The 130,325-nt window shown below is 34.1% G+C and overlaps 3 protein-coding genes and 5 pseudogenes across 3 annotated transcripts; 6 read left to right on the top strand and 2 right to left on the bottom strand.

Annotated features, from left to right (window-relative positions):
- The first annotated feature begins 22,942 nt into the window (after nt 1-22,942).
- On the top strand, nt 22,943-23,893 carry LOC141507971 (olfactory receptor 52E8-like). Its single transcript, XM_074216184.1, has one exon. It carries the CDS (start codon nt 22,943-22,945, stop codon nt 23,891-23,893), a length of 951 nt encoding a protein of 316 aa, XP_074072285.1.
- A 25,221-nt stretch (nt 23,894-49,114) lies between these two features.
- On the top strand, nt 49,115-50,064 carry LOC141507963 (olfactory receptor 52E8-like; annotated as a pseudogene).
- Nucleotides 50,065-57,857: 7,793 nt separating this feature from the next.
- On the bottom strand, nt 57,858-58,770 carry LOC141490549 (olfactory receptor 52E8-like; annotated as a pseudogene).
- Nucleotides 58,771-79,551: 20,781 nt separating this feature from the next.
- On the top strand, nt 79,552-80,487 carry LOC141490542 (olfactory receptor 52E8-like). The gene has a single exon (XM_074190549.1). The coding sequence runs from the start codon at nt 79,552-79,554 to the stop codon at nt 80,485-80,487; it is 936 nt and encodes a 311-aa protein (XP_074046650.1).
- A 12,416-nt stretch (nt 80,488-92,903) lies between these two features.
- On the bottom strand, nt 92,904-93,821 carry LOC141507958 (olfactory receptor 52E8-like; annotated as a pseudogene).
- A 2,212-nt stretch (nt 93,822-96,033) lies between these two features.
- LOC141490535 (peroxiredoxin-6 pseudogene) lies at nt 96,034-96,777 on the top strand (annotated as a pseudogene).
- Nucleotides 96,778-99,203: 2,426 nt separating this feature from the next.
- On the top strand, nt 99,204-101,097 carry LOC141507950 (olfactory receptor 52E8-like; annotated as a pseudogene).
- Nucleotides 101,098-117,975: 16,878 nt separating this feature from the next.
- On the top strand, nt 117,976-118,926 carry LOC141507942 (olfactory receptor 52E8-like). Its single transcript, XM_074216139.1, has one exon. The coding sequence runs from the start codon at nt 117,976-117,978 to the stop codon at nt 118,924-118,926; it is 951 nt and encodes a 316-aa protein (XP_074072240.1).
- The last annotated feature ends 11,399 nt before the right edge of the window (nt 118,927-130,325 follow it).

Raw genomic sequence — 130,325 nt, 5'->3', positions numbered from 1 at the left:
GGCCTGTGTTAACATCAGGGTAAATGTGATTTTGAGGTTCTTTCTTATTTGTATGAGTTTCTGGACATGGTTCTAATTGTTTCCTATGTGGAGATTCTCCATGCTGTCTTTAGACTCCCCTTCTAAGGAGCTTTTGCTCCTAACACTTGTGGCACCCATGTAAGTTCACCTTAGCCTTCTTCTCTCCAGCATTTTTCTCTTTGATGGCTCATTGCTTTGAATGCAATGTCCCCCTTTCTATTCATATCCTACTCACCAATCTGAATGTGGTCAGATTAACCCTATCATCTTTGCTGTCAAGACTAAACAGATCTGCGAGAAGGTTATAGCAACATTTTTCAGATGGAATCATAGAAGCTATTCAATCTGTTTAACACAGAGGAAAAAGCTTTGAGAGCCCCACCACTTCCTCAAGTGAGAGAAATCCATGTATATCTTCTTTAGAGAAAGACATGTTTTTGAAAAGTTAATAAATGTTAAGCAATAATTGCATATAATTCCATAAACTTTAATATGAAACTAAGAATTTATTTCTCTATAAATTGTACCATTTGCTCCAAATAAATAAAAGTTACACAGGAGAATATGATAAATTTTCCCCCAAAAAACATGATTTTTAATATTATGACAGAATATTGATGATATTCAAATTCCCCAAATAAAAGTAATCTAATGAAATTTAAAATAACACATTTGAAATTCCTTTGGAGCTAAGATGGTTAATTAAAAGCTGTTGGGTTTGAAATTTCCATAAATTATCATACGATAATGATGATGATGTTAAAATCACCACTCTCATCAGTCCTATGGTCAGATTCAGTCAATTAAAGCCTGACAATGATTTCCATTTTAATACTATGGATCTGAGCATCGTATGCTCAGTCTTGGTCTGAGCAAATTGGTGGCAAACTGTAACCCAGGGGGAACAGCATAGAGGCCCTGGACTAAAGGGCAAACTAATAGATAATCCTGAACTCCAGTTCAAGTCACCAAAATATTCTTGACCCTTTATATAGCAAGCCAATAATAGGACCCTGAAAACTGATACAAGCAGTTTCAGAAGAAAATGATAATGATCAATTGGTTAGGAATAGGGTTTTTATACTATACTTGGATTTCTGTCTCCTGGATTAAAATAGACAACTAATGGACTTTTAATCAGTGATGGAGTACATTGAGTAAGGACTGGTAAAAATGAATTTAACTGAGATAATTTACCTAAGGATGTAGAACATAAAAATAAAGTCATATTTTTTCCCAACAGTAGAAATGCTATTTACATCAGTCCTTAACTTCTTTCTTATTTCAGAATATTCTTATGTAATGTCTAAACTTATTAATAATATATTATAACAATAATCGCTAACATTTCTATCATGTTTTAATGTTTACAAAGCTCTTTTCAGCCATCATTTCATTTTACCCTCATAACAACTCTGGGAGGTAGGTACTATTCCTATTTTACAGGTAAGAAAACTGACATGCGAAGTTAACTGACTTGCCCGGGGTAATACAACCAGTAAAAGCACGAGACTGAAGTTAAACTTAGGTCTTAATGTCTCCAGATCCAGCTTCTTATTCTTTTCCTCCTCCTGATTAATTATAACTATCATAAAAACTCACTTTTCTATGATCTTTTCAGATGCATAAAACACACATTCCTCAAAGTAGTCATACAAAAAAAATGTAGTTTTAAGAATTATAACTATAAACATTAGGCAACTGAAACCAAGAGAAGATACATGAAGAAAATCATATATTGATAAATGACAAAATTCTAAATCAAATCTAGGTTTCTCCCTGTTCAATCCTCTATATTATTATTTACTTTGGCTTTTTGCTAGGCAATTGGATTGAGTGACTTGCTCTAGGTCACAGAGTTAGGTAATTATTAATTGTTTCCAGTCTTCCTGACTCCAGGAGTGCTCTATCCATTGTGCCACCTAGCTGCCTCCTTTCTTCTGTAATATAATTCTAAGACAAGGACAGCCAGACAGCACAGTGGATAGAGCACTGGCCCTGGAGTCAGGAGGACCTGAGCTCAAATCTGACCTCAGACACCTAATGATTACCTAGCTGTGTGACCTTGGACAAGTCACTTAATCCCATTACCTTAAATAAAGAATTTAAAAATGTATATAATTCTAAGATATAGGTGATAGCTTTAATGAAAAATTATATATAATTTCTTAAACCATCAACAGTCCTTTATTAAATGCCTACTGTGCACATCAAGCACTGTGCTCAGCATCGCGAATACAAGGAAAGGAAAAATAAGAGCATTCCCTGACTTCAAGGAGACCATGATCTAATCTGTTGAAAAACCAAGCAAAATAGAGATAGGTTAAACTGGAGAAAATCTCTGAATGAAGGACTGGGTAAAGCTTCCATAAGAAGTCAGAAGAGAGAACTGAAGGAAATGAGGGAAACTAAATGACAGAGATTACAAGGGTGAGAATTCCATTAAAGGGGAATATTCAGTTACAATACCTGGCCTTGGAAGATCAAATATCTCGCTTAAATAAAAGGAAGGGAACCAGTGTCACTGGGTCATAGAGTATCTGATGGGAAGTATGACATACCTACAATTATTACTATTTTTTTTTAATTTTACTTTTTTTCTCTCCCCTTTACTTTATCGCTCAAGCAAGTCTATATCGATGGGGGAGGGGGTATTTCATTTACTCTTAAACAAGAATATTTTATTAATGCAAAAAAAGTTATTTGTACAAAATGAGAATAAATATTAAAGACTGAAAAGAAAATTAAAAAATAAAACTGGCAAGATAGGAAGTGGATAGGTTATGAAAAGCTTTAAAATCAAAAACAGCATGGAATTGGGAGACAATAGGTTGCCACTCAACCTTATTGAATTAGGGAGTGATTTGGTCAATTTTTCATTTTAAGAAGATAAATTTGATAGCTGAATGAAAGATAAACTGTTGTGTGGAGAGATCAACCAGGAAACTATTGCAATAGTCTAGGACTAAGGTGATGAAGACTCACAATGAAATGGTGGCAGTATGAGAGTGAAGAAGGGAGTGTATAATAGAAATGTTCTGAAGGTAAACATGATAGAACTTAGCAACTGCTTGCATTTAGGGGATGAGAGAGTAAGGTGTACAGGAAGAAATTTGAGGTTGTGAGTCTGTAGGATTGGGAGATAGCATACCCTAGATAGTACTAGAAAAGTTAGGAAGAGTAGAGGATACAGTTCAGTTTGGGACATATTGAAACAACGAGGTGGCTAAGTGGAAAGTGGAGAGCTGAACCTGAAGTCAAAATTGCCTGAGTTCAAATTCTGCCTCAAATATTTACTAATTTTGTTCCATATCCTCTGCCTCAGTTTCTTCAACTGTAAATGGGGATAATAATCTCTATACTATAAGTGGTTGTGAGTGGTTGTGAGCATAAAGTGAAATGATATTTATAAAATGTTGTACATACCTTAAAGCACTCTGTAAATGCTAACTATGAGATGTCTTCGAAAATGAAGGACAAACATCATCATTATTAGTTGTAGTAATATTATTACTAATAAATACTATGGCATAATAAAGTTATAATGTAACTTTTTTCCTTTATTTCTTCTCTTCCCCAGTTTCCCAGTTCTCATCCTAGAGATGGCTACCACAAATATAGATAGATAGATAGATAGATATAGATAGATAGATAGATAGATAGATGGATAGATAGATAGTAGATAGATAGATAGATAGATAGATAGATAGATAGATAGATGTAAAACCATTCCATGCATAATTCTGTCAGTTCTTTCTCTAAATGTAGATAGCATCTTCCTTTATAGGTCCTTGGAGTTCATTTGGATATTTATAATAGCAAAAATGACTTAGTTACTCAAAGTTTATCTTAAAACAATATTGCTATTACTAAATACAATATTAGCCTGGTTTTGCTCATTTCACTCTTCATTATTCCATGCACATTATCTTCTTATAGAACAGTAGTAATACATCATATAATTATATAACAAATGTTCAGTCATTCCCAAATTGACAGGAATTCAAATAATTTCTAATTCTTTGCTGTCACTAGAAGAGTTATCAAAAATATTTTAGAACATATAGGTTCTTTTCCTTTCTCCCTAATCATCTTGAGAAGTAGACCTAGTAGTGGTATTGCTAAGTCAAAGGGTATAATAACTCTTTGGGTATAAGTCTAGATTTCTCTCCAAAATAATAGGATCCATTTAGGGTTCCATCAATAGTGAATTAGTCTGTCCCAATATTGCCATATTCTCTCCAATATTTATTGCTTTCCTTTCAATCATTTTTGTCAATCATTTAGTCGATTAGTTTAAGTAAAATTGTCATTATTATGATATTGGCTTCACCTACCAATGAACAATAAATTTTTAATATTTAAATCTGATTTTATTTGTATAAAAAAATTTTAAAATAATTTTGTTCATATAGTTCCTGGGTTTATTTTGGAATGTATACTCCAAGGTATTTTATACTGCCTAGAATTATTTTAAATGGAGCATCTCCTGCTATCTCTACACAGAATGAGGGGGAAATGATGACTATCAATATCTCTTTTGTTCATGAGACCATCTTTGTAGAAATGCACGGATTATCTTGGTCATAAATGAGGAATCAAGCTAAGTAAGGCTAGAGGAAGTCCATCAAAGAAAGGAGGGCTTGGAGGAGTGTGAGGCATAATAAAATCTGTATAAACAAGGAGATAGTGAGTGATGGTATATGATGCTAAGAATGTGACATCTGTGGGGCACAGGCTCTCAGATGATAGGAGGATTTAGGGAATGAGGTAGAGTAAGAAATATAAGTAAAAATAAGAACACAAAGTTCTATAATAATCTTTTCCCCCCAACCTCATACTAATAGAGCAGCTCTCTCCTTTAAATTCTATCTTGCTTACCAGTTGCAACTTCAATAAGGAAGGGGCTAATTCCAGTCAACTAAAAATTTCCATAATGTTCTAAGGTATTGTACATGACCTATAAAGATGAGACTATCTAGAGGACATGCTACTTCTGCCAGTTCACAAAAAGGGCCAAGAATGAGGTTAAGAATGAATGTTAAATCAGTGGTAGGCTACAGGAAGGCTTATGGAGGAGAAAAGGAGTGCTCTACTTGGGTGAGGAAGAATTAAAAAGTTCCAGTTTTACACTTCTTATAAATTACCCCCCCCAAAAAATGGGCAATGTGATCCATTTTCCATTTGGTCCAGAAAAAAATTACAAATCTGTGAACTGGTGCTGAGACTAAGATAACTTTGTTTTCATCATTGTGAAATGAAGAAACTAATTTATATCTTTATTATGCTTAATCTGAAATGAACAAATGCAGTTATCCAGTTTCATTAAATAGAAGACATATTTTATATATTTTACAATGACAGACAGTCTAAATATGCCATTCCTTTTATATTCCTCTTCTCTATATTCAAACCTATCTTCCACTATAATGATTCATTCATTTACTGTAAGGAAGTTTGGCATAGTACATAGTTGTTTTTCATGATTTCTTTGTATGTAAAAATCCTTTATTTTATAAATCTTACATATAGTATTGTGCATGTTATTTAATGTGGATGCCAAATGATAGTTTTTTTTAGTTACAGTAAAAATCCTCATAATATAACACGCAAAGGATAATTATTTGCCAATGTCAATTTTCTTGTTATTAATCCTATTTTCCAAAGTCACAGCATTAACAAGTAGCATAGCTTGATTAGAATCCAGTTTATTTTACTCTTAATCCAGGGATTTTTTTTCATTCATGAGTTAGCCATATTTCTGGGCCAGTTTTTGATTAGTAAAATGCATGGTTGGATGAAATGTTCCATCATGTATCTCCTGGTCTGCATAAATTACACAATTGTGCATTAATACATTATCTTCTAACAAAGAACACTCTAATGATAAAAGAACATTATTAAACTCAGAAATGTAAAAAGAAGTTAGACATAAAACATATGCAAGACCATTATTTTCTGAAACTTTTTATATGTCGTTGAAATAATCTAACTCCATGCTTTAATTTAATTAGAAAAATTTATCCTTTTAAAGGTTAAAGTTAATTGATCTTCACTTTTTACATTTGAGAAGCAAGGGTTGCCTAGATTCAGTGCATATATTCAAACCAAATACTATAATACATTTCAAAGAATCAGAAAAGTAATAGAGAAAGACAAAATACTTTAGCATTTGTTCAAACCAAATATATCTTATTAGCTATTTCTACTATATCATATGTAACAAGTGGCTATTAAGTTTTCTTGGAGATATTAGGAAAGGAGGTATCTTTTTCAGAAATGAGATGGGCTAGATAACCTTTGTAACCCCATCTTACTCAAAAAATTTCTCTAGTTCTTTTAAGTATATTATATGATATTCTTGTATGTTGAATATATGATCTGAGGCATGGAAATCCTTATTCTTCCCCCTTTAATAAAAGCATCATGAAGTTTGTAGGTTTAAAGGAGATAAGCAAACTATTTAGTAGCTAAATTATTAAAATTAAGATGGACAGAAAGAACTAAATTCAATTTTACAAACATTTATTAAATGTCCACTACATGCACTGTTCTAGCTATTATGGCTGAAAAGGAAAAAAATAAGAATATTCCTCAAAAATTGAATATATGTGGGCATCTAGGTGGCGTAGTGGATAAAGCACTGGTCTTGGAGTCAGGAGTACCTGAGTTCAAATCCGGTCTCAGACACTTAATAATTTCCTAGCTGTGTGGCCTTGGGCAAGCCACTTAACCCTGTTTGCCTTGCAAAAACCTAAAAAAATTGAATATATGGTTTGAGGTATGTGAATCCTTATTTTTCCTCTTTAAAAAAGTATAATGTAAATTGTAGGTTTAAAGGAGATAAGCAAACTATTTAGTAGCTAAATTATTAAAAGTAAGATGGGTAGAAAGAACTAAACAATTTAATTTCACAAACATTTATTAAATGTTTAGATATACTGTCTAGATATATTGAGGGCCAAGGAAAAAACAAGGTTATTCTACCACATTTCAGTTTTTAAATTTTTGAATTGTAGTCTTCTTTTATATCAAACTACATTTTTATTATGTTTTAGAGAAGATGGGGTGGTAGAGTGAACTGCAAGCATACCAATGAGTCCTTCAGCTTTATTCAGAAGATCAATGGGGAAAAAAGAAGAAAGATTAGAGGTTAAGGTGAACAATGGACTTTCAATATGAGCTAGAGGAGTGTGGTGAGCATGACAGTAATGACCTAGAATTTGTTCAGCTATAATAGTCAACTGTCTGACATCTGCTTATGACCAGTTGGTTGGTTCTTGTTCTTTGTTATTGAAGAAGACCAAAATGACATCACAATGTTTGAGACAAATTGCAATGTTGTCCTACTGTGACTGATCAAACCAATATGAGCTCAGAATGCTCTACCACAGGTTGAACGCAAATAGTCCATGTGAACACCTGGGGTGGATACTCTAAACTTACAGATGTCACATTTTCTTTGAGCAGCTTCAGTTCTGTCTTTCTCATAGCGTGCAGCCCCCTCACTGATGAGGGCACTCCATGCGGGATGGTCCTGTGCCAGTGTCTCCCATACCATTCAATCAATTCTAAAGTTCCTCAATGAGACTTTTAGGGTGTCTTGGTATTGCTTCTTTTGACCCCCTTAGGAGGGTTTGCCCTGTGTGAATTCTCCATAAAATAGGTTTTTTTTGGCAAGCATATGCCTGGCATTCTAACAACGTATCGAGTCCATTGTAGTTGCACTCTCTATAGTAATGTTGGAATGCTGGGTAGTTTAGCTTGAGAAAGCACCTCGTGTCTAGTATCTTTTCCAGGTTCCAGGTGATTTCAGAATCTTCCTAAGACTATTTAAATGTAAATTGGTAGCTTGTCCAAGTTTCCAGGCACATAGCAATGAGGTTAGCATGACAGCTCTGTAGCCCTCACTTTGGTATTCAGTCTAATACCTTTCTCCCACACATTATTTTGGAGTCTCCCAAGTACTGAGATGGCTCTGGCAACACAATACATATGTCAACCTCATTATCAATATGTACCTCCATGGAAAGGACACTGACAAGGTAATAAACTTGTCCACATCCTCGAAACTTTTCCATTTGCCGTAAATGATGGCTCCACATAGAATTATGTGGTTCTGGCTGATGGAGCACTTGTGTTTTCTTGATGTTAATTGTTAGACCAAAATTAGCACAAGAAGCAGGGAATCGATCCATGCTTTGTTGCATCTCAGTTTCAGAGGCTGCACTGAGTGCACAATCATCTGCAAACATGAGTTCATGCACCAATACTCCTTCCAAAAATAGTATACAGGGGCAGCTAGGTGGTGCAATCGATAAAGCACTGGCCCTTGGAGTCAGGAGTACCTGGGTTCAAATCCAGTCTCAGACACTTAATAATTACCTAGCTGTGTGGCCTTGGGCGAGCCACTTAACCCCATTTGCCTTGCAAAAACCTAAAAAAAAACAAACCAAAAATAGTATACAAATAATATATGTTGTAGATGATGTTAACATGGTACTAGCACAAGACAATCAGGCAATTCCCAAATGTTAACAGTAGGTATAGAGAATGACATAATAGTTACAATATGGCAGTTAGAGGATTAAGAATACCATTGTTGTCACTAAAGAAAAATTCCTCAGAATACCTACTCCTGAAATAATGACAATGATTTAATTTAGTGAGGTTCATAGTATACCTGAGAGGGTGGCAGATGGCTATATAGCAATCAAAGGCAATAACCACAAGCACAATACCCTCCACATTAGTAAAAATATGAATAAAAAACATCTGAGTCAGGCATCCCTGAAAGTCATTCTCCCTCTATTTGAATCAAAAAATACCTATCACCTTAGGAATAGTGGCTGTGGAAAGATTCAAATCAACAGCAGTCAACATTGTTAGAAAATAGAACATGGGCTGGGAGAGATTTTGCTCAGTATTGGTCACAAACAGAAAGATGAGATTCTCCAAACATGCAATGAGATGCACAGTACATGAAGAGAAACCTATCCAAAATTGTTCCAGTCTAGGGAACTGTTGTTAAAACCAGAATCTTCCTCCTTTTAATGGAAACATTGCATTCATCCCATTCTTTTGTTATCTGGGGAACCATGAAGAAGACAGGTGATTTCAAACTGATATTTCATCACAAGTCCAATTAATTTTCCTGGTCTTTTTTCAAATTAACATAACAAAATTTAACCTTCAAATGACACATGAAATATGAATTATTTTGAGTACAAATTCTGTAAGCACTGTAAATGTTCTCAGTATTGTAAACTAAGGGTTCCAAAATTTGTCAGCAAATAGATATTTTGTGACTTATTAAGATAAAGTTCTAATGTAAACCTATAATTTATGATGAACAAATAATACTCAATTTGATAAATGGAAAATATTGTTATTAGTATCTCATGAAGTAGAGACATTCCTAAAATTGAAGTTAAAAAAAATTTTGAGGGCTGATATAACAGCTTCAATTAATGGGGACATTAATTTCAAGAGGAGATGTTATTGTTCTCTACTGAGTTCAGAGGATATTCGGTCCAACATTTATGTAACAGAGTCATCTCAATGATAATCTTACTCTCTGGTCATCAAAATGCAATTTGAAATTCTCAAGTCACAGGGAAATCTCTCCCTCAACAGGCAGTCACTTCATCTGTGAAAAGCCCTCTGGGGACACTAACTCATGCAATGGATAGGATACCAACCCTTGAGTCAGGAGGATCTGAGTTCAAATCTAGCCAAAGACTTAATAATTACCTAGCTATGTGACCTTGGGCAAGTCACTTAATCCCATTGCCTTGCAAACCCTCCCCCACCCCCAAATGCCCTAATTGTCAGGTATGTTTACTTGGTATTCTAAAATCTGCCTCTCTATACTTTCTACCTATTGGTATCAGTTCTGTTACCTGGAGTCAAGGGAAACCATGCATATGGCTATTTACTTTTTTGTATACATGTTCTCCCTCAAGAGAATGCAAACTCTTTTAGGGTAGGAACTGCTTCATTTTTTTTTTACCTTTTCTCCCCAAAGCATAGTACAGATTATATATAGTATATAATTGGTACTCAATATTATTATCTTTGTTAAATTGTATTAAATCTCCTCCCCATGTACTTCTTTTGTTCAATCTTTATAACTTTATTCATGCTGTGTCCTATTGTGAACTATTTTATATATACTTATCTGTAAAGATTTTAATCTTTTAAGCTCAACTCAGTTGTTACATGCTCCATAAACCTTTTTCTCTGTTGTTGATTACCTTTTCCTTCAGACTTCAGAAAGATTTATTTAATTCTAATGTGTTATAGTAAATCATGTAACATTATGTCCCACAATCAAATGTTTTCATCTGAGTTTCATACTCTACTGTATTGGAAGCAGGAACTATCTTTTATTCGTATTTTTTTCTCCTTCAACACACAGGACAATATTTTATTAATAATAAATTCTTCATCTATTTATTGAATTAAATAATGAAATGAAAAAAGAAACTTCTAACATGCCACATTCCATCTTTAAGATTCAGTGATTCTATGGAAAACTAGAGAGTTTTCATATAATGTAGACAAGAATTGAAGGAAATTAAAATGTCATAGGATTTGAGGACAAAATGAAGAAATTTGGAATGCTTCATTAAAAAAGTCTTCATGAAAACCAAAAAAAAGTCTTCAAATATTTGTAGAGGTATCACTTGAAAGAATGAATAAACTGATTGTTCTTGTTCTCACTAGATAATACCTAATCATGGATATTTTAGATAGAATTTAGTTTAAAGATTGGACTAGATAATATCTGAGGTCCTAACTGACTTTTAGATTCTCTAATCTTTAGGGAGCTAAACTCCCATTTAACTCATAGGTGGCATCTGGGATTTGAAAGAAAGCATGGAAGAAATGGCTAAGAAAAAATCAAGTATGCTGATTAAATCAGAGTTTTTTAATCCAAAAAAGTCACCCATGGAGTCATTGTATTAACTCATAGCAGTGATTGATAAAATTTATTGACTAGGCAGGATTACCTGTAATTCTTAATTGAAATTCATCACATACTTTAGGCATTTTTATCAGTCTTTTGACAGTGTTCCAGCTCTCAGACTTTGATTCTTCAGGACTCTAACTTATGTGTCTGGTTTTTGAACAGATGTATTTGTCCTTGGGATGTTTTGCTGCTCTTCTTCATTCCATTGATATATATTACAAAGTCAAGATCTTATAATTCTTTTTTTTAGGTTTTTTTTGCAAGGCAAATAGGGTTAAGTGGCTTACCCAAGATCAAACAGCTAGGTAATTATTAAGTGTCTGAGACCGGATTTGAACCCAGGTACTCCTGACTCCAAGGCCGGTGCTTTATCCACTACGCCACCTACCCGCCCCATGATCTTATAATTCTTTAGCTCCTTCAAGCATCTTGGGTGAATGCACTTAATTCTTTTTTTTTAGGCTTTTTTTTTTGCAAGGCAAATGGGGTGAAGTGGCTTGCCCAAGGCCACACAGCTAGGTAATTATTAAGTGTCTGAGACCGGATTTGAACCCAGGTACCCCTGACTCCAGGGCTGGTGCTTTATCCACTGTGCCACCTAGCCACCACAAATACACTTAATTCTTTGCTAAGTACTGAAGAATCATCTTGCTCCTGCCCATGAACTTTTGTCTAAGATGTGATCTTTCTGTAATACTGATTGATTAATCCAACCTCAATTGTTTCTTCAGATGACAGTTGTGACATGAACTCTGACCATGGGTTGAGATTTCCATGAGTGAATGAGTCATTTGTCAACTATAATAAGTGTTTTAGCATAAATCTGATTTGACTCCATCGAGCTAGTAATTATTCATTGACAAGATACTCATATACTATCTCTACAATTAGTATTTTCTGTCTCATTGTGGACCTGGGCAAAAGTCATATATAGAAATGAGCAGGATTTATGTCTTTCTGATCCTGGATTTGGGTCTCACATTCAATCACCAGTCTGATCTGGGGCCTGAAGGTGAGAAAGAAAGTAGAAATCACAAAATGAAACAACTGAAATCATGGTTTTCTGAAGCTATAGAGTCATAGTTGACATACTTGACAGGGATTAGAGTCATCAATATTCCACTAGAGACTCATCAAGATCAGAGTCTACAGACTTAAATGAGCATCAGGGATTTGCAAAGCTCAGATCAGGAGGTCAACAATCACCCTTTTCCATATGTCAGATTACCATGGATGGAACAAAAGTCAAAAGTTCTCCAGCTTGAGATTTTGAAGAACATATCACTTTAAAGTAGAAATCCAAAGAACAAAAAATAGGACAAAACAAGATCTAGACATTCCTTACACAAGTCGCTAATACAAATTCAGAATTTGGGAAATAAGTCTAGAAGAATGAGCAGATAAAAATATAAAAAGACAACTACTCTAAAGAGTGATTAGGATGACAGGGATTTATATAACAGAAACCCAGAAGATGGGAAGAACTTTAAAATATCTACAGGTAAAACTTTAAAAAAACCACAAAGTTAGCTTAAATTTTTAAATGAGGGACAGCTAGGTGGCACAATGGATAGAGCACCAGCCCTGGAGTCAGGAGTGCCTGTGTTCAAATCTGGCCTCAGATATTTAATAATTACCTAGCTGTGTGATCTTGGGTAAGCCACTTAACCCTATTTGCCTTGAAAAATCCTAAAAAAGATTCTTAAATGAATCAAGAGTTCAAAAAAAATAGCTAAAAATTGTTTTATAAATGAACTAACAGCAATACAGGAAAGGGAAAAAATGAAATCTATGGAGAAAATACTTGCAAGAGGAATTGACAAATCAGCACAAAGTTTACAGAAATTTACCAAAGAAATAGATTCTTTGAAAAGTAGAATTTATCAATTAAATGTTAATGATTTGTTGAGACAATAAGGAAATAATGTAAGGAGTCAAAAAGCTAGGGGGGAAAATACAAATGAAGGTATCCCATACTAAAACAAGATGACTTAGAAAATAGATAAACAGATATAAATTAGGCAAATACTTAAACTACTTGAAAATATGATGCAAGGAAGAAGGGGGGGAGAAGAAAAGAAGGAAGAAAACAAAATAAAGCCTGTATATCATTTTTCTAGAAGTCACGAGAAACAATTTATACCTCAAAACCAGAGGACTAAGTGAAAACAAAACCAAACCAAAAAAACCCCGCAAATCCTGATCACTTCTTAAAGAAACAACAAAATGTAAATCCCAAGTACATCATAGCCAAATTCCAGAGTTTCCTAATTTGAAATAAAATAATATACTCAGTCAGAAAAATAGAATTCAATTACAAAGAATAACAGTATGTATCACATGCTAATAATTACTAATGTTGCACTACTTGGAAAAGAAAATTGAAGATTAGTTTCTTTTTTTTGTTTCCTCACAACTTCTCAATCCTCTTTGAAATAAGAACTATGTACAAGAGATTATGAAGTTTCATCTTTCTCAATCATCAAGGATACCAACAAGCCCAAAGAATAAATGAATCATGGAACTATTAATAACAGAGATAGCTAATTCTTCTCTCTTAACCCTCATTTAGCATTCTGTCCCCCACTATCTACTTCTACAGCTGCAGGGCTTCGTAAACTGAGCTCCATAATTTGCCTTTCTTTCCCTCCTTCTAATATCCAATGTCCTTCTAATATCCAAAAAATAGATGTTTCCATAATGCTGTGATAGCAGAGTAACAACACTCAATATTGAAATGGATCTCAGCCAAAGAATTAACAAATGCAGAGGAATACACATATATGGTTGTGGCACTTCACTAAACCCTAAGGGGAAAATCATAGCATTTATTTGTGGTCAATATTACACCCCCAAAAGAGTTTATCTGTGTTTAGACATAATCTAATAAACCATGAATTGCTCAGCATGGAAGGAGACTGAGACAATCTCAAGGTCTAATCCCTAGAGCACCCACTATTAAAGGGGAAGGAATCAGAGAGTGAGCAATATGGGAAAACTGAGGCAAAAAGAGTAAAATTGTCAAAAACATCAGGAATAAGAAAACTCAAATTCTAAAGAATAAACAGATAAATAAGGAGAATATATTAGCATAAATAAATTTGTTCTTGAGATCAAGTAAAAAGTCCAGAATTCCAGGAATAGATATTGTAAGATAGAGGCAGATGAACCACAACTTGATAATGAAGAGAATCCTGTGGGTTATCATGAGGGCATAGAACCACATTAAGATTTTCCTGAATGGTTTATAAGACAAATAAAACAACGCTTCTAAAACTTTTCCATAAAACCTCCTATGACTCTCTCTCTTTCTCTCTCTCTCTCTCTCTCTCTCTCTCTCTCTCTCTCTCTCTCTCTCTCTCTCTCTCTCTTTCTCTCTCTCTCTGTCTCTCGTTCCACCACAGTTAAGGAACTTGCCTCAAATATTACAGAAAAAAATTGAGGTTATTTGCCAAGTTACCTTTTCTCACCCCCTCCTTAATTCACCAGACACCCTCTATGACAATCTTTTCATTCACCTTTGCCTCACATGATGCTATGATCTTGCAAGCCATTTTTATATATGCAAGTGATTTTGTTACTAGCAATGTGACTTTAGTAAATCCACTTAACCTCCTGTTTTCTTCATTTTCCCCAATTACAGAATATGGATAATAAAAGCATCTCCCTTGTGAACTTGTTGAGAGTAGCAAATGAAAAAAAAAATTAAGTGCTGAGTACAGGGCCTGATCCATAGTAGGCACTATATAAAAATCTTTCTCCTTTCATTCCATCTTGTCTCGACCAGCAGCTTGCTCCATCTATCTGTCGGTCTGTCTCAGTTTATTGACTGCTTTCCTGTTGACTAAAGTATGTCTAATTCTTGTCCAGACCCGAAAAACTCTCCCTTTATTCATCCATCCATCCATCCATCTATTCATCAAAACTGTTAGCATTTTATAATTCTATAGCTAAAATTTCTTCAAAAGGATGTCTATAAGCAATACCCTTGCTTCCATTCCTCTCACCTTTGTCTTAACTCTCCACAGACTTCTGACCTCATTTTTTTTGTCTTGTTTTCTACAAGGCAATGGGGTTATGTGATTTGCCCTAGGTCTCACAGCTAGGTAATTATTAAGTGTCTGAGGATGGATTTGAACTCAGGTCCTCCTGACTCCAAGGCCAATGCTCTATGTACTGTGCCACCTAAGTGCCCCCTATAACTTTATCTTTTAATTGAAACTAATCCCTCTAAAGTTAGCAATAATCTCTTCAATGCTAAATTTAATACTCTTCTCTCAATTCACATCATTCTTGAATTCCTTGAAACCTTAGATACTGTTGCCATTTTATTCTTGAGACTCTATTCTCTCTAGATTTTCAAAACTTCAATCTCTTCTGATTCTTCCCATATTGATTTGACAGCTCCTTTTCTGTCTCCTGCTGGATCTTCATCCAAATCATATCTGCTGACAATAGGTGTCCCATAGACCTCTGTCCTGGATCTTCTTCTCTTCTCTCTATTTTATTTCATTTGATAATCTCATCATTTTACACCTCTATGCTGATAATTCTCAAATCTACTTATCCTGCTTTAATGTGTCTTCTGATCTACTATCTTGAATCTCCAACTTCCTGTTAGATAACTAAAAATAGATGGCTTGTAGATGTCTTAAACTCAAAGTAAACAAAACTTATCTCATTATCTTCCCCCTCAAACCCTTTTGTCTTCCAAATTGCCTTTTCAGGGGCACTCTTAATCATCTGTGCTTGCAACCTAGGTGTCTTTGATTTCTCACACTACTTTACTCCTCCCCCTATGTCAGTGTGTGTGTGTGTGTGTTTGTGTGTGTGTGTGTGTGTGTGTGTTTGTGTGTGTGCATGTGTGTATATATATATATATATATATATATATATATATATATATATAATCTCAATAGCCTGCTAATTAGTTATGTCTACCACAAGTTTCTCCCCACTCCAGTTCAACTGCCAAATGATTTTCAACTGCTTCTATTCAACTGCCAAAATGATTTTCCTAAAGTATACTTACTACCAAGTCATTGCCCTACTCAATAAACACTAGTAACTATCTGTCACCTATGGCATCAATTATTAAGTCTTCTTGGCATTCAAAGCCTTTCAAAAACCTCAGTTATAGATAAAGAAACTGAGGCAAAAAAGAAGTTAAGTGATTTGCCCAAGGTCACATTGCCAGCAAATGTATTAGGCTGAATTTGAACTTGGACCTTTCTGATTCAAAGCCAGGTACTCTATTCTCTGTAACATCTAGCTGTACAATCCATTCTGTAAGTTGTCTTTATCATGTGTTAATGACTACATAAAACTAAGCATATATTTTATTTTTTGGAGAGAGACCTTCCACTCATTATAACAAATTCATTTCATATCAGGCATATTTCTGTATAATTTACTTCTCCTATAATAAGAAAGCTATATCTTTCAAGAGCAACAACGAAAAAGAAAAATGAAAAAGAAAAAATGTAGTTCAATATTGTTATTTCACTGTTCATGGCTCAATCCCAACAACTATTTAGAAAAAGTGCATTGACCCTCAGGGCCAAAGTTCCTTCTACTTATGTCTGCCACTTATTTATATTATTGAGATACCCACATGGTTTCATTATTGTCCTATATCAGTCTTAATTTTAGCAAAGATATAAATTTGCCTTCCTTTGGGAAGAGGGTTGCCCCTAGCCCCATCTAATCAATAACAGGGAAAATGACAAAACATGCTGAGTACAACACCTGTGAACCTCCCAACTGTACAGAGGAGTGGGTTAGGAGTTTCATGGTGCTTCCAAATTTAAAAGATCTTTATAATTCTGCTGCATTCATTTTTGATTGTATGTTTGTGTGTCTATGTGTAACTACATATTGCAATTGCTTTGTTTTAGGCATTACATAATTTATTTGTTTAATTCATCTCCATCAGTTCATGGAATTATTCCAGTGTTTCTCTGTATTCATATTTATCATGTTTTACAGTACAATAATCTTCCATTATATTCTTATACCACAATGTTTAGCCAGTGTTTACCCATTAACCAATTATGGGGTATTTGCTTTATTTCTAGTTATTTGGTATTTGGGGAAGTTTTGCAGGACAATGGGATTAAGTGACTTGCCCAAGGTCACACAGCTAGGTAATCAGCAAGTGTGTCAGTCTGGATTTGAACTCAGGTCCTTCTGACTCCAGGGTATGTGCTCTATCCACTGCACCAATTAGCTGCCTCTCCAGTTGTTTGGTATTACAAAAAGTGTTACTTTAAGCATATTAGTGAATATTGGGAATCAAAGATGACTTCTTTGAAGTTTAAGCTCAGTAATGAAGGAGAAAGGGGATCAATTTCTTAATATTTTTGTGCTCCTCTATATCTATTTAATAATAACTATAATAGCAAGCACTCATATTTCACATTCATCATTTCATTGGATCTTCACAAAAATCCTCTTAGAGAGTTGTCGTTTACTATTCCCATTTTACAGATGAGTAAACTGAGGATGAGAGCTTAAAGAAGTGGATGAAGGTCACACAGTGTGGATCTGAAGGAGGCTTTCAACTCAAGTCTTTCTGACTTAGAGTCCATTACTAAATAAACAGTACCAATATCTAATTGAATGCCTCCACAATGGCATTTCAAAAGGTTTTTCAATCTGTATCTATCTGTATCACACCATTATCTCAAGTGATTGGTTAATATTGGAGGGAAAAACATTGTTTTTAGAAAATACATTCACAAAGCTGAGTTTATGAAATGTAGAATGAACAAGGTATTATGAAGACCTATACTGATATACTTATTCTTAGTTCTGTAATGAACTGTTATGAAGAAGAAAGATTATAACTATTCTCCTTGATCCCAGAGTAGATTTAGGATCAAACATGAAAGAGTCAGAGAAGTATATTTTTTCTTGTATAAGGAAAAGCTCTGGAAAAAAGCAATGAAAAGTATTAAAGGCCATATGAATCCATAGTAGATTGTATTTCATGGAGGTACTAGGCATAAGTCCTGGCACATGGAGAGTACTTACTAACTTATTGGGGAGCTCTGGGAAGAAGATGCTTGTCAATTATTTTATAAATAATCCTTTCTCAATTATAACTTGAGTGAGATGATCTCTGAAATCTGTTACAATTCAGTAACTTATTAACTGTACAATCTTGATTCCTATATATCAATTTGCCTTTCCACATATTTGTCAGAAACTGGAAAAGGAAAAGGAAGGGATCTATGCCTGAGAAAGATTAGAATATTATAAACAAGTTAGGGAAAGATGTAAGATTTACATGTCAAATCTATGGATTAAGAAAGAGTCCATGGCCAAATAGATAACCTATGGATTTTTAATCAGTATCAGAGTACAACAAATGAGAATTGGTAAAAATGGATTTGGCTGAGACAATTTAACTAAGGAGATGGAACATAAAAATATAAAGTCGGTTTTCCCCTCAACAACAGAAATGCTACTTACCTTAATCCTTAACTTTTTTTTGTTTCAAAGTTGTCCATAGGTCCTCTTAAATACAATTTTTTAGCTATTAGATTTTAGGCTCTAAAAGGGCAGTCACTATCTTTCCTTTTTTTTTATTTGTACTTCTAGAGCTTAGCACAGGATTTGACTTACAGTAGATGCTTACTAAGTGTTTATTTAATTGAACTGGTGTGTAATTAATGTTGTGTGGAACCCTGAGAATATATATTAGATGTATGATTCTCTTTTCCGTCTTTGTGAAAAGAATGTTTTTTGTGCTTCTGGTCCCAGATTTAGCTTTTTGATTTCAAGTGAAAACTTTACCAATAATTAAGCTGTCTCTCATTCAATTGCCTCTGGATCTTTAGAAATCCTGTTTTTCACTATCTCTTTGTTGACCTGTTATGGGTATTAAATATCTCAAGTGTTTATCTAAGAGAGTTGAAGGATCACTTCAACTTATTTCACTTACTCTATTTATCCACAGTACTTCAGTTAATTTTATTATTATTATTCTTTAGTATCTGTGTAAGATTTCCTCTCCTTTGACATCTCTGATTTCAGATATACTTGTATCCTATCTTATTTGCTTCCTTAATCTTTTTTTGTGACCTTGTCTAGTATCATCCTAAAATGATATTTCCAGACTCTTCTATCTTACGGATTGTCCTCTTCACAATAGGACTTTAATGACTGTATATGCCTTATTATCTAAGCTCTTCCATAAAGTTTAAATTTTTTTTCTTGATAATTGAATTTATGTGAACTTCATTTCTGTGTAGTTTGCTCTCCCATACTCAGAAACTCATACCTTCCAACAAGGAATAAAAAAAGAATGAAAAATAAGTTCAGTAAAACCATTCAATACTTCAAATGTGTTTGACAATTCATGGTCATATCCCACAAACTCTACAAAAAAAGGTAAATTCTTTGTTTGAACTTTCTTGTGACAAAGTTTGCATGTATACAATTCCAATACTTATTTATAGTTGTTTAGGATCCATAGTACCAGCTCCACTTAAAAAATAGTACATAATTTCCTTCCTTATAGAAGAAAGAATTTCTTAATATTTTTATGAAATTACTATTATATCTACTTAGTAATATTGATAATAATAATAGAAGAATTTTATATGAAAATTAAAAAGTTTTAGATGTATCATCTTAATGGCTTCTTGTAGCAATTCCATGAGAGGGATGTTATTATCTACATTTTATAGAAGGGGAAAATAAGACTAGGAGTTGAAGCTGATCCGGATCAAGGAGCTAGTAAGTATCTAAGGAAGAATTAATATTTAAATATTCCTGACTCAAAGTTTAGCATTCTATCAACTATGCCAGTATATATATATATGTGTGTGTGTGTGTGTGTGTGTGTGTGTGTGTGTGTGTGTGTGTGTGTGTATATATATAAATAGTACAGATTCATGTCTCAGAATGGTAGATAAAGACATTAATGTGATCTATGTTGTATTAAGATGCTATCCATATTTAAAATGAGAGAAGTAAACTATTTTGATTATACTAAGTAATACTGTAAAATATTCTCAAAGTGAATTATTCAGTGAAGAATGGGGAAGGTATTAACAAAATTTAGGGGCTAGAGAAGTAAACCTACTCCTATTCTTCCTATATTTGAAGGTTGGTCATATGGTAAAAGACAATTTATCCTACTTGGCCCCAGGGCAGCTCTAGAATCAAAGAGTAAAATTTATAAGGAAAATATCCTAAAAGATTATCAAAAAGAATAGATTATATGGAAGGGGAGTGAATTCTTCCTTCCTAGAATGGGCTGACAAAATTTCTGACACATATTGGATTCCTAATTAATGCATGTTTATTCATTGATCATTAGAGTGCTTTGGGTAAAATTTGGAATGGTACAGGATAACACTTCCAATATGCTATTTTCTTCCAATTTGAGTATATAATTTGCTGGAGTAACCACTCTTAAAAAATATTATCTTCTCTTCTGCCATAATGTATCACTATTCACTGATAAGCAAGAGAGATTAATTTCACTATAATGAATTTATAAACTCCTATGTTGTGAAAGACAAAGCAGAAGAAAATGTCTCTAGTCATCAAACCCAATGCCTTATGGTAAATAATGCTCCATTGTTTCTGATTACTTCTCTGCCCAGGGAGTATAAAATATTGAATTCAAGAATACTGCAGACACAAGGGATCTTCATTATGTAAAACTTTTTTTCAAGGAAGAGAAAGAGTAAAGAAAGCTTTTCAGTTTCAATATAAACCTTTCCCAGTTGTACAGGAAAATTAGAGACAAGGCAGAGAGATGAGAGCTGAAGAATACTGTTCCTGAGAGAGTATTACTCATTATCAAGGCAGCTGGTAAGTCTTTCCTTAACAGTTTCACAGATTTAAAAAGACTCGGGTTAACTTTAAAGAGTTCAAAGTAACAAGTTTAAAGGGAGCAAAAAGAATAAAGACAAGAACTTAAATTGTAGGAAACAAGATGTCATCTCAGAAGAGGATAAATAAGGATCTACATAGAATGAAGGAAAAGGATGGCTATTAATAGCTTTCATTAATGAGTCCATCTTTATAAATATGCAAAGATATATCAAAATCATAAATGAGGAACCAGACAGAGAAAGATTAGAGGAAGACCATCAAGGGAGGGCTTGGAGGGAGAGTAAAGCACAGTAAATGTTGTATAATTAAGGACCTAGTACTTGTATATTTGTATATATAGAGGTCAGATTCTTGTTCTAAATATATATATATGTATATATTTAGAACAAGAATCTGACCTCTATGAGTCACAGACTCAGTTGATGGGAGGATTAAGAGAATTGGTTAGAATAAGAACTATAAATGAATTAAAATAAAAGAGAAATAAAAGTTCTATAATGATACATTTTTTCCACAACCCCACACTCAAAGAGCATCTATTTCCTTCAAATACTAACATATTTGCCAGTTACAGCTTCATTAGGGAAGGGACTAATTTTAGTGACCTAAAAATTTCCAAATATTTTAAGATATTGTACAAGTACTGTAATGATGAGATTATCTAGAGAACATCTTACTTCTGCCAGTCCAGGGTATGTCAAAAATGGAGTTAAGAAGGAATGTTAAATCAACATAGGCTATAGCAAGGCTTATGGAGTATGAAATGAATATTTTGCTTTTGTTTAGGAACAATTAAAAAATCTCCGGATTATATATCCTTTTATATATGACCACCCATTAAAAAAAAGGAAAAACAAGACAATGGGAACCATCTTTTCTAATTACCTGCCCCCCAAAATTACAATGTACTTTAATGTGGGTGTTCAGAGGAAGCAAAAATTTTATCAGAGACCTTATATGAACTGATCAATTCCCTCTGCAATGAGTGATGGCTGTCTTGTTGGAAATCTTTTTCTCAGGAGACAGTAGTAAGAGTTGAAAAGAAAGGAAGAAGGACTAACTGAGCTCTAGCTTCTAATCTTGAATGTTGATGAGCCCTCAGTTTTGTAAGCCATCTTCATAGCCTAGATTTAGAATGGCAGGGTCAAATGTGACTATAAAGTCTAAATAACTAACTATTAATATTTATATTTTCTCAAATCTTGTGGATAATGCAATTAAATTGAGATAAATTACCCAATTTTGAAAAGTAAAATCCAGATCAGATAAACCAACTTCAAATTTCCACAGTGAGCAGGGTTCTGCAAAGTGTTATTGGAAAGGAGAAACTGCACATAAAGTTGGGAGAGGACAGAAAGAGAACAGTATTCTCCTGGTTATCTTTAGAAAACCAAAGTGGCAGTTGGTAAGATATTTATAGGCATTTCGCTTGAGGATGTCTTCATTCAAGGCTTAAAAGGTTAGTATCCTTTACTAGTTTGGAGAGAAGAGAAACATACTGGGAAGGGGAAAATGGAAAACAACATAAGTAAAAAGATTAGCTAAGTTAATTTGTAAGCTGTCTAAGGGAACTTCTTCCAATCAAATGGGAATGCAAAACAATTTTATGGATCAAATGGAAAAAAGAAATACAGTGAACAAGGAAAACAGATTAAGAGAGTCTGAAAATGCATAAATTAAATCATACTTTTGTAGGAAATGTCTCATACAAATTCTTATATACGATAATCTGCTTTCCACTTTAAACTCATTTGGTGATGCAAAATTCATCATCGCCTGACATAATGTACTCCACTTTGAGAGATTCTTATTTTACATTCTTTATATTATGAGGGAATCAAAAATTGCTTCTTGGCAGTTGGAGTTTTAAGTCCTTCCTTAAATAGATTCATATGTAAAAGATAAACAGATTGTCCCTGATCATCTGATTATTTCATCTTTGAAAAATAGATTGTTTATTGGATGGAACATTGGCAGGAAGATAATGTATTATCTGTGTGAGTAAATCAGGTCGAAACTAATAGTCACGAAATATTTTTTATTTTACAGATTACAGAAAAAAGTGGTATTCTTAAGAACATTGTTGGCAAGATGCTCCCTTCCAATAACACTCAGTTTCACCCCACATTCTTCCTTTTACTGGGAATTCCAGGATTAGAAGAGATGCACATCTGGATTGGTTTTCCTTTCTGCTCTGTGTATCTGATTGCTCTTTTTGGCAATCTCATTATCCTTTTTGTGATTCGTGCTGAACGCAGTCTCCACCAACCAATGTTCTATTTTCTGGCCATGTTGTCAACAATTGACTTGGGCTTATCTACTTCTACCATTCCCAAAATGTTGGGAATCTTCTGGCTAAACCAAAAAGAGATTAGCTTTGGAAGCTGTGTTACCCAGATGTTCTTCATTCATATCTTCACTGCTATGGAGACTTTTGTGCTAGTGACCATGGCTTTTGATCGCTATGTTGCCATCTGCTACCCTCTTCAGTATACTATGATACTAACCAACAGAGTCATTGCTATCATTCTAGTAATTTTGATCCTAATTAATTTCTTTCTGATATTTCCAATGGTGTTTCTTGTCCTAAGGCTGCCCTTCTGTGGGCACCATATCATCCCCCACACTTACTGTGAGCATATGGGTATTGCCCGGTTGTCTTGTGCTAATATCAAAATTAACATTGTATTTGGGTTAGTTATTATAGCTATGATATTTGGGGATGTAATCTTGATTGCTATCTCTTATATGAAGATTCTTTATGCTGTCTTTCACCTCCCAACCAGGGATGCTCAGCTCAAAGCTCTCAATACCTGTGGCTCCCACATCTTTGTGATCTTATCCTTCTTTGGCCCTGCCCTCTTCTCTGTTCTCACTCACAGATTTGGACATAATATCCCCGGGCACATTCACATCCTTTTGGCCAATCTTTATGTAGTTGTACCACCTGCACTTAATCCTATCATTTATGGAATCAGAACAAAACAAATTCGTGAACTGGTGCTGAGACTATTTAAGAAAGCCATGTTTTCATCTATGTGACATGAAGACATTAATTTACATTTTCCTACCCATTATCTGAAGTGAACAAATGTAGTTATTCAGAATTTTATTAAATAGAAGGTGTAGTTAACATATATTAGAGTGATAGACAATCTAGATAAGTCATTCTAATACTATGGTTGGGCAGTGGTAAACATGGGAATAATGAATTGATTCAGCACTAAGGAAAATGACTATTATTCCAGTCATTAAATGTTTGTCTCCAGCTTAATAAGTTTATCATCTTATTCCATGCATCTGTCATTCCTCTAATCTATATTCAGGAATCCTTCATACCTATCTTCCAGAGCAGAAACGACTGGTATACACTATGATGATTCTTCCACTGACTCTAAGGCATAGTATAGTTGTTTTTTGTGATTTATTTGTACATAGAAATCTTCTATCTTATAATTCATATATATATATGTATATATATATATATATATATATATATATATATATAGTGTATGTTGTTTGAATGTGGATGTCAAATGATGGTTTTTTAATTACAGGGGATATTGCTAATAATATAATACTCAAAGGACATGGCTAGCATTATGGATAGTAATTGCCAGTGCCAAATCTCATGTTATCCAACCATTATCAGATAATTTAAATAGTCATAGAATTCAGAACTAGAATTAATCTTGGTAAGAATTTTGCCTTATGCCCTTATTTTACAAATAAGAAAATTTGAACCTGTTTTCCAAAGAAACAGCAATAGCGAGTAGCATAGCCTAACTAGAATCTAGTGGTTTTTCTCATTCATGATATAGCCACCTTTCTTGACAAGTTTTCTGATTAATAAAATGCATGGTTGGATGAAATGTTCCATTATATGCCCCCCGTTCTAAATAAATTATGCAAATATATATTAATTCATCATCTTCTAACATTTCACTCAAAAATATAAAAGGAAATTAGACACAAAGATAGGTAAGACATAACTATTTTCTGAAACTTTTTATGTCATTGAAATCCTCTAATTCCATCAGTTAATTCCTTCAGTAAAAACAAATATCCATCTAAAACTTCAAATTAAGTGTTCATATTTTAGATTGGAGTAGCAGGAGTTGCCAAGATTCAGCTCACATATTCAAATTAAAATACTACAATATATTTCAAAGAATCACATAAGTAATAGGGATTGACAAAACAGTTCAGCATTTGACCAGTCCAAACCTAACACATAAGCTATCTCTAATATACCATCCTTAACAAGTGTATATCAAGTTTTGTTGGGGATATTATGGAATGATATGGGCTAAAAGATTGTTGTGCTCCCTTCTAATTCAAAAAATTTCTCTAGTTCTTTTAAATATAATAGGTTATATTATGTGGTGCTCTCTATGTTGAATATGTGGTCTGAGGTATGAAAATCCTTATTCTTCATCTTAATAAAAGTATGTCGTTTGTAGGTTTAAAGGATATAAGCAAACTAGTAGCTGAATAATTAAAAGTAAGAGTGTTGGAAAGAGCTCCATAAATCAATTTCACAAACATTTATTAAAAATCTACCACATGCTCGTTCTAGATATAATGATTGAAAAGAAAAAAAACCAAAACATGCCTGAAATCATAGAGTATGACTTTTATTGATGAATACAGACTCCAAAGAAGTAAGTCCATAAGTAAAAATGAGTATGTCTAAAGAAGTACCATATGAATTTATCAGGGGGATTAGGATAGTATAAAACTGTCACCTACACTAAGAGATTAATGAAGTAATAGATTTGGATAAGTTGAATTGATGAAGAAATATTTTTACAGGTTTATGGATCAGATAGTATACACAGAAGAGATAGAATAGGATGCTCCTTGATACACTGAAAAGCAAAGTAGAAGTAATAGAAAAGAAGGAAAAGACACGAATTTCATAGAAAGGAGATCAGAAATGTATTATCTTTTCCTGCTCCAGTGGAAAACATAGGCACGGTGGATATTACATTTTATTTCTGTTGATTCCTTTAAAAATATTACTAGATAGAAGGTGTGCCTTAAGTAAATCACACAGATTGTGTTTTTGATCATACTTACTCTCAAACCTTTATTCATCATCTTTCCCTGATTGGAATGCAATTGCTCTAATACCAATTTCATTTATCCAGTTCCTCTTTATCTTTAAATTCTAGTTTGATAAATCTTCTTCCAATAATACATACTTGACGACATGAAACTCAAATTAATCTACATTCTCCTGAATTCAAAGCAATTTAAGGGTCTGGCAGATCATATGGAAAGGGATTTTAATTGAAAAGTAGGTGAGTAGAATAATAATGTCCACGTATAGTTGTTAAATAAGACAAATAGAAACCCTATGCAACAAACAGGAATGTTAGTAATGGTTATAGGAAGTAAATATGATCACTAGCAATTAATACATTGACAGATAGCAGTTGCTTAATAAATGTTAGTTAATTGATGATTGAATCATAAAGATTTGGTGTGTAAAAAATATCATAAGACTGTAACAATGAAAGATCATGCCTCATTCCATATTAATTGATTGACTAAAATGGATAGTGAGAATGTTATTGTGAATGAAGAAGATATTAATGCATATGTGTGTGATTTCATTAAATCAAAAAAGTTCAGAGGCAAGCATTTTGATGAGGAATAGAAGAGAAAGAAAGGCTACATAGAAATATGTGTATATATGTTTGTGTGTGTGTGTGTATTAGTAATAATAAGCTATCTTCTAGGTTAACTAAAGAAGCTGAATGAAAATTTTCTGAAATAAACTGGAAAATTTATACATATACATAGTATATTTATTATGGGGGGACTTAAATTATCCAGATATTGTGACCATGGAAATAAGAGCAGCTAACACATTTTTGTTTTCTGTTGATGATAATTTAATCTTTCTGAAGGTGGAGGAAGTAATGAAAGACTGTTATTCTGGACCTAATTCTTTTTTTTTTTTGCAAGGCAAATGGGGTTAAGTGGCTTGCCCAAGGCCACACAGCTAGGTAATCATTAAGTGTCTGAGGCGGGATTTGAACTCAGGTACTCCTGACTTCAGGGCCAGTGCTCTATCCACTGTGCCACCTAACTGCTCCTTTGACCTAATTGTTACCAACACAGAGGCATTGGTTGAAGAAATAGAAATGGAACAAAAACAACAGCAGAAACACACCTTTGTAAATTAATAATCTTATCCTCTACTTTCAATGGAAGGAAAAGCTAATTTTGTGGTTGTTGTTGAGTTGTTTCTGCCATGAGAGACTCTTCTTGTCAATATTTGCAGTTTTCTTGACAAAGATACCAAACTGGTTTGACACTTCCTTCTCAAGGTCAATTTACAGATAAGGAAACTGAGGCAAATAGGATTGAGTGACTTAACCAGTGTCACTAGTGTCTGAAGCCAGATTTGAACTCATGAAGGTGAGTCTTCCTTACTCCAGGACTGGAGTTCTATATCTAACTATGGCACCTATATGTCCTTTGTCAGGTATAGTGAGAAACAAAAATATTCATTTTTGAAAATTAAATTTAATTAGTTAAGCTTAGATATAGAAGAGACTTTGATGATGACTTCTTCTAATCCATAAATTCATAGGTATCCCTTCTGCAATATGGAGTCTGCATGAAGAGGTTCACTGATAAGGTCAGTGAAAGGGAACACAGTGTCTAATGAAGAGCGCATCATGTGAAAATGTTTGAAAGGGCACTTAATTCATGAGGAGTGGTAGACTCTCAGAAATGATAGATTAAGGACATCAAGATGAATGCTTTTGGGGAAGAAGAAAATATAAGACTGCAATTACTCAAGAAATGTATCAAAGAAAATAGTACTGATGACAGCATGAATAATAAACGGAATTTAGAATAGTCAAATGAAAAGGAGTAGCATGGTCCTGTGAAATTGTAATAAGTTCTTTGCAACCCACAGCTTGTGATAAAAGAAATTCTTCAAATTTATCTCTGATCTTATTGGTATATATTATTCCATTATTATGCAGATAACCACTCATCTATATTTTTGCATCTTATGATTCTTCTTTATTTTTTTTCAAGAAGTATTCTATCCAGGGGTAGCTAGGTGACGCAGTGGATAGAGCACTGACTGGCCTTGGTGTCAGATATACCTGAGTTCAAATCCCCCCTCAGACACTTAATGATTACCTAGCCGTGTGGCCTTGGGCAAGCCACTTAACCCCAATTGCCTTGCAAAAACTAAAAAACAACAAAAGTATTCTGTCCAACATGCTAGAGTACTTCCCTTTGTTTTCTTAAAATCATAGAGGTACAAGTTTAGCAGTAAAGCAATTAATCTGTTTATCTGTGTTTGAGGACAAAATTTAAAAAGCATAAGGTGTGAGCAGTCCCAATCTCTTCTCTCATTAATGCCTACTTTGTATATGACTATGTTCCATTTAGTTTTATAACTTTTGATATAGTAATAATAGCTAGTATTTATATAGCACCTACTCTATGAGAGGCACTGTGCTAAGCACTTTACAAATATTAACTCATGTAATCCTCACAACAATGCTGGGAGGTAGGGGCTATTATTATCTCCATTTTTCAATGAAGTAAACTAAAGAAAGGGCAGGTGGGTAGTATGGTAGTTAGAGAGTCAATTCAAAAGACAAGAACATCTGAATTCAAATCTGGCATCAGACATTTACTAGCTGGGAAAGTCACTTCATCTCTTTAGCCTAAGTTTCTTCAACTGTTAAATGTGCTGAGAAGAAGTAGCAAACCTTCAGTATCTGTCTGAAATGATTGAAGAAAACAAAAAAAAAGAGAACTTATATAATTTTCTCAAAGTCACACAGCTAGTAAATATGAGATGGAATCTGATCTCAGGTTTTGATGACTAGATGCAATACTCTATTCACTGTGCCATCAAACTGCTTCAATACTATTATATTAAATTATTCTGTAATATTATTTAGTTCTTACTTTACTGAAGTATAACAACATAGTTTTCTATGACTTAGATTATCAATTTTTCTATGCCTATAAAAGTGCCTAAGTATGTTTGAAAATATTTTCCATGTTCTGTCTATATTTAGTTGTCTCTGCTAGAATTCTAATTCATTAAGGAACTGTGACTGGTAATTTAATACTAGTTATGAATTTGACTTTATATTTTGACTTTAGAATATTGAGTTAGATCTACTACTTTACTATATTATTTCTATTCTGTGTCCCTTTGGGTAAAGTAATTTAATTGCCATTTATAATTTTACATAAATTAATAACTATTGCATATCTCTTAATTATTTCTTTTTTACCATAATGTATCAAAAATACTTGTATCTTCTTTTTTTAGATTCAGTTGATATTCAATTTCTCAGATAATATTATGTGACCCCTCTTTATTTGAAATTAGTTTGTCTAATTTAGACTGACTTTTTAATATGATTTGATTCTGTCCACTTGTATGAAATATATTTAGGGGAACCAGTGCTTTGTTACATCATATTTCATCTCACATTTTTTCATTTTAAAAAGGAACAGTCATTTATTTATTTTAGCTTCATTTCCCCCTTGATAGTTTATGTTGAATAGAGAGTTGTGTAACCTAATTTTCTGTGCTGTTTTAGCTATTCAACCAAGTAAGTCAAAAAAACTACATTTCAATTATTTTAACTTGAATCTTAGTTTTCCTTTACATTGAACTACATTTTTATTATATTTACAGAAGATAAGATGAGGAGCCAGACTGCAAGCATTCCATTAAATCTTTCAACTTTTTCAGGGGACAATGGTGAAAAGAGAAGAAAGAGTAGAAGTTGAACAATGGACTTTCCCAAAGGGTTAGAGGATGATGGTAAACATGATAGTAATGAGTTAGACTTTGGTCAACTATAGAATAAGACAAAGGATGATTATTGCCTTAGCTTTGAATTGGGATCAAAATCTTGGAGGAAGTCTATCTGATTGCATTTTGAGGGGAATCTCAGCATTCTTTTTTGTGATCAATACCAATCAAAGTTTCTACCAACTCTTTTTCTACTTTCTAGCCATGTTGGTCACTGTTGACTTGGGTCTTTCTACAACCACCATCCCCAATATGATGGACATTTTCTGGTTCACTTGTGAGAGATTAGCTTTGAGGGATGTCTGACTCAGATTTTTTATCCATATTTTCACTGGGTAGATAGAGTACTGTGCTTGTGGCCATGGCTTTAAATCTGAATTGTTGATCGCTACATGGCAATCTGCCATCCTCTTAGGTATAATTTGATTCTCACTAATAAATTCATTGTAATCATTTCAGGGGTAGGTATCCTGAGAAATTTTTCTTTAGTAACACCAATCCTCTGACTTCCATATTCTGGTCATCATGTCATTCTCCATATCTATTGAGCATATGGGCATTGTCTGACTGTCTTGTATAGGCATCCATGTTAACTTCATCTATGCTTATTTATCATCCATATAATATTTTTGAATATGAATCTGATTGCCATTTCTTAGATCCAAATTTTTCAAGCAGGTTTATTCTTCCTTCTCAGGATGCTTGCTTCAAAACATCTGGGTACAACATCTGTGTCATCTTAGCATTCTTCACTTCAGCTCTATTTTTTATTCTCATGCATCAATTTGGCCACAATAATCTTCATTATATCCATATCCTATGGTCAATCTATATGTAGTTCCTACTGCACTCAATTCTGTTATTTATGGAGTCAGAAGGACCAAACAGATCCTGGAACGTTTGATACAAATCATCACAAGGAAAGATAATTGTTAAATGAAGAAATCCACACTATTAAATTCAGGTCCTTCCCAGGAAAACAGCTTTTCTAGATTTCCAATACTGAAAAATAATTCCACAATTAATAAGAAAACAATTCTCAGAGACAACTCAATTAAAAAATTAAAACTAACCAAAATGATAATCTAGGTGGAAATAGTACATCCCTGATTCCTGCTCCACTGATCCTGCCCCCATCCTATCCAAAGAAAGATTTAGAAATATAGTAGGGTCAGATTGGGAAATTCAGAGAGAACTTCACAGTGAATCATTTTTTTGAACCCAGTTCAGAATAAGAAGACAGAAGTATGTGGAAACAAGGGATCTATCTATGAGTATACAAACTAAATTGATGCCTGGGAAAAGTACATTAGGATAAAACATTTCAGATCCAGCAGAGTTAGGTTAGACATTGTAAAGGACATAGGAACATAGGAAAAGGAGACAATTAGTAGCTTTTTTGGAGTGATACCTGAGCTGGGTAACAAGTTTAATGTGACTCTAGGTTTAGTTGCTATTAGCTGGGCAAGAGGCATGAACAGAAGTGAACAGGTTTTATGTCTTTCTGATGCAGGATCTTGGTCTCACATTCAATTACCAGTCTGGTCTAAGACATGGAAGTGAGTAAACAAGGTAAAATTCCCAAACCAAAGCATCTGAAATAGTGGTTTTCTGAAGCTATAGAGCCTCCTATGTAGCTGACAGAGGCTAGGGTTAGCAGCAGTCTAGTGGAGCCTCATCTAGGGCAAAGTCTATAGACTTAAATCAGAGTCAGCAACTTGCAAAACTCAGATAATGACACAACAATCACACTTTTACTTATATCAGACTGCCATGATTATAACTAAAGTAAAAAATTATTCATTATGAACTGCCCTTGATATCTTGAAGAACATATCAATTAGTATTGTGAAAGCATTAGTAATTTCTCATAACTATATTGATAGAAGAGTAATTCCCTTTAGAAATTACAAGACTTCTGATCAGGTCACCTTGACTTACTAGTTAGAAATTAAGCATCTGGTGTGTTAATGACAAAGTCTAGGAGAACAATGCTCAGAATGTAAGGAGACCATTCTCCCAGGAAGAGACAAGAGAAGAATTGAGGAAGAGACAAAAGAAGAGGTTAGAAAGATATAACAAAATGATAATTTTTGTAGATCAATTTTGTTTAGAGACATTGTTCAAATTCCCATGCACTGGTCATTAAGGACATGAAGGGCTTTTTCTATTTCCTAAATGTTATAAGAATCACTTGCTATTCCAGTTTTTTTAGGTTTTTGCTAGGCAAATGGGGTTAAGTGGCTTGCCCAAGGCCACACAGCTAGGTAATTATTAAGTGTCTGAGACCTTGAGACCGGATTTGAACCCAGGTACTCCTGACTCCAGGGCTGGTGCTTTATCCACTGTGCCACCTAGCTGCCCCATTCCAGTTTCTTTATGACCATCACACAATGGTTTTGTTTGGTAAATCCCAGAGAATAAAACTTTATGTCTAATTATATTTTTCTGTTTTGCTTGTTTTAACTTTTTGTTTTTTGAAGATCTTACAATTTTAGGTTTAACAGTACATAAAAGAGACAAAAGTAGAACTCCAGAGCATAGAAAAATAGGGAAAACAAGGTGCAGACATTCCTTACATAAGCTGATGGAGTTAGTCCCTAATACAAATTTAGTATTAGGAAAATAAATAAAGAAGAATGAGTAAATAAAAATATAAAAAAGACAACTACTCTAGCAGTAATTATGGGGCCAGGAATTTATAGAAAACAAACCCAGAGAAGAGAAGGTCTTTAAAACTCTACAAGTAAAATTTCAAAGGAAAATGCAAAGTTTACTTAAATTCTTCATTGAATCAAGAATTTAAAAATAATTAAAAATTATTTTATAGATGAAATAAGAGCACTATAGGAAAGACATGAAATATATGGAGAAAATTTTGCAAAAAGGCCAATAAGCATGAGTTACAAAAATTTATCAAAGCAATAAACTCTTTGAAAAGTAGAATTTATCAATTAGATGTTAGTAATTTCTTGAGACAAAAGGAAATAAAGAAAGGAATCAAAAACTATGTGGGGAAAGACAATTGAAGGTATTCCCTACTAAAACAAACAGACTTGGAAAATAGATCAAGAGATATAAATTAAATAAATACTTTATTTAAAAATCATGATTTAAGGAAGAAAAAAGAATAGAAAGAAAGGAAAAGAAAAGAAAAAGAGCCTATAAATCATATTTCTAGAAGTGATTAAAAAAATCTTTTTATATCCTTTAGAAGCAGAAGGCAAAAAAAACCCCAAACACCAAAAAGCTGATGACCTTTTTAAAAATCCCAAAATGTAAATCCCCAAGTACATCATAGTTAAAATCTAGTTTCCTGATCTGAGAAAAAAAATAATGCAAGCAACCTGAAAAACAGAATTCTAGTTCTAAGCATAACAATTATATCACATAATATTAGTTACCAACTTCTGGTCCCATGGGTAACAAAATTGAAAATTAGCTGCTTTCTTTCTGATCCTCACAACTTTGCAATCTTTTTTAAATTAAAAGTTATGTGCAAGATATTATGCAGTTTCCTCTTTGTCAGTCACCTGAAATACTCAAAGAAGAAATGAATCATTGACCTAATTTCAGAGACCACTAAGCATTGTCTCTTGATACTCACACAGCACTCAGTAAAACCCTACTTTACAGTAGCAGGGTTTCATAAGCCGAACTACATAACTGCAATAGAAATCAATTCTATACCCTTTCTTTCCCTTCTCCCAATTAAAAAAAAAATAAGATCCAAAAATAGATATTTGCTAAGACTGTTGTAGCAGAGTAACAGGACTCAATATTGATAAAAGATCTAAGATAAAGAACTGAGAAATAGAAGAAATTGTGGCAGAACACACATAATATGTCTGTGAGACTCCACTAATCCTGAGGGAAAATCAAGGCTTTTAATTGGAGGCATTTTGTCCCCCTAAAAGTCACAAATTCTGATAAACCTTGAATTGCCCAGCATGAAAGGAGAATGAGATACTTTTAAGGTCTAACTCTCAGATAAATCACCATTAAAGGGGAAGGAGTTAGAGAGTGAGTAATGTGAGAAAATAAGGGAAAAGTTTAAAATTATCAGAAACATCAGGAGTAAGAAAACTCAAATAACTTAAGAATATCTAAGTAAACATAGGAAACATATTAAAAGAAGGGCATTTATCCTCATGATCAAGTAAAAACATCCAGAATTCCAGAAATAAAAATTGTAAGACAAAAGCAAATGAACCAGAACCTGATAATGAAGAGAATTCTGTGGCTTTTCAAGAAAGCATGGAGGGCAAAGTCAAGATGGCGCTGTCAAGTTAGCATGATCCAAGAGCTGTTCCCCATACAGTGCTAAATGAAGACTCTGCACAAATGTTAAAGCTACAGATCCCACCAAAAAAGGATAGAAAAATGTTTTCAACTGTATGTATCATGATGATCTTCAGTGAAAGTTTGTCTTTTGGAGGAGAAAGGGGAGGTAAAAGCCAAGCTAGGTGGGAAAGCAGGAAAGCCAGTGGGAAGCTTTTAGCCATGATGCAATCCAGGTACTGATAGCTTCACAACAGCATCGGTCCCAGCAGCTAGACAGGAAGCCAGCAGGGAGGGTCCCAACCCCAAACAAAGTCTGAACTCTCAGAACACTGGGGCAAAAGACAGGACTGGATTGGGAACAAACCACTGCATAGGCAGAATCTGGACATAAAGGAGGGAAAAAGCATCTGTCAAGGCAATGCTTGAGTTGCATAGGCAACATCTTGGTCAGTGATAAACCAGGGAACAGATCCCAGTCCCAGCATACAAAGTTTGGGTCTATACTCTCTATACCCTGGGAGCAGAGCTCAATCAAAATGAACAAAAAAAAGTGTTAAAAGAGTGCTAACCATAGAGCTACTATGAAAATAAAGGTGTTAACAATTCCACCTCAGAAGCAGAAAGTAACAAAAAATTAAGTACATGGGAAATGCAAGGAGTTGATGAATTAAACTTAAATTCAAAAGTCCATATAAGGGCTTAAAAAGAATTTAAAAACCAAAGAAGAGAGGAAGAAGAAAAATGGAAAAAAGAAATGAGAGCCATGCAGGAAAATTATGAAAAATTTACCAAGGAAACCAATTCCTTTAAAAAATAAAAATAACAAACTAGAAAAAATGTAACTCTTCAAAAAATAAAATTGGTCTACTGAAAAAGGAATACAACTCATCTAAAATTAAATTTGCACAACTAGAAAAGGAAGGCAATTCATCTAAAACTCAAGTCACCTAACTGGAAAGATAATGCAGCTCAGCAAGAAGTAAAATTAACCAACTGGAAAAGGAAACACAAAAGCTAACTGAAGAAAATAAAAAAGTCAGAATTGAAAAAACAAAAACCAATGAATCTATGAGACTATTAAGAGTCCATCAAATAAGATAAAAATACTGAAAAAATTAAAGAAAATGTAAAGTATCATTTAGGAAAAATAAGTGACCTGGAAAATAGATCCGGGGAGATAATTTACAAATTATTGTACTACCAGAAAGCCTAGATCAAAAAAAAGAGCCTGGAAATATCTTTCAGGAAATCATCAGAGAAAACTGTCCAAATATACCAGAGCAAGAAGACAAGAAAGCTATTGAAAAAATACCCAAAACTACTCCAGAATGAAACTCCAGAATATCATAGTCAAATTCCAGGATTCTCAAATAAAGGAGAAAATATTGCAAGCAGCAAAAAAGAATCACTTTAAGTACAAAGGAAATACAATCCAACTTACACAGGACTTATCAGTTTCAATACTGAAGGACTGGAGGACCTAGAATAGGCATTACAAGAATTTACTACCCAGCAAAATTCAGCATATGCTATCAGGCATAAAGATGGTTGTTTAGCAAAATAGAGGACTTTCCAAGTTTTCTGACAAAAAGTCCAGAGCAGAACAGAGAATTCAGTAACCAAATACAAGACTCAAGAGATGCATAAAGATATAAACAGGGGGCAGCTAGGTGGCATAGTAGATAAAGCACCGGCTCTGGAGTCAGTAGTACTTGGGTTCAAATCCGGTCTCAGCCACGTAATAATTACCTAGCTGTGTGGCCTTGGGCAAGCCACTTAACCCTGTTTGCCTTACAAAAAAACCTAAAAAAAAGATATAAAAGAAAGGTGGAGGGGAGGTGGAAGCAAATGTTAGTCAAGAACATGAAATTCAATATAACCATACAAGAGAAGATAGAACACTTGTAACTCTTGAGTATTTCACTTAGGATAGTTAAAGGGTTGATTATAGTTGAAGGCATTGAATATGGGTATAGTTGGTGCTTGACTTTCCATTGAAGAGAGCACAGATGATATCACTGTGTTTGAGATAAATAGGTATGGTGGAAAGCTGGAGTGTTTACTTGAAACTCACATGGCTATTTGACCTACTTTAATGCTGTCTTGCTCATAAAGTTTAGCACTTTCTTTGATGAGAGCACCCTAGGTTGGGTAGTCCCAGTATCTTCCATACCTTACAAATCAAAAGTTCTTAAGAGAGACCTCCATAGTGTTCCAGTACTTAGAGTACTTAGAGACTCTATAGTTAATTAAATCAGAAGTGACTTTACTAGATACTACCATAGGGGCAGAGGGTGGGAACTTACTTAGGAGGGTTGGACATGAAGAGACTAAGAAGTGATCTCATCTTAATTCATACTTTCATTCACGAGGGTTTAATTGACTTGACTGAGGAACACAATGAGGGGGAATGTAGGAAAGAGAATATTTGGGTGAGTACAAATTAAATGAAATTATTTGACTTGGCATAATGCTTTGGCTCATGAAAATTGTATAACTATAGAGGGTATTTGAAAAGGTGGTAAGAGATTATAATTAGATGCAATTCATGATTCTTAAGAAGTATATTTCTATTTATACAGTGTATTTATATTGAGACAGAAGAGGGCAAGGTAATTAGTGACTATGAGGCAATGCTGTTTATCAATCAATCAACCTTTGTAGTTTGATCAATAGTATTTTAAACGTATGAAGCAATAAAGTAATCAATTAATCAACCTTTGACTGATGGTACTTTTATTGATACTACTCTGATAAAAGGAGTATATACAGGATTAAAGCAATAAAAATATAAAAAGGAGAAAAGGCAATAGGGATAAATAAAAGCAGGTGAAGAGGAACAAAGACTTATTATAGTAGAGGGAAAGAAAGGAGGGTGTGAATACTGAGGAAATCTTATTTAATAGATTTAGTCCAGAGAGGGAATGAGTTATATTCCCACTTGGGATTAAAAATTTCATCCTACTCTATAGGGAAGTGGGGGTGGGGAGGAAAGAAATGATAAGAAGGGACTGATAAAAGGGAAAGTAAAAATAAATGACAATAAACTGAAAGTTAAAATTTAAAAGAAAACTTAAATGGTAAAGGGATGAAAACTTTGGTGAGCAGGAATAAGAGGAAAGGAAAGAGAAAAGTACAAATAGAGAAAGATGGCATGGAGGGAAATGAAGAATTAGAAATCTTAACTATAAACGTGAATGGGATTCATCCCACATAAAATAGAAACTGATAGCAGAATGAATTAAAAATGATAATTATATGATATGTTGTCTACAAGAAACATATTTGAAGCAGAGAAATACACATAGGGTAAAGATAAAAGACTGGAGCAAAATATATTATGCTTCAGTTGAAGTAAAAAATCAGGGATAGAAATCCTTATCTCAGACAAAGCAAAAGCAAAAATAAATCATAATAAAAGGGATAAGGAAGGAAACAACAACTTCTTAAAATGCACCAAAGGCAACGAAGGTATATCATTATTAAGCATGGAAGTTCCTAGTAGTATAGCATTCAAACTCTTAGAGGAGAAGCTGAGTGAATTACAAGGAGATATAGACAACAAAACTTTCATAATGGGGGGCCCTTAGCCTCCCTCTCTCAGAACTAGATAAATATAACCACAAAATGAAGAAAAAGGAAGTTAAGAAGGTAAATAAAATCTTACAAAACTTAGATATGATAGGTCTGTGGAGAAAACAATGGGGATAGAAAAGAAAATACATTTTTCTTTTTCTTTTTTCCAAACTCATCCAAACTTTTTTTTCATTTTCAACATTTTATTTGTTTTTCAATTATATACAATAGTAATATGTACCTATCATTTCTATAAGATTTTGAATTTTACAATTTCCCCCCCTCCTTTCCCTCCCCCCCTAGAAGGCTTTCTGATAGTCTTTACATTGCTTCCATGTTATACATTGATGTAAATTGAATGTGTTATGAGTTAACATAACCCCTCCCAAGAAGATAAGAAACCTCAAGAATAGAGAAAGAGAAAAAAAATGGACTTCAGTCTGTGTTCAGATTCCAATGGCTCTGTCCCTGGGGAGAGTTGCTTTCTTTATCATAAGTCCACCAAAGAAGCTGCTTCAATATTTTTCCCACAGTTGCTATTATTAGCCGTACCTCCACTCTATTTCTCCTCACTCTCATTTATTCTATTCTCTCTCTCTTCTTTCATCCTGGCCCTGTCCAAAAGTGTTTTGAATCTGAGTACCCTCTGCCTCGATCTACCCTCTCTTCTATCACCTATTTCCTCCTCTATTTGAACCTCTGCTTCTAGGGTCTCAGGGAAATATTACTGTATTATTTCTTGAAAAATGAAGTTTAGGCTATTCTCCTGATTGTGGCTTTCAGATAGCCCAATAATTTTTAAATTATTTCTTCTGGATCTGTTTTTGAGTTTGGTTGATTTTTCAATGAGATATTTCACATTTTCTTCTAATTTTTGGCTTTTTTGGAAGAGTTTTACTTCTTCCTGATTTATGGCAAAGTCATCAGCTTCCTTTAGTTTCATTATGCATTTGAATGAGTTATTTTCTTCAGAGAGCTTTTTTATCTCCTTTTCCAGCTGGCCAATTCTGCTTTTTTAAGGCATTCTTCTCCTCATTTACCTTTTGTTTTACTTTTTCCATTAGGCCTAAACTGGTTTTTAACATATTATTTTCTTCAGTATTTTTTCTATATCTTTCACCAACTGTTGATTTAGTTTTCATGATTTTTCTGCATCGCTCTCATTTCTTTTTACAATTTTTCCTCCATCTCCCTTAATTGCATTTCAAAATCTTTTTTTTTGAGCTCATCCATAGTCTGAGCCCATTATCTATTTCTCTTGGAGGTTTTGGATATGGAAGCTTCAATTTTGTCATCATCTGAGTATGTGTTTTGAACTTCCATGGGACTAAAGTAATTCTCTATGGTCAGATTTTTCTTTTTCTGTTGTTTAGTCATTTCCTCAGCCCAAGATAGCACTTCCAAGACTTTGGGGTTTTTTTTTTTTGGGTGGGGGGAGATACTCCACTGAGACCTTTATTCCTCCAAGGTCTTATTCTCTCTTGCCTGTGCTTTGATATGTAGATGACCCCTATACTTCCCTCTGCCCTGGAACTATAAGGAGGATCCTGCTATCTTAGTATGGAAGCCCAAACTTCAAACTGGATTTGAGTGTAGGCAAGCAGCAAAGTCCTACACCAAGGGAAAGCAGAGAAATCTCTGCAGTCTTCCATAACCCCTTACCATCTCTGGGGGTGCAGGCTACTTTCTCCAGATTCTCACTGCAGATTCTGTAGCCTGTGCTTCCTCACTCCATACTCTTTCTGGTGTAGCAGACTTCTCTCACCACCCCTTCAAGCCGTTGCCAATGATCTCTGGGCCGGGCTGGGCTATGCTGCAGCCATGGCTTTTTACAACCCCTTGTCCTGGTGAAACATAGCTTTCCCATGGAACTTCTAAGTTATCTTGGACTGAGAAAATGTATCACTCAATCTTTCTGTGGTTTCTGCCCCTCTAAAATTTGGGTATAGTTATCATTTGTTAATTTTTTTGTAGTTTGGGGGGAAGGAGTTACTGGGAAATGCTGCCTTTATGCCACCATCTTGGCTCCACCCCTGTTGAATATTCATTTTCCTCAATAATACATAGTACCTATACCAAAAGTGACCATATGCTAGGTCATAAAAACCTTAAAATGAAACACAGAAAGACAAAAATAATGAATGCATACTTTTCATATCAAGATGCAAGAAAAATAACATGTAATGAAGGATAATGGAAAGATAAACCAAAAATTAATTGGAAACTAAATAACTTAATTTTAAAGAATGAGTGGCTCAAAAAAGTCATAGTAATTATCAATCATTTCATCTAAAAATGATAAAAATGAGACATCATACCAAAATTTATGGGATACAGCCAAAGCAGTTTTTAGGAGAAATTTTATATCTGTAAATGATTATAGTAAAATGGAGAAAAAGGAGGTCAATGAATTGGGTATGCAATTAAAAAAGCTAGAAATATGGGGAGCTAAGTGGTACAATGGTTAGAGCACTGACCCTGGAGTCAGGAGGATCTGAGTTCAAATTCAGCCTCAGATACTTAATAATAACCTAGTTATGGGGCCTTGGGTAAGTAACTTAACTCCATTACTTTGCAAAAACCTAAAAGAAAGCTAGAAAAAGAACAAGTTAAAGATCCCCAATTGAATTCCAAATTAGAAATTCTGTAAGTCAAGGGAGAGATTAATAAAATTGAAGGCAAGAAAACTATTTATCTAATAAATAAAGCTAAGAGTTTCATGAAAAAAAACTTAATAAAATGGACAAACCTTTGGTTAATCTGATCTTAAAAAAGAAAGAAGGGTCGGCTAGGTGGCGCAGTGGATAAAGCACTGGCCTTGGAGTCAGGAGTACCTGGGTTCAAATCCCGTCTCAGACACTTAATAATTACCTAGCTGTGTGGCCTTGGGCAAGTCACTTAACCCCATTTGCCTGGCAAAAACCTAAAAAAAAAAATAAAAATAAAAAAAGAAAGAAAACCAGATTACTAGTATTGAAAATGAAAAGGGTAAAATAACCACCAATGAGAGAGAATTCAAAGTGATAATTTGTACCTAATTTGCCAAACTGTATGCCAAGAAATTTGATGACCTGAGTGAATTAAATTATTTACAAAAATACAAATTAATAGAAGAGGAAATAAAATACTAACCCCATTTGAGAAAAAGAAATCTAAGAAAACATCAATAAATGCCCTAAAAAATTCATCAGGTCCAGATGGATTTACAACTGAATTTTAACAAATATTTAGGAAACAATTAATTCTAATCTTCAAAAATAATTTTTAAAAAGGAGTTCTGCCAAATTTATGACACCAATATGATGGTGATACCTAAACCAGGAAGGACCAAAACTGACAAAGAAGATTATAGACCAATTTGCCTAAGGAACATTGATGCAAAAATCTTAAATAAAATTTTAGCAAAGAGATTACAGGAAATTATTACTAGAATAATACATTATGATCAAGTAGGATTTATTCCAGGTGGGCAGGGATGATCCAAAATTAGGAAATGACTAAACATAATTGAACATATCAACAACAAAACCAACAGAAATCATGATTTTCTCAAGAGATCCTGAAAAAGCCTTTAACAAAATACATCCATTGCTATTAAAAACATTAGAAAGTATAGGAATAAAGGAATTTTCCTCAAAATAATAACCAGTACCTAAAAATCATAAATAAATATTATATATAATGTAATAAACTAGGAGTCTTTCCAATAAGATCAGAGGTAAAATAAGATATTCATTATCATCATTACTATTCAGTCTAGTATTGGAAGTGCTAACCTTAGCAATAAGAGAAGAAAAGAAATTGAATGAATTAGAATTGACACTGAGGAAGCAAAGCTTTCGTTCTTTGCAAATGATATGATGATATATTTAAAGAACCCAAGAAAATCATCTAAAAAAACTAGAAACAATATATATATATATATATATATATATATATATATATATATATATACACACACCCACACACACGAAGTCCAAGAGCAAGAAATAGAAATCTCATTTAACATAACTGCATATAACATAAAAATTTGGTAATCTACCCCCCAAGACAATTACAGAGCTCTTCTCACACTAATAAAGTCAAATCTAAACAAATGGGAAAATGTCAATTATTCTTGGTTAGGTAAAGCTAATACAATAAAAAAAAATGGCAATTCTTCTAATTACTTATTCAGTGACATAGCAGCCAAACTACCAAATCACTATTTTACTGAGCTTGAAAAAATGGCAATAAAATTCATCTGGAACAACAAAAGGTAAAGAATATTAAGCAAACTGAGGAAAAAAAGGGGGGGGAAAAGGTGGCCTAACGCTACAGATCTAAAAATTTGCTATAAAATGACAGTTATCAAATATGCCACTGGTTAAGAAATAGAGTAATGGATCAATTAATTAGGAAAGGTTCAAAAGAAATACTGGTAAAGGACTACAGTGATCTACTGTTTATCAAACCCACAGAGAACTCACTATTTGTCAAAAATTAAAGGGAGAACTAGAAATTAAGTTGACAAAAACTAGATGTAGACATCCATCTCATACCCTATATCAAAATAATGGGTACAGAATTTAGACAAAAAAGTGTGAAACCATGGTCCAATTAACAGACCAAGAAATACTCTATCTGTCAGATCTATGGAAATGGGAGAAATTTGTGGCCAAGCAAGAAATAGATTAATAAATACAAATTGCAAAATGTATGCTTTTGACTATATCATATTAAAATGTTTTTGTACTAGTAAAACCAAAGATGTCAAAATTAGAAGGAAAACAGAAAGTTGGGAAACAATCTTCACAGTGAGGTGTTCTGATAAAGGTCTCATTTCATGAATATATAGAGAATTGTATCAAATTTATAAGGTTTAAACTCATTCCCCAATTGATAAATGATCAAAGGATATGAACAGTTTTCAAATGAAGAAATTAAGCTTTATATAATCATATGAAAAAATGCTCGAAATCATTGTTGCTTAGAGAAATGCAAATTAAAACTATGAGTTTCCACCTCACATTTAGCAGATTGACTGAGATGACAAAAAGGAAAACAATCAATGTTGGAGAAGTTGTGGGAGGATTGTAACATTAATGCATTGCAGGTAGAGTTGTGAACTGATCCATCCATTCTGGAGAACAATATGGAACTATGCCCAAATAACAATAAAATTGATCATATGCTTTGGCCCAGCAATACCAGTACTAGTCCGATATTCAGAAGAAATCATTAAAAAAATGAAAAAAATTCCCACATATTCCAATATATTCATAGCAACCCTTTTTGTAGTGGCAGAGAATTAGAAATTGAGGGGATGTCCATAAATTGGAGAATGGTTGATCAAGTCATGGTATATGAATGTTAGGGAGTACTTTAGTTCTATAAGAAACCATGATTAATTAGATTCTAGAGAAGCAAAGAATGAATTACAAGAACTGATGCTGAGTGAAGAGAGCAGAACCAAAAGAACAATGTATACATTAACAATAACATTGTGAATTGAATAACCTTGACGGATGCAACCCCTCTTAGCAATTCAGAGAGCTAGGACAACCCTAGGAGACCAGCTATGGACAATGCTATCACCATCCAGAGAAACAAAAACAAAACAAAACAAAAATAAACCCTATAGAATCTGAGTGAGCACTGCATTCACTTTTTAAAAGTTTCTATTATGTGTTTCTTTTTTATTTTGTGGTTTACTTTCTTTTTCCCTTAATCCTAATTCTTTATACCAAAAATGACCAATCTGTAAACATGTTAAACAGAAATGTTTATGTAAAATAATCACCAGACTGTTCACCTGGGAGGGGGGGTAGGAAGGGAGAGAAGAAGGAAATTATGTAATTTAAAAATATGTACATACAGTAGATGAATGTTGAAAAACTTTTATAACATGCAACTGGAAAAATAAAATATAAATTTTAAAATTTTAAAAATACATAAATAAATAGACTACATTAGGATTTTGTTGATTAGTTTAAAAGATAAATAATCATTGTGAAAGCTTGGTATGACCCACATGGAAGAAATGTTAAGCAGAAGTAAAAAAAAGAAGAAAAGGAGGGGAAATAAACTAGAAGGGCATGTATATTATAACAAAGACAGAAATAATGAAAAATAAAACAAAACCAGTGAAAAAGAATAAAAAAACAGAATAGAAAAGCTTGAATCCAAGGTAGCAAATCTCACTAAAGATACAAAATAAATTGGGAATGCAAATACAAAAAAGTGAAATATAATTTGAAAAGATTAATAAAAACCATGACAATCAAATAACACATAAACTTCATACAAGCATAGAATATTGATCTTGAAGGCTGGATGCATAGAGAAAACTTAGTGTAATTGCTCCAAAAGAATAAATCAAAACCATTCCACACTATAACACAAGAAAACTTCCCAGAACTTCTGAATATAGAACATAAAGTTCCAATTCAATCTACTTATTATTCAGGAGATGAAAAAAATTACCTTAAAAATAAAACAACAGCTCAAACTCTACAGTGTTCTCTTTACTTAAGTCCCTTGATCCCTTATTATATCTGATTGTGCTTTACTAATTGTGCCTGTTGGGTTGGGTCCACAAAAAATTCATGTTACATAATCTCTAACTGGGTCCATACTGCTTCTAACCAGGAATTTTTATGTCTTTCTAATTAATTAGCTATCCGATTTACCATAGTACTGTTCCAGACCTTTTCCTTAAAATGTCCTAAGATTGACCTCCCCAACCCTGTTAAGAAACTTGGCTCATATTTTACTAACAAATATTGAAGTCATTTGCTCAGTTACGTTTTTCCTTCTCTTTAATTCATATTGCACAGTTATCCTCTGCCACTGTCATATCCGAAATCCTTATTCCCTCTATCACTTCATTCCATCTTGTCTCTAACAGAAGATTACCCTATCTCACTTCATTCTCTGCTTACTCACTGCTTCTTTATTGGTTAAAATATGTTCAGTTTCCTTCCAGACCCTAAAATCTCTCACTTTATCCATCAATCCATTCATCCATCAATCACCATCATATATTTATGGTAAAATTCCTTCAGAAGGTTGGTCAATGACCAATACTTCCACTTCTTTTTCTCTTACTTTCCTCTTAAATCTCTACAATTGGACTTCTGACTTTATCATTCAACTAATACTACTCCCTCCAAAGCTAATGATTTTGTCAATGCAACATTTAATTCTCTTCTCTCTAATTCTCATCATTCCTGAAATTCTTAAAATTTTTGACACTATTGATTATCCTCTTATCCTTCAAACTCTCTTCTCCTTAGTTTTGAAAACATCAATGTCTTTTGATTCACCATCTGATGATCTGACTGCTTGTTTTCAATCTCTTTCCAAATCATACCTGCTGGCCATTGGTATCCCAAAGCCTTTATCCTGAATCTTCCTCACTTCTGTCTCTATTCTATTTCATTTGATAATCTCATTATCATACATGGATTTAATTATCACCTCTACACTGATAATTCTCAAATCTACTTATCTTGCTCCAGTTTCATATCTCCAACTTCCTATTAGATACCTAGATATAGATAGATTGTACATGTCTTAAACTCAACAAAAGCAAAACTGAACTCTATTTTCCTCAAATCCTTCTCCTTTCTTAACTTCCCTACTAATATCAAGGAAAACACCAACCTTTTAATCATCTATGCTTGCAACTCAGATGTCATTAATTTCTCACTCTACTCAGTTTCTCTACTACTAAATCTTCTTCCTTTATATGTTTTATTATTGATAACTCTGATCTTTTGCTCTTCCAAATGGATTTTGTTTTTTTAATAAAACAAATTTATGGTAATTTAGCTGAGATGTTTCATACATACATATATATATATATATATATATATATAAATTAGCTAAGGTAAAATAGTCATTTTTGTTATATTAACTTCACCTACCCATGAATAATTAACATTTAATATTTAAATTTGATTATGTTAATATAAAAAGATTTAAAAATAATTTTGTTCACAGAATTCCTGTGTTTGTTTTGGCACATTTGGGACCATGAATTTTGTATTGTCTAAAAGTATTTTAAATGGGGTATCACTTCCTACCTTTTCTACTAGGGTTCTGTGCTTTTATATAGGAATGATGATTTGTGTGGATTTACTTTATATCCTGCTATTTTATTTTACTGAAATTATTATTTTAACTATTATGTTTTAAGTACTTTGAGGGCAATGGCCATCTTTCCTTTAACTATTTGCATCTCCAAAGTTTAGGATAGTATCTGGTTTATAATAGGTGTTTAACAGATGTTTAAACTGAATTGGTGTATATTAAGGGTTGGGTGGAGCACTGAGCATGTATAACAGATCTGGACTCTGGAAGAAGAATGTTTTTTGATTTTAGTCCAACAAACGTTGGACTTTCTGTGTTTCAAGAGGAAACTATACCAGCATTTAAGATGTCTCTCTCATTCAATTGATTCTGGATCCTTAGAAATCTTGTTTTTCATTATTTCCTTATGGGTCTTAGATAATCTCTTCTGTCCCCAGTATTTGTCTAAGAGAGTTGATGGAGCTATGTTATTTCACTTAATCTATATTGCCTTGTGGCTCAGTTATTCCATGGTCTTCCTCTCCTTTGATCTCTCTATAAGCTTCCCTTCCCTCTGATTTCAGATATGATTGTATTCTCTCTTATTTGCTTTCTTAACATTTTTGTGTCCCTATCTGGTAGCATCCTGAAATGCTATTTCCAACCCATCCATATGATATATTGACCCCTCACAACAGGATCTTTATGACTGTGCATGGCTTACTATCTAAGGATGAACTTTGGTATGGTCCAGGACAACATGTCCAATATTATATTTTCATCCAATGTGATTATAAAATTTGCTAGAGTAATCACTTTTAAAAATAATGTCTTTTCATCTGTGATTAATACATCACTATTCACCAATAAGTAGAGGATTAATTTCACTGGAAGTGGAAATAATAGACAAACTATGGTGTAGAGGCAGTGTAGAAGAAAATGTCTCTAGTTATCAATAAATCCCCAGTACCTTATGGGGAATATATGACCACAAAAGCATTCTCCTTTATTATGATTCCTTATGTGTCTGGGGACTATACATATTGAAGTCAAGAATACTGAAGGCACAGGGGATCCTCATTATGTAAATATTTTAGGCAGGAAAGAATGAAAGCAAGCATTTCAATATCAATATAAACCTTTCCCAGTTGTGCAGGAAAATTAAAGAGAAGTCAGAGATGTGGAACTTTAGAATCCTTTCCCTGAGAGAGTATTCCTCATTCTCAAAGCAGCTGGTAAGTCTATTTCTTACTAGAGAAGGTTCAGGTTACCAACGGTACTAACTTTAAAGAAAGAAAAAAAAATAAAGACAAGTATCTGAATCATAGGAATTAAACTATCTTTGCCTAAGAAGGATAAGCTAGGGTCTACACAGAATGAGAGAAGAGGATACCTATTATTATTATCTGACTTATTAATGAGATCATCTTTGTAGAAATGTGAAGGTCTAGGCCATAAATAAGGAATCAGACAAAGAAAGACTAGAGGAAGATATCAAAGGAGGGCTTGGAAGTGTAGTGAATCATGGTAAATTCCATACAATTGACTTAGTGAGTGACTATATCTGGAGATAAGAATGTGATCTCTGTGGGGCAGAGATTCAGCAGATGGATGGACTAAGGGAATGAGTTAGAAAACGAAATATATATGAGAATAGGAACACAAGGTTGTCCAATAAAACTTCCAATCCCATATTTACAGAGCAGAGATCTCCTTCAAATCCTATCTTGTTCACCAATAGCAAATTCATTAGCAAAGGGACTAAATCGAGTAATCTAAAAATTTCCAAATATTCCAAGTTTCTTGCATGGCCTAAAGAAATAAGATTATACAGACAATATCTTAGTTCTGTCATTTCAGAAAAGAACCTCTGAATGCACATAAGAGGGAATGTTAAATTAGTGGTCAGCCACAGGAAGGCTTATGGAAGAGAAAATGAATGCTCCTTTTAGTTAGGAACAATAAAAAGTATCCAGGTTTACACTTCTTATGAATTATCACTCATTCAAATTAAAAGGGCAATGGGAGTCACCTTTTCATACTACTGAGAAAAACTTGTCATGCATTACTTTTCTATTTTGGGAGATCATAGGAAGCAAGGAGTTCATCAGAGAGAGAGACCCTTTGTGAACTGACCAGTTCCTTCTGTAATGAATGATTTAAATGATTTCATGTTGCCTTTTTGGGAAACTCTTTTTGTTTCAGGAGATTATCTGACAAAAAGGGAGAAGTGATTGGACTCTGGCTTCTAATCAAGCCTTTTGCATAACCCAGATTTAGAATGGCAGGGTCCAATGTGACTGACTATATGGTTTAAATAAATATTTATGTTTGCTCTCTTTTCTCTTCTAAATGATTCAAACTTGCTGGAGAATGGGATTAAAAATCCATTTTTGCCCCAATTGAGAAAAATTAAATCCTGATCAACTAAACCAGTTCCACAGTTAGGTTGGATGCTGCAAAGTGCAAATTAAAGAGAGAAAATGCAGATGAAGTCAAGAGAGGATCCGAAGGGAACAGAATTCTTCTGGTTATGATCTGAAAAACTCTTAGACTGTGATAAATTGGCAGCGGGTAAGACATTTATAGACATTTACCCCAGGGCTGTCTTTATTCAAGGCTAATAAGAATAGTATGCTTTCTTTACTAGATTAGAGAAAAGAGAAAAATCGAGAGCAACAAAAGCATGAAGATTAGCCAAATTTGGTCTTATTGTCTAAGGGATATTCCTCCAATCAAAAGAGAATATTAAACAAATTCTGAATTAAAATAAATATTGAATGCAGTGAACAGGGAAAATAGTTTCAAAGAATCTAAAATCACACAGTTTAAGTCACACTTTAATAGGAAATCTCTCACAGAAAATGTTATATATGATTATTTACTTTCCTCTTTAATCTTGTTCAATGAATGCAGAATTCATCATTATTCAAAGTTGTAAAATTATTCTTAGATAACCTATTCCATTTTGGGAAATTTTAATCCTTAGAGAAAAGATATTTTTTCTTATAAAGAATCAAAAACTGTCTCTACCAGAATCAGAATAAAACAAATCGATGAAGAGGTAAAGAAACTATTTAAGCAAGTCTGGTTTTCATTCATGTGACATGAAAAAACTAATATTTTTTCTCATAGTATAGTTGTTATCTGAAATGAACAAACAAAATTATTCATAGAGAACCCACTCCACCTTGGGAAATTTTAATCCTTAGGAAAAAATAATTGCCTTAAAGAAAATCAAAAAGTGTCTCTAAAAGAATGAGATTTTAGGTCCTTATTTGAATAGATTCAAATGGTGCTCTTCCCTAATAGATAAATAGATTGTGTTTGCTGATCATCTGGTTATTTCAACTTTGTACTATAAGTTGTTTGTTGGCAGAACATTGCCAGAAAGATAATAAGTAGATAGCATCTGTATAAATTAATCATGTTGCAAATAATACTCATGAAATTTTTTTATTCCCCAGATTATAGAAAAAAAAAGAGGAAAGAAAAAGTGTCATTATAAAGAGCTAATCCTTGGCAAGATGCACCCTTCCAATGACACTCAGTTTCACCCATTGTTCTTCCTTTTACTGGGAATTCTAGGATTAGAAGAGATGCATATCTGGATTGGCTTTCCTTTCTTCTCTGTGTATCTGATTGCTCTCTTTGGCAACCTCACTATCCTTTTTGTGATTCATGCTGAAGGCAGCCTGCACCAACCAATGTTCTATTTTCTAGCCATGTTGTCAACAATTGATTTAGGCTTATCCACTTCCACCATCCCCAAAATGTTGGGAATCTTCTGGCTTAACCAGAGAGAGATTAGCTTTGGGAGTTGTGTTACCCAGATGTTCTTCATTCATATCTTCACTGTTATGGAGACTTTTGTGCTTGTGACCATGGCTTTTGATCGTTATGTGGCCATCTGCCATCCCCTTCGATATAATATGATACTGACCAACAGAGCCATTGGTATCATTCTATTACTTTTGATCCTGATTAACTTCTTTCTGATATTTCCAATGGAGTTTCTCATGTGGAGGCTGCCCTTCTGTGGGCACCATATCATCCCTCACACCTACTGTGAACATATGGGTATTGCCCGGTTATCTTGTGCTAACATTAAAATTAACATTGCATTTGGATTAGTTATAATAGCTATCACATTTGGGGATGTGCTCTTTATTGCCCTCTCTTATATGAAGATTCTCCATGCTGTCTTTCACCTCCCATCCAGGGATCCTCAACTCAAAGCTCTCAATACCTGTGGCTCTCACATCTTTGTGATCTTATCTTTTTTTTCCCAGTCCTTTTCTCTGTTCTCACTCACAGATTTGGACATAATATTCCCAAATATATCCACATTATCCTAGCCAATCTTTACGTGGTTGTACCTCCTGCACTTAATCATATCATCTACGGAATCAGAACAAAATAAATTCGTGAACTGGTGCTGAGACTATTTAAGCAAGCCTGGTTTTCATCTTTGTGACATGAAAAAAACTTATTTATTTTTTTTCTGTGTTTTACCTCAAATGAACAAATAAATTATTCAGAATTTTATTAAATAGGAAACATTTTTATATATTTAACAGTGATAGACATTCTAAACATGCATTCTAATCCTATTGTTAGTGATAAATCTGGGAATAATGAACTCATTTAGCCCTATGGAAAAGGACTATCAAAAAAGAAACCTATCACTAATTGGTTAAGACTCCAAACTTATTGAGGAGCTTGTCATCTTATTACTTTTCTTTTCCAATTCTCTGATCAATATTAGGGAGTCCTTCATATTTAGCCATCTTCCTGAGCAGGAATGATGGGCGTACACTATAATGATTCATTCATTGGTTGCAATAATATAGTTGTTTTTCATTATTTCTTTGCATATAGAAGGTTTATATCTTATAAATTATATATAATATATAGTATATAGTATAATGTATGTTTTTGAATATAGGATATAAAAAGTTGGTTTTTAGGTGTAGGGAATAATACTTCTACTATAAAATTCAATATATAAATAGGGGTGGCTAGGTGGTACAGTGGATAAAGCAACAGCCCAGGAATCAGGAGTACCTGAGTTCAGATCCAGGCCTCAAACACTTAATAATTACCTAGCTGTGTGGCCTTGGACAAGCCACTTAACCCTATTTGCCTTGCAAAAACCTAAAAAAAATACACACAGCTATTATAGAGGATAATTATTTGCCAGTACCAACTCTCCTGCTAATCAATCTTAATTGACATCATTTAAATAGTCATAGAATTCAGAACTAGAATGAACCTCAGAAATAATTATGTCTTATGCCCTTGTTTTACAAAATAGAAAATGGAACCTGTTTTCTGAAGTCACAGTAATAGCAAGGAACAGAGTTTGATTGGAATCTAGTTTGTCTTACTCTTAATTCAGTGGTTCCCCCCCCATTCATGATATAGCCAAAAGGGGTCAGTTTTTTATTGTTAAATTGTATGGCACAATGAGATGTTTCATTATGTACTTCCTGGTCTATATAAATTATACAATTCTATATTGATTCATTATCTTTTAACACAATTCACATTATTGATTAAATAATATTATTACACTCAAAAATGTAAAAAGAAATTAGAGATAAATCACATGCAAGACATCATTTTCTGAAACATGTTATGTTATTGAAATCCTCTAGCTCTATGCTTTAATTTACTTAGTAAAAATTATCCCTTTAAATCTTTAAGTTAAATGTTCATTTATCAGGATGGAGAAGCAAGGGTTGCCAAGATTCAGTTCATATATTCAAATCAAAATACTACATTAGATTTCAAAGAATCAGGAAAAAAATAGGGATTGACAAAATACTTCATCATTGGCCCAGTTCAAATCTAACCATCTTTAACAAGTGGCTATCAAGTTTTGTTGGGGATATTATGAGAAGAGGGATCCTTTTCAGGGATGAGTTGGGCTAGTTGACTGCTCTAACCCCTTCTAACTCTAAAAATTAACCTAGTTCTTTTAAATGTCATATTATATGGTATTCTTGTATATTCAATATTTGGTCTGAAACATAGAAACCCTCATTTTTCCTCTTAATAAAACCAATTTGTAAAATTAAAGGAGATAACAGAAATTATATGATAAAGTACTAAATGTCAGAGGGTACAATTTTGCAATCATTCAATACATATATACTATAGACACTGTTCTAGATACAATGGGGACAAAGGTAAAAATAATGTTATTCCTAAAATCATGGAACATGCCTTTTATTGAAGAATACAGGATACAAAGAAGTAAGCAAAATAAGTAAATATGAGTCTATCTGAAGAAGCACCATATGACTTTATCAGACGGATCAGGGACATATAAAGAGTTGTCACATACTAAGTGATATATAAAGGTATAGATTTGCATAAATTGGATTGAAGAAAGAACATTTTTACAGGTACAGGTGTAGAGTCCGGAGGAGGGGAACCCAGGCCGACATCAATATGATGCATAAGCTGGTTCGTTTATTGATCACAGGATACATACTTTTATACTCTACATTTACGTAACCTATTAGATAAGCGTTTTAGCAAGCATTTTTTCACATGCATACCTTGTGTATGTCTTAGGTGATCGTTTTGAGAATCAAACAGTGTTCTGATAAACAGAGAGAAGATTGTTTTGAGAACCAAACAGTGATTTGATAAACAGAGTGCAGAAGGTAATTTTCTCAGAATGCGCTATCTATCTGAGCCTAGGAATACACCTCCTTAGCTCAGACATGCAGCTACTCCCTTATCTAAGCTCTGAAGTACATCTTGCTCGTTAAAGCACATAACTATTTCTGTGTTAACCCTTCATAGCTCTTAGCCTGGAACACATATGATACAACATACAGGGATCAGGTTGTACACATGAAAGAGACAGAAAGAGTAGGATGCTACTTCAAGTCCTTACAGTCCAAGAACAAAGTATCTGAGACATAATCCTCTTATATTAGTGGTAGAGTAAAACATTTGATATCGGCTAAGAGTTCACATTTTCCTTGTTGAGTAAGTACCTCATTTCCAAGAGTTTGTTCTGATTCCCAAGAATTTGCTTCAAATTGTACAAGTTCAAAATTTTCATTTGTCTTTAATAGAAAATAGGAGCAGTAGAATAATCGGCCTGAAAAATCAGCAAATATGATGCTCCATCAAAATAAAAAGCAAACTTTTGGATGGTGCCTTGAAGTGGCATAAAAAAGAAAACAACAACAGCAACAACTTGTGAGGGCTAGTACATTGATGAACACGGCAGAAGTAATACAAAAAGGGGCAGCTAGTTGGTGCAGGGAATGGAGCACTGGTCCTGGAGTCAGGAGGACCTGAGTTCCGATTGGACCTCAGACACTTAATAATTGTCTAGCTATGTGGCCTTGGGCAAGTCACCTAACCCCATTGTCTTAAATAAATAAAATTTTAAAAAAATAAGCAATAAGAAGTAGAGGACATGATTTTCATAGAAAGGAGATCAAAATGGATTATTTGTTTTTTCTGTTTCAAAAGAGAACACATACTTGGGTGGATATTACATGCTACTTCTATTGGCTCCTTTAAAGAGACTCCTAACTCTTGGATCTATTACAAAGCAAAGATGGAAGAGTGCGTGCCTTAAGAAAGTCAGACAGAGCATGCTATTTGTATCATACTTCTCAAATATTCATTCCTCATCTTTCCTTGCCTGGAATGTCATCAGTGTAATATCAATTCCATTTATCCAATTTCTCTCTGTCTTTAAATTCTAATATGATACAAACTTCTTCCAATAATACATACTTAACTACATGAACCTCAAATTAATCTCCTGTCTGGTGTTCAAAACAATTAAAATTCTGGCACATCAGATGAAAAGGAATTTTAACTGAAAAGTGAGGTAGACAGAATAAAAATGTCCTCATATAGCTGTTAAACCAGATACAACAGAAAGCTTGATGCAAAATGTAGGAAGTTTGGCAATGATGTTAGGATATAAATATGACCTCTAGCACTTAAAACAGTGTCTGAGAAGTAGTAGTAGTAGTAGTAGTAGTAGTAGTAGTAGTAGTAGTAGTAATAGTAATTTAACACATATTAGTTAGCTGATTGATTGGAATCATGAAGACTTGATGTGCTAAAACATATCAATTGACTACAGCAATGAAATATCATGTCTTTTCCAAGTAAGTTGACTAGCCAAAAGGGACATTGGGAAGAGTATTGCAAATGAAGTAAATATTAATATGTGTATGTTTGTATTTATGTGATTCTATGAAATCAAGAAAGTGCAGAGGCAAGCATTTAGATAAGAAATAGAGGAGAAAGAAAGATTATATTTTGGTGAAAATATGCTACCATCTTCAAGGCTAACTAAAGCAGTTGAATGAAAAGTATCTGATACAAACAGGAAAGCTAACCCAACTACATAGTATAATTTTTATAGGGAACTTCAGTTATATAGACATTGCATTAGCCATGGAAATGAGGGAAGCCATGACTTTTTTGTGTTGTGTTGATGACAATTTAATCTTTCAGAAGTTGGATGAACACTTGAGTGAAGTAGGACACTGATATTTGGGACTTCTTTCTTACACATACAGAGGAACTGGTTGGTGAGATAGAAATGAAACAACACCAGCAATAACAAACCTTTGTAAAATAATAATGATATCCTCGAGTTTCATTGGAAGGAAAAGTCAATTTTACTGTTGTTCAGTTGTTTCAATAATGATTAAGTCCTCTTGACTCCATTTTCACTTTTCCTGGCAAATATACTGATCTGATTTTCCATTTTTCTTCTCAAGATCACTTTACAGATGAGAAAACTGTGGCAAATACGGTAGAGTGACTTGACCAGGGTCAGAAACTTACTAGTTCAAATATGTACAATACATTTACTAGCTGGGCAAGTCACTTCCTCTTGTGAGTGCCAGTTCCTTCATCTGTAAAATGAGCTGGAGAAAGCAATAGCAAATCACTTTAGTATCTTTGCCTGAAAAGTGGGAATAAAACCAAAAATCAGGAAGACAGAAGTTTCGCACAAGTTATTTTCACAAGGCCACATAGCTAAGTAATTGGGAGATGGAATCTAATCTCAGGTTGTCATGACTCTAGGTCCAATACTTTAAACATTCTGTCATTTAGCTGCTTCAAAATTATTATATTATAAAATTACACTCTCAATAGTATGTAGTTCCCATTCTATTAAAATATAAAAACATGATTTTCTTTTGATATATAAAGATTTCTTCTATGATCTTTTCTCGTAGATGATCAAGTTTTCAATGCCAATAGAAATGCCTAAGTATACTTGAAAAAAATTTCCACATTTTGTCTATTTAGCTGGGTCCATATCATTATAAATTCTAATTCATTAAGAAACTATGGCTGGTAATATAATATTAGTTATTCATTTGACTTCTCATATTTTGACTTTTGAGGATTGAGTTAGATCTACTATTGATGTATTTTTTCTATTTTGTATCACTGATAATCTTTTATTAATATGACTGTCATCGATAATTTCATATACATTGATAGCTATTATATATCTATTATTTATTTTCCTTTATACCAGTATGTATCAATAATGTTTGTGTTTTTCACTTTTAGATTCATTTGAAATTTAATTTCTCAGATACTATTTTGTGATCCCTGCTTCATTTGAATTTAGAGTTCTTTAACCTAATTTAGACTGACCTCTTAATTTTATTTGATTCTATCCTCTTATGTGAAATATATTTATGGTAACCAATGATTTGATGCATCATGTTTTATGTCATATTTCATAATTTTTTTTTTATTTTGGGAAAAGAATAGCCAATTTGTTTATCTTTGTGTCATTTTCCCTTGACAGTTCATGCTAAATAGAGGAAGTTAAATGTAGCCTGATTTTCTGTACTATTTTAGCTATCCAAATTAATAAGGTAAACATTTTTAAACTACTAAATCTTAATCATTTTTAATATTAAACCATATTTTATTCTTTTTACCGAAATTGGAGGGGCTGAATTGCAAGCATACCATTATGTCTTTCCACTTTTTTCAGAAGATTAATGGGGAAAAGAGAAGGAAGAGTAGAAGCAGGCTGAACAATGGAATTTCCCAGTGGGCTAGAGAATGATAAACATGATAGTAATGAGCTAGACTCTAGTCAGGATGAAATTGGCTTAGCGCTGGATTAGATCAAAAACTTTGAGGAAGTCTACATCTGGAGTCCACTTAGGATCAGTGATTTTAGGCTTAAACTTAAGTTAAGATGTGTGAGATGGAAATCAAGTCATGGAAGTGTAATTAATACCCTCAATACACATTGGTGGGAAGATGATAGGGAGTTAAATGGTCCTTATTTGGGGGCAATGAGAAGGAAAAACTCTAAGGCAAGCTTTTGCCTTAGTTTTCTTAGAATGAGGATATAAAATCACTCCCTTGCCATTTCCAAATTATGCCAGATCCATTCTTATTTCCCCAGATTTCTAGTTCCCTTCTATGTTGTTTTAGTTAGGATGTAAATTCCTAGAAAGAAATGAATATTTGGCTTCTTTGCTTTCCCTGAAATTTAGAATAGTGATCAGCAGATAGTAAGTACTTACATGTCTATATGTGATTAAATTGTCAATCAGTTAGGAATTCAGTCAACCATACAGTTCTTTACTCAATCAGCATCAGCTCAAAGAGTTCAGGACAGCAGGGATAAATTGAGCTATAGCAAAAGTTCATTCTTCAATGTTATCAGTTGATATTTTCCAAGTTTCTCTCTCTCCCTCCCTCTCTCTCTTGCTCTCTCTCTCTCTCTCTCTCTCTCTCTCTCTGTCCCTGTTTCTCTCTTTCTCTCTCTCTCTCTCTCATTATCTCAAACTCCTCATTGTCTCAAAATCCTACCACAATCTTTAAATATACTAAAATTTTCATAAGTGTTTATTAAGAATGTATAAATATATGATTTTGGTCATATAGATTCTCTAAAATAATAAATCATGTGATGTAAGCGCTCTACTCTGCTGTATCTCTAAACGCAGTGCTCACACTGATAAATTCAAATATCCTTAAAACTTTTCAAAAAATCTACTTTTGAAAGAGCTCTATAGCATATGTTCAGTTATAATGGAGTAGGAATATATTTAGATTTAACAGAGTATTTGCATTCAGTTCACACTCCAACTTTCCACTTACTACCTGTTATATTGGTGAAGTAGTTTACTTCACTGAATTTTAGTTTATTTATCCATAAAATTAAAGGATTGATTTAGATATCTTCTAGGATTTTTTCCCACATATATAAATGAATTATTACTATGACAAAGATGAAATATCCTGTCACTGTTTTATTATGGCTTGTCATACTTTTACTTTCCCTCATCTTGTGTACTTCTTTTGTTCCAAGTGAACTGCACTACATGTGAATGGATGCTGGGTTGTTTGTTTTCTGTTCATGTTTATTTGATTGTTTCTTACGAATGAGGCTTCAATGTTTTCAGGTTGTGTTATCCTTTATGTCTTTACTGACATTGACCCACTATCAGTAACATAGGAAATTCAAATTTGTTATCTAGCCTATTTAGTGACTTTTGTTAATGTGGAACTAAGTTCTTGCATTCTATCTTCAAGTCCCTGGAACTATCAAAAAAATGTATTCTGTGATCAAAGTAATTGAGTGATAAATTTATTTGCATAAAATTCACCAGACATTCTGGGGACTAAAACCATGGCACTAAACTTTGTAAGTTTGTAGTAACAATGTATTAGGTCCTAAATTACAGACTTCTTCACAGCACTTTGAGAGGAGGATAAAAAAAAAGAGTTATACACAAGTTCACTTTATAATTAGTATATCAATTGTCCTGCCCTGGAAGACACACATACCACAGAGCTGAAAGAGGAAAAATAAAATTGTTTTCTTTTTGAACCTGAAGAATCTGATTTATTTTGCTGTGGACCACAGCATGCATATGGAGGTAAGGGGGAGAGGAAAAAGACAGGATATAAAATTTAACAGTAATTCAATTATACATTAAATTAATGGTAAAAATTTAATGCTGAATGTCAAGATCTTATAAAAATCTTTCCTATATTCCCATATTCACACTGGAATTGACACAAAGGTAATCTCTATATTTTTATTTTTTAATTTAATTGTCTCTGAAAACTTGACTTTTTATTACTTGTAAGAGGATATTTCAATATTGGAAAAAGCTCAGTACTCTATCCCTCTAGGAAACCTATTTCCCTGGGAAGAAACTGAATAGAATAGTATGAATTTCTTCATTTAACATTGCTCTTTCCTGGTGAAAACTTGAATCAGATATTCCCGGATCTGCTTAGTCCTGACTCCATAAATAACAGGATTGAGTGCAGGAGGAACAACCACATATAGATTGGCCAATAATATATGGATATAATGAGGAATATTGTGGCCAAATCGATGGGTAAGGAATGAAAAGAGAGCAGGAGTGAAGAAGGCTAAGATGACACAGAGGTGGGAACCACAAGTGTTAAGAGCCTTGAAGCGAGCCTCCTGAGAAGGGAGTTTAAAAACTGCTTGAAGAATTTGTATATAGGAAATAGCAATCAAGGTCATATCCAAAAATATTATACAAATAATAAATAAGCCATAGATGATGTTAACACGGATGCTGGCACAAGACAATCGGGCAATTCCCATATGCTCACAATAGGTGTGGAGAATAACATGATGACCACAATATGGCAGTCGGAGGACTAGAAATACCATTGGTGTGACTAAAGCAAAATTCCTCAGGATTCCTATCCCTGATATAGTGACAATGACTTTATTAGTGAGGATCATACTATACCTGAGAGGATGGCAGATGGCCACGTAGCGATCAAAAGCCATAGCCACAAGCACAATACTCTCCATACCAGTGAAAATATGGATAAAAAACATCTGGGCGAGGCATCCCTCAAAGCTAATCTCCTTCAAGTTGAACCAGAAAATGCCCATCATTTTAGGAATGGTGGCCGTGGAGAGACCCAAGTCGACAGTGGCCAACATCGCTAGAAAGTAGAACATGGGTTGGTGGAGACTTTGCTCACTATTGATCACAAACAGAATACTGAGATTCCCAAAAAATGCAATCAAATACACAGCACAGAAAGGGAAGCCTATCCAGATGTGCAATTCTTCTAGTCCAGGGATGCCTAGTAGCAGGAAACTGGAGGGGTGGAATTCAGTGTTATTAAATGAAGTCATCCTCTCGATGCTGTTGAAATCCACTGCTTTTAGAAGCAGAATCTTTCCCCCTTTAATGGATACATCGCAATCATCCCATTCCTTGTTCATCTGGAAAACCAAGAAGAAGATGGTGTCATTTCAAACTGACATTTCTTGTCTGTTTTTCAAACTAAGACTAGCAAGATTTAGCCTTCAAATTAAAGGTAGAATATGATTTAATTTGAGCACAAATTCTACAAACACTCTAAATGCTCTCAGGTACTATAACTATGGGCTCCATAATATGTCAAAAACTAGCTGTTTTGCAAAGAATGAAGAAAAAGTTGTGAGCAGACCTGTAATTTATGGTCTATTTTGATGAATTAATGAAATATATCAAGTGGAATGAAAAAAATAATTTCTAAGGTACTTTATTCCACCTTTGAGATTCTGTGATTCTGTGGCAAGCTAAAGTGTTTTCAGATGATGTGGATGAAAACTGAGGAAAATTGAAACAGGATGATTTGAAGGAATTAGGAATTTAACCATAAAGAAAAGACTCCAAGAAAACAAACAAAAGAAAGTCTTCAAATATTTGTGTATTTATCTATTGAATGAATATTTTTCTTTCTCCCATTGGAAAGTAAAAGTAATTGATGCTAACTCTAAATACCAATATAGTTTACCAAAAAGAAAAAGGATCTAAATGATCAGACTTTTCAACATTTTGAATGATTTTCCATATCATTGATGATACAAAAGCTAGATAATAGTCAGGTACATTTTATTCATAATTTAGTTTAAAGACTGATTTAAGGTAATCTCTAAGTTCCCACCTGACTCTGAGATTTTCTGATTTTTTTAGGGTCATAACTGTATTTAGTTCATGAGTGGCATTTGGGACTTGAAATAAAGCCTAGAAGAATTGATTAAAGGCAAAACCAAGCATGGTGATCAAATAGAATTTTCTATCCAGGAGTCATTCTGCTGACTCATAGCAATTATTGATAAAGTCAATTTACTAGGCCTACATCTCTCTAAATAAAAATTTATCACATATTTTAGGAATTTTATCAGTCTTTTGCACTAGGGTTTTTTCCCAATCATAAATCAATCTTGTAAGATGACGAGAAATAGAAAGAGAGAGGCAGGGATGAAATATAAGAAAAAGAGAGGGGGTAGGAAGAAAGACAATATGACTGACCCTTATTAAGGTACAAAACAAGATTAAGATAGAAAATTTCCAAACTATTCCCATGTAGTTTTCTCATAGCCAGTTAATTGTTACATTTATACATTTTCCCCTAATTTCCTGAGCAATACTTTTAAGTCATAATAGATATTAATATGTTTCTGCTATAATTCTGTTATTTCTGGAATCACAATATAATATGCAAATTAAAATTTTAAAAAAGAAAGTTTTCAAGGGGGTTTTTGATTTGATATATAAACTAGATATGGAAGAAATTTTGTTATAGGGAGAAAAGCATAACTTTATAACTGACTCAGAATAAAAAGGAAAAAACCCTTCTAATAATGCTATTGTAGAAGACTAAATGGAGTAAATATATTCTAATCATCAGTGGGTATGTCATATTGAAATTTAATAGGCCCCTTTAGGGGATAGAGCTAGGAAGCTGTTTTGTGAAATGCACCCTCCACAATCCCAGATTACATGACCACACAAATACTTATTGTTTTCACCTCGGTATATTAACCATTCAACACTGAAATCTTGTTTTCGCTATCAGAGTAGGGTCTTATTCTCTATTTGGCTCTGAAAGAGAAAATTCAGCAGAAGAGCACTCAGGCTTTGGATTAGAAGAAAATTAGGATGAACTGTCATAAATTAGAAGAAATTCTGCCATTTAATTCTGACTGAAGTTTATGATGCTTTATTATGTAGACTTTAATGTGATCACTCTGCATTCTCTTTTCCTTGACAGGAGCTCCTTCCTCAATAGAAGCTTCTTATTACCCTTAAGGATGTGTAATTTGAGGGTTCAAAGCAATTTTCTTCAGTCTATCTAAGAATTCTAAGAACCTTAGAGGAACAGAAAAATTCCTCTTCATCTGTTTTGGATGTTACTATCTATATTTTTTTCTTTCTGATAGATTCAGGTCTCTAACCAAGCATAAGTCTGGGGTTGAGAATTCTCTCTCCTTTATTACTACAACACCATCATCTCCTTTAAGTAAAAATCAAACTCACCAGCTTTGGTTGTATACTGGCTGAATGCTGATCTTATCCAGCTTCCTGGAGAAAGTGATGTTTATACTGCAACAGAAGCCACTTGGGGATTACCCCCCCTTGAGGCCAAGTCTACAACTGATGAAAGCGTATCTAATGCCCAGTGTCTGAAAGTTTGGAACTGCCTGATACAGACGTGTTCAAAGAGACTTAAGATCATAGGATGATAGTTTTAGAACTGGAAGGGTCCTTAGAAGTCATCAAGTCCAATCCTTTCATTTTGTAATTTAGACTTGTATAATCATATAGCCAATTATTGTCAAAGGCTAGATTAATAAGTACCTGAGATCTGTAATAGATTGGAGTTCGCTCTCTCTCTCTTTCTCTCTCTCTCTCTCTCTCTCTCTCTCTCTCTCTCTCAATTTAGGCTTCTGATTCTCAGATGCTAAAATTATCCATTAGAAAACCAATCTAAATGGTGATTGATGGTTTGTCCTTCATTATCAAAGAAGATCATGACATCAGAGAGATGATGCCATGAGTACATGAAATGGATTTGAGTGAGAGAATTCTGTGCTCAGTCACCAGCCTCACTTTCTCCTCCAAGGCCATCTGATCCAGTAGCCAGATATGAACCAGGATAACTGGAAATGACCCTGGATGCAAGGCATGCAGGGTGTCAGAGGCTGGATCAGAACACCCATCCTCCTGACTCCTAGCCCTGTGCTTTATCCACTGTGCCACCTAGCTACACCTATAGAAAGTGGAAATAGCACATCACTGATCACCAACTGCCACTATTCCAAAAAAAAAGATTTAAAAATAGCATTAATGTCCAGATTGGGAAATTCAGGAAGAACTTTATTTTTTAAATCCAGTTCAGCATAAGGAGTCAGAAGTATATGGACTTCATGACTTCAGTTCAGCATGAGGAGTCAGAATTCTCTGAACATAAGGAATCTATCCAGAAATAATGACAAAAACGAGATTTACAGGATACAAAAGAAATCGACACTGGTGGCAGTATATTAGGATAAGAAATCACAGCTTCAGAAGGGTTAGGCTTGTCTTTGTATAGGACATAGGAAAAGGAATTAGTTGGAAGCTGTATTGGACAGACCCCTGAACTGGGTCACAGATTTAATGTGATCTGAAGCCTGGGGCTATTTATTGGGCAAGATATATGAACAGAGGTGAGTAGGATTTATGTGTTTCTGACCTTGGAACTGGGTCTGCCATTTATTTATCAGTCTAGAATGAAGGTGAGTAACAAGGTAGAAATCACATACCAAAATATCTGATGTACTGGTTTTTAAACCTACATAGTCTTCCATCTAGCTGAGAGAGGTTAGAACCAGCAGCAGTCTATTGGAGCTTTATCCAGGTCAAAGCCTACTGACTGAAATCTGTCAGATCTCAGATCAGGAGGTCACTAATCACATTTTTATATGAGACAACCATAGGTGAACCAAAGGCTGCCCTTGAGATCTTGAAGACTATATCAATTAGTATATAGCTGAGGCAAAAGTAGGAATCCAGAGAATAGAACATAGGAAAAAATAAGATACAGACATTCTTTATGCAAGATGATAGAGTTATTCCTTAGTACAAATTCAGAGTTTTGGAAATAAGTCTGGAAGAATGAGAAAATAAAAATATAAATAAGATTACCACTCTGAAGAGGACTTCAAAATATCCACAAACCAAACTTCAAAGAAAAACACAAAGTTAGCAAGTTCTTAAGTAAATTGAGTTTAGCTAAAAAATTATTTTATAGATAAAATAATATCATTATAGGAAAGTATAGAAATGAAATCTGTGGAGAAAATACATGTGAGAATAACTGGCAAATCAGCTTTAGAAGTACAAAAATTTACCAAAGGAATAATCTTTGAAAAGTAGAATTGTTCAATTAGATGTTAATGATCTCTTAAGACAACAAGAAGTCTTGAAAGCAATCAAAAAAGTGGGGGGTGGGGAAGACAATTTGAATATCCCATACTAAAACAAGCTGGTTTGGACAACAGACCTAGAGACATAAATTAAGAAAACAGTTAAACTCCTGGAAAGTAATCATGCAAGAAAGTAAGAAAAGAAGCAAGGGAGGAAAGAAGGAAAAAAAAGATAAAAGAGTTTATATATTTTAAGAAGTAATAAAAAAAAGATTACATTTCTTAGAACCAGAGGGCCAAGTAGAAATTTTAAAAAAAAATCAACAGATCCCCTCCTAAAGAAACTACAAAATGTAAATTTCCAAGTACATCATACAAAAAAGAAATTAAAGAAGACATCAATGAACTCCCTAAGAAAAAATCACTAGGATCAGATGCATTCACAAGTGAATTTTACCAAACACTGACAGAACAATTAGTTCCAATTCTTTATAAACTATTTGAAAAAATAGGTGAAGAAAGAACACTACCAAACCCCTTCTAGGACACCAATATGGTACTGATACCTGCACCAGGAAAATTCAAAAAAAAGAGAAAGAAAATTATAGACCAATTTTCCTAATGAATATGGTTCTGAACATTTTAAATAAAATGTTATCAAAACAATTACAGCAAATTATCTCTGGAATAATACATTATGATCAATTAGTACTTATATCAGAAATGCACAGTTGGTTCAATTTCAGGAAAATTATTAGCATAATTGACCATATCAATGACAAACCTAATAGAAATCATGTGATTATTTAATAGATGATGAAAAAAGCTTTTGACAAAATACAGTGCCCATTGCTATTAAAAACACTAGAGAGCATAGGAATAAATGGATTGTTCCTTAAAACAATAAGCAGTATCTAACTAAAATCATCTAAAAGCATTATATGAAATAAGGAAAAGTCAAGTATATCCTAGTCAAAATTCAGTGTGCTAATCTGAAAAAAAATAATGCAAGAAACAATAAAGACTGAATTCAAGTACCAAGATTATCAGTAAGAATCACATGATATTCATTTGTTACCAACTTCTGGTTATGTAGCCTTTTTTTCTTATCCTCACAATCACTCAATTTTCTTTAAAATAAGAATTATGGAGACTTCTGACCAAGATGGCAGAGAGAAGTCAGGCACTATTTTAAGCTCTCCTGGTTGTCCCTCTGAACCAACCTGAGTGAGCTACCAGGAAGTGCTCCAGCAGGGTTGTCCAGGACTCCTGTCAGGCCAGCTCAGCTAGTCTGGACAGTGGCCCAAATGGCAAGACCCCAGTATTCCCAGCAGAGTCCTGGACATTCCTGAGGGAGGGTCTGACTTTCTTCAATACAATCACAGAAATAGCCCCTGGTGTTCTCACATTTCCCCAAGGCCTGGATGCCAGAGGGGAACTTCTGCAGCACTGATTACACAAAGAGACCCTCTGGCCTTTCTAACACTGACTGCCTATTCCAATGCCTGGGTTGTGTGAGGACAAGACAGACGATTCAGAGAAAGTTTCTGTCATTTCTTAACTGGTTGGTCGACAGTAACAACTCCCTGGAATTCCTAACTTCAATGAGAAAGGTAACATTCTTATTCGCAGCTCCAAGTCTACAAACTAGTCTCTCCCCTAGCATAAGACCCTAGGGAAAGCTAACATCCCCAAAATGGGGATAGGATGTTACTTTGGAGATAAAGAAGAGGACAGAAAGGAAGCTATATGTGAAACTTCAGACGAGATTTTTTCTACAGCCCAGAAAAACATTTTGGAAGAGATCAGAAAGGAGTTCAAAAATCAAATGGAAAAATTGGGAAAAGAAATGCAAAACAAAATTAACACTATGCAAGAGAAAATTAACATCTTATGACAAAATTGACAGAAGAAAACAAATTCTTTTTTATTTTTTAGGTTTTTGCAAGGCAGTGGGGTTAAGTGGCTTTCCCAAGGCTACACAGCTAGGTAATTATTAACTGTCTGAGGATGGATTTGAACTCAGGTACTCCTGACTCCAGGGTTGGTGCTCTATCCACTAGCACCTAGCCACCTCAAAAACTGAATTCTTTAAAAATACAATTGGACAAATGCAAAAAGAAAATAATTCTATCAAAAACACAATTGGGCAAATGACAAAAGATAACAGCTCCTTTAAAAATAGAATTGAAGAAATAGAAAAGTGGGAAAAGCCGAATGCAGAAAATTCCTCTCTGAGAAATAGATTGGGATCTGTGGAAAACAATGACTTCATGAAATACCAAGAATCAAAAAAATGAAAAATAGAAGAAAATGTAACCTCATTGGTAAAACAATTGACCTGAAGAATAGATCCAGGAGAGACAATTTAAGAACCTTGGGATTATTTTAATATTTTGATTAAGAAAAAAAGAGGGAAAAATGCTAGACTTCATACTTCAGGATACAACTGAAGAGAATTTCCCTCATCCTGGAACCAAAGGGCAAAAGAGTCATTGAAAGAATCCAGCATCCCTTCCTGAAAGGGATCTCAAAATGAAAACACCAAAGAATGTTGTGGCCAAAATCAAGACTTGTCAGATGAAGGAGAAAATCCTGCAAGTAGTCAGAAAGAAGCAATTCAAATTGAATGTGGATAGAAAGGAATATACTTTTTTTCTGTTGTACATGGCACTTACACAAAAATTGATCATGTACTAGGACATTAAAAACTTAATGATCAGTTTCAGAAAGGTAGAAATAGTGAATACATTTTTCTCAGATCATAATGCAATAAAAATCATATGCAATACTAGGCCAGGGAGATGTAGACCCAGAACTAATTGGAAACTAAATAACCTTATTTTAAAGAAAGAGAGGATCAAGCAACAAATTACAGAAAGAATTAATTATTTCATCCTAGATAATGACAATAATGATACAACATACCAAAACCCATGAAATATACTCAAGGTGGCTGTCAGGGGATGTATTATATCTTTAAATGTTGACATAAATAAATTATAGAAAGAAGAAATCAATGGACTAAATAAGCAACTAAAAAAAATCAGAGAAAGAACAAATTAAAACCCCCCAATTAAATACCAAATTAGAAATTCTAAAACTTAAAGGAGAAATTAATAAAATCAAAAGCAAGAAAACTATTGAATTAATAAATAAAACCAAGAGCTGGTTTTATGAAAAAAAAAACAATAAAATTGATAGACCTCTGGTCAATTTGATTAAAAAAAGAAAGAAGAAAACCAAATTGCTAGTATCATAAATGAAAAAAGGTGAACTCACCACAATGAGGAATAAATTAATGATTCAGAATCATTTTACCCAACTCTATGCCAATAAATTTGACAATCTAAGTGAAATGGATGGATATTTACAAAAATATAACTTGCCCAGATTAAATGAAGAGGAAATTCAAAACCTAAGTAACCCTACCTCAGAAAAAGAAATTCAACAAGTCCTTATTGAACTCCCTAAGAAAAAATTCTCCAGGGGCAGCTAGGTGGTGCAGTGGATAAAGCACCAGCCCTGGAGTCAGGAGTAACTGGGTTCAAATCCAGTCTCAGACACTTAATAATTACCTAGCTGTGTGGCCTTGGGCAAGCCACTTAACCCCATTTGCCTTGCAAAAAACCTAAAAAAAAATCTCCAGGGTCAGATGGATTCACAAGTCAATTCTATCAAACATTTAAGGAACAACTGGTTCCAATTCCATATAAACTATATGGAAAAATAGGTGAAGATGGAACTCTGCCTAACTCTTTCTATGACACCAATATGGTGATACCTAACCCAGGAAGGGTTAAAACAGAGAAAGAAAATTATAGATCTATCTCCCTGATGAATATAGATGCAAAAATCTTAAATAAAATCTTAGCAAAATGATTACAACAAGTTATCACTAGGATAATATATTATGATCAAGTAGGATTTATTCGAGGAATGCAGGGTTGGTTCAATATTAGGAAAACTGTTAGTATAATGAATTATATCAATAACATTCCTGTCAGAAATCATATGATCATATCAATAGAAGCTGAAAAAGCTTTTGACAAAATACAACACTCATTCCTAATAAAACACTAGAAAGTGTAGAAATAAGTGGTTTGTTTCTTAGAATAATGAGCAGTATCTATCTGAAACCATCGACAAGCATTATATGCAATGGGGTTAGGCTTGAGGCATTCCCAATAAGATCAGGGGTGAAACAAGGATGCCCATTATCACCACTACTATTCAATATCGTATTAATAATGTTAGCTTCAGCAATAAGAGAAGAAAAAGAAAATTGAAGGAATTAGGGAAGAAGGAGACAAAACTCTCACTCTTTGCAGATGACATGATGATATACCTAGAGAATCCCAAAAAAGTCATCTAAAAAACTACTAGAAATAATTAGAAACTTTAACAAAGTAGCAGGATATAAAATAAATGTTCATTAATACAGAACATTTCTATATATGACTAGCAAGATATAGCAGAAAGAGCTAGAAAGAGAAAACCCATTCAAAGTAACCTCAGAAAAAATAAAATGCTTGGGAGTCTACCTGCCATTGCTAACTCAAAAACCTTTTGAAAACAATTACTAAACACTTATCACACAAATAAAAACAGACTTAAACACCTGGGCAAACATTCATGGATAAGTCGCGCTAATATAATATAAATGACAATTCTACCAAAACTAAACAACTTGTTTAGTGCCCTACCAATCAAAATTCCAAAAAATTAATTTAAGGAGTAAGAGAATGTTGTAAATAAATTTCTATGGAAAAATAAATAGTCAAAATTTCCAGGGATTCAATGAAAAAAAAAAAAACTGCAAAGAAGGTGGCTTAGCCTTATGAGATCAAAAAATTATATTAAAAAAGCATCAATCATCAAAACTGCTGGCTAAGAAACAGAATCACAGATCAGTGGAATAGACTAGGTGCAATAGCAGGAAATGATTACAGTGATCTTCCATTTGATAAACCCAAAGAGTCCAGCTATTGGGATAAAAACTCTCTCCAATAAAAACTGTTGGGGAAATTGTGAGTTAGTATGGAAGAAACTTAGATTAAACCAACACCTCACACCCTATACCAAGATAAGATCATAATAGATACAGGATTTAGATATAAAAAAAAAATATTGTAACCAAACTAGAAGATCAAGGAGTAATTTACCTGTCAGAGCTATGGAAAGGGAAGCAGCTTATGACTAAGGAAGAGATAGAGATCATCATTAAAAACAAACTAGATAATTTTGAATACATTAAATTAAAAAGCTTTTGCATAGACAAAACCACTGTAACCAAGATCAAAAGAAATGTAGTAAATTGGGAAAAAAATTTTTGTAACTAATATTTTTGACAAAGGACTCATTTCTAAAATATACAGAGAACTGAGTCAAATTTTCAAAAAACAAGCCATTTCCCAATTGACAAATGGTCAAAGGATGTGCAAAAGCAATTTACAGCGGAGGAAATCAAAGCGATCCATAGTCATATGAAAAATTGATCCAAATTGTTACTTATTAGAGAAATGCAAATTAAAGAATATTTGAGATACCACCTCACACCTCTCAGACTGGCCAATATGAACAGAAAGGACAATAATCAATTTTGGAAGAGATGTGAGAAATCTGGGACACTAATACATTGTTGGTGGAGCTGTGAACTCATCCAACCTTTCTGGAGAGAAATTTGGACTCATGTCCAAAGGGCAATAAAAATGTGCTAACCTTTTGATCCAGCAATACTACTACTGGGTCTAAACCCTGAAGAGATTATGAAAAGGGTAAAAACATCACTTGGACAAAAGTATTTATAGCAACCCTGTTTGTGGTGGCAAAAAAGTGGAAATTAAGTGAATGTCCTTCAATTGCTGAATGGCTTAACAAACTGTGGTATATGTATGTCATGAAACACTATTGTTCTATTAGAAACCAGGAGGGTTGGGAATTCAGGGAAGCCTGGAAGGATTTGCATGAACTTATACTGAGCAAGATAAGCAGAACCAGTAAAACATTGTATACCCTAAGGGCAACATGGGGGTGATGATCAACCTTGATGGACTTTCTCATTCCATCAATTCAGCAACCAGGGACAATTTTGGGCTATCTGCAATGGAGAATACCACCTATAGCCAGAGAAAGAATTATGGACTTTGAACAAAGACCAAAGACTATTACCTTCGATTGGAAAAAGTTATCTTATCACATAATTTTACTATCTCATACCTTATTTTTATTCCTTAAGGACATGAGTTCTCTATCATCACATTCAACTGAGATCAATATATACCATGGAACCAATGTAAAGACTAGCAGAATGCCTTCTGTGGGGGTGTGGGGAGGGAAGCAAGAATGGGGGAAAAACTTTAAAACAAAATAAATAAAATATTTCAAAAAATGGGGGGGGGGGATAGTGAAGAGACAGGAAGGATTTGAATGGGGAAATTATATCACATGAAGAGGTACAAAGAACCTATTGCCATAGAGAGAAAGAAGGAAGTTAGTGAAAACTTCCTGAAACTTACTCTCATTGGATTTGATACACAGAGGGATTAATACATACTTTCTGTTGAGTTTAGAAATTTATTTTCCCTTTCAAGTGTTAGGAGAGGAAAGGGGGAGGGAAGAAGGGACTTATGGAAGGGAAGGAAGGAAGGAAGAAGGGGGAAAAAGTAAAGGGAAAAGAAAAGGTAGGGTATTGGATAGAAGGAAGAAACACATCAAGGGAGGAGGCATTTAGAAGCAAAACACTCAGAAAGAGGGAAAAAGTGAAAGAAGAGGGGGGAAATATGAGATAGCATGGAAGCAATAAAGATTTAGTAATTATTACTGTGAATCTAAATAGGAAGAATTTTCCCATAGCAGAGTGGATTAAAAACCAGAATCTTATAATATGCTGCTTACAAGAAACACATTTGAAGCATGAAGATACAGAGTAAAGGTAAAAGATTGGAGCAGAATACATTATGCTTCAACTGAAGTGAAAAAATCAGAGTAGCAGAAAATTATATCCTCCTAAAAGGTACCATAGATAATGAAGTGCTTTCAATAATAAAGGTGTATGCACCAAGTATGATAGAATTCAAATTCTTAGAGGAGAAACTAAATGAGTTACATGAAGATATAGATGGCAAAACTCTAGTGGTGATGGACCTCAAACTCCCTCTCTCAGAATTAGATACATCTAACAATTAAATAATCAAGAAGGAAGGTAAGGAGGTGAATAGAACGTTAGAAAATTTAGATATAATAGATCTCTGGAGAAAATTGAATGGGGGATAGAAAAGAATATACCTTTTTTCTACAGTACATGGCTCTGACTATTGAGCATTATGATATAAATACCTCATAATCAAATGTAGAAAGTTAGGAATGTTGAATGCATCCTTCTCAGACCATGATGCAATAAAAATCACATGTGATAAAGGACCATGGGGGATTAGACTTAAAACCAATTGGAAACTAAATAATCTAATTTTAAAGAATTAGTGCATCAAACAACAAATCATAGAATGAACCAATGATTTCATCCAAGAGAATGGCAATGATGGGAAAACATACCAAAACTTACTAGATACAATGAAAGAAGTTATTAGGGAATACATTATATCTCTAAATGCTTTCATGAATAAAATAGAGAAAGAGGAGATTGATGAACTGAGCATGCAATTTAAAAAGTTAGAGAAATAATAAATTGAAAATCCCCAATTAAATACTAAATTGTAAATTATGAAAATTAAAGGTGAAATTAATAAAAAACTTCAAGAAAATTATTGAACCAATAAATAAAACCAAGAATTGGTTTTATGAAAAAACCAATAAAATAGATAAACTTTTGGCTAATTTGATTTAAAAAAGGAAAAAGAAAATCAATTTACTAGCATTAAAAATGAAAAAGATGAACACACCACCAATGAGAGGGAAATTAAATCAATAATTTGGAACTATTGTGTCCAACTGTATGTCAAAAATTTAGTAATCTAAGTGAATTGAATGAAGATTTATAAAAATATAAATTGCCCGGGTTATAAGAAGAGGAAATTAAATATTTAAATAACTTTATCTCAGAAAAAAGAAATTCAACAAGCCATCAATGAACTGTCAAGGGAAAAAATTTCCTGGGCCAGATGGATTCCCAAGTGAATTCTATCAAACATTCAACAAGCAATTGGTTTTGATTCTATATAAACTTTTGAAAAAAATACATGAAGAAGAAAGTCTGCCAAATTCCTTTCATGACACCAATATGGTGCTCATACCTAAATCAGGAAGAGTCGAAACAGAGAAAGAAAATATGGATGCAAAAATTTTAAATAAAATATTAGCAAGTTATCACTTGGATAATATACTTTGATCAAGCAGGATTAATACCAGGACTGCAGGGTCAGTTTAGTATTAGGAAAACTATCAGCATAATTGTCCATATTAATAATTAACTAAAAGAAATTATATGATTATCTCAATAGATGCTGAAAAAAGCTTTTGACAAAATGTAGCATTCATTCCTACTAAAAACACTAGAGAACACAGGAATAAATGGAATGTTCCTTAACATGATGAGCAATATCTATCTAAAAACTTCAACAATCAATATATGCAATAGAGATAAGCTAAAAGCATTTCCAATAAGACTAAGGGTGAAAGAAAGATGCCCATCATCTCCTCTATTATTCAATGTAGTATTAGAAATGTTAGCTTTAATAGTAAGAGAAGAAAAAGAAACTGAAGGAATCAGAATCAATAATGAAGAAACAAAACTCTCACTCTTTGTGGATGATATGATGGTTTACCTAGAAAACCCTAGAAAATCATCTTAAAAACTACTGGAAACATCAGGCAACCTTAGCAAAGGTGCAGGATATAAAAGAAACCCATATAAATGCTCAGCATTTCTATATATTACTGACAAGACAAAGCAGAAAGAAATACAAAGAGAAATCTCATTTAAAATGACATCAAGGGGCAGCTAGGTGGCGCAGTGGATAAAGCACCAGACTTGGAGTCAGGAGTGCCTGGGTTCAAATCCAGTCTCAGACACTTAATAATTACCTAGCTGTGTGGCCTTGGGCAAGCCACATAACCGCATTTGCCTTGCAAAAAAAAAAAACAAACTAAAATGACATCAAGAATTTTGATTACATTAAATTAAAAAGATTTTACACAAACAAATCCACTATAACCAAAATCAAAAGAAATTCAGTAAATTGGGAAACAATTTTTACAACTAGCATTTCTGACAAATAACTCATTCATAAAATATATAGAGTACTGAGTCAAATTTATTTTTAAAAAAATATCATACCCCAATTAACAAATGGACAAAGGATATGCAGAGGCAATTTACAAAGTGACATATAGTCATATGAAAAATTGCTCTAAATCACTATTGATTAGAGAAATGCAAATTAAAGCATCTCTGTGGTACCACCTCCCACCTCTCAGGCTGACCAATATGACCAGAAAGGACAATGATCAATGTTGGAAGGGATGTGGGATATCTGGGACGCTAAAGCATTTTTGGTGGAGCTATGAACTCATCCAGCCTTTCAGGAGAGAAACTGGAATCATGCCCAAAGGGCAATAAAAATGTACATACCCTTTGATCCAGCAATACCACTACTTGGTCTACACCCTGAAGAGATTTTGAAAAAGGGTAAAAACAACACTTGTACAAAAATATTCATAGCAGCCCTGTTTGTGGTGGCAATGAATTGGAAATTGAGCAAATGTCCATCAATTGGGGAATGGCTGAACAAATTGTGGTATATGTATGGTTATGGAGCACTAATGTTCTATTAAAAACCAGGAGGGATGGGGATTCAGAGAAGCCTGAAAAGACTTGCATGAACTGATGTTGAGTGAGAGCAGCAGAACCAGAAGAACATTGTACACCTTAACAGCAACATGGGAGTGATGATCAACCTTAATGGGCTTGTTCATTTCGATCAGTGCAACAGTCAGGCATAATTTTAGGGCATCTGTGATGGAGAATACCATTTGTAGCCAGGAAAAGAACTGTGGGGTTTAAACAAAGACCAAAGACTACCTTCATTTTTTTAAAAAAGGTATCTTATTATGTAATTTTGCTATCTCATATTTTATTTTTTCCTTAAGGATATGATTTCTCTCTCAACACATTCAATTTTGATCAATGTATAGCATGGAAATAATGTAAAGACTATCAGACTGCCTTCTGTGGGGGTGGGAGGAGAGAAGAAAGATTGAGGGGAAAATCATAAAATTAAAAAAACAATAAAAAAACCCATCAAGACAAAAGAAAATACTCAGTATTTTCTGCCAAAGAAGACTCAGAAACTTTATGAAGACAATTATAAAACACTTCTCACATGAATAAAATCAAATCTAAATAACTGGGCAAATATCTATTGCTCATGGGTAGGTTGAGTTAATGTAATAAAAATGACAGTTCTACCTAAGTGAAATTACTTATTTATTGCCATACCAATCAGATTTCCAAAAAATTACTTTAGTAAGCTAGGGGGAAAAAGTAACTAAATTCATATGGAGGAGCAAAAGGTCAAGAATATAAGGGAATTATTGAAATATATGCCAAGGAAGATGGTCCAGCAATACCAGAACTAAAATTACATTAAAAAGCATCAGTTCTCAAAAGTATATGGTATAAGATAAGAAAAAAAGTGTTAGATCAGTGTAATAGAGGTGCAAAAGAGATAGCAGTAAATGATTTTAGTAATCTACTGCTTGATAAAACCAAATATTCTAACTTCTGGGATTAAAAACTCATTCTTTGATAAAAAAAAACTTCAGGGGAAACTAGAAGATATTATGGAAGAAATTAGGCAGAGACTAATATCTTATATCCTATAGCAAGATAAGATCAAAATGGGTACAGGAATTAGCCATAAAAGGTAATATTATAAGTCAATTAGGAAAACAAGGAATAGTATACCTATTAGATCAATGGAAAGGGGAGCAGTTTATCATATCAGGTTTCTTTCTGAATAAATAACTTCTCCTATAATAGGAAATGGAAACTTTCAGCAATAACAAAAAAGATTTAAAAAATTCAGTAAAACTATATAATATAGCAGGTGTGCTTCACAGTCCATACACAGTTGGTATATCCCACCAACTATTCAAATAAAGTGCCTAGTCTAATCTTTTTCTCTGGATCAAGCTTCCTTCTATTTACCTTTGCAACTAATTTATACTATTCACATGATTTTATTATCTTTACAGTAGGAGTCAATTTTAGCAAAGATAGAGATTTGCCTTCCTTTGGGTAAAGAGGATTTTGCCTTCCCCAGTATGTCTGTCAAGTAACGGAAAAATGTCAAAATGTGCAAAGTACAATACCTGTGAACCTACCACCTCAACAGAGGAGTGGATTAGGAATCTTCTTTCATGGTTCTTCCAAGTCAGACAAGATTTGTATAATTCTTCTACATTCACTTTTGAATGTCTCTATCTTTCTGTGTCTGTGTGTGGTTATATTTTGCAAATACATTGCTATAGACATTGTGTAATTTATTTGCTTGGCTCTGCTTACTTCATCTTCATGAGTTCATGGAGTTCTTCCAGTATTTCTCTGTATTCATGATATTTGTCATTTCTTATAGTACAATAATTTTCTATTATATTCTTAGGCCACAATGTGTTTAGCCAGTAACCAATTTAAGGATATTGCTATATTTTTGTTTCATTATAGTACAAAAACTTCTTGGTAATAAATATTGGTGATGCTTATTACTATAAGCATATTATTAAGACTCTTTTTTTTAGGTTTTTGCAAGACAAATGGGGTTAAGTGGCTTGCCCAAGGCCACACAGCTAGGTAATTACTAAGTGTCTGAGACTGGATTTGAACCCAGGTACTCCTGACTCCAAGGCTGGTGCTTTATCCACTACACCACCTAGTCACCCTGTAAGATTGCCTTTTTTATAGATGGTTTCCTTGGAGAATAAGCCCATTAATGGAGGAAAAAAGAAATTTCTAAATATGCTTGTGTATCTTTATATCTATTGAATGATAAGAATAATAGCAAATATTTGTATTGTACTTTAATTGTTCTACATGAATTATTTGATTGCATGCTCACAAAAAAATCATCTGAGAGAGGTGTTATAATAATAACACCATTTTACAGTTGAGGAAACCAAGTTGATCACAGTCATAAAGTTAGTATTGATCTGAGGGTGGATTTGAACTAAGGTCTTTCTGACTCGAGTCCAATAATATATATATTTATATATATATATATATATATATATATATATATATATATATATATATATATATATATATATATATATTGTATCAACATCTATTTAAATGCCTATACAGAGGTGGTTGAAAAGGTTAATATGATCTAGGTTAAATTATGAATGTAGTGTTTATAATCATGGCATTATTCTATGCCAAACTATTGTCTAAAGCTTTGATAATTTCATGGAAAATCAATCACAAGGCTGAGATTATGGAATGTAGAATGAGTAAGATATCATGAATATTTGCATTGGGACATTGATTCCTAGTATTTCCATATTTGAAAAGCTATTATAAAGAAGAAAGATTGTTTATTCTATTCAAATCCAGGGCAGATCTAGGATCAATGAATAAAAGTTTCAAAGAGGCAAATTTTAAATTATTAAAAGCAAAACCTCTGAAGAAGGCAATGAAAAAGTATGTCTATATATATTCATAATAGAATGTATTTCACTGGGGGTGCGTGACATAAGTCCTGACTCATAGTGATTACTTAATAAATATTGGTGACTTACTGGGAAGCTCTGGATGGAATACAGAGCTCTATTTCTTAATTATTTTATTAATAATTTTTTAATTATAGGTTTTTTAAATTATAGGTTAATTATAACTTCTGAATTCTGTTACAATTCAGGGTTCTAGTATTTCTACAGTTTTGATTCCTATATGATAATTTGCTTTTCCACATATTTTCCCCAAGTTGGCACTTGAGAAAGTTCCTAATTCACTTACAATTCCCATTTCAGTTTAAAGATAATAAAGATGTGGCTAGGAAATATCAGAAATTGAGTCAGGTCTTTCTGACTCATTTATTAAATCCATTTTCTTTAATCTTTTTCTAAATAACATAATGGAGAAGTCATGGACTTGCAACAATCATCCATTGATTCCTCTTTCCAAGAACAAATACTGGCACAGAGAGATCATTGGAGTGGTCCAGGACATGTCTTTACCATTGTCTAATTTGAATATAGATCCTGCTAGAACAAGCACTTTTTTAATGTTCTTGTCTTCTTTCAGCATAATAAATCTATGTATGTGCACACATACAATTGCACATATATACATACATAGAAATAAACATATACATATGTATAATACATATATCTATCTATATTTCTATTTAAAACTAGATATCTAGTGTAGGGTATGTAGAGACAGACAATGTCTTCAATTATCAGTTCCAATGCCTTACTGTAACTAAATGAGCACAAAGTTATTCTTCATTCCTAGTAACTAATTTTATGCTCTGTGACAGTAAAATACTGAAAATAGAAACACAGCAGTCCCTGGGGATCATCATAATGTAAAATTTATCTCAGGGAGTAAAGGGAGTAAGGAAGCACTTCATCCTCAATATAAGCCTTTCCCATATCTAAAGAAAAATTAGTGAGAATTCAGAGGGTGAGGAGCTGTAGAATCCTGTTCCAGAAAGTGCATTATTTATTTTCAAGGTAACTGGTAAGCTGGTAAGTCTATTCTTTTATAGTTTCAGAGTTTTAGAGGAAATCAGATTCCCAAAATGATTACAGAGAGAGAGAGAGAGAGAGAGAGAGAGAGAGAGAGAGAGAGAGAGAGAGAGAGAGAGGAGGAGGAGGAGAGAGGAGAGAGAGAAAAGAGAGAGAGAGAGAGTGAGCCATGATATCCTAATAATAGGAACCAGAAGAATGGCTAGATCAGACCTAAGGAACTAAGCAGGAGGAATAGGCTATTTAGAGAACATCTATGAAAGAATTAGACACAGTACTAAACCACAGCAAATTCTATTTAACTAGAAAGATAGAAATTGACTATATTTGAATTTGAGAAGAGATTCCTCGAAGGGCACAAGGGTTAGTGGGAATATTAAGGTGAGTTAGAGGAAGTATTATAAAACATTATTCCACCCTTGCATACAAACTCACAGTTTAGCCATTACCATCAAATTTCTCATTTTTCTTTTGCATCTTAACAAGGGAAAAACTTTGTTCTAGTCTTCTGGGAAGTTCCAGAATTTCTAAGGATCATGGTCTGTTGAGATGGGATTATTGAGAACTTTTTATCATTACAGAAAAAGGGGTCAACAAATGAAGGGATAGGGGAATGTCAAATTAGTGGTGAGGATAAAAGGCTACTGGAAGTAGAAATGAATGTTTCCCTTTGGTTGGAGATAGTAAAAAAACCTCAAGGTTTACCATATGGGAGCTCAAAACTCATGTAGCTCCCAGCACATCAATCCTTTTTGGATCTAAAGGTATTAAGCTGTAACACAAAGAAAATAGGAACCTAAAGTTTTAATGCCAAAGATAAGTTATTTTATTCCCATTTCCCTAGGCATAAAACACATATAATATAGCTAGCAGTTATTCTCTTTCTATCCATCTATCTATCCATTTATCTACCCAATCTTTTATTTAATTTGATTCAGCACCTACTTTGATTATTCCATTATATACAAATGTCATGATATATATATTTCCTGATCCTAAGTCTAGTAAGGTAAATTACATGTGTTACATATATCTGACTGCACTAAGTGGTTAGATTGCTTTTATATTTAAAATTAAAGGTCAATAAAAAAGTTATTATTATATTATTTTTATAATTTAAAGTGGAGCTGATATGGGAGGGAATTCTAGATAGAGGGAACAAATTGAGAAGTGGCATAGATCTAAGAGAGGCAACTTGACCCAGTGAAAGATATCCAATTTGAAGTTATAGGTTCTTCTTTCAAGATTGGTTTTAAACGTGAATTCAGGGACCTATGACTTGTTTCTGATTGAGAAGGGTTGAGTACATAAACCTGGAACTCACTTAGTGTTTGCATCATCTTCCACCTCCTCACTGCATGTCCCAGCTTGAACTTGAACAAGTAACTGAATGTCTTTGAGCCTCAGTTGCTTTATTAGTAAAAAAAAAAAAAGATTTGTGTTTATTCCTAGACAACTCATTTTAAAACTATGATCCCATGAAAATGTGTTCCTGACTTAGAAGTGAATTCCATTTGGGTATGATGAATACAGTAATTCCTCCTAGAACCTGTGGTGATTAAGCTGGAAATAGCAGAGTCATAGATTTTGAATGTCATTCACTCAGAATGAAAGAGCAGTAGAGTCCATGTTTTCTTATTGTTCTAGAAAACATTGCACATAGAGACAATTAATTTAATATGGTTTGGCCATGGATAGCAGAACATCTGGTAGTGATACCCTCCCTTCAAACTGTAGAATCACTTCTACAAGTGATCTAAGATGATTTAGTCTGCATAATTAGTCTGCATAATTCTTTTCTCTCAGAAGTAACTGAGCTCTAAATTATAATACTGAATGATTATGAGTCCCACACATTTGATGAACATTCTAAAACCCCAGAATTGGAAATGTTTGGACTTGATGTGACTAAATGTTTAAATAATTCTTATTTATGCTTGCTCAGAGTTCTCTGATAAATTATTCAAACCCAGTGGAGAAACCAAGGGGCTCAGAAGGACCTTTCCCTCAAATTCAGAAATATCAACAACCAGCATATATTGGCACAGCTGAGCAGAGTTTTAGCAAAAGTCTTAGTTAAAGGGGAAAACCCCTGGGCTATAAGAGATTGGCAATCGGTGAAACATTTATAGAATTCTCTAAGGATATTGCCATATAGGTTTGATGGGAAGAGTAACTATTTCAGTAGATTGGAAAAGGAAGGAAGTCACACTGGAAAGGAAAGATCAAAATCAGCAAAAAGTTAAATAAATTGCATGGATCTAGGTAATTTATCTAAGTTTTATCTTAGTTTGTAAAATTTCAAGATTCACCTGATAATCAAGTGTGTGGAACAGTTTCTTTGACCCAAACCAGAATGCCTGGGGACCTGGGAAAGCAGGATCATGAAATTTCTAGAATTTTGAAGATCTTAAAGTTTATCAAGTTCAAACCATACCTGAGCACACACATATCAAAAATATGCTCACCCAAACTCCATTTTGAGACATTCATTAATGGGTACCTTCTGCCACCTGAAATGGCTTATTTCAATTTTAAAAGGTTTTAATTTTTCACAAAGGCTTTTCTTAAGAACAGTAAATATTTCTTCTCTAGAATGGAGTTTTGGTATTTTTTTTGAATGAGTTCATTCCTCCTTTTAACTAGTACTTACTACCAATAACTAAATAATTCTTCCTTTTAACTTATAAGTTTTTAATTTTTTTTAATTTGTAAAAAAGCATTTTCTCCCTCTCAATCCCAAATGAAACCTCTAAAATTATTCATAATTCAGAAAACAAATCCCATATTGACTATTTCCAAAAATATATATGAATCATTCTATAATCCAATTCCACCATTTCTTTTTAAGGATAGAGATTAAGAGGGATTTAAAGGAAGAGGATTTATTTTGTATGAATCTTGGAGCAGAAATGATGAACTTATTCAACATCCATACCACAGGACTCAAAATACAATCTCTTTTTTCCTCTTCCAGACATGAGACGCACAAATGAGTGGCATTCTACTGAACTAATCGCTAGCAGAATGCTCCTTCCCAATGACACTCAGTTTCACCCTATATCCTTCCTTTTGCTGGGAATCCCAGGAATGGAAGAAATGCATATCTGGATTGGCTTTCCCTTCTGCTCTGTGTATCTGATTGCACTCTTGGGAAATCTCACCATCCTCTTTGTGATTCAGACTGAACGCAGCCTCCACCAGCCAATGTTCTATTTTCTAGCCATGCTATCTACAATTGACTTAGGCTTGTCCACCTCCACTATTCCCCAAATGTTGGGTATCTTCTGGCTTAACCAGAGAGAGGTTAGCTTTGGGAGCTGTGTTGCCCAAATGTTCTTCATTCACATGTTCACTGCCATGGAAACTGTTGTGCTTGTGGCCATGGCTTTTGATCGCTATGTTGCCATCTGCCATCCCCTTCGGTATAGTATGATACTGACCAACAGAGCCATTGCTATCACTATGACAATTTTGTTTTTCATTAATTTTACATTGGTATTTCCAATGGTGTTTCTCATCTGGAGGCTGCCCTTCTGTGGTCATCGTATCATCCCTCACACTTACTGTGAGCACATGGGTATTGCCCGATTGTCTTGTGCTAACATTAAAATTAACATGATATTTGGATTAATTCTTATAGTTATGGTATTTGGGGATGTGATTCTTATTGCTATCTCTTACCTAAAGATCCTTCATGCTGTTTTCCTCCTCCCCTCCAGGGAAGCTCAGCTCAAAGCCCTCAATACTTGTGGCTCCCACATTTGTGTCATCTTGGCCTTCTTCATTCCAGCCTTCTTCTCCTTTCTCACTCACAGGTTTGGTCATAAAGTACCTGGCTACATCCACATCCTCCTGGCTAATCTGTATGTAGTTGTACCACCTGCACTCAACCCTGTCATCTATGGAATCAGGACCAAACAGATTCGTGAAATGGTGCTGAGGGTCTTTAAGAAAAAGTGATTTTCATCTGTCATAGAGAAATCAATTTGTGATGTTTTTGTCTTCTCTTTCAAATGAAAAATGCAGTTATTTAATGATTGATTAAATAGAAAATAGATTCTAAAATTACAGACCACCCAAGCATAGAATGTCAATCCTATTAGTAACTGTAATGATAAATCAACACCATGGTAAGGATTGATGCCATGCCACCCTTGACTGAGCTATACTCTGAATGATTATAAAATTAGTCCAAGTTTTGCATTCATACAAATAAGAAGCCTTGAGTAGTCCATAGTCACATGGGGACTAAGTAGAAAGAGTGAACTTGAGCAGAAGTCCTCTGGTTCCAAATCCACAATTTTTTCCCAGTGTATCATGTTATCTCTCATGGAATTTACTTATTTAATGAAATATTATAAATGGAGGAAAAACATAGATATTTCTGTTTGTTATAGGTGGGACACCAAAGACTACTGGAAAACAGTAGCTTATTTGTGTCATATTATACCCTTTACCCCCAAAATATAAAGAAGAAATGCTATTTAACCAGTCTTTTGCCTAAACCTTTGAGGAATAAACTGACAGGGAATGAGACAGAAATTCTAGTTGAAGGAATATACCCTTTTGGAAGTTCAAAAGAAGTTAGGACATGGTTCAGCTATGATTTTCAATTATTTGAGGTACCTTACTGCAGACAGAAGTTTGCTGATTCTTTCTCAACTTCATATTTCAGTAAATGGGGAGCCTATAGCCAAAAGGATGTTAAGAATGAAAGGTTCCTCTCTGAAAAGGGGACTACCTTTACATAGTAGGTAGTGTATCACAGAAGACAAGAGTCATACATATAAATTAGCTATAAGGAAGGATATTAGTGAGTTTGAGGTTTCTCATAAAGGAAACTACAAAGACTTTTCTTAGTTTTCATATTAATTCATTGCAAGGACAAAAAGAGTGAGTCATAAATATCATTCTTTAACCAGAGGTGGTAGAAATTCTGTGAAGCACCCGCTTTATCACAATCACCCCTGGGCACTTGGCTCCTGAATTTTGAAGGCAAGCTACATTCAAACAAGAGTGGGGATTGTTGGCCTGACTCCAAGTCCCTATCCTGATTAATTGATTTATTGAAGAGTACTTCATAATTTTATATCTTGGGCTTGAAGGAAAGAATTATCCCACAAGATGGTTTTATCAAAGACTCAGAATGTACCATAGTAAAAATAAAGCTAAGGAGAAATCAGGAAAATAAGATAATGAAAAGTTGAGCAACTAAGCCAAGACATCATTAATTGGTCAACTAGCATTTAAATTCTTACTATGTGTCAAAGATATTGTTCAATGTTGAGAATATAAAAACAGGTAGAAATGTGAGCTCTAATCCTCAAAGAAGAAAAATACCTTATTAAAAAATTTGGGGGGTAACAAAGAGAGAACCCAGTGCCAGGGAGCACAGGATGAGAGCTCTGGTGAAGAATGAGACATGACTAGCCTGGAAAACTTTCTTAAATGAAGTGAAATGATTGTGAAAATGATTGTTCTACATTCCTCTTACCTAGTATCTCATACCTCCCTTCTCATCAGTGTGCATGAATTTAATGAATGAGATGCTCATTACATATAAAGATTCATATCCTAAATTAGAACCTCCTCTCTTAGACTTATACCCAGGAGAAACTAATGATATGATGACAGTTACTGTATAAACCAAAATCTTTATAGCATCTTATGACCTTCATTTCCAGGACTCAGAACTTACCAAATAAACTCTCCATTTTTCATCATGGGTTCTGTTTGGTTTCCATTCCACTGAACATCATATTCCCATGCCAGGGACCCCCTGATGACCACCTTGACACCCCCCCCCTTAGTTTTTCATTTTCTTTTTGTTTTGATTTCCTCCAATAACTTGTAAGCTCCATGAGGGAAAGGATTATCTTTCATTTCTTAGTTGAATCCCTAACACTTAGTATAAGAGTGTAGGTATTAAATTGTGGAAGGCTAGGAATACTAGTGCATTGTTGGTGAAGTTTTGAAAAGATATAATCATTTTGGAAAGCAATTTATAATTATGTAAATAAAATGATAACATGTCCACAATCCTTTAAATCAAGAGTCCACCACTGGGCTTACACATAGGGGAAGCTAATGATAAAGACAGTTTCCATATATACCAAAATATTTATAGCAACATTTTTTATCATAGCTTATAATTTGATACAAAATAAATTCTCATCTTTTGGGGAATGTTTAAACAATTTATGGAACTGTGCTAGAAAACATGAATGTGATAAATACAGAAAGATTTGAATGAACTTATGTAGAATAAAGTAAGTAGAACTGATAAATAATATATACAGTAACTACAATGATAAAAACTACATATCAAAAAGTGAATATAATAAAATTATAAAGCTCAACCATGATTCAGATAAAGAGATATGAACTAGTAGCATTAAATCCACCCCTGCATGGTGTTGGAAAGACATGTTTTCAGGCTTCTTCAATGAATTGTTCACATTGTTAATTTTCTTCCTCTACAAAAATTGTATTTTTTGCATGGGGTGGGCTCTGTGATAAGGGGAGGAGGAAATATACCAAGGATAGCTATTTTGATTTAAGAAACAGTAGACATCAATTTAAAAACTTATAAAAAGAAATTGGAGATGCATTCACATTAAGCAATGTGTTGGATTCAAGGATGAAGAAAAGTTACACATAAGCATTGAACAAACTTGTTTTCTTGAAAATGGGATTAATGTACATTTTAAAAAATATTGATGATGCACAAGATTCAAAAATGCATGCAACCTAAATAAATGAGAGATTTTATAATTTACATGTCCTTAAGACAAATTATTTTATCAAAATCTTTTATATTTAGGACTTTTATGAAATATTATGATTGATGCCAGTTATTTTCAAGAATCAAATAAATGAATCCATCTTAAGTTCTATGTAAAGAGGAAAAATGATGATCGAATCAATTATTACCAATTCAGAATTTCAGACATCCCAACATTTACTTTTGATTATGAGAGAGTAGCCTTGATAGTTGACTGTTACCAATAATTGGGTATGGATTGTCTTCCTTTTTTTCTCATTTATTTATTCTTATTTTGTACAAATAATGTTTTTTATACATTACTAAAATATTCTTGTTTAAGGGTAAACATAATACCCCTTCCCCCAAAAAATATAGACCTGCATGAGCAAAAACGTAAAGGGGAGAGAAAAAATTAAAATTAAAAAAAATAATAATAATAGGTATGGCCAGGTGGCACAATGGACAGAGCACCAGCCCTGGAGCCAGGAGCACTCGAGGCCAAATATGGCCCCAGACACCCAACAATCACCCAGTTGTGTGACCCCATGCAAGCCACCCCAACCCCATTGCCCTGCAAAAACTGAAAAAAAAGATCCAAAATAAAATAAAATAATAATAATGATAGTAGGGGTGGCAGGGTGGCAGACAGAACACTGGCCCTTGAGCCAGGAGCACCTGGGTCCAAATCCAGCCTCAGACACCCAACAATCACCCAGCTGTGTGGCCCCAGGCAGGCCACCCAGCCCCATTTGACTTGCAACCCCCCAAAATAATAATAATAATAATAAATGTGCTTCAGTCTGTGTTCCAACACCAACAGCTCTGTCGTGGGTGGATCACATTCTTTATGATAAGTCCATCACAAAAGTTACTTTCATACTTTCATATTTTTCCACCATTGCCACTGCTGATCACAACTCCCTCCACTACTGTGTACTATATTTTCTCTCTCCTTTCACTGTCTCTGCGGTAGGGTAGCTGAGTGGCACAGCAGACAGATCCCTGACCCTGGGACCAAGAGGCCCCAAACCCACATACTACCCCTTAGGCCCAGCATTCACCTGGCCCTATGGTCCCAGACAAGTCATCCAATCCTGGGCCCTGAGTCCTGTATTTGAAAATCAAACCTGTTCAGCTCTGGCCATTCCAACAGGAACATTTAAAATTCCCCTGGTCCATTGAAAGTCCATCTTTTTTCCCCTGGAAGAGGACGTTGAGTTTTGTTGGGTAGTTGATTCCCGGTTGCATTCTAAGCTCTTTAGCCTTCCAGAATATCATATTCCAAGCCCTACGAGCTTTTAATGTAGTTTCTGCTAAGTCATGTGTGATCCTGACTGCAGCTCCATGAAATTTGAATTGTGCCCTTCTGGCTGTTTGTAATATTTTCTCTTTGACTTGGGAATTCTGGAACTTGGTTATAATATTCCTGGGGGTTGTTTTTTTGGGGGGATCTCTTTCTTGGGGAGATCAGTGGATTCTCTCAATGTCTATTTTGCCGTCTGCTTCTAGGATATCAGGGCAATTTTCCTGTAGTAATTCTTTGAAAACGATGTCAAGGCTTTTTTCCTGATCATGAATTTCAGGTATTCCAATAATTTTTAAATTATCTTTCCTAAATCTGTTTTATATATCAGTTGTTTTTTCAATGAGATGTTTCACATTTTCTTCTAATTTTTCATTCTTTTGGTTTTGAAGTATTGTGTCCTGATTTCTCACAAAATCAGCAGCCTCCCTCAGTTCCATTCTTTGTCTGAAGAATTTATTTTCCTGAGAGAGATTTCTTATCCCTTTTTTCCATCTGGCCAATTCTGCTTTTTAAAGCATTCTTCTCCTCAATACATTTTTAACTGTTTTATCCATTTGACCTATGCTGGTTTTTAACATGCTCTTTTCTTCAGCATTTTTTTTTTTTGGATCTCCTTGACTAAGCTGCTGACTTCATTTTCATGTTTTCCCTGCATCTTTCTCATTTCTTTTCCCAATTTTTCTTCTATCTCCCTCACTTGATTTTCAAAGTCTTTTTTGAGCTCTGTCATAGCCTGAGCCCAATTTCTGTTTTTCTTGGAGTCTTTAGATGCAGGAGCTTGTACTTCCTCATCTTCAGATTGAGTGTTATGATCCTTCTTAGGATCACAGGCAAAGTATTTCTCAATGGTGCTTCTCTTTTTTCTCTGCTTACTCATTTCCCCAACCTGTGCCTGGTTTTGGGGTGCTACCTGAACTTTTGAGTATTATGGGAACATCCCCCATAAGGATCTCAGTGTGTGAGGCTCTGTCTTCCCTCCTGATCTGTGAATGACCATAAGCGCACCCCTCTGCCTTGGGGCTGAGATTGAGGGGGCCCTACTGTTTTATGGAGGGCCTAGACTGCAATCAGGATCTGAATGTGGTCAGAGCCTTAGAGTCTTGCTCCAGGTACAGAGGACAGTGCTTGGCAGTCTCTCTCCACTCCCCTCTCTAGGCTCAGCACTTATGCCCTGGGGGCTCCTGCTTACTGGCTCTGCCTGCTTCCAATTTCTGGATCTGGGCTGCCCTAGCCATGCTGCTCTCAGTGTGCCGTGAGGGCTGGGCTTCAAGTGTTCACTCTGACAGAGGTTCCCTGCTGATCCCCCAAGTTGTGCCTGTTGCTCCACAGCGTGTAAGTCAGGAAACTGCCCCCACTGCTGTGAGCCGCAGGGCTGCCTCCGGGAGATTGAAGTTCCTTCACTCTGGTGGTCTGCCCCTCTAATCCCATGGAGCGGAGCCTTTCCTCTCTTTTCCAGGTTACCTTGGGTTGGAGAACTGCCTCACTGGATCCCTCTGTGGTTTCTCTCTCAAAAATTTAGTTAGAATTCTTAGTTTATAAGTTTTGAGAGAGAGCACCTAAGAGATGATCCTCTCCTGTCACCATGTTGGTTCCACCCCTTGTCTTCCTTTTTGATCTAAATAAGTAAATAACATTTTAATATAAAAAGAGAAGAACAATTAATTTTTTTCTAAGGTCAAAAATAAGTTGAGATTGGGCCTTGCCAAGTTATTTTATATATTCATCAATGTTTCTACTTTAATAAAGCATATATTTGGTCATAAAATTGATATTATTCCAAGATCTAGTTAAACATTAGTAAACCTGTTTAACTCAATATTGTTCTCACAAGTTTCTTGCCCAATTGTCCTGTTGAACATCTTGTCTTGACAAACTTTCATAATGGATCACTCTCTTCATCTGCTGCCTTCACTTTTACTTGCATGCTTATGAACAAACATGGAGAAGGTAACAGAACTTTAAGGAATAGTCCATTAGGAATTTGTTAAATAATTTCAATTTGGCCCTCAAAGCAGCAAAGCAATCCTTTTACACTCATCACAGTGACTTTTCCAAACCTTAACATTCTTCCTTCAACCTCCCATGGTTCCCCCGACCCCACCCTCTCAGTAGAAACCCTTCCCTCATACTTGATTGAAATATTGAGGTCATTCACTCAGAGCTCCCTCTGCTCCCTTCCTTTACCTTATCTTACATAACTCAGATGACTTCTACCACCTTCTCCATGCCTTCTATATGAAAAAGTGAACCTATTCCATACCATCTTCTCCAGCAAATTGCCCCCTCTATCATCCAGACTCCCTCATTTATCTTCAGTTTCCTATTGTGTACTAGCTGCTTCCCTAAAGTCAGAGATTGGGCCATATTTCTTCCATTTTCAAAAAACTACTTCATCCATCTCTCCACTTCTGCTAGCTATCATCTTATATTTTTATGGCTAAATATCTTGAAAAAGTCATCTACAACTGATAGATCCCTCTTTCTTTCCCTAATTATCCACATTCTGGTTTTTGACTTAATCATTCAACTTATTGGAATAAAATTACAAGACAGAATTTCCAGTTATTAATAATCAACTTATTAATTAGGCCAACCAATACTCAATGAATTGATGATCAGTTATTTCTCCTGGTAAGCAAAGGGACATTCAGAAACACCTTAAATCAAGGTGTTCTTTCTGACAAATGAAAATTAACCATTATTGGTGATCCTTTAATGAGTAGGTAGGCTAAGAGCACTCAGCCCTTCCCAAACACTTCACCTTATAGAGGGGATGTCAGCTGAGAATATGCCCTGGTAATGAGATATGAACCCACTTCAGCAATTATGTTGGGCCAGTCACATTGTTCAAATGCCAAATATATATATATACATATATATATGTATATATATATATATATATAGATATACTTTCACAAAAAAGACTATTTTATGGGATGTTCACACAGAGTAAGCATTCAAAGGAGAGTCAGAAAAAGTGATACAAGGCAGTCTTTCTTAAGAACTTTGGAATTGATTATGCAACATGGGAAACACTGGCACAGGACTGCCAATATGGCATGTCCTCATCAGAGAGTATGTTGTGCTCTATGAGCAAAGCAGAATTGAAGTAGCTTAAAAAAGTGAGATATGCAAGTTTAGAGGGTCCACCCTTGGTATTCATATGATCTGTTTGGGCCCAATCTGTGGTAGAGCATTCCAAGCTCATATTGATGTGATCAGACACCGTCAGATGCACTGTAACTTTTCTCTAATATTTTGGTCCTCTTCAATAATGAAGGACAAGAACCAACCAATCTATTCTTCTTACCACATTTCTTTTGTATATTTACTATTTTTATTTTTTAACTACCCAGTTACTGATAATTTTAGATATGTGGCTTGCATTTTTATATATAAATAAAATGCAACCTTGCTGATCCCTCATAGCTGTTCTTATATTTCTCTTAGAACTTGTATGTCAAATTTTCTATTAAGTTCATGTCTTCTTTCAACAAAATCTTGAAAATCTGACAATTCATCAAAAGTCCAATTTTTTTCCCATTCAAAATTTTAGTTAAATTAGCTGGGTATAATATTTTTGACTGAAACCTCAGTTCTTTGTTTTGTAGTGTTCTATGACCTTTAGTTTTTTAATGTACCTGCTGCTAAGTCTTGTGTAACTCTGTGACCACACCATATTTGATTTCTGTTTTTATTTTTCTTGTTGCTCATAATATTTTTTCCTTAATGACTTTTCCTTTTGACTATGATATTCCTGTAGGTTTTCCTCCTAGGATCTCTTTTAGGTAGTGATAGGTGATTTTTTATATTTCTACTTCCCCCTCTTGCTCAAACACTTCAAGGCAATTTTCTTTAATTATTTCTTATATTATTATAGCAAGAGTCTTTTTTTAATCATAGCCTTCAAGTAGTCTGATTTATTCTTATATTTTTCCTCTTCTTGATCTGTTCTCTAGATCAATTGCTTTTCTTATAGATGTTCCACACTTTTCTATTTTTCATTTTTTTATTTTGTTTCATTATTTCTCAATCTCTTATAGCTTCACTGACTTCCCCTTGCCTAATTATAATTTTCAAAGTGCTTTCTTCCTTGAAAATTCTGTATTTCCTTTTGCGATTAATTGAATTTTTTAATAATCTTGTTTTTCTTGGATTGTTGTTATTTTTAATTTTTTTAAATTAATCTCTCTTTGATTTTTAGTCTTTTTGACTTCTATTAATTCTTCTGGGGAAGCAATCATTTGGCACTACTCTTTGGGGTAGGAAAGGCTTTTTTTTTCTTCAGTATCCACTTTTGAAGATGAAACCCTGGTCTTCTCTATTTCACAAATAAGTATTTATGATTGGATTCTTTCTCCTTTGTCTTTTTTTTAATTTAAATTTTTATTTTTAACAACTGTTTGTTATATTCATCTCTAGTCCTATGATGTGGGGGATGATGCCTCTGGTCTTAGATCCTTCTTACTGTTACTTTTTGAGCTTTGTCCTGTACTCCTTTCCCCCTCCAAGTCATAGGAAGGGTCCTTCAGCATACTCTGTTAGAAATGATGTTATTCCATGAGAACCCTCCAGAGGTTATCATCTTCAGTTCTCTCCCTGGCCTGGAACCAAGACCAAGAGCTTGTTTCTCTTCTAAGTGCCCCACATTCAACAACATTCCCAGCCTCTCCCTCTGCACTCATGAGGCATGTGTTGGTCTTTTTTTTTTACCCAGAACTACTTCTGAGTGACACAGCTGGGCCTGGCATCCTTTGGCAGCAGAGGTTCCCTCACATTTTTCCCTGCTCAGTTGCTCCAATTCCTCCAGAAGTGTCCAGGAGATGAACATTTCTGTGCCTGAGACTAAGGCTACCTGCCAACCCATCTGCTAAACCAATGTAGTCATGCATGTATCATGTGTGTGTATTTGTGGGAGGGGGTCAAAGGAGGTGGATAATGAAATCATAGAAGTCTTCAGTAACTTTTCTAGATTAAGAACTTCAAGCCACTTTCCGGGCATTTATAAACGATACAAACTGTTGTTATCTAACTCCTCATTACCCACTCTTATTTTTCTAGTTCCCCTTTATGTGTTGTTTTCCTCATTAGAATGTTAGCTTCCTGATATATACATTTCTAGAACTTTGTATTGTGCCCAGCACATAGCAAAGGCTTAAACTGCTTTTCACCAACTCATTCATCCATCCATCCATCAATCCATCCATCTATCCATCCATCCATCCATCCATCCATCCATCCATCCATCTCTCTATCATCTATCCCTACATTCAGTGCCAGCTAAGACTCTAGGCCAGCAAGAAAAACCACTCTACTAGCAGTTAAATTATGAAACTTTGTCACATGATTTTTCCAATGTCTTTTAAAAATAATTCTGGTCTTTACTTTTTTTACCAAAATATAATTTTTTCTTTTCCTTTTTCAGTGAAGGGGGGGGCATATGTATTTCTGAGTTTGTAAAAGGATTAAGAAGTCAAGTCATTTGATTTTTTTTCTCTTCAACTATCTTTAAGGAAGTCAGGATACCATTTCTGTTTTCAAAAGAAATTAATTCACCTATTGTCTAAAATTCTCTCTTTAGCTCTTTACCCTTCTCTCTATGTAAATTTCTGTAGGACTTGTGGTAGAGCTTTCTGAACTCATATGAGTTTGATCAATCACATTAGGACAAACTGTAACTCATCTCTAACACAGAGTGGTCATTACATGTAAATGTTTTTGGTTTCATAAGTTCTCCAAAATAATCAATTATGTTCTATAAGGGTTTTATTTTTTTCATTTCTAAATGGAACTTTCACACTTAGGAAAATCACAAATCTTTGAAATATTTTGAAAAGACTTCTCTTTCAAAAAGTTGTGTCTGTAAAGGTATAATAGAATGGGAAGAGTATTAGATTGAAGTTGGAGAACCTGGGTTCAATTTAAAAGCCAGTTCTGTCCAACCTTTGATTCCTTAGGCAAATCAGTTCACATATCTAGTTATCAGTTTACTCATCCCTGAAGTGGGGAAATTTGTTGGGAGCCAGGGTCTCTAAGGTGTTTGACACAGTCGCGGCAAGAAGACTCAGGGCAGTCACACTGCCTGATGGAACAACATTTCCTTCTTTAATATATATAGGGATTCCATGTATACCCATATTTATAGGTCTATTATTGATTGCAAAACTTACTCATCCTAATAGTGGAATGACTATAAAGGAAGGATTTCAGAGAAATTCCTTGAATAAAACAGATTGTGAACTCTGTCCAAATTTAACAGGACTTGCTCTCCCTCAGACATACAAAAGGCTTCAGCATTATGAAATCTTTGGAAGACACAGCACTGGGAGTTCCAGGGAGATGTCAGAATATACACAAGGAAACCAGATACAAGATGCGTCAGATAGAATTCCAGGGAAATTAACAGTTTTGCCCCCTTTATCATACACAGGAATATATGATAAAGATGGTGAGAGAATAGTTAGTATAGGTAACCAATATGTGAACTCTAACAGCCTTAGTTTATTGGCAAAGAATAAAAAGTCATAGAAACCATAGCTTCTACCAACAAGGGCTGAAAGGAAAATTAGTTATTGAAGGAGTCAACGGACAGGTGAACAAACATAACTACCCTCACTATAGGTTGTCAAGGGAGCATATCAAAAACATTACACATGCGGTACAAAAACATAGAAGCATTCCATTAAACAAATTATATCAAAGATTATTCTAAGGAAAGTTTTGTTTAATCAATAACTTTACTATGCAGCAACAAATTAGGCAACAGACAGGTTGAGGTCATCACGGTCTGAGCAGGGACAAGAAAATTAATTACATGATTGATAATCACACTTGTAACCACTACATTATCAAACTTGTAACCATATGAACTATATGATTAATGATGAAAATTGTATACTTTTGTAACCAAGGAAATGATTTTAGTTTGCTTGTTTCATATGATTCTAAGACTATAAAAATAAATCCAAGCAGCTCACAGTCAGTCAACCTGCTCCTGCCTATACCCACTTGTTGACTCAACTCATTTCACCAACTCTATCCCGCCTGTCAAGTTCCAAGGACCCCACCCACGGAGGCTGGACCCCCGCAGTAATTGATTTGGATTACCTTATAGAGTCCTTTAGAGCTCTAATTTGTGATTCTATGATGCTCCAAAAAAGTGCCCTATCATTATTGTGTCATAGTGTCATAAATTTATTTCCTGAGTTTGCCTACCTTCTTCATTGGTTTAGGTGAGTTGTCATATATGCCAATGAAAATATTTATGTTTTTTTCTTTCTTTCAAGAAATACAACTGTTTATAGCCAAACTACCTCCCCACCCCAGATTAGGCATCCTTTTTGCATAACTTTGATGTCCTCAACCCTCAATCAATAACATGAAATTCAGATTTGTCTTTTAATCTTTATTACAGTTTATGCTGGGAAGGTACAAGTGTATCCCATTCAGGCTTCCAGATCCTGGGACCTTCAAAATGATGCTATGATCTTAGAATTGAAAGATTAATACACTGGACACTCCAGTATCTGTCCAATTGCACTAACATTTCACGTTTTCTACAAGAATATTAATGTTATCCTTCATTCTTGAAGACCATGACATCAGGGAGGTGATGCCATGACAAGCACATGAATCAGATTTGAGTGAGGGAGTGCTGTGCTAAGTCACCAATCTCACTTTCTCCTCCAGTCATCTGGGTCTAGTGACCAGACAGGAATCAGGTCAATTGGAGATGGCTCTGGATGAGAGGCAATCAGGTTTAAGTGACTTGCCAGAGTCATACAGCTAGTAAATGTCTGAGGTTGGATTCAAACTCCTATCAGTGTTCTATCCACTGAGTCAGCATTTTGAGAGAATATTTAAAAAAAAGAGCAAAACATAAGGTTCACTTTGCAGTTAATATGCATAATGTCCTTCCAGGGAGAATACATATACCACAGGAGTAAGGTGAAAAAGAATAGTTTCCATATAGTCCCACAGCATAAAATTTATTTTTGTCACCACAAAGTGATTGTGTGAGGATTTATAATCCATTGTCTAAAATTAGTGCAGGTGTCCATAATAATATATCATAAGTTTACATCCTTTTCCCACTCCCAAACATTCACACTGGTATTGACACCAAGCGCTTCTCAATGTTGTTGTTGTTGAAATATTAAATTGGGTTGTCCCTGAGGATCTTGTTCATAATTAATAATGGAATTATTTTCAATTATTGGAAATCGCACAATACTCTATGCCTCTAGAAAATCTGTTTTCATGGGAAAGAACAGAATAAAATCATGAAGATTTCTTCATTTAGCATTAATCTTTCTTTTTTGAAGATTTGAATGAAACATTCCTGAATCTGCTTGGTCCTGACTCCATAAATAACAGGATTAAGTGCAGTAGGTACAACTACATACAAATTAACCAAGAGAATATGGATACAATAAGGAACATTATGACCAAATCGATGGGTGAGGAATGAAAAGAGAGCAGGAGTGAAGAAGGCTAAGATGACACAGAAGTGGGAACCACAAGTACTGAGAGCTTTGAATTGAGCATTCTGGGAAGGGAGTCTAAAAGCTGCTTGAAGAATCTGTATATAAGAAAGGGCAATCAGGGTCATATCCAAAAGTATCACAGAAATAATGAAAAACCCATACTTGATATTAATGTGGGTGCTGGCACAAGACAATTGGGCAATGCTCATATGCTCACAATAGGTATGAAAAATGACATGGTGACTACAATATGGCAGTCGAAGGACTAAAAATATCACCGGTATCACTACAGAGAAATTCCTCAAGATAGCTACCCCAAAAATGGTTGAAACAATTTTATTGGTTAGGATCATACTATATCTGAGAGGGTAGCAGATAGCAACATAGCGATTAAAGGCCATAGCCACAAGCAAAAAACGCTCTATTCCAGTAAAAATATGGATGAAAAACATCTGGGTGAGGCATCTCTCAAAGCTAATCTCCTTCAAGTTGAACCAGAAAATGCCCATCATCTTAGGAATGGTGACTGTGGAGATACCAAAATCAACAGTGGCTAATATGGCTAAAAAATAGAACATGGGTTGATTACAAACAGAATGCTGAGATTCCCTACAAATGCAATCAGATATAGAGCACAGAAAGGGAAGCCTATCCAGATGTGCAATTCTTCTAGTCCAGGGATCCCCAGTAACAGGAAGATGGAGGAGTGAAATTCTGTGTTATTAAGTAACAACATACCCTAAATGTTGTAATCAACTGTCTCTGGAAGGAGAGTTTTATTCCCTTTAATGGAGACACTGCAATCAAACCATTACTTTGTCATCTAGAGAACCATGAGGGAAAAGAAGATCCTTTTAGGCTTATTCATTTCATTACTTTTGATGGATTAATTTAACTTGGTCATTTTTTCCAAATTAATGTCTTTTAATTAACATTGATGAACTACCCTTCAAATGAAAGGTAGATTGAAAAAGACATAGAACTAGAAGCATGTAAACCCTTGAGTCCAAATATTGCAAACAGCATAAATGCTATAAATGCTAAATCATGAACTTCAAACTGTGTCAGAAAAAAAGGAAGCTGAATAAAGAATGAAGACAACCATAAAGCAGACCTCCAATTCTTGGTCCATAGATATGGTACTCTGATAAAGTAATGGAAAAATGTTCCTATTAACATGAAGTGTTATTGGCCGGGTACTCAGAGGAGCCTTATCAACATTCACCTTATTTATGCCAGAACAATGAAAAGTTTTGAATAGATTATCATCTGTACTATTAGAGGGAGAGAACAGGGTGCTTATATAGTTTAGAACTTATCATTAGCAATTAAATGATTGTGTCAATCAAAATCACAGGAGTCACGTCATTAAGAATTGTAAGGTGACCTAGAGGACATTTAGTCAAGAATACACCTGTAAAAGAATCACCTTGATTACAGGTTTATTGAGCATTTATAAGGCTTTTGGTTGCAATCTTCTAATGTTTCCTTCTACTGGTAACTCACTCCATTTTAAATAGCTATAATTCTTAAGAAGGTTTTCCTTAAATTGCTCTAAAATTTGCTTCTCTATAAATTCTCCCTTTTAGTCCTAGTTCGCTCTAGAAAAAAAAACAAAAGAAATAAATAAGCATTTATTAAGCACCTACAATATATTAGGCACAGTACTAAGCACTTTACAAATATTAAATCATTTATTCTTCTAAGCATTCCTGGGAGGTGATTGCTAATATTATCCACGTTTTACAATATAAGGAAACTGAGGTCAATAGGGATAAAGTAACCTGATCAGAATAAAACTGCTAGTAAATAACTGAAGTAGAATTTGGACTCAGATTGTCCTGATTCTTGACTCAGATGATCTATCCATTGGTTACCTACTTATAGTTGCTTCTGTAGGCAAGAGAAAAAAATTCAATTTCTATTCCACAAGAAAACATACAATAGGGGCAGATAGGTGGTGCAGTGGATAGAGCTCCAGCCCTGGAGTCAAGAGGACCTGAATTCACACTTGGCTGTGTGAACTTGGGCAGGTCATTTAACCCCATTGCTTTGCAAAAAAAGATAAAGGAAAAAAGTATACATACAATCTCACTCCCCATACATTTTTTTCCACACTATTTTGACTCATTTTTTTATAGAACAGACTCTCAATATTTGCCTGGATTAGTTCAACAATATTCCTTTAGCAGAATTCCCAACTTCTTTTCTCTCCTTTTCTTAATCAATCCTTCAAATCACCACTGATTTGACAATAATCATTTAATAAATATCTACTGTGTTGAATATTACTCTGTCCTAGAAGTTAGGGGCAATAAATTCAAACCAAAAAAGACTTAAAACCTAACTAGTTCTTCTCTTGGAAATTGTATTCTATTGGAGTATTCTTTCCTACACATAGAAAGGGACAGGCCATTCTATAGTTTAAAGAACTCTGAACTTCCTTTTGACTATTTGAGTCCAAACTCCTTTGCCCGTTAAGTGTACCAGCCTTCCCTGAAGTCATTTAATTTCATTCAAGCATTATGGGCTACAAGCAAACTGGATGACTGCCTACTATTCTGACATTTGAACCCATTCACAATCTGACTTCAGCTATTCTGTTTTGGTTTTTCCTCACATTATGCCCCTTCATGTATTCTAAATTCCAAACAAACTATCCTACTTACAAATTCCCTTATGCACCATTCTATCTCCTGGCTCAGTGTTATTACACAGATTCACTCTAATAACTTAAAATAGTCAGACCCTACCATGTAATTGTTGGCATTTATTTTTCTTTTTTACATGTTTGTGAACCTCTTTTTTTTTGCACTTTAGGGACATACGTCGAATTTGCTACTCCTGAATTAGAGATGAAGGTAGTTTGTGTAAACCTCTCAAAATATTAAAAATTTACCCGCGAGCGGGCACGTTGGCCCAGGCTTCTCCCGCCCCGCACCTCTGCCATGCCCGGAGGGCTGCTGCTCGGAGAGGAGGCCCTCCCAATGTCAAGGCCAACACCACCTCCGGCCGCATCCGCTTCCACGACTTCCTCGGGGACTCCTGGGACGAGCTGCCAAACTGGCCCCAGAATTTGCCAAGCGGAATGTTAAGATGATCGCTCTTTCGATTGACTCTGTCCAAGACCATCTTGCCTGGAGTAAGGACATCAATGCATACAATGGTGATGAGCCCTCGGAGAAGCTGCCTTTCCCCATCATTGATGATCACAAATGGGACCTTGCCATCAAGTTGGGCATGTTAGACCCAGATGAGCCGGATGTGCGGGGCATGACAGTGACAGCTCGAGTGGTATTTATTTTTGGCCCAGATAAGAAGTTGAAGCTATCTATCCTCTACCCTCCAACTACTGGCGGGAACTTTGATGAGATCCTCAGAGTGGTTGATTCCCTTCAATTGACAGCATACAAGAAGGTTGCTACTCCTGTTGACTGGAAATGTGGAGATAGTGTAATAGTTATTCCAACTATCTCTGAAGAGGAGGCTAAACAACTGTTTCCTAAAGGGGTCTTCACCAAGGAGCTCCCTTCAGGCAAGAAATACCTACGGTACACCCCTCAGCTGTAGCTCACTCCAGCAGGACCTGCTGGGGCTCCCTTGAAGATCTCTCCCAGAGGGGATGCCAGCCTGCCAATCAAGTCTTCTACAGTAATTGATTTAAACATCTTGGAGTGATGGAAAGTCAGGAGTCTTTGGGCTGCTCTACTAATGTGTGCCTTGTTAAATGAAAACGGCACTAAAAGTTACCTGTGATTCCTCTCCTTGTGACTTTACCAGCACTACACTTGGGTCATTGAACTCCTTTGTCGTTCTGCTAACTTTCTCTATTTGGGACTTAAACTGTGAGCTCTGTTGCAAGCTCCATCATCAGCCATAGTATCATTGTTATTTGGGGAAGGGGGTTACCTCGGAGCATTGCAGGAGTAGAATTTCTTTATCTGGCCTAGTAGACAAATCATTTCTTTTTCTAATTATCTACTTGAGGGAGGAGGCAGTTTAACAAGTCTGGTTGTCTGATTTTGAGTTTCAGCTCCCTAAGTTTATGACCATCAATTTGTAATCATTTAACTTTCAGATAGTGGGTTTTTCCCCCCTAAATTGCTGAGTGTTCTAAACATAGTTAGAAAAAACTTGGAGATTCGTATCTTTCTAACAGATAGGAGGAAAGCAGGATACAGTTAAAATATTTTTACTAGATTGAGCAAAGGAGCTTTCTAATTATGTTACAGCCTGTGGTTGAGACTATGGAGAAAGAAACTGCACTGGTGGACAGTCATAATTAATGGGTGCCTTTTTAAACAAGCCATGTATTGGACATGGAAAACTGCTCTTAATTGTCATAATAAGATGAAAGTATGTATACTAGTGGGAAAGAAAGGGATAAAGATACTATTTCTTTATTACAAAATGATGTCTCTGCAGTGGATAATTTTCTGTTTTCTGATATTTTGCCTTTAGGGGAGCCACCAATAAAAGCTTTTTGAAACTAACGAAAAATATTCAAAATTTCATAACCATATAAGTCATTGTTATTTTTCATTCAAGGACACTAATGACTGGACATTATAATCTTGTTTTAGGCATTTTTATTAGGATTAGTAATTTCTTCTCTATTCTGTGGTGAGGAGGAGAATTGGCAGAAGAAAATTTGAGGTTTACTATGGAGAAAATTGGGTGGAACTGTTGTAAATAAGAAGCAATTCTACCATTTGTTTCTGACTATGATAATTTATCATGTAGATTTTAATGTATTCATTTTTGCTTATTTTCTCTGTCTTAACTACCAGGAAAGCTTCTTGCTGTCACTAGGAATGAATTGTCTGAGCTTTCAGGAAGGCTTTTTTAATTCATTTGTAGGTGCTGAAAGTCTTAGCATAACATTCAAATTCTATTTCTGACTGGAATGTGATTACCTGTATTTGTTTCTCTGGTGAATCTGCTTCCTTGCTCAGGTAGAACTTTAGAGTAATACATTTTCTCTCCTTTTTTTCTGCTAACTCACAATACCTCTGAAAATAAAATCAGACTCACCCACTTAAGTTGCATATTGAATCAATGTTTTTCTGAGATTGCCTGATGGGGAAAAAATATGTTTTTATACTTCACCAGATACAACTTAGGAATCATCCTTTTCTCCCTTGAAACCAAGACAATTATCAATGTAAAACTCTCTCAATTCCACGGTGTCTGAAAATTTGAGACTTCCTGGAAAAAATATGGTCAAAGATAATAACATGATAGTGTTAGAATTAAAAGTAACTTTAGTGGTTTCTAAGTACAACCCATTGTTTTTAAGATTAAGAAAAAAAAACTTTTTCCCAAAGATGTTAAAAAATTTCCAATTTATTATCAAAAGTCAGAAAAGTCAGATGAGTAGGCACGATTTCTTCATGGGGGGCTTAAGATTGAAGTTATTAATAAATACATACTGTGTTGAAACCTATGCCATTCTACAATAATACCTTTTCCCCCCAACCCCACACTCACAGAGCATCTATCTCCTTCAAATACTAACTTGTTTGCCAGTTACAACTTCATTAGGGAAGGGACTAATTTTAGTGATCTAAAAATTTCCAAATATTTTAAGGTATTGCACAAGTATTATAATGATGAGATTATCTAGAGAACATCTTACTTCATCCAGTCCAGGAAAGGTCAAATATGGGGTTAAGAAAGAATGTTAAATCAATATAGGCTATAGCAAGGCTTATGGAGTACAAAATGAATATTTGCCTTTGGTTAGGAACAATTAAAAAGTCTCCAGATTACATATCTTTTTATATATCACCACCCATCCAAAAAAAAAAAAACAGAAAAGAAAAAACAAGGCAATAGGAACCACCTTTTCTAATTACCTGACCCCAAAATTTACAATGTACTCTAATATGGGTGTTCAGAATAAGCAAAAAGCTTAACAGAGAGAGACCCTATATGAACTGACCAATTCCCTCTGATGAGTGATCTGAATGATTTCTGGCCTTTTTGGAAATCTTTCTCAGGACATAGTAGTAAGAGTTGAAAAGAAAGGAAGAAGGACTAACTGAGCTCTATCTTCTAATCTTGAATGATGATAAGCCCTCAGTTTTGTAAGCCATCTTCATAGCCCAGATTTAGAATGGCAGGGTCCAATGTGAGTATAAAGTTAAATAAATAACTATTTATATTTTCTCAAATCTTGTGGATAATGGGATTAAATTGGGATAAATTAACCAATTTTGGAAAATAAAATTCTGATCAGTTAAACTGACTTCAAATTTCCATACTGGGCAGGCTTCTGCAAAGTGTTATTTGAAGGGAGAAACTGCACATAAAGGGGGAGGACAGAAAGAGAACAGTATTCTATTGGTTATCTTTTGAAAACCAAAGTGGTAGTTGGTAAGATATTTATAGGCATTTCCACCGAGGATGTCTTCATTCAAGGCTTAAAAGGTTAGTATCCTTTACTAGTTTGGAGAGAAGAGAAACATACTGGGAAGGGAAAAATGGAAAGTAGCACTAGTATAAAGATTTTCTAAGTTAATTTGTAAGCTGTCTAAGGGACCTTCCAATCAAATGGGAATGCAAAACAGTTTTATGGATCAAAAACAAAAAGAAATACCGTGAACAAGGAAAACAGATTAAGAGAGTGTGAGAATACACAAATTAAATCATACTTTTGTAGGAAATATCTCATACAAATTCTTATATATGATTATCTGCTTTCCACTTTGCTCTTGTTTGGTGATGCAGAATTCATCATTGCCTGACATAATTCACTGCACTTTGAGAAATACTTATTTTAGATTCTTAATATTATAGGGAATTAAAAAATGTCTCTTGGCAGCTGGAGTTTTAGGGCCTTCCTTGAATAGATTCATATCTAAAAGATACATAGATTGTCCCTGATCATATGGTTATTTCACCTATGAAATACAGATTGTTTATTGGATGGAACATTGGAAGGAAGATATTGTATTATATGTGTAAGTAAATCAGGTTGAAACTAATAGTCATGAAATATTTTTTTATTCTACAGATTACAGAAAAAAAGTGGTATTTTTAAGAACAAATTGTTGGCAAGACACTCCCTTCCAATAACATTCAGTTTCACCCCACATTCTTCCTTTTACTGGAAATTCCAAGATTAGAAGTGATGCACATCTGGATTGGTTTTCCTTTCTGCTCTGTGTATCTGATTGCTCTCTTTGGCAATCTCACTATCCTTTTTGTGATTTGTACTCAATGCAGCCTCGACCAACTAATGTTCTATTTTCTGGCCATGTTGTCAACAGTTGATTTGGGACTATCCATTTCCACCATCCCCCAAATGTTGGGAATCTTCTGGATTAACCAGAAAGAGATTAGCTTTGGGAGTTGTGTTACCCAGATGTTCTTCATTCATATCTTCACTGCTATGGAGACTTTTGTGCTAGTGACCATGGCTTTTGATCGCTATGTTGACATCTGCTACCCTCTTCAGTATACTATGATACTAACCAACAGAGTCATTGCTATCATTCTAGTAATTTTGATCCTAATTAATTTCCTTCTGATATTTCCAATGGTGTTTCTCATTCTAAGGCTGCCCTTCTGTGGGCACCATATCATCCCCCACACTTACTGTGAGCATATGGGTATTGCCCGGTTGTCTTGTGTTAATATCAAAATTAACATTGTATTTTGGATTAGTTATAGCTATGATATTTGGCAATGTGATCTTGATTACTGTCTCTTATATGAAGATTCTTTATGCTGTCTTTCACCTCCCATCCAGGGATGCTCAGCTCAGAGCTCTCAATACCTGTGGTTCCCACATCTTTGTGATATTATCCTTCTTGGGTCCTGCCCTCTTCTCTGTTCTCACTCACAGATTTGGACATAATATCCCTGGACACATTCACATCCTTTTGGCCAATCTTTATGCGGTTGTACCTCCTGCACTTAATCCTATCCTTTATGGAATCAGAACAAAACCAATTTATGAACTGGTGCTGAGACTATTTAAGAAAACCACGTTTTCATCTATGTGAAAAGAATAAATTAATTTATATTTTTCCTACCCTTTATTTGAAATGAACAAATGCTGTTATTCAGAATTTTATTAAATAGAAAGTGTAGTTAACATATATTAGAGTGATAGACAATCTAGACAAGCCATTCTAATACTATGGTTGGGCAGTGGTAAATCTGGGAATAATGAATTGATTCAGCACTAAGGAAAATGACTATCATTCCAAGATAAACTTACTAAGTTTATCATCTTATTCCATGACTTTATCATTCCTCTAATCTATATTCAGGAATCTTTCATACCTATCTTCCAGAGCAGAAATGACTGGCATACACTATGATGATTCTTCCATTGACTATAAGAAAGTTTGGCATAGTATAGTTGTTTTTTATGATTTATTTGTACATAGAACTCATCTATCTTATAATTCTTATATATAGTGTGTGTTGTTTGAATGTGGATATCAAACAATGGTTTTTAGTTACAGGGGATATTACTAATAATATAATACTCAAAGGACATGGCTAGCATTATGGATATTACTTGCCAGTGCCAAATCTCCTGTTACACCACCATTATCAGATCATTTAAATAGTCATAGAATTCAGGCCTAGAATTAATCTTGGAAATAATTTTGCCTTATGGCCTTGTTTTACAAATAAGAAAATTGAACCTGTTCTCCAAAGTCACAGCAATAGCAAGTAGCATAGCCTAATTGGAATCTAGTGCTTTTTTTCATTCATGATATATCCACCTTTCTGGACCAGTTTTCTGATTAATATAATGCATGGTTGGATGAAGTGTTCCATTATGTGCCCCCTGTTCTAAATAAATTATGCAAATCATATATATTAATTCAACATCTCCTAACATTCACTTAAAAATATAAAAGGAAATTAGACATAAACATAGGTAAGACATCATTATTTTCTGAAACTTTTTATGTCATTGAAATCCTCTAACTCTATGAGTTAATTAACTAAGTAAAAAAATCCTTCTAAAACTTCAAATTAAATGTTCATATTTTAGACTGGAAAAGGAGGAGTTGCCAAGATTCAGCTCACATATTCAAATTAAAATACTACAATATATTTCAAAGAATCACATAAGTACTAGGGATTGACAAAACAGCTCAGTATTTGACCAGTCCAAACCTAACACATAAGCTATTTCTACAATACCATCCTTAACAAGTGTCTATAAAGTTTTGTTGGGGATATTATGGAATGATATAGGCTAAAAGACTATTGTGATCCCTTATAATTTAAAATATTCTCTAGTTCTTTTAAATATAATATCTTATATTACATGGCACTCTCTATATTGAATATATGGTCTGAAGTATGAAAATCCTTATTCTTCATCTTAATAAAAGTATGTCATTTGTAGGTTTAAAAGATATAAGCAAACTAGCAGTGGAATAACAAAAAGTAAGAGTGTTGGAAAGAGTGCCATAATTCAATTTCACAAACATTTATTAAAAATCTACCACATGCTCTGTTCTAGACATAATGACTGCAAAGAAAAAATAAAAATATTCCTCAAATCATAGAGTATGACTTTTATTGATGAATACAGACTCCAAAGAAGTAAGTCAATAAGTAAAAATGAGTATGTCTAAAGAAGTGTCATGTGAATTTATCAGCACAATCAGGATAATATAAACTGTCACCTACATTAAGTGCTTAATGAAGTTATAGATTTGGATAAGTTGAATTGAAGAAGAAATAATTTTACAGGTTCATGAATCAGATAGTATATACAGAAGAGAGAATAGGAAGCTCCTTCAAATCCTCACATTTGCAGTTTTTAAAATATGGATTCCACAAACATAATAGCTGAGATATTTTCTTCTTGTTTCATTAATAACTATTTGATATCTGCTAATAGTCTGTATTTTTCTTGTCAGGTAAATACTTCATTTCCAAGTGATAGCTCTCTTCCCAGAAACCTGCTTCAAATTGATCAGGTCTATAGTTTTCAGTTTTCTTTAATAGTAAATTGAAGCAGGAGAGTAACCTGTCAAAAATAAGCAAATGTGAGGTCTCATCAAAGTAAAACATACAAATTTATATATGATGCTTTGTAGGGAGAGAAAGAAAAAGCAACAAACAAAACTCCTCCCAAAGTTTGTAGGGTTTAATACATTGAAAAGCAAAGTAGAAGTAATAGAAAAGAAGGAAAAGACATGGTTTTTCCAAGAAGATCAGAAATGGATTCTTTTGCTGCTCCAATGGAAAACATACACTAGGTGGATATTATATTCAATTTATGTTGATTCCTTTAAAAATATTACTACCTCTTGCTATGAAGAAGAGATAGAAGGGGTGCCTTAAGTAAATCACATAGGTTGTGTTTTTGATCATACTTATTCTCAAACCTTTATTCCTCATCTTTCCCTGACCAGAATGTGATTACTATAAAACCAATTTCATTTATCCAGTTCCTCTCTATCTTTAAATTCTAATTTGATAAATCTTCTTCCAATAACACATACTTGACTACATGAATCTCAAATTAATATGCATCCTGCTGAATTCAAAGCAATTTAAGGTCTGGAAGATCAAATGGAAAGGGATTTTAATTGAAAAGTAGTTGAGTGGAATAATGCTGTCCACATACAGTTCTTAAACAAGACAAAAAGAAACTGATACAACATATAGGAATGTTAATAATGGTTGTAGGAAGTAAATATGATCTCTGGCAATTAATACATTGTCTGACAGATAGAGGTTTCTCAATAAATATTAGTTAATTGATGATTGAAATCATAAAGATTTGATGTGTCAAAACATATCATTAGACTGTAGAAATAAAAATTATACCTCATTTCAAATTGACTGAAAGGGGTATTGAAAATGTTATTGAAAATGAAGAAGATATTAATGCATCTGTGTGTTAATTTCATTAAATCAAAACAGTTCAGAGACAAGCATTGTGCTGAGGAATAGAGGAGAAATGAAGTTTATATATATGTGTGTGTGTGTGTGTGTGTGTGTGTGTGTGTGAGAGAGAGAGAGAGAGAGAGAGAGAGAGAGAGAGAGAGAGAGAGTGAGAGAATATGTTACCATCTTCCAGGTTAACTAAAGAAGCTGTTGAATGAAAATTTCCTGAAATAAACTGGAAAGTTTAGACATATGCATAGTATATTTATTATGGGGGGACTTAAATTATCCAGACATTGTGACCATGGAAATAAGAGCAGCCAACACATTTTTGTTTTCTGTTGATGATAATTTAATCTTTCAGAAGGTGGAGGAAGTAATGAAAGACTGTTATTCTGGACCTAATTCTTACCAACACAGAGGAGCTGGTTGAAGAAATAGAAATGAAAAAAAACAACAGCAGAAGCACACCTTTGTAAAATACTAATCTTATCCTCTAGTTTCAATGGAAGGAAAAGCTAATTTTGCAGTTGTTGTTCAGTTGTTTCTGTCATGAGAGACTGTTCATGACATTATTTGAAGTTTTCTTGGCAAAGATACTGGACTGGTTTGACACTTCCTTCTCAAGGTCACTTTACAGATAAGGAAACTGAGGCAAATGGATTGAGTGATGACCAGTGTCACAAGTATCTGAAACCAAATTTGAACTCATGAAGATGAGTCTTCCTTACTCCAGGACTGGTGTTCTATATCTAATTATGGTACCTAGATGTCATATGTCAGGTATAGTGAGAAACAAAAATATTCATTTTATAAAATTAAATTATTAGTTAAGCTCAAATATAGAAGAGACTTTGATGATGATTTCTTATCCATAAGTTCATAGGACACCCTTCTGCAATATGGAGTCTTAGCATGAAGAGGTTCAGTGATAAGGTCAGCGTGAAAGGGAACACAGTGTCTAATGAATATTGCATCATGTGAAAATGTTTGAAAGGGCCCTTAATTCATGAGGAGTGGTAAAAGATGAATTCCTTTGGGAAGAAGAAAAAATAAGACTGAAATTACTCAAGAAATGTATCAAAGAAATCAGTACAGATGACAACATGAATAATAAATGGAATTTAGAATAGTCAAATGTAAAGTCTTGTGAAATTGTAATAAGTTCTTTGCAACCCTCAGCTTGTGATAAAGGAAATTCTTCAAATTTATCTCTGATCTTATTGGTATAGATTATTCCATTATTATGTAGATAACTGCTCATCTATATTTTTGCATCCTGTGATTCTTATCTTCTTTACTTTTTTTCAAGACATATTCTATCGGGCGGCTAGCTGGTACAGTGGATAAATCACTGGCCCTGGAGTCAGGAGTACCTGGGTTCAAATCTGGGCTGTGTGGACTTGGGCAAGCCACTTAACTCCATTTGCCTTGCAAAAAAAACCCTAAAAAAAAGGATTCTATCCAACATGCTAGAGTCCTTCCCTTTGTTCTCTTAAAATCATAGAGATACAAGTTTAGCAGTAAAGCAATTAATCTGTTTATCTGGGTTTGAGGACAAAATTTCAGAAGCATAAGGTGTGAGCAGTCCCAGTCTCTGCTCTCATTAATGCCTACTTTGTATATGACTATGTTCCATTTAGTTTTATAACTTTTGATATTATAGTAATAATAGCTAGTATTTATATAGCACCTACTCTATGAGAGGCACTGTGCTAAGCACTTTACAAATATTAACTCATATAATCCTCACAACAACCCTGTGAGGTAGGGACTATTATTATCTCTCATTTTCAATGAAGTAAACTCAGGAAAGGACAGGTGGATAGTATAGTGGGTAGAGCATCAAGTCAAAAGACAAGAAAATCTGAATTCAAATCTGGCATTAGACATTTACTAGCTGGGAAAGTCAATTCATCCCTTTAGCCTGAGTTTCTTCAACTGTTAAATGAGCTGAGGAGAAAGTAGCAAACCACTTCAGTATCTGTCTGAAATGATTAAATAAAACAAAAAAAAAAAAGAAAAGAAAAGAGAACTTGTACAATTTGCACAAAGTCATACAGCTAACAAATATGAGATAGAATCTGATCTCAGGTTTTGATGACTAGATGCAATACTCTATTCACTGTGCCATTGAATTGCTTCAATACTATTATGTTGTTAAATTATTCTATAATATTATTTAGTTCTCACTTTATTGAAATACAACAACATAGTTTTCCATGACTTAGACGATTATCAATTTTCCTATTCTTATAAAAGTGCCTAAGTATATTTGGAAATATTTTCCATGTTCTGTCTATATTTAATTGTCTCTACTAGAATTCTAATTCATTAAGGAACTGTGACTGGTAATTTAATACTAGTTATGCTTTTGATTTCATATTTTGACTTTAGAATATTGAGATAGATCTACTACATTACTATAATATTTCTATTTTGTGTCAGGCTTTGTAGCATCCTCATTAATTGCCATTTATAATTTCACATAAATTAATAACTATTACATATCTCTATTTTCTTTTTTAACATAATGTATCAAAATATTTACATCTTTTTTTTAGATTCATTTGATATTCAATTTCTCAGATACTATTATGTGACACCTCTTTTATTTGAAATTAGTTTATCTAATTTGGACCGACTTTTTAATATTATTTGCTTTTGTCCACTTGTATGAAATATATTTAGGGGAACCAATGCTTTGATATATCATGTTTCATGTTACATTCCACATTTTTTAATTTTAAAAAAGAACAGTCATTTATTTATTTTAGATTCATTTCCCCCCTTGATAGTTCATGTTGAATAGAGTTGTATAACCTAATTTTCTATGCTATTTTAGCTATTCAACCTAGTAAGTCAAAATTTACATTTCACTTTTCAGTTTTTTTAACTTGAATCTTAGTTTTCCTTTTACATTGAACCATATTTTTATTATATTTTCAGAAGATGGGATGGGGGATTGGACTGTAAGCAATCCATTAAGTCTTTCATCTTTTTCAGGAAACAATGATTTCTCTCTCATCATATTAAATTTGGATCAATGTATACCATAGAAACAATGTAAAGACTGTCAAATTGCCTTCTGTTGGGAGGTGGGGGGAGGGAAGAAAGATTAGGGGAAAATTATAAAACTCAAAATAATAAAATCTTTTTTTAAAAAATGAAAAAGCCTGTGGTTAGGTGGCACAGTGGATAGAGCACCAGGCCTAGAGTCAGAAGTACCTGAGTTCTAATCCTAGCTGTGCGCCTTGGGCAAGCCACTTAACTTAACCCCATTGTCTTGCAAAAAACCCCTTAAAAACAAAAAAAAATCAAAAAAAAAATGAAAAGAATAGAAGTGTATTTCTATTAGGACAGAAGAGGGGAAGGTACTTTGTGACTATGAGGCAATGCTGTTTATCAGTCAATCAAGCAATAAATCAATCAACCTTTGTAGTTTGATTGATAGTATTTTAAACTTATGAAGCAATAAAGTAATCAATTAATCAACCTTTGATTAATGGTAATCTTACTGATAGTACTCTGATTGATAATACTTCTATCAGGTCAGATAAAAGGAGTATGTACAAGACAGAATTAAAGCAATAAATACATAAAAAGGAGAAAGTTAGGCAATAGTGGATTATTAACACCAGGTGAAGAGGCACAAAGACTTATTATAGTAGAGGGAAAGAAAGGAGGATGTTAACACTGAGTAAATTCCGTTTAATAGATTTGACCCAGAAAGGGAATGAGTTATATTCCCACTTGGGTTTAAAAATTCATCCTACTCCATAGGGAAGTGGGGGTGGGGAGGGAAAGAAAAGACAAGAAGGGACTGAATAAAAGGGGAAATAAAGTTAAAATTTAAAAGAAAACTTAAATGGGAAAGGGAGTAAAACATTGGTGCCAGGAATAAGAGAAAAGGAAAGAGAAAAGTATAACTAGAGAAAGATGGCATTGAGGGAAATGAAGAATTAGAAATCTTAATTGTAAATGTGAATGGGATTCATCTCATATAAAACAGAAGTTGATAGTAGAATGAATTAAAAATGAGAGTCCTGCAGTATGTCGTTTACAAGAAACATATTTGAAGCAGAGAAATACACATAGGGTAAAGATAGAAGACTGGAGCATAATATATTATGCTTCAATCAAAGGAAAAAAACAGGGATAGCAATCCTGATCTCAGACAAAGCAAAAGCAAAAATAGATCATAATAAAAGGGATAAGGAAGGAAACAACAATTTCTTAAAATGCATCAAAGGCAATAAAGGTATATCATTATTAACCATGCATGTACCTAGTGGTATAACATCCAAACTCTTAGAGGATAAGCTGAGTGAATTACACAGAGACATAGACAACAAAACTTTAATAGTGGGAGTCCTTAGCCTCCCTCTCTCAGAACTAGATAAATCTAACCACAAAGTGAACAAGAAGGAAGTTAAGAAGGTGAATAAAATCTTAGAAAACTTAGATATGATAGGTCTGTGGAGAAAACAATGGGAATAGAAAAGAATATACATTTTTCTCTACAATACATGGAACCTATTCTAAAAGTGACCGTGTGTTAGGTCATAAAAACCTTACAATCAAACATAGAAAGACATAAATAATAGATGCATACTTTTTAGATCAAGATGCATGGAAAATAGCATGTAATGAAGGACCATGGAAGGATAAACCAAAAATTAATTGGAAATTAAATAACTTAATTTTAAAGAATGAGTGGATCATACAACAAGTCATAAAAATAATCAATTGTTTCATCAAAAAAAGGATAAAAACAAGATATCATAGCAAAATTTATGGGATGCACCCAAAGTAGTTTTGGGGAGAAATTTTAAATCTCTAAATGCTCATAATAAAATAGAGGGGAACAAAGATCAATGAATTGGGTATGCAATTTTAAAAATCCTAGAAAAATGGGGCAGCTTGGTGGCTCACTGGATAGAGCCCTGGCCTTGGAGTCACAAGGACTTGAGTTCAAATCTGGCCTCAGATATTTAATAATGACGTAGCTCTGTGGCCTTCAGCAAGCCACTGAACCCCATTGCTTTACAAAAACCTTTAAAAAAAAAGCTAGAAAAGCACAAGTTAAAGATCCTCACTTGAATTCCAAATTAGAAATTCTGAAAGTCAAGGGAGAGATTAATAAAATTGAAGGCAAGAAAACCATTTATCTAATAAATAAAACTAAGAGTTTTATGAAAAAACTAACAAAATAGAGAAACTTTGGTTAATCTGATTTTTAAAAAGAAAGAAAACCAGATTACTAGTATTGAAAATGAAAAGAGTAAATTAACCACCAAAGAGAAGGAATTTTTAAGTGATAATTTGTAACTAATGTACCAAACTGTATGCCAAGAAATTTGATAATCTGAGTGAAATAGATGAGCATTTACAAAAATACAATTTACTCAAAGTAACAGAAGAGGAAATGAAATACGAACCCCATTTCAGAAAAAGAAATTGAAGAAACCACAAACAAATGCCCTAAAAATGTTACTAGATCCAGATGGATTTACAACTGAATTTTAACAAATATTTAAGGAACAATTAATTCTAATTCTTCATAAATTTTTTAAATAGGAGTTCTGCCAGATTTATGACACCAATATGATGCTGATACCTAAACAAGGAAGAACTGAAACAGAAAAAGAAAATTATAAACCAATTTCCCTAATGAACATTGATGCAAAAATCTTAAATAAAATTTTAGTAAAGAGATTACAGGAAATTATTACTAGAATAATACATTATGCTCAAGTAAGATTTATTCCAGGTAGGCAGAGATGATCCAAAATTAGGAAAAGACTCAACATAATTGAACATATCAATAACAAAACAAAGAGAAATTGTATGATGTCCTCAATAGATCCTGAAAAAGTCTTTGACAAAATAAATCCATTGCTATTAAAAAAAATTAGAAAGTGTAGGAATAAAGGAGTTTTCCTCAAAAATAATAAACAGTATCTGTCTAAAATCATAAATAAATATTATATATAATAGGAATGAACTAGAAGCAGTTCAATAAGATCTGAGGTAAAATAAGATATTCATAATCATCATTACTATTCAATATAGTATTAGAAATGTTAGCTTTAGCAATGAGAAGAAAAGAAATTGGAGGAATCAGAATTGACAAGGAGGAAGCAAAGCTTTCATTCTTTGCAAATGATATGATGGTACATTTTGACAACCCAAGCAAATCATCTAAAAAACTACTTGAAACAATTAACAAATTCAGCAAAGTAGCAAGAAATAAAATAAAATCACATAAATCTTCAGCATTCATATAATATAATATATATATATATATATATACATATGTAAACAAAGTCCAAGAGCAAGAGATAGAAAGAGAAATTTCATTTAACATAACTGCAAATAACACAAAATACTTGGGAATCTACCTCCCAAGACAAACCCAGAAACTGTATGAACATGATTATAGAACACTTCTCCCACCAAAAAAGTCAGATCTAAACAATTGGAAAAATGTAAATTATTCTTGATTAGATCAAGCTAATACAATAAAAATTGCAATTCTTATAATTAATTATTCAATGCCATAGCAACCAAACTACCAAATCACTATTTTGCTGAGCTAGAAAAAATAGCAACAAAATTCTTCTGGAGCAACAAAAGTTCAAGAATATCAAGCAAACTGATGAAAAAAAGGGGGAAAGAAGGTGGCCATATTCTACAGATCTAAAACTTTACTATAAAGTGGCAGTTACCAAAACTACCACTGGTTAAGAAATAGAGCAATGGATCAGTGAATTAGGAAAGGTTCAAAAGAAATACTGATAAAGGAGTACAGTGATCTACTGTTTTTTAAACCCAAAGACATAAGATAAGAACTCACTATTTGTCAAAAATTATTAGGGAAAACTTGAAGTTAGGTTGACAAAAACTAGATATAGACTAAATAAATAAATAGTATAATGGGTACAAATAAATATTAAATACTAAATAAAGTACTAAATGAAATAATGGGTATAAAATTTAGAAATAAAGTGCAAAACCATAGCCCAGTTAACAGACCAAGAAATACTCTTATCTGTCAGATCTATGGAAAGGGGAGCCAAGCAAGAACTAGAGTACATTATAAATTTCAAATAATGGATGATTTTGACTATATTAAATTAAAATGTTTTTTGCAATAGTAAAACAAATAATATCTAAATTAGAAGTAAAATAAAACTGGGAAGCAATCATCACAGTGAGGGGTTCTGATAAAGGTCTCATTTCCTGAATATATAGAGAATTGTATCAAAGGCTTCAAGGTTTCAACTCATTCCCCAATTGATATATGATCAAAGGATATGTACAGTTTTCAAAAGAAGAAATTAAGCTTTATATAATGATATAAAAATGCTCCAAATCATTATTGATTTCAGAAATGCAAATTAAAACTATGAGTTTCCATCTCACACTTAGCAGATTGACAAAGATGACAAAAAGGAAAACAATCAATAGTGGAGAGGTTGGAGGATTTGGACATTGAAGGATTGGGATATTAATGCAGTGCTGGTAGAATTGCGAACTGATCCATCCATTCTGGAGAACAATATGGAATTATGCCCAAAGAGCAATAAAACTGATCATACTCTTTGACCCAGCAATACCAGTACTAGTCTTATATCCAGAAGAAATCATTTTAAAAAATGAGAAAAGCCCCACATCTTCCAATATATTCATAGCAACACTTGTTGTAATGTCAGAGAATTAGAAATTCAGGGGATGTTCATAAATTGTGGAATGGTTGATCAAGTTATGGCATATGAATGGTAGGGAGTAGTAAAGTTCTATAAGAAACCATGAATGGTTGGACTCTAGAGAAGCAAGGAATGAATTACCAGGAACCGATGCTGAGTGAAGAGAGCAGAACCAGAAGAACAATGTACACATTAACAATAACATTGTGAATTGATCAACCTTGATGGATACAGTTCCTCTTATCAATTTAGACAGCTAGGACAACACTAGGAGACCAGCTATGGAAAATGCTGTCATTATGCAGAGAAACAAAAGCAAAACAAAACAAAACAAAATGCTACAGAATCTGAATGAACACTGCATTCACTTTTTAAATTTTTCTATTATGTATTTCTTTCCTGTTTTGTGGTTTTCTTTCTTTTCCCTTAATCCTAATTCTTCAGACCAAGAAATGACTAATCTGTAAACATGTTAAATGCAAATTTTATATAACAGTCACCAGACTGTTCACCACTGAGGGGATGGGAATAAGAAAGGAAGGTAGAAGGAAATTATGTAATGTAAAAATGTGCACATGCATGTGAATGAATGTTGAAAAACTTTCATAACATGGAACAGGAAAAATAAAATATGTTAAAAATGCATAAATAAATAAAGAGTCTGCATTAGCATTTTCTTGATTAATTTAACACATAAATAATCATTGTGAAAGCATGGTATGACCCACATGGAAGAAAGGGTAGGCAAAAGTCAAAAAAACAAGAACGGGGGAGTGGGAAATAAACGAGAAGGGCAGGTATATTATGACAAAGGTGAGTAATCAAAAACAAAACAAAACCAGTGAAAAAGAATAAAAAACAATAGAAAAGCTTGAATCCAAGGTAGTAAATCTCACTAAAGATACAAAATAAATTAGGAATGCAAATACAAAAAAGTGAAATATAATTTGAAAAGATTAATTAAAAAACCAATAACAATCAAAGAACACATAATCTTCATACAAGCATAGAATATTGATCTTGAAGGCTGGATGCATGGAGAAAACTTAGTGTAATTGCTCCAAAAGAATAAATCAAAACTATTCCACACTATAACACAAGAAAACTTCCCAGAACTTCTGAACATAGAACATAAAGTTCCAAATCAATTATTCAGGAGATGAAAAAATTATCTTAAAAAATAAAACAACAGTTCAAACTGTACAATTTTCTCTTTACTTAAGTCCCTTGATCGCTTATTAAAACTGATTGTGCTTTACTAATTGTGCCTGTTGTGTTCACAACAGATTCATGTTACACAATCTGTAACTGGGCCCATACAGCTTCTAACCAGGAATTTTTATATCTTTCTAATTAATTAGCTATCCTATTTGCCATAGTAACTGTTCCAAACCTTTTCCTTAAAATGTCCTAAGATTAACCACCCCAACCCTGTTAAGGAAATTGCCTCATATTTTACTAATAAATATTGAAGTCATTTGCTCACTTTTTTTCTTCCCTTTAACTCATATTGCCCAGTTATCTTCTGCTACTGTCTTCTCTGAAATCCTTATTCCCTCTATCACTTCATTCCATCTTGTCTCTAACAGAAGATTGCCCTATCTCACTTCAATCTCTGTTTACTGGCTACTTCTTTATTGGTTAAAATATGTCCAATTTGCTTCCAGACTCCAAAATCTCTCACTTTATCCATCAATCCATACATCCATCAATCACTATACTATATTTATGGCTCAATTCTTTCAGATGGTTGGTCAATGACCAATTCCTTCCCTCTTACTTTTCTCTTAAATCTCTACAATTGGACTTCTGACTTTATCATTCAACTGATACTACTCCATCTAAAGTTACCAATGATTTTGTCAATGCAACATTTAATTCTCTTCTCTCTAATTCTCATCATTCCTGAATTCCTTAAAACTTTTTGACACTATTGATTATCCTCTTATCCTTCAAACTCTCTTCTCTTTAGTTTTCAAAACATCAATGTCTTCTGATTCCCCACCTCCTGATCTGACCGCTTGTTTTCAATCTCTATCCAAATCATACCTGCTGGCCATTGGTATCCCAAAGCCTCTATCCTGAATCATGCTCACTTCTCTCTCTATTCTATTTCATTTAAGAATCTCATTATCTTACAAGGATTTCATTGTCACTTCTACACTAATAATTTTCAAATCTACTTATCCTACTCTAGTCTCATATCTCCAACTTCCTATTAGATACCTAGAAAGAGATAGATTGTAGATGTCTTAAACTAAACATAAAACATTATCTTTTCCCCTCAAATCCTTCTCCCTTCTTAACTTCCCTATAAACATCAAGGAAAACACCAAGCGTTTAATCATCTGTGTTTGCAACCCAGATGTCATTAATATCTCACTCTACTCAATTTTTCTACTACTAAAATGCCTTCCTTTATATTTTTTCATTATTGATACTTTTGATCTTTTGCTCTTCCAAATGGATTTTGTTTTTATTTATTTCTAAGTAAAATAAACTTATGATACGTTAGCTGAGATGGCTATACACACACACACACACACACACATATGTATTAGTTTAGGTAAAATTGTCATTTTTTATTATTTTGACTTCACCTACCCATCAATAACTAATATTTAATATTTAAATTTTATTTTATTTATATAAAAAGATTTTAAAATAATTTTTTCACAGAATTCCTGGGTTTGTTTTAGCATATTTGGGACCATGTATTTTATATTGTCTAAAAGTATTTTAAATGGGGTATCTCTTACTATCTTTTCCGCCAGGGTTCTGTGCTTTTATATAGGAATGATGATTTGTGTGGATTTACTGCTATTTTATTTTACTGAAATTATTATTTTAACTATTATAATTTAAGTTCTTTGAGGGCAATGACCAGCTTTCCTTTAACTATTTGCATCTCCAGAGCTTAGGATAGTATCTGGTTCATAATAGGTGTTTAATAGATGTTTAAACTGAATTAGTGTATGGTAAGGGTTGTGTGGAACACTGAGTATAAACAGCAGATCTGTCATCTCTTTCTTGACTCTGAAAGAAAAATATTTTTTGTGATTTAAGTCCAAGATTTAGCTTTCTGATCTCAAGTGGAAACTATACCAGCATTTAATCTGTCTGTCTCATTCAATTGATTCTGGATCCTTAGAAAACTTGTTTTTCATTATTTCCTAATGGGTCTCTTGTCCCCAGTATTTATCTAAGAGAGTTGATGGAACTATGTTATTTCACTTAATCTATATTGCCTTGTAGCTCAGTTATTACATGGTCTTCCTCTCCTTTGATCTCTCCATAATCTTACTTTCCCTCTGATTCCAGATATTATTGCATTCTTTCTTACTTGCTTTCTTAACATTTTTGTGAACCTATCTGGAAGTATCCTGAAATGCTATTTCCAACCCATCCATATGATATATTGACCCCCTCACAATAGGACCTTTATGACTGTGCATACCTTACTATCTAAGATCAACTTTGGTATGGTCCAGGACAATATGTCCAATATTCTATTTTCTTCCAATGTGATTATATAATTTGCTAGAGTAATAACATTTAAAATAATGTCTTTTCTTCCACGATTAATACATCACTATTCACCAATAAATGGAGGATTAATTTCACTGGAATTGGAAATAATAGACAAACTATGGTCTAGAGGCAGTGTAGAAGAAAATGTCTCTAGTTATCAATAAATCCCATTAACTTATAGGGAATATATGACCACAAAAGCATTCTCCTTTCCTTGTCATTATTTCTGTGTCCAGGGACTAAAAATATTGAAGTCAAGAACACTGAAGACACAGGGGATCCTCATTATGTAAATTTTTAGGCAGGAAAGAATGAAAGAAAGCATTTCAATATCAATATAAACCTTTCCCAGTTGTGCAGAAAAATCAAAGAGAAGTCAGAGATGTGAGAGCCATAGAATCCTTTCCCTGGGAGAGTATTACTCATTCTCAAAGCAGCTGGTAAGTCTATTTCTTACTAGTTTAGAGATTTAAGAAGATTCAGGTTACCAAAGGTACTAACTTTAAAGAAAGAAAAAATAAAGACAAGTATCTGAATCATAGGAACTAAACTATTATTCCATAAGAAGGATAAGCTAGGGTCTACACAGATTGAGAGAAGATGATGCCTATTATTATCTGACTTATTAATGAGATAATCTTTGTAGAAATGTGGAGGTCTAGGTCATAAATAAGGAATCAGACAAAGAAAGGCTAGAGGAAGAAACCAAAGGCGGGGGGGGGGGGGGGGGGGCTTGGAAGTGTAGTGAATCATGGTAAATTCTTTACAGTTGAGTTAGTGAGTGACTGTATCTGGAGATAAGAATGTGATCTCTGTGGGGCAGAGATTCAGCAGATGGGTGGACTAAGGGAATGAGTTAGAAAAAGAAATATAACTGAGAATAGGAACACAATGGTTCTACAATAAAACTTTCCCAACCCTGCACTTAAAGAGCAGAGATCTCCTTCAAATCCTATCTTGTTCACCAGTACCAAAATCATTAGCACAGGGGCTAAATCGAGGAAACTAAAAATTTCCTAATATTCCAAATTTCTTGGATGGCCTAAAGAAATGAGACTATCCAGACAATATCTTACTTCTGCCATTTCAGAAAAGGGCCTCTGAATGAAGATAAGAGGGAAAATTAAATTAGTGGTCAGTCACAGGAAGGCTTATGGAAGAGAAAATGAATGCTCCTTTTAGTTAGGAACAATTAAAAAGGTTCCAGGTTTACACTTCTTATGAAAGAATTAAATTAAAAGAGCAATGGGAGTCACCTTTTCTTACCACTGAGAAAAAAAATTTCACGTATTACTTTTCTAATATGGAAGATCATAGGAAGCAAGGAGCTCATCAGAGAGAGACCCTTTGTGAACTGACCAGTTCCTTCTGTAATGAATGATATGAAAAATTTCAGGTTGCCTTTGTGGAAAACTCATTTGCCTCAGGAGATTAGGTGACAAAAAAGGAGGGAGTGATTAGACTCTGGCTTCTAATCAAGCCTTCTGCATAGCCCAGATTTAGAATGGTAGGGTCCATATGACTTAAATAAATATTTGCGTTTGCTCTCTTTTCTCTTCTAAATGATTCAAACTTGCTAGAGAATGGGATCAAAAATCCATTTTGCCCCAATTGAGAAAAATGAAATCCTGATCAACTAAACCAGTTTTAAATTTCCACAGTTAGGTTGGATGCGGCAAAGTGTAATTTAAAGTGAGAAAATAAAAGAAAATTTAATTTTTAAAAAATTTTAAAAAAGGGGAGAAAATGCAGATGAAGTGTAGAGAATTCTTCTGCTTTATGATCTGAAAAATTCTTAGACTATGATAAAGTAAGACATTTACAGACATTAACCCCAAGGATGTCTTTATTCAATGTTGATAAGAATAGTATGCTTTCTTTACTAGATTGAAGAGAAGAGAAAAAATGGAAAGCAACAAAAGCATGAAGATTAGCTAAATTTCATCGTAGTTTATTAAGTTGTCTAAGGGACCTTCCTCCAATTAAATGGGAATATTAAACAATTTTGGAACCCCCCAAAAATATGGATGCAGTGAGCAGGGAAAATAGTTTTAAAGAATCTGAAATCATATAGTTTGAATCACACTTTAATAGGAAATCTCTCACAGAAAAATCTTATATATAATTATTTCCATTCCTCCTTAATCTTGTTCAGTGAATGCAGAATTCAACATTATTCAGAGACATAAAATTATTCAGAGATAACCCATTCTATTTGGGGAAATTTTAATTCTTAGAGAAAAAATATTTTTCCTTATAGAGAATCAAAAACTCTCCCTAACAGAATCAGAACAAAACAGATCCATGAAGTGGTACAGAAACTATTTAAACAAGCCTGGTTTTCATTCATGTGGCATGAAAAAATTAAATTAATATTTTTTCAGTACTTTATCTGAAATGAACAATCAAAATTATTCAGAGAGAACCCACTCCACCTTGGGAAATTTTAATCCTTAGGAAAAAATATTTTCCTTAAGGAGAATCAAAAAATGTCTCTAACAGAATGAGATTTTAGGTCCCTATTTGAATAGATTCAAATGGTGCTCTTGCCTAATAGATAAACAGATTGTGTTTGCTGATCATCTGGTTATTTCACCTTTTGAACTATAGGTTGTTGGTTAGCAGAACATTTCCAGAAAGATAATAAGCAGATACCATCTGTATAATCTCATCATGTTTGAAATAATACTCATGAAATATTTTTTTATTCCCAAGATTGCAGAATAAAAAAGAAAAAAGTGGCATTCTAAAGAGCTAATGCTTGGCAAGATGAACCCTTCCAATGACACACAGTTTCACCCATTGTTCTTCCTTTTACTGGGAATTCCAGGATTAGAAGAGATGCACATCTGGATTGGCTTTCCTTTCTTCTCTGTGTATCTGATTGCTCTCTTTGGAAACCTCACAATCCTTTTTGTGATTCATGCTGAACGCAGCCTCCACCAACCAATGTTCTATTTTCTAGCCATGTTGTCAACAATTGACTTGGGCTTATCCACTTCCACCATCCCCAAAATGTTGGGAATCTTCTGGCTTAACCAGAGAGAGATTAGCTTTGGGAGTTGTGTTACCCAGATGTTCTTCATTCATATCTTCACTGTTATGGAGACTTTTGTGCTTGTGACCATGGCTTTTGATCGTTATGTGGCCATCTGCCATCCCCTTCGATATAATATGATACTGACCAACAGAACCATTGGTATCATTCTATCACTTTTGATCCTGATTAACTTTCTTCTGATATTTCCAATGGTGTTTCTCATCTGGAGGCTACCCTTCTGTGGGCACCATATCATCCCTCATACCTACTGTGAACATATGGGTATTGCCCGGTTGTCTTGTGCTAACATTAAAATTAATATTGTATTTGGATTAGTTATAATAGCTATGACATTTGGTGATGTGTTCTTTATTGTCCTCTCTTATATGAAGATTCTCCATGCTGTCTTTCACCTCCCATCCAGGGATGCTCAACTCAAAGCTCTCAATACCTGTGGCTCTCACATCTTTGTGATCTTATCTTTTTTTGTCCCAGCCCTTTTCTCTGTTCTCACTCACAGATTTGGACACAATATTCCCAGATACATCCACATTATCCTAGCCAATCTTTACGTGGTTGTACCTCCTGCACTTAATCCTATCATCTATGGAATCAGAACAAAACAAATTCGTGAACTGGTGCTGAGACTATTTAAGCAATCCTGGTTTTCATCTGTGTGATATGTTTTTCTGTGTTTTACCTCAAATGAATAAATAAAATTATTCAGAATTTTATTAAATTGAAAACATTTTTATAAATTTAACAGTAATAGACTATATAAAAAATGCCATTCTAATTCTATTGTTAGTGGTAAAATTTGGGAATGATGAACTCATTCAGCCCTATGGAAAAGAGCTATCAAAAAAGAAACCTATCACTAACTGGTTAAGTCTCTAAATTTATTGAGCTTGTTATCTTATTACTTTACTTTTCCAATTCTCTGATCTATATTATTTATTTACCCATCTTGCTGAGCAGGAATGATGGGTATACACCATAATTATTCATTCATTGGTTAAAATTATAGTTGCCATAGTATAAGTTTTTTAATGATTTCTTTGTATACAGAAGTTTTATATCTTATAAATCATATGTATATATATATATATATTATAGTATAATGTATGTTTTTGAACATGGATATCAAAAGTTGATTTTTAGGTATAGGGAATAATACTTCTACTATAGCATTCAAAATACACATAACTGTCATAAAGGTTAACTATTTGCCAGTACCTACTCTCTTGCTAACCATCTTTATGACAGCATTTAAATACTGAATTCAGAAGTAGAATGAACCTCAGAAATAACTATGTCTTATGCCCTTGTTTTACAAAATAGAAAACGGAACCTGTTTTCCAAAGTCATAGTAATAGCAAAGAACAGAATTTGATTGGAATCTAGTTTCCTTTTACTCCTAATTCAGTGTTTTTTTCCCATTAATGATATAGCCAAAAGGTGCCAGTATTTTTATTGGTAAATTATATGGTTCAATAAGATGGTTCATTATGTACTTTCTTGTCTATATAAATGGTACAATTCTATATTAATTCATTATCTCTTCACACAGTCCACACTACTGATTAAAGGATATTATTACACTAAAATGTAAAAAACAAATTAGAGATAAATCATATGTAAGACATCATTTTCTGAAACATTTTATATTATTGAAATCCTCTAGCTCTGTGCTTTAATTTACTTAGCAAAAATTATTCTTTTAAATCTTTAAGTTAAATGTCATTTATTAGGATGGAGAAGCAATGGTTTGCCAAGATTCAGTTCATATATTCAAATCAAAATACTACAACAGATTTTGAAGAATCAAAATTGACAAAATACTTCATCATTGGCCGAGTTCAAATCTAACCATCTTTAACAAGTGGCTATCAAGTTTTGTTGGGGATATTATGAGAAGAGGGATCCTTTTCAGGGATGAGTTGGGCTAGATGACTGCTCTAACCCCTTCTAACTCTAAAAATTTATCTAGTTCTTTTAAATGTATCATGTCATATTGTATAGTATTCTTGTATATTGAATATTTTGTCTGAAGCATAGAAACCCTCATTCTTGTTCTTAATAAAACCAATTTGCAAATTTAAAGGAGATAAGAAAAATTATATGATAGTTAAAGTACTAATGTTAGAGGGTACAATTTTGCAATCATTCATTACATACCTACTATGACACTGTTCTAGATATAATGGGGGCAAAGGTAAAAATAATGCTATTCCTAAAATCATGGAACATGCCTTTTGTTGAAGAATACAGGATACAAAGAAGTAAGCAAATATGTAATATGAGTCTGTTGAAGAAGTACCATATGTATTTGTCAGATGGATCAGGGACATATAAAGAGTTGTCACTTATACTAAGTGATATATATATATATATATATATATATTTGCATAAATTGGATTGAAGAAATAATATTTTTACAGGTACAGGAATCAGGTTATATACAAGAAAGAGAAAGAAAGAGTAGGATACTACTTCAAGTCCTTACAGTCCAAGAACAAAGTATCTGAGGCATAGACCTCTTATATTAGTGGTAGAGTAAACATTTGATATCTGCTAAGAGTCCACATTTATTTTTTAGGTTTTTGCTAGACAATGGGGTTAAGTCTCTTGCCCAAGGCCACACAGCTAGGTAATTATTAAGTGCCTGAGGCCAGATTTGAACTCAGGTACTCCTGACTCCAGGGCCGGTTCTCTATCCACTGCACCACCTAGTGCCCTGAGTCCACATTTTTCTTGCTGGGTAAATGCCTCATTCCCAAGAGTTTTTTCTGCTTCCCAAGAATTAGGTTCAAATTGTATAGGTTCAAAATTTTCATTTGTCTATAATAAAAAATAGGGACAGGAGAATAATTGGCCAGAAAAATCAGCAAATATGATGCTCCATCAAAATAAAAAGCAAAAATTTTGGATGGTGCCTTGCAGTGGTATAAAAAGAAAACAACAACAGCAACTTGTGAGGGCTAATTTGTTGAGGAACACATTAGAAGTAATACCAAAGTGGGCAGCTAGTTGGTGCAGGGAATGGAGCACTGAGCCTGGAGTCAGGAGGACCTGAGTTCCGATTGGACCTCAGACACTTAATAATTGTCTAGCTATGTGAACTTGGGCAAGTTACCTAACCCCATTGTGTTAAATAAATAAAAGTTTTAGAAACTCAGTAATAACAATGAAGTAGACGACATGATTTACATAGAAAGGAGATCAAAAATGGATTATTTGTTTTTTCTGCTTCAAAGGAGAACACACACTTGGGTGGATATTACATTCTACTTCTATTGGCTCCTTTAAAGAGGCTCCTATCTCTTGGATCTATTATAAAGCAAAGATGGAAGAGTGTGTGCCTTAAGAAAGTCATACAGAGTATGCTATTTGTATCATACTTCTCAAATCTTCATTCCTCATCTTTCCATGACTGGAATGTTATCAATGTATTATCAGTTCCATTTATCCAATTTCTCTCCATCTTTAAATTCTAATATGATACAAACTTCTTCCAATAATATATACTTAACTATACGAAACTCAAATTAATCTCCTGTCTGGTGTTCAAAACAATTTATAGTTTTGGCACATCAGATGAAAAGGAATTTTAATTGAAAAGTGAGGTAGAATAAAAATGTCTTCAAATATCTGTTAAACCAGATACAACAGAAAGCTTGATGCAAAATGTAGGAAGTTTGGCAATGATGTTAGGATATAAATATGACCTCTAGTGCTTAAAACAGTGTCTGAGAGGTAGTAGTAGCAGTTTAACAAATATTAGTTACTTGATTGATTAGAATCATGAAGAATTGATGTGCTAAAATATATCAGTTGACTACAGCAGTGAAAGTTCATATCTTTTACAATTAAGTTGACTAAACCAAGAGGGACATTGGGAAGAGTATTGCAAATGAAGTAGATATTAATATGTGCATGTTTGTATGTATGTGATTGTATAAAATCAAGAAGGTACAGAGCTAAGCATTTAGATGAGAAATAGAGGAGAAAGAAAGATTATATTTTGGTGAAAATATGATACCATCTTCAAGGCTAATTAAAGCAGCTGAATGAAAATTATCTGATGCAAACAGGAAAGCTAACCCAACTACATAGTACAAGTTTTTATAGGGAACTTCAGTTGTATAGATATTGGAGACACAGAAATGAGGGAAGCCATGACTTTTTTTGTTTTGTGTTGATGACAATTTAAACTTTCAGAAGCTGAATGAACACTTGAGTGAAGTGGGACACTGATATTTGGGGATTAGTAGGCATGCTTTCTCCCTAGGGGGCCTAAAACTGAAGTGATTAATAAAAACCTACTGTGTTGAATCCTATTCCATGCTAGAATTTAGGGGCAAAAAAATCAAAGAAACAAGTAATTCTTTCCATCACTTTGTTATTTAGTTTTCTGATTCTCCAATTTTAAAATAACCCATCAGAAAACCAGTGAAGATAGTACAGCAAGCAGAAGTACATGTCAGAATTTTCCCTACAACCACTTCAATGAATACCTTGAAAGAACACCAGACCAAGCTGAGATTGGGAAATCAAAAGAAAAATCATACTGAATCATTTGTTTTCTAGCCCAGGTTGACATAAGGAAATAATGGCCTGTGAAAACTTGGTTTGGGATTTATTCAGGGGTACACCACACAGAACCCTCTATCTTGAAGAACGAACTGTTACCTGTGACAATACCTTAGGACAAGAAGTCATTGTTCCAATAGGGAACAGGAGTCAACTAAGTGTTCCAATGCTCTTATCTCAGGGTTAGATAAGAAATGCAGGGAAGTCACAGGACTGGGGTTGTTCACTGGATGAGAAGTATGAGCAAAAGGAAAAAGGAATCATGTGCCTCTGATGCTAGAATTAAAACTAAAGTTTCAATGACCAGCTTGGTCTACAAACTGCAACTGAGTCACAGGATAATATCAGACCAAGACAATTCCTAGGTGCCTCAAGAAAACATTCTGACTTCATCAGCATTTCTGGAATTGACTGATATTTTTGGAGGTTTTGAATGTAAGAACTTTGACTTTGTTATCTTCTTCTGAATCCTTCTTGTCATGATAGTAATTTTCTATGGTCATAATATTTTAATGTTCTTTGCTCATTTTCCCAGCCTATTACTTGACTTGTAACCCTTTGTTAAAATGGGACTCTGCTTTCAGGGGAAAGGGTGCACTCTCCCAAGATTCTTGGGTTTTGTGCAGCTGTTTTCAGAGATGCTTCTAGGGTCCTATTGGTTTTCAGTTTTTTCAAAAGTGATATGATCTATGGTGAGGTATATTTACTACTCTCCTGGCCTGTGCACTGCTCTGTCTACTACCCTGAAACTGTGAGGAGGATCCTAACTCTACTGTGACTCTAAACTCTGTTACACTAATACTCCTTCTTGCTCTGGGTCTGCCAACCAAGACTGTGATCTGGATCCAAGTAAGGAGTCCTGCCTCAGTGCTAACAAAGAGATTTCTATCATCTCCTTATGACTGTGCTCCACACCCACCCAGGTGCAACAGACTTTTCTTGATGACCTTCTTTGTGTTTTTTTTTTTTGGCCATGGGGTTAAAGTGATTTGTCCAAGGTCACACAGTTAAGTAATTATTAAGTGTCTGATGTCACATTTGAACACAAGACCTCCTGACTCCAGGACCTGAGAAGTCTAGAAACTGGCACTGATGCCCCTGATTCAGTCATCTTGAGACCTATTCCTGCTTTGCTGGGGGCCAGGTCCACATTGCTATGGCCTATGCTGGACCATGCTCTTCTCTCACCTGGTGCAAGAGACCTTTCCTGCCGACCTTCTAAGTTATCTTGGATGGAAATTTGTTTCACTCCATCTTTTTGTGAGTTCTGCCACTCTAGAATTTGTAAGTCATTATTTAAAGATATTTGAAGGGTTTAGGGGCTGAGATAATATTAAAATTATACCTCAAGTCAAATTCTCGAGTGACTGCTCCACCAAAATATTTAAAAGAAACGTTTTTTAGTCCAAGACAACTTGTGAAGTTGTAGGGAAAGCTCGTGATACTAAGGGGAGACTGGTCTAGAGGCCATAGAACAACATCACCAGCTGTGGATCTTGGTAGTAGCAACTCAATAGCAACAACTTTAGGAGTCTCAAGACAGAGATGGTAAAAAGATCTGGATATGGAACAGAATGAGATTCCTCTCCTCTCCTCTGCTTTTCTTCTCCCTTTCTTTACTGAGAAGAAAGGGATGCTGGTCTCTCTGAACAGCCCTGGACTCCCTTAAGTCTAATTCACTTGCATATCATGAAACAACCTTTTCTGTAGTCTTTCTTTCTAGTCTCTGTTTTTATCACTCTCCCCCCAATTTGAATACTAGGGGGTGGAATAAATCTCACAGCATCTGAGCATTGACTTGGAATTGTGGAAGTTCTTTATCCTTTGGGAAGAACTCTTTGGGGTTAGAAACAATAATAAGAAGACATTATCACTGGATAGATTTTCACTGGGAGATTAAGGTACAATTGACTCCTCAGTCCTGATTTCTTATATATTAGAGAACTTCTGGAATGACTCACTCATACTAATGCTGAATTGTGTGGCATTAAAGAATATTTTGCATATAATGATAACACTAGCAACAGCAATAATAATAGTTACTTTAGTATTTTTCTTATTATGTGCCAATCATTTGTCTAAGAGCTTTACAAATATCTCTTTTGAAGATATGTACTATTATGACTCCCATTTAACAGTTGGTCAAACTGAGACAAATGGCAGTTAAGTGACATTGCCTAGAGAAATCACATAGCTAATTGATGTCTGAAGCTGGATTTGAACTCTTGTCTTTCTGATTCTAGCCTTAATGATATATATATATATTGATCCATCTAGATGCCTTCTCTCTGGGCACATGTATGTCTGCATATATTTGCTTAAGGTTGACTAGTTACACAAAGTTTGTTTTCTTAACATTTCATTATTATGACAAAGAAAGCTGAATTTTTTAGCACAAGTAAATTGAAAGTTTTTCAAAGAGCACCTGAAGGAGACAAATAATGAAAATTTCCTTGAAAATGTATACATACCTTACCCTGAGAAAGAAATACTTTCAGTAAAAATATACACACGTGTGTGTGTGTATGTGTATATATATATATATATATATATATATATATATATATGGATGTTTATTTATCTATATGATAAATTTGTGTATGCACAACATACAAGCAAATGTATACACATGCACAAACATACACACATATGTGTATATGTACAAACCTATATATATATTATATATATATATATATATATATATATATATATATATATATATTCACACATAATACTCCTGGGGTTCAAGATATTATTAGAAGAATTGCATTTCAAGGTAAATAAAGCAAAATCTCAGAGCTTTTTATAACACTATCCTTCCAATGAATATAAGACAAATTGTAGCTTTGGGTTAGAGAGAAGAAATTATTTGGAGATACTACCAGGTCAAGAAGGGCCTATGAAGGCAGTGGCTAGGTGGTGCAGTGGATAAGTGGATAGAGCACCAGCCCTGGAGGCAGGAGGACCTGAGTTCAAATTTGACTTAATAATTACCTAGTTGTGGCCTTGGGCAAGCCCCTTAACACCATTGCCTTGAAAAAAAAAAACCCTAAAAAAAAAAGTGCCTATGGAGAGAAGGGTTTTATAGGGGGATGAAAATTGATCTAAAGGCTTTGAAATGGCTTGCTTTTACAGTCTATTTTCTCATATTCTAGGTAAATGGACTAAGGGAAGAGACTGCAATGAAGAGAAGAAGAAGAAAAGATAGAATGAGAAAGGGCAGAAAAGGAGATCCTAGCTACCTTTCCAACCCTTCTTCACCACAGAAGAAGTCACCTAGCCAACCTTAAGAGAGAGACCCTATTGAAAAGAGATTATCAGTAAAGTAGCAGAGCATAAAATAGACCTACATAAATCATCAGCATTTCTCTCTCTCTCTCTCTATATATATATATATATATATGAACAACAAAGCCAAAGAGCAAGAGATATAAAGATAAATTCCATTTAAAATAATTATAAACAACATCAAATACTTTGGAATCTGCCTCACAAGGCAAACCCAAAAACTGTATGAACACAAATATAGAGTATTTCACACCCAAATATAAAGTCAGGTGTAAATAATTGGAAAAATGTCAAATGTTCATGGTTTGGTAGAGCTAATACAATAAAAATGACAATTATACCCAAATTCAATTACTTATTCAGTGCCATACCAATAAAACTACCAAATGACTACTTTACTGAGCTAGAAAAAATAGTGACAAAATTCATCTGGAGCAACAAAAGGTCAAGAATAGCAAGGAAACTGATGAAAAAAATGTAAAGGAAGGTGTCCTAGCTCTACCAGATCTAAAGTTACTATAAAATGGCAGTCATCAAAACTGCCTGGTACTGGTTAAGAAATGGAGTAAAGAATCAGTGGATTAGGAGAGGTTCAAAAGAAACTATAGTAAATGACTACAGTAATCTACTATTTGACAAACCCGAAGTCATCAGCTTCTGGGATAAGAACTCACTATTTCACAAAAATTGTAAGGAAAACTGGAAAACAGTATGGCAAAAACTAGGCATAGATCCACATTTTACACCCTATAACAAAAGAAAGTCAAAATGAGTACTGGATTTAGACATAACGAGTTACACCATAGATAAATTAATAGACCAAGAAATACTCTATCAGATCTATGATAAGGGAATAAATTTATGACCATACAAGAATTAGAGCATATTATAAACTACAAAATGAATTTTGGCTTTATTTAATTAAAAAGGTTTATGCGCTAGTGGAATCAATGCTGCCAAAATTAGAAGGAAAGCAGAAAATTGGGAAATAATCTTCACAACTAGGAGTTCTAATAAAGGTATCATTTCTAAAATATAGAGAGAATTGCATCAAATTTATAAGGTTACAATTGATAAGTGGTCAAAGGATATGAACTGACTGTTTTCAAATGAACAAATTAAAACTATATATAATCATATGAAAAATGCTCCAAATCACTATTGATTAGAGAAATGAAAATTAAAACAATCAGGTATCACCTCACATCTATCAGAATGGCCAAGATAAGAAAAAGGGAAAATGATCAATGTTGGAGAGGTTGTGGGAAGATTGGGACATTGATGAATTGCTGGTGGAGTTGTGATCAGATCCAATATTTCTGGAGAGCAATAGGGAACTATGCCCAAAGAGCATTAAAAATGTTCATACCAGGACAGCTAGGTGGTTCAATGGATAAAGCACCGGCCCTGGAGTCAGGATTACCTGGGTTCAAATCCGGTCTCAGACACTTAATAATTAACTACTTGTGTGGCCTTGGGCAAGCCACTTAACCCCATTTGCCTTGCAAAAACCTTTAAAAAAATGTTCATACCCTTTGACCCAGCAATTCCAATTCTAGGACTATATCCAGAAGAAATAATATAAAAAAAGGGAGAAGTCCTACTTGTTCCAAAATATTAATAACAACTCTTCTTGTAGTGGCAAAGAATTGGAAATTGAGGGAATGCCCATCAACTAGGAAATGGCTAAATGAGTTATGGTATATGAATATTATGGAATATTATTGTTCTATAATAAACTTTAAATGGTCAGACTCTAGGCAAACATGAAATGACTTACAGGATCTGATGCTAAACAAAGGGGAGAACCAAGAGAACAAGCTACACATTAACATTATGAGATGAATAACATTGATGGAAGCAGCTCCACTCAGCAGTTCAGAGAGCTAGGACTACTGTATTAAACTAGCTTTGGAAAATGTTGTCCCCAACCAGAGGAAGAAAATAAAAAAATACCAAAAAGTAAACCCTTCAGCATCGGATGAATGCTTTATAAAAAAAAAAACACAACAAACTTATGTATCTCTTTCCCTTAATCCTAATTCCTCATACTGAAAATAACAAATTTGTAAACATGTTTATCAAAAATATGTATGTACAATGCTAACCCGACTGTTTGCTGCTGAGGGGAAGGGAATGGGAAAGGGAGGGTGGAAGGAAATTTTGTAACTTAAAAATATAACTGCATATGGATGAAAATAAATGAATGAATAAATGAATGGATGAATGAATGAATACATACATACATACATACATACATACATAAAAAGAAAAGAGATACTAGTTACTTTGGTCTTAGAACAAGCTATCTACTGGGGGGGGGAATAAGGTTCCTGTTTCCTCCTCTGGATATTGATCCTTAGGAGAGAGAAGAGAGACCTCAAGAGACTCTCAGTCTGATGAACCTGGGGCCATTATTCAATTGTGGCATCCTCAGTTAGGACTCTGATCCCAGATAGGCACCTCTGATTACTTATAAAAATTTACACAATTGGTGTGTACAACACTTACATATCTAGATCAAGAGCCTGGAGAAAGAGTCCCAAGAAAGTACTCAAGGATGGAAATGACCAGGATGTTGTGCTTGGTTGGTACAAAACATTCAAGACCATTTGCTTCTTCTCCTCAGCAGGAAAAATTGCTGACCCATCTGAAGGTCCAGGAGAATCAGGAAATATGAAAGGGATTGCAGATGCTCTATCTCTAGAATAAACTACAAGTACATGAAAGACTGAAGAAGCAAGAGAGAATACAATAAAAATTAAGCTGACCATTCCAAGTCAATGCCAGGGAGATATGGCTTCCTTCCTTGTCTCCTTAAACAGATTTCTCAAAAGAATTCCCTTCTCTTCCTTCTCCATTTCCTACCAAAAAATTCAAACCCTGTTTAAGGATATATGAAGAAACCATTAACTCCCACCATTGGGTGGTGACCTCAGTCTGGGATGCCCAAATTTGATGTCTGTTCATATTCCCTTTCACCTAGTGATAGAATATACCAACCCCACCCAGGGATACAGGGATACAGGGATACAGGGATCCTCTTTTCTCATGCACCTGAGTCAGGAGAAGCTTTCCCCCTCCTCTTGGAGAGCAAATACCCATTCCAACAAGGGCAAACTACCTTATGGAAGAAAGCCAACGGAGTCCTTTGTCACCTGGGTCATTTGCCTAGTGCTTCTTTTGCCTTTCTAAAAGAATTGTACCAGGAAGGCTGAAAGAGCAATGAGACAGTCCCTTCCCCTGGCTCAGTTTGGGTTTCCAGTTGAAATCAGAAGCAGGAGACAGGGAGGATCCCACAATTTCATGTCCAGGGAACCTGTGCTTGGCAGTCCCATGGGAAAAGTGGAAGGAAATTGGGCAGTGGCCATTCTGAGGCAGTGGAAAACAATGCTTAGTAGGGATGACAGCTAGGTCCATGTGCCTGATGGGAATCAATTTCTCCAAGTCCTGCTGGGACCACCAAACTGACAGGACCAAACGGTGGCAGGGATTAATGGGAGACAGGTCTGGAGAGAATGGCATGATAATATCACCAGAAGACTTGAGCAACCATGGGACCAAAGAAGAGTGAGTTACCTCTCCAAGTGTGATTTAGTCACATGAGCTTCTTACATGTTTGCCCCTTCACAGGTAGGCATTATGCTCACATATTGTATGCATTAGGCCTACATGTTCCCTCTGCATTTACCTCTCCATACTTGAACCTTAGCCACCCAGGGAATACACAGTAGAGAGCTACATGATGGTACTCTTGGAAATAATAGGAAAGTTTAGAGGGCAGGCAGGTTTTGGTGGAAAAGATAGCAAGTTTATCTTTGAACATCAGTTTAAGATGTCTATGGGACATACAATGCCACATGTGTTATAGGCAATTGGAAATTAGAAAATGGAGATCATCAGAGAATCTAGGGCTAGATAAATAGATAGGAACTGACTTCAGGTCTTTTGAGATCAATAAGTGAAATACAAGGAAATAGAGCCAGGACCTGGTCACCAGTCCTGCTCCTCCATGGAGGAGAGTGGTCTTTGTGTGTTTTGTTGGGTGTGATGTGTTTTGCTTGCCTGGCATGTGAATCTGGCTTGTTGTGTCTACTGAGCCTTTCTTCTCATTACTCTGGAATCACCACTGTGTTCTGCCAACTACCCAACGCCACCCAGAGATTCAAGGATCCAGGTGACCAAGAATCCAGGATTC

Source organism: Macrotis lagotis, chromosome 1 (genome assembly GCF_037893015.1).
Source record: "Macrotis lagotis isolate mMagLag1 chromosome 1, bilby.v1.9.chrom.fasta, whole genome shotgun sequence".
Classification (NCBI taxonomy): Eukaryota; Metazoa; Chordata; class Mammalia; order Peramelemorphia; family Peramelidae; genus Macrotis; species Macrotis lagotis.
This window is presented reverse-complemented; position numbering and strand designations above follow the sequence as displayed.

Coding starts and splice junctions, on each gene's coding strand:
- LOC141507971 (XM_074216184.1), top strand. CDS start 22,943: ATGCTCCCTTCCAATAACACTCAGTTTCACCCCACATTCTTCCTTTTA.
- LOC141490542 (XM_074190549.1), top strand. CDS start 79,552: ATGCTCCTTCCCAATGACACTCAGTTTCACCCTATATCCTTCCTTTTG.
- LOC141507942 (XM_074216139.1), top strand. CDS start 117,976: ATGAACCCTTCCAATGACACACAGTTTCACCCATTGTTCTTCCTTTTA.